This window comes from Salvia splendens, unplaced genomic scaffold (assembly GCF_004379255.2).
Source record: "Salvia splendens isolate huo1 unplaced genomic scaffold, SspV2 ctg152, whole genome shotgun sequence".
Classification (NCBI taxonomy): domain Eukaryota; kingdom Viridiplantae; phylum Streptophyta; class Magnoliopsida; order Lamiales; family Lamiaceae; genus Salvia; species Salvia splendens.
Genome location: NW_024598792.1, coordinates 87,737 through 230,522, shown reverse-complemented (window position 1 = coordinate 230,522; position 142,786 = coordinate 87,737). Strand labels below are relative to the sequence as shown.

Genomic DNA, 142,786 nt, shown 5'->3' with positions numbered 1-142,786 from the left:
TATTCGAATTTTCCGTATTTGTCTCGTAAATTAAATTCCGTATGTTGATACGAGTGTAAATTAAATTATATAATTGTTATTAGTGATGTGGATAGGTAGTGTGAAGGCTATGTGAGGGCTATTTGATGTCCAGTTGATGTGGCAAGCTGATGTGGCAGGAAAATTGTAGTGCTGATGATGTGGCAGTGTGAAGACTATTTGAGGGCTATTTGACGTCCTAACCTATTGGAGATGCTCTTATGCCATTCAAATTGGGTACTCCATGTTTCTCTTAAAATTTGTCATGTAGTATTAGGACTCTTAACCGTCCCTTAAATTACTATTCATGGGCCCCACTGTATTTTTTTACTCCATCTCTTAACTAAGGGACGGAACCTGCAATCCTTCATCTCTTATCTGTCCCTTAACCGTCCCTTAAATTACTATTCATTCAATTTCATTTTTTTTATTTTCAACAAATTCAATTAATAAAAACACATTTCATTAAAAAAAAATAAAATTACAACATAAAATAAAAATACAACTTAGAATTCAAAAAATTAAAAAAACACATAATTAAAATTCTAAAAAAAATAAAAATTACATAATTTAAAATACAATTTTTTAGAAAATAAAAAAAACTACTCCGCCGGCGAATCATCCCCTGAAGGCGGTGGAGGTGCATTGCAGCCACCTGGAGGCGGAATACCAAGTTGTCTTGCCATAAACTCAATTCCGACAAGATAGGCTTGGTATTGGGGAGACGTCATACGGGAAGTGTCCGCCATTGTGGCGGTCATGTACATGGACATTAGGGAGTTCGAGGGTGCCCCCGAGCCCGAGCCCGAGCCCGAGCCCGCCTGGCTTGATTCTGCTCGGCCCCTCCTCCATCTAGCCGCCTTCGCCGCATTTCTTCCTTGCGGCCGACGGCGCCCACGGGAGGACCCCCGGCATCGTCTGCCGTGCCCTCAACCTCCTGCGAGTCAAACTCTTGTGCGGCGCTGCCCGAACCGCCCTCACTAGACGAGTATTGGCCACCCGCCGTGTGCTTCGTGCGCTTCGAGGTCGAGCCCGAGTTGGACCAGACACCGCCGGCCCACCTTTCCTTGTCTTTGACGACCTCCCAAACATCGACATATTTGAATTGTTTGGCGGTGTCGTCGTAGTAGACTCGCAAAGCCGACCTCAGAATGTCGGTTCCCGTGGCTCCGCTTTGTTAATGAGCCGATTCACTCTTGTAGATGGCACAGAATTTTTTGACCTCTCTGTCGACTCGGTCAAAGTGAGCGCGGAACATCTTTAATGTGCAGCAGCGGGACCCCTTCGACTTAATCTCGTGGTAGGCCTCGGTGACCTTTTCCCAGAAGCACTTCCGGGGTTGTTGATTCTCGACGATGGGATCGTACGAGACGCTGATCTAGGCGTTGTACACCACCAGCGTTTCTTTGGGACTGTACGGATGTCGGCCTAGATCTTCCTCCTCCTCCTCCTCGTCCGTCTCCGCCCTGGAGCTTCCACCGCCTCGGAATCCTCCCCCGCCTCGGCTTCCTCCTCCGCCTCGACCTTCTTCCGGAGTGGGTTAAACGGAATAATCCTTCCGAATCTGGGATAATCCCTGCAAATACCTCGGGGTGGAGGGACGGGCGTATGCATCCACAACAAAATGTTGGTACCCCCTGGCGTCGACGAACCGGATCCACCACCCAGGACATTGTACATGCCCCCAGTCGCCGAATGCGTTGATGTCGAACCCGCCGGAGTCGCCACCGCCAGAGTTTCCGTCGCCAGACATTTTGTGATGAGAGGTTAGATGAAAATTGGAGAGGAAATGGAGATGATTTGGGAAGAATAGATGTGTATTTGTGTGTGAAATGAGATGAATTAGGAATATTTATAGAGTAAAAAAATAAAAAGAAAAAGAAAAAACAGTAATGTAACGGTAATATTACTGTTTTTTCGTTTTTAATTAGGATTAAAAAATGATTTATTGCGTTAGCGTGACGTAGCCCACTCGCGGGTCGGCGAGTGGGCGTCACGCATGGCGCCGGAGCGCGCCACGTCGCCCTGGTGCGTGGCGAGACGTCTCGCCACCCGTCACGGCGGGACGGAACGTGTGGCGGGCTGGGGACGAGACGGGGCGCTGCAACGCGTCACGCCGCCGTCTCGTCCCTTAGTGACGGATTACGGGACACCCGCGTGACGCGTTGTGGGTGGCCTTAGAATTATTCTTCAATATTTTCTAACAAGTTATCCTTCACCGTGCTGGTATGCTTGCCCATGTTCTTATTACTTATTAGAGTGTCCACTATGGGACCGCCGCGCCTATAGCCCCCGGCGGGGGTGGTCCCGGGGCGGTCTATAGTGGAGGTGTTGTCCGCCCCCGGGGCGGACTAGGAGTGTGGGGGCGGTAGGCGGCGGACGGGCATGCAACGGCGGGGGGTGAGGACGCGGCGGATAGGCGGGGGCGCCTATAGTGGAGCGGTGCCCGTCGCGGCTATAGGCGGCGATTTTTTTTTTTAAAATTCAATTTAATTCACCTAAAAATACACCACATTCCAACTCTTCATCACTAAAAATTTCTCTCACTAGACTTTGTGGTCAGAAATGGACAATTTGTGGAGAGACACGTGGAATGCTCTGATTCAACAGGTGCAACATAAGGCAGCACAGGAGGATGCGGCGCGCTTGGCGGAGGAGGCGGAGGCTGCGATCCCTCGTGCGATTACTCATCGGCTGACCATCCCACGAGACCATGTCGGTGCGCACCAGCGTCTAATGGCTGATTACTTTGTGGATTTATCCACCCGAGATATTCCGCCGGAGATTCAGGATGTCGCTACGGATGTTTAACCATATAGCGACGAATTTGGCGGAGCGTTACCGGTGCTTCACCCTCCGGCGTGATGCCGCGGGCAGGATCGGGCTGTCTACGCAACAGAAGTGCACCGCTGCAATCCGGCAGCTTGCCTACAGATGGGTGAGACGACTGGCCTCACGGTTCTTAGGCAGTTTTTTAAGGGGATCCGGGAAATTTCTGGTGGGGAGTTTCTACGGAAGCCCACCCTGATGAGTGTCAGAGCTTGCTGGATATGCACGGTTCGATCCACGGGTTCCCAGGAATGTTAGGAAGCATCGATCGCATGCATTGGGAGTGGAGGAACTGCCCCGTGGCATGGAAAGGCCAGTTCACAACTTGATTCAAAAGCAAACATCCAACGATGATTTTGGAAGCCGTTGCGGACTATCGTTTGCGGATCTGGCATGCGTATTTCGGTGTGGCAGGTTCGAACAACGACATCAATGTTCTTAAGTCATCGCCGCTCTTCAACGATGAGTGCCGGGGGGAGGGTCCAGAAATCAGCTTCGTAGCCAACGACACGCAGTACAGTAGAGGATACTATTTGGCAGATGGGATATATCCGTGGTGGCCCGTATTCATCAAGACTGTCCGCCAACCGGTTGGACCGAAGAAACAATATTTTGCGCGCAAACAAGAGGGTGTTAGGAAGGATGTTGAGCGGGCTTTTGGTGTCCTCCAATCGCGGTGGGCCATTATACGGTGCCCGGCACGAGTTTGGCACGAAGATGATGTCGCGAATATTATGTTAGCATGTACTCCTCCGTCCAGCAATAGGAGTCCCATTTCTCCAGGGCACGGGTTTTAAGAAAGTTTTGGAGTGTGTAATAAATGGTGTGTGAGTGGAATTTGAGACCCACCTTAATTGTTTTAAACCCCTTTTTTAGCTTGCATACAACCAGCTGCCTTCTTTTTTGCCTACAATAATGCAGCACCTTTTCATATCAAGGGGTGCAACATGAATTTAATTTTATGCATCATGAATTTAATTTTAGGCTGCCAAAAAAATAGACTCAATTAATGGGAAACTGAATTTAATAAGAACACTCAACATAAAAAAATGCCTTCCATTACATAAGTGAATCACGAAATTGAGTCTGAATCACGAACACCAAATCTGAATCACGAACACCAAATAAGTGAATCACGTTTTCTTTGAAATTGAAATTGGAGCTAAGAGAAAGAGGGGGGAAATTAGGTTACTGTACAAGAACAAGCTACTCCGATTCCCCAAATCCCCGCCGCCGTCTTCCTCGTCCTCCCCCTTCGGCACGGTCACCACCAGCTCGCCGTCCTCGTAGGTGGCGGACACGAGCTCAGGGCGCGTGGATGGCGGCAGGCGGAACCGCCACAGATCGAGCTCGAATTCCGTCCCTGAGACATCGACGACGCCGTCTCCCCTCACGACGATCTTCGTGACGCCGGGGTAGATCGCGACGGTGGCGGCGGTGAATCTTCGTCAAAGCGGCGTGGATTAAGGTTTCCACATAGGAAGAGGATGGAGTAAACGGCAGTGTAATTGAGAGAGTGGGAGAGTGTAATTGAGAATTGGGGGAGGGTAATTAATTTTTCTAAATATGGTAAGTGAACCGGAACTCCTATTCCCGGACGTCCCAAAATGGAAAAACGGGACTCCTATTGCTGGACGGAGGGAGTATCATATTGCATAATATAATAATAGAAGATGAAGGACTTGCGGCAGAGCGCTGGGCACCGGAAGAGGGCGCAAGTACAAGTCACGGTGTTGCCTCCGCGCCCATCCAGATGGGCGTACCACGGAGAAATGAATATTTGATACAACGTTTCGCTGATATGCGCAGGACCACATCACATACTACTCTCCAGGCCGATTTGATTGAAGAAGTGTGGGCACGTAGGGGAGGTGGCGGCGCAGTGTGAACACCTTTGTGATTTGCACTAGATTAAATTTTCGTTGTATAATTTTTCCTATACTTTAATACGACGAAAATTTAGTTGTATTTTATTTTAATTATTTGTTGTATAATTTTACCCTTTTGCAATACAACGATTATTCGGCCCCAATTATCTCGTTTTCTAATTATTTACATTGCGATGATTTTAATTATACTTGATTGAAACTAAAAATATTTTAAAATGAAAATTGATTATAAAATTTTGGGGCTATTGGAAGTGTCCATCATAGTAGCGGAAACAAAATTTTGGGGCTATAGACAAAAAAACTGGGGCTATGGACAAAAATTGGGACGGGCTATTGGGGCTATTAGGGTTGTTGGTATCTCAAATCTTAAATGAATTATTGAAAACTTAAAACATTATCCTGACAGATCAACATTATGGCGCAATAATATGGAGAGAGGTTAGTAAGAAAATTAATCATTGAATTCTATCATACCAAATTTGAAATTCGTAGTGTTTGATGGCAGGTCTATGAGTCTAGCAACTATAGAAAGTGACGCACGACCAATTAATACATTATTTTTTTTATCACGGAGATATAAAATATTACTATGTGCACACTTTAATTAATTTATAGGTGTGTAATAGTAACTAATTTATAATAATAACTAATTTCAATTTTGTAGATATAAATTTATTAACTTCTTGCGTTGATATTTAAATTTACATATTGTATTGATATAATTATTTCTTTGTGTTGATAATTTTAATACACATAATTGAAAGTTACTACTCCCCCCATCCCATAATAGATGTCACTTGGGTAATGACACGAGATTTTAGGAGATGCTATTTTGTGTGTTGAATAGTGAAAGAAAATAGTATATTTATATTAATGTGAGAGAGAATTTTTTCCCAAAAATGAAATGTGACATCTTTTATGAGATAAACTAAAAAGGAAAGTGTGACATCTATTATGAGACGGAGAGAGTATTAGTTATGGCTGTAAATTAGTATTACCCTAACTATCACTATTTTACGAGAGTGTATTATTCATAGCTCCTTGATCACTAAAGAACATCCAGTATTTGTTTTATCCTTCTTGGACGTTCAAGCGAGCATCTCTCGCCGATGTGGAGATGTTGACAGCCGATTCTCCCGCCTGCAAGACTCGCAACTTGTGTTCTGGGCTCACACCAACTACATTTGCTCTGAGTATTTAACACATTAATACCTTCAACTAAAGAAGAAGTGGTATGCATTTCGATTAAAAAGAGCTTTAAATTTGTGAATTTCAAAAAAGTTAAGAAGAATACAAAATTCATGTAATTTGAAAATAAGGAAATGACAAAAAATGAAAAAAACAAAAAATTCCATTCATTTCTGAAATGTATGAACATTTGGTTTGATACAGATTATAATGCATAATTGGTAAAGTAAGAAAGAAATAAATAGATTTTTTTTTTTAAATATTGTTAGTGGAGAATAAATCTCACCTCATTAAAGAGAAAAAGAGTTTCCAAATTAGAATGTTCATATATTTTAGGAACGGACTAAAAAGGAAATAGTTCATATTTTTAAATGACTAATAGAGTATTTAGGTAGACAACAGTAAAAAAGATTTGGTCGCGATTATTGACATTGATTTTCCTCACCATTATATTTTTCTCCCAAACACCAAGTACATAAGAGGGCTAAAGCCCATAAACAGGACCCAACCCAACCCGTTCTCACAGGCCCAAATTCCACACTCGAAAATTGCTTAGGGTTTATTCAAATCTAGTTGTATTAAACACATCTCTGCAAAAGTTTCAGACTTCTTCAGCTGCGTAGCTTCTTACAATGGTGCACGTTAGTTTCTACCGCAACTGTAAGCTTTTCTCTGTCATTTGATATTTATAATTTCTCATATATTCGAATTCGCATCTTGTGTGATTTCCGTCGTTTTTTATGAGGTAAATTTGGCGCCGATAAGCTCTATTAGTTATAAGGCCATTTTCTACAGTTTCTTATAATGTGTTTGGATTTTGTGCCAATTTTTAGATTTTGAATTCTGGATCGAGCTCAAATTGTTTCTTATGTTTGATATGCTTAGTTATGCGCATTTTACATTAGTTTATGTTATGATGTTTAGTAATTAAGGATTATTCTAAATATTCAAGTTTGATTTTGTGTGAGCGTTGAACATTTTAGATAAGGATTCTTCTGTTTGTTTGATCTGTATATGTAGTTCTTGTATTTCATTTTGTTGTGATTCTTAATTAAATAGTAGAAATCTGTTATAGAAGATTATTTATGTCCAAATTCTGATGTAGATGGTAAGACATTCAAGAAGCCTCGTCGGCCTTATGAGAAGGAGCAATTGGATGCGGAGCTCAAGCTTGTTGGGGAGTATGGGCTCAGGTGCAAGAGGGAGCTTTGGAGGGTGCAATACGCTCTGAGTCGCATCCGAAACAATGCTAGGAACCTTCTCACCCTTGATGAGAAGGATCCCCGGCGTATCTTTGAAGGTGAGGCCCTCTTCGTAGGATGAACAGGTATGGGCTTTTGGATGAAAGCCAAAACAAACTCGATTACGTGCTGTCCCTCACTGTGGAGAACTTTCTCGAACGCCGCCTTCAGACCCTTGTGTTCAAGGCTGGAATGGCCAAGTCGATTCATCATGCCCGTGTGCTCATCAGACAGAGGCATATTAGGTATGTATTTTGTAGCTGAATAGTAAAATCTTCTAGTTTGATTGCTTTTCATTCAAAAGTGGTAAATGTATATTTTTTTTGAAAGATATACAGCTTGTTTTGTATATAGAGTCAATCCTTCTCATGCTTGAGCATCTTCTTGGTACTCTTGATTTGTATTAAATGTTTCAACTGGCTTGCATGCATCTATATGTTATCCAATCTTATATCATGTGTGGATGTAGCGTGCCTTAGTAATGTTATTATCCATGCCGATCTTTCTCTGGCATGCATCTTCTGGTCTATTCATCATTCACTTGCTGTAAACGAAGACACATAAATTCAAGTTAACCCATATTTTACCTTGTAATGTTATTATCCATGCCGATCTTTCTCTGGCGTGCTTACTGGAACATGTACTCAATTGTCTAGAAGGTTGTTCTTTAGGGAATCGTTTTACTGATTTTAGTTCTTTTCTCTAGCCAGTGTATCTTGTGGTATATTGAATACACAGGTCGTAATTGTTCATATTCTCACTTATGTAATTTATCAGGGTGGGAAGACAAGTTGTTAATGTGGCGTCCTTTCTGGTGAGAGTCGATTCACAGAAACATATAGACTTCTCTCTGACTAGTCCCTTTGGTGGTGGCCGTGCTGGTAGAGTCAAGCGAAAGAATCAGAAAGCTGCAGCCAAGAAGGCTGGTGGTGGTGATGAAGAAGATGATGAAGAATAAGCGTATTGTTTGTAACTTTTCATTGTTCTTTATGAATGAATGCCTCTTGTTTTCTTTTATGATGCTCTGCCTCGCTGTTTGTCATTTCTTTCTTAGTATGAGATTTTAACAAACGTTTTTTGTTGTTTAAGTTGCAAGAATGAGAATGAAAATGAACATGATATTTCCAGCTCTTAATATCAACGTCAGCTACATCATGATAGAAGAGTGGGTTTTATACATTCCTTATGTTATCTACACGGATCATGTTTGCTAATAAGGTATTTTTATCATTTATAAATTGACAATATGAGACCAAAACAAAGATGAATTGACAATTTTAATAACACAATACATAGACACAGACAAAGTATGGAGTTTTTGTAAATGAGACAAGGACAGTAGGACACAAGCACAATGTTTGACGGGTAACCTTTTAATTTAGAGAATAATGGGATACATGTTTACGTTGTGAATTAATAATATGTGAAATAATATCTAAAAAAAATTGTAATTGTTTTAAAGAATTTTTATAATCTTATATTTCATGATAAATACAGTAAGCTGTTAACCTATCCTCATAAAATTAATATGAACAAGGTCTTTTAAGTTGTTAAGTGTTAACCCAATTTTATTATAGTAAAAACTAGATACTACAGGGGTCATCTTCTAATGCTTATAACACCATAATCCAAAACTAAGACTAAATCTACACCCTTAGATTTTGAAATGAGTGGATGAGATTAAAGCTCACAAATTTCAATAAATAATAGACAAAATATCAACAAAAGTGTAATATCGTCATTATGATATCATATGATAATTTTCGTGAGTATTTTTTATATTAACATAGTGTATTACAAATATCAACAATATGACATGAGAATATCAATATAAGTACAAGAAAATATCAACACAGTTTTATTGATATTTTACCTACACTATATTGAGATTTTGCAAACACTATATTGAGATTTTTTTTGCATTTGTTGATAAAATCTGCTTATCAACGTGTACGAAAATTTAAATATAATTTCATCACCCGAACATCGTTGGAATCTTTATAAAATTATCTTTAATTTGATATATTTTTTTGCGAAAAAATAATTTAAATCGAGAGAGATACGTAAATTTAAAGTTTTGAGATGATTTTGATATGAGAGAATTGACATTAATACCCTTTGAATTTATCTAATAAATTTTTTCATTTAAAATATAATTCATGTCGCATTATTTCAACCCTCTCCTAATCTAATAGCTAAAATTTAGTATTAATGTGTGATTGCTAATTAGTTAGCCATTGATTACTCCCGATCGCATATTATAGATAAATATACTCTATATTGTTATCACATTGTTGCCTATTTGAATTAAATTTACAGTTTCATAACTTATTTTTTAAATGTATCTATGGGGATTTGGGAAGCTTAAATAATAGTAGTACAGACTACAGTATACAAAGCGGATATACAGTACAGTGCTATCGAACTTGTGACTCCACATATACTTAATATTAAATACTGAACATAAAGTCATGAGTCAAGATGGCCGAGCGGTCTAAGGCGCCAGTTTCAGGTACTGGTCCGAAAGGGCGTGGGTTCAAATCCCACTCTTGACATCTATTGTTTTATTTTTTTGAGTAAATTTTCTTATCAAATTATCTTCTTATTCTCTCTTTTTTTCCTCTCTATGATTTCCAATCCTGTGCTTCATTTTACTTCTTTATTCTTCATTATTTTCCTAATTTTTTAAAAAATATATCTTTATAAAAAGCCTCGTGTTCAAAAAAACAATAAGTTAGATATATTAAGATGTCATAAATATATATCTATCCCTAGTTACAAACCAGCTATTTTGATATTTGATGGATTTGTATATGTGTTTCGATTTTCCAACGCAACAAAATGGAAGAGGTTGTGGACAAGACAGCTCCACTCTTCCAATAATAACTTATGTTCCCTTAAGAAGGATGTAAATACATCTAGGATTTAGTAAATAGGTATTCAAATTAACAACCTAGCACAACCTCATACGTACTCTTCCCTCTATTCCATATTAATTGAGTTATTTTTCTATTTTAGAAAGTCAAATAATTAGATTTTAATAAAAAATCATTTCTATTTTACTTTATTCTCTTCAACTCTCTTACTTCATTCATTATCTATTTAACATAATTAACAAAGAACGGGGAGTACTTTCTTATTGTGTATAGCTTTGTATGTCTGCATTAAACTTGAAATAAACATGGTACTCCCTCTATTCAATGTTAATAATGTCATTTTCCTATTTTGAGAAGTTCCACCATAATTGAATCATTTCTATTTTGGGCAAAAAGTAATCATCCATCTTACTTTATTATCTTACATTATTCTCTCTTACTTTATTCACCGTTCACGTAATACATTATTTTTAAACTTCGTGTAAAAGAAAAATGTCTCTATTAACATTAAACAGGTGCCAAAAATAATTCACTCACTTTAAGAATTTAAGAGTCCATATATTAAGACAACAAATATGTTTTAGATTAGGAAAGCACATCTACAAAGTCATACTAGTAAAAAAAATTTATTTTATATATTACTTTCCATTTAGATTAGGAAAGTACATCTACAAAGTCATAATAGTATAGATTTTTAATTTTATATATTACTTTCCAAACTGAGTGGTATTGTTTCTACTAAGTTGAGTCATTTTTTTAATAAAAAATAAAAAATTCAATCACTTTTATTTTATTCCATCACCTATTTTATTTTTTATATTTTCTATTTTCTATTTTATTCTTCTCTCATACTTTTTAACACTATTTCTTGATCTCTTTACCCAAAAATTTTAATTCAATTTAGTTCTTCTCTCATACTTTTTAACACTATTTCTTGATCTCTTTACCCAAAAATTTTAATTCAATTTAGTTGCAAAGGAGGAATACTATTTAATTAAAAGTCAAAATTTAATTATCATGGATAAAACCCTCGAAAGACAATGTCAAGTCAATTCAAATCTATTACCACCCATGAGATAAAGATCACTATAGATAGATAAGATAAAGCAAAATATGCGCGAATAAAGTTATGAGATAGTGAACTAACGAGATTAAATTAAAGTGTTAAACAGGAACAATTATTTAAAATAATAATCTCAAATCTGGATGTCAATCTTTTTCTAGCATGAACAAGAAGCTGTACTATATACTCTCCAAAAGGACCTAAAATTTAGAAAAACACAAATGCCTCAATTTGATTAATATAGCCACTTTTTGCTGCCTGATTTCAGACAAACCAAGTGAAAAAGTAATGTTAATTCTTCATTAGATAATATAGAGATAATTAAGAAAAAAGTAATGCATGGACCGATTTAGATAAATGATAACTAAACAAATACTCTAAATCCCCCATAAATTTGATCAATCCTACTCATAGTAATAGATAAAGATTAGTTAAGCAAGGTAAGAATCTAATTAAGAAGCAGAATTAGAAATTAAACTACTAACAAATTGCAGGCGAAATTCCGATTTATCTTTTCTCAACTATCTAAAACCTCTTTGCTGTCAGCGGCGCAACTCATTCCGCCGCCGCTATTGGCGGTCGGCGGCGGACGATCTTTCTTAGCGAGAGTGTTTTTGTTGTTGTGCATCCACACTCTGAAACACCCTTTCTCCAATCCAGCTTCGCCGCAGAATTCGCCAATCAAATCTTCATCCTTCTTCTGCATTTTCCACCCCAATCTCTCCGCGAATTCCAGCATTTTCTCCTTCTGATTCCGCGTAAACCTCGTGCGGAACCTCTTCCGGCCGCCGGAGCTCATCACCGGCGGCGAAGCGCCGCTGATCAGAGCGCCGCCGCCGAGAGCCAGCAGCATGTGCACCGGCGCCGAGGGGTAGAACGAGGATGAGATCGGCGGAGGCGACGGCGAATTATCCGGGCTGGCGCTGCTCAGGCGCGGCGGGGAGGGGCGGTGGCGGTGGATGGGGCGGTACTCGAGCGCCGGCAGCGGGGCGGCGGCGGGGGGCTCCTCGCGGCGGTGGAAATTGCGGTGGCAGGCGCAGGCGGCGCATTTTAGCGAGGCGGGATCAGCGGGGTTGGAGAGAGGGGAGGGCATGAACTCGCCGCAGCCGTCGACGGCGTGGCCGCCGACGCCGGCGGCGTGATTCTTCAGGCACTCCTTGTATGCCACCACCACGGGGTGGCCGAGGTGGAGGCGCTTAATCGCGCCGTTGCAGGGAGGCGGGGCGGGTTGGAACCGGGTCGGGGTTTCGGGTTCAGCATCTGGGGTTTTGACTGCCGATTTGCTTAGCTCCATTGCTCCTCAAACTACATCAACTACTATTACACTCGTTTAATTTTAAACTAAAAGGATGAGTTTTTTTTTAATTTCTCCTTTTTTTTATTTCTTGTATTTTTTTAAGAGATTGGGATTAGAAATGGAGTTAGGGTATGAGGAGAGAGACAACAAGAATGTGATTGGTTTTTTGTTTTGAGTATGATGATGATGATATTGATGATACAAATCTTGATTTGGTGGAGATGCGTGTTGACCGCTTATTTCTATTTCTCTTTAACCATAGTTAATTATGTGTTTGTGGATCATTATTTTCTGTTTGGTTTTAATATGATCTATTTTCATGTAAATTCTAACCATAGTTCACTGTCTAATTTATCGCACATAACGTAATAGGAAATGTGGTCATTTTGGATTTTAGTGATCTTTTTGGGATTTTACAGCACATATTGAATTCAATAATTTATGCCTGTGGAATACAGTGTGTACAGTACCTGGTAATAGAGCCCACTCAGAGGTAAAAGTCATTTCCCTGATTTTCCTTTTATGTAAATATTTTATAGAACTTAAGTGTTAAATAAAAAATAATAACCAATAGCTGTTTTCATGTTAAATTAGACCAATCTTACTAGCTTTGAATAGGCTTTGTAATTATAAGAGTATTTATTTATTAGCATTCAAATTACTAGTATGACTAATAGTACTATCAATTTATATTTTGTGGAATTGTTAGTCGTGCTTCAAATCGAAACAATTGGTTCCCCTAAAATTCAAGCTGTGAGAAATGAAACAAGAGTAAATAATATGGGTATAATAAATGAGAGAAATTTGTAGTTGCGTGAGAGTTAATTATACTTGCCAAATTGATGTCAGTGCAAGTAGAGCAGAAAGGGGCAGACTTTGAGCATTTACTGAAACCACCTTAATTTATCAAAGTCTTTGTCTCGCATTCACCCTCCCATTTACACTCTTGTTTTCTAATACATCCTTCCCCCCAAATATTGTCTCACTCTAACCCGATACGAGTTTTAGGCCATCCACAACGCTGTTTCTATACCGTTCCTAAACCGTTCCTTAAACTACTATTTGAGGGCCCCACTGTACTATTTTACTCCATTCCTTAACTAAGGAACGGAACCTGCAACCCTCCGTTCCTTAACCGTTCCTTAAATTACTATTCATTCAATTTCATTTTTTATTTTTATTTCCAACTCAATTCAATTAAAAAAACACACTTTAATAAAAAACACACACACTTTATTAAAAAACACACAACATTAAAACAAAGTTACAACTTAAACTTAAAAAAATTAAAAAGCACACAATTAAAATCCTAAAAAAATAAAAGTACACAATTTTAATAATTTCATCCGCCAAAGTTTGTCCAAATGTGCTCAATTAGATCCTGTTGGAGTTGGGTGTGGGCGCTAGAGTCGCGTGTCCTTGCACGAACAGATAACCGTCCTTGTATAGACGGATGCGCTCCACTTCGAGGCGGACTACTTGCGGTTGAGCTTCCGGGGTATTCGGGGTCGAACCAATTTCCCGCCTCGGGTCCTTCGTCTTGGACAATCATGTTGTGCAAGATTATGCACGTATACATGATGTCGACCATGTTCTCCATGAACCACGTACGAGCGGGGGCTTTGATGATGTTGAAGCGCGATTGGAGAACCCCGAACGCCCTCTCCACATCCTTGCGAGCAGCCTCCTGCTTCTGCGCAAAAAGAGCATGCTTTGGGTTCGTAGACCCACTGCACGTCTTCACGAAGGTAGGCCACTTCGGGTAGATGCCATCGGCGAGATAGTACCCCATTTTATAAAGCCGGTTGTTGGCGACGAAGTTGATCGCCGGCGCTTTACCATCCAAAACTTCGGTCAAGAGGTCGGACTGTTGGAGCACGTTTACGTCGTTGTTCGACCCGGGGACCCCGAAGTACGCGTGCCAGATCCAAAGGCGGTAGTCGGCAACGGCCTCGAGTATAACGGTTGGGTGGGTGCCTTTGTGGCCGCTCGTGTAGGACCACTTCCACGCCACCGGACAATTCTTCCATTGCCAGTGCATGCAATCGACGCTGCCGAGCATCCCGGGGAATCCGTGCACTGTTTCGTGAAGGTTGAGCAGGAACTGACAATCGGTCGTGCTTGGCCTCCGGAGAAATTCGTCGGTGAAGGCTGCCCGGACGCCTTGGCAGAATTTGAGCAAGCACATTCGCCCAGTGCCGTCTCCGATGTGGAGGTATTCGTCGAACATGTCGGCCGTTTGTCCAGTCGCAAGCTGGCGGATTGCTGCAGTACATTTCTGCAGCGTCGTGTGGCTGGGACGGCCGACCGCGTCGAACCCTTCCTGGAAGAACTCTTCCCGGGCTGCCAAAGTATTCGCGATGTGGAAAAATAACGGTTTCCCCATGCGGAAACGGCGACGGAAGTACGTATCTCCCCAAACCGGGGTTATCGCAGAAGTAGTCGCGTACTAACCTTGCGGCGGCTTCCTCCCGGTTACGATGGATGTACGTACGGGAGCGTCGTTGGGGAGGCGCGGCTTCTTCCGCCTCCCGTCGTCGATCTTCTTCAAGTGATTGTGCCAATATTTGACGCATTTGTTCAAAAGGATCCATTAGTTTGATTAAATTTGGGAGAAGAAAAACAGAGTTGATTTGAGATGAAATTGAGGTGGAAATAGAGAGGATTTGAGAGGAATAGATGTGTGTTTGTGAGTGAAATGCGTATGAAATAGGAGTATTTATAGAGTAAATAAATTAAAAAAAAATTAAAAAAAATTAAAAAACGGATACAAAAAAACGGTCATAATACCGTTGCAATTTTTTTATTATTATTAAATTCGAATTAAAAAAAAATTAATTATTGCGTCAAAAAACGAAACCCACTCGCGGGGCAGCGAGTGGGCTTCACGCGACGAATGGGAGGCCGCCATGTCGCCTCGGCGCGTGGCGGAACGGGTCGTGCCGCGTGCCGCGGCAACGACCCATGGCACGGCATAGGCACGGATCGGCGACGGTTCGGAGGCTGCAACGCTGGTCCTTGGCGGGACCGTTCCGGCGGCACGGCATCGGCACCGCAACGCTCCAGCGTTGCGGATGCCCTTAAGAAATGTAATGAAAGTGAGTAGAAAAAATTAGTGGATTGTGAGTTCTACTTTTATATATTAATTTTATAATAAAATGTGAGTAAGAATGAGTTAGTGGAATATAAAGTCCACTACCAAAAATAGTAAAAAGTAAAAAGAGACAAACTTTGGGGAACGAACGGAAATGGAAAAATGGGACAAACTTTCTGGACGGAGGTAGTATTGTTTAAACATGTGAGAAATCATTATTTGAAAAACTATATACCTTACCCATCTTTCTTTCAAATTTCTTCTGGATTTTGTCTCCCGAATAATGTTTATTCTTTTACGTATGCTAGTATTATCTTTTGAATTGTTAGTTTGAATTTCATTATCATGGAATAATAGGTTCCATGTTGATAATGTGAAAAAAAATCCTCTAATAAATGTCAAAAAAGAAAAGAAAATATTTCCTCCATTCCTTATTAATTGAATCATTTTTTTATTTCAGAATATTCCAAGATAATTGAATCATTTATATTTTCAGTAAATGAAATTAACATTAAATTACCAAATTATTCTTAAGAATTTTAAAAATAGCGACTTAAGCATATACTTCCTCCGTCCCACCATAAGCGAGACACTTTTTTTAAGCCCTCGTTTTGAGAAAATATCTGATTATTAAACTGGAGCAATTTAATAATGAAAACTTTTGATGATATTAGAATGTGGGCAAAGGCAATGAGACACCTCACGGAAGATAATCACTTTGGTGGGGGGGGGGGGGGGGGGGGGGGTGGTTGCTCTCTGGGTTTGATCTTCTGCTTCCTTCTTCTTGGGTCAGCTTGGTTCTTGTTTTGCAGACGTTATTTCTTTGCTCTTCTTCTTATTGTGGTTGGTCTACCTCACCACTACTTGGTGGTTTGAGATTTTTAGATTATAAAAAAAATAAATGTTGAGATTTTTAGATTATAAAAAAAAATAAATGGAACAAAAGTAAAAATAAGAGAGTGAACTAGATAAGAATTATTCTTTCTCTTACTTTACTCTATCTCTATTTTAACTATTAAATATCATTTTCTCAATATGAGTACTTAAAGAAGCGTTTCGTTATGGTGGAACAAAGGAAGTATGATTTTTACTAGTGATTAATTTGAGTGGTTCAAAGATTGATTTTGAGTTTTTATTTACATCGACTACTGACTCATGCTAATTTTGCAACAAAAGCGTCATCCACAAATGTACGGGATAAGTAGCACGTGACAAATTAAAATTATCAATCCACGAAGACTAAAAGCCGGTTTGAATACTATGATGCAACTTTGAACACTATCTAGACTAATAAAAGGGGTTTTGGTTTTTTTTAAACTAAGAGCAAAGAGTAAACGATCAAGTAAAGACAATTAACTAAGAAAAGCAAGTAAAATATGGTTTTCACACAAATTGGGAAATGTAGGGATATAGATCCGTTAGAATGGATCTAGGACGTCATCTAAGGGTCATGCTTAGGCATGCACAAGGGTCACGAACCGGCGGTTCCGGTTCTTGAACTGGCGGTTCACGGTTCAGGAAATCCTTGAACCTGAACCGGCCCGCCTACCTCCTGGCGGTTCCGGTTCCAGTTCAAAAAACCGCCGGTTCACCAGGCGGTTCAAAACCGCCGGTTTTTTTGCCTGAACCGCCGGTTCCGGATGATGAACCGGCGGTTCAACCGAAATTAAAAAAATATTTTTTATTTATAAAAATTGATTTTTATATTTAAAATAAATTTTTACAAACAAATGAATACAAGAAATTCGTAATAGCCCATATATATTTGATGGGCTTGCGAATTTAAGAAACCATTCTTGGTTGTTTCTCTTTATAGCGACATCTTTGAATGTTTTATGTTCCACTTTCGATGTGGGACAAACTCATTCTTGGTTGTTTCTCTTTTATAGAGACATCCTTGAATGTTTTATGTTCCACTTTCGATGTGGGACAAAATCATTCTTGGTTGTTTCACTTTTATAGAGACATGCTTGAATGTTTTATGTTCCACTTTCGATGTGGAACAAACTCATTCTTGGTTGTTTCTCTTTTATAGAGACATCCTTGAATGCTTTATATTCCACTTTCGATGTGGGACAAAATCATTCTTGGTTGTTTCTCTTTTATAGAGACATCCTTGAATATTTTACGTTCCACTTTCGATATGGGACAAAATCATTCTTGGCTGTTTCTCTTTTATAGAGACATCATTGAATATTTTACGTTCCACTTTTGATGCGGGACAAAATCATTCTTGGTTGTTTCTCTTTTATAGGGACATCCTTGAATGCTTTATGTTCCACTTTCGATGTGGGACAAAATCATTCTTGGTTGTTTCACTTTTATAGAGACATCGTTGAATGTTTTATGTTCCACTTTCGATGTGAGACAAAATCATTCTTGGTTGTTTCTCTTTTATAGAAACATCCTTGAATGTTTTATGTTCCACTTTCGATGTGGGACAAAATCATTCTTGGTTGTTTCTTTTTTATAGAGACATCCTTGAATGTTTTATGTTCCACTTTCGATGTGGGACAATATCATTCTTTTTATTTGTATAATAATTATGGTTAGGTTTATACAATTTGTATAAGAATTATTTTTTTAATGTGTATAATATTATTTATTAGTTAACATATACATAAATTTATAAACCTAAGCAAATCATTAATGATAAATAACTAATGTATAATAGTTTATGTACTAATATTTGTTATTATTACATAAACTATTATGTCCAATATTAAGTATTGATATTTTATAAATATATACATAAATAACTAATGAAATAGAATAATTTGCTTTGATCATAAATACATAAATTTATTATAGAATAATATTGGACATAATAGTTTATAAATACATAAATAATATTGGACATAAAAAATATCAATACTTAATAGGACATAATAGTTTATGTAATAATAATAAATATTATTACATAAACTATTATTCATTAGTTATTTATCATTAATGATTTGCTTATGTTTATAAATTTATGTATATGTTAACTAATAAATAATATTATACACATTGAAAGAATAATTCTTATACAAATTGTATAAACCTAACAATAATTATTATAAAAATAAATATTTTCTATATACAAATCATATTTCTCAATAATTCTTTATTTTTATCAATCAAGAATATATTTGAATAATAATTTTGTTTATTTATATCATACAAAACATGAAGAAAAGTAGAAGACAAAAGAAAGTTTTGTATCCCACATTGGAAAAAGATGAATGAATGCTCTAAACATGTAGTTATAAAAGAAAGTAATTCAACATATTTTGTCTCACATCGAAAGTGGAACATAAAACATTTAAGGATGTCTCTATAAAATAGAAACAACCAAGAATGAGTTTGTCCCACATCGATAGTGGAACATAAAACATTCAAGGATGTCTCTATAAAAAGAAACAACCAAGAATGAGTTTGTCCCACATCGAAAGTGGACATAAAACATTCAAGGATGTCTCTATAAAAGAGAAACAACCAAGAATGATTTTGTCCCACGTCGAAAGTGGAACATAAAACATTCAAGGATGTTTCTATAAAAGAAAAACAACCAAGAATGGTTTTATAAATTCGCAAGCCCATCAAATATATACGGGCTATTACGAATTTCTTGTATTCATTTGTTTGTAAAAATTGATTTTAAATATAAAAATAAATTTTTATAAATAATTTTTTTTTAAAATTCGGTTGAACCGGCGGTTCGGGTAGTACCAAGAATGGTTTTATAAATTCGCAAGCCCATCAAATATATATGGGCTATTACGAATTTCTTGTATTCATTTGTTTGTAAAAATTGATTTTAAATATAAAAATAAATTTTTATAAATAAATTTTTTTTAAAATTCGGTTGAACCGGCGGTTCAAACTGCCGAACCGCCGGTTCACGGTTCACAATTCGCCGACCCTGAACCGGCCCGTGTTAACCGGCAACCCTCCGGACGGTTCAAACCGCCGGTTCTGGTTGATGAACCGGCGGGCCCGAACCGGCGGTTAACCGCCGGGCCGGTTCGGTTTGTGCATGTCTAGTCATGCTCATCTATTTGGCCTCAAGTGTGGTTAGGAAAGTCGAGAAGGTTGGTTAGACCCCCTCTCGGGTGCATCTAACACGTGGATCAATCTCTAGAGTAGGAGTCTCGTCCATACAATTCGAGATTGACTCATAAGAACTACGGACCCAAGCCCTCTCTCTAGCTCATGCATCTCTCGATCACATGTAATGCACAGAGTTTTTGATTACACATCTATCCGCATTTCTCAATGACAACAATTAGGCAAAAAGGATGTATCTAATTGGTAGCTAAGCAATTAGATATTAAAAGCTCAAGAATCAACAAAGCCAACAAAATGAGATAGATAAGCATTAAACCATAGATTCAATCCATACAATCCATTCAAACTTCACCAAATCCCTAAAGGAAATCTAGCTACTCATAGTCAAACACAAAACAAAAGAAAATACAAAAGAAACAAATGAAAACATAATGGAAATGGAAATTTGAACTCCTTAAGGTGGAATTGATGTTGGGGAGAGTCTTCTTCTTCAATCTCTTGAAGATGGAAGCCTCCTTGCCTTCAATCCTCTTCAATCTCTAGATTTCTCTCTTGATTTTGTAGTATGGGAGGTTAGGGTTCGAAAATGAGTGAGAACCATTTTATACTCGGAGTGAAAAATAGGCAAAAAGGGTATCTGTCACAAACGCCCGACCGCGCGATCTGAAAAAGGGAAAACGTACGAACGAGCATTCCGGTAGAATCGCGACATCAACTTCAAACGCCCGGTCGGGCATTTTGTCGGATGCGAAAAACTCGGCCGGGTGAACTCTCTGGAATCCTGGCCCAAAACATCTGTATATGAAAAACGCACGAACATGCAAACCCTCTGGAATCATCCTGTTCGCTCCGTTTGCCCGTTTTAGACCTGTTTTTGCATCAAGACTTCGACAAACTCGTTAACTCTAAAAACAGCAAATAAGTGGATGAAACCTATATTTTATACCTCAAAATATACAACAACGTGTGTTAATCACCCACCTAAACATCCTAAACTATGAATTTGTCAACTACTTTAAAGCAATCAACGTTAATTGTATTTTGGATAATGATACGATGATTATTATTATTATTTAGTTAGTTAATTATGGATTTGCATATCTTTTTCATATCTTTTGTCTTGCTCATTAAGTTAGTATCCACTATTATAAATAGTGGACATTGTTAGTCATTTTGATCATTCAAGAAATATCAATTATCATTCTATTTTATTTTCTCTTACTCTCTTTCCTTTTAAACGTGCAAAACGAACAAAACCCTAATTTTGACGCCGGATTGATCGACGGGCAAAAGCTCCCGCGACGTTCGACGCAAAATCTACGAGTTAAGGAACTTCATCCTTATCAGATAACAAAATAACCTTAAGTATTAGTAGTATAATTTTATTTCCAAGTTCTTTCTCCATCGGTCCAATCTGTAATTGTAATTAGATAAAAGTATAACAAAGAAGGATTTATAATTTGTTAAGGAGTTTCTGAGCAGTCCTTCAACATTTATATGGTACATCACCACTATCGCCAGGTATCCAGTAGATATAAATGCGTAATATCATGAAATACCAAACTACTAGTAGCATTTAATAATTCACGACTTAAGTCAAATAGTACTCTATATTTAAATAACTGGCATTAATTTTACGAGCCATTTTAGTTTGATCAGTACGTGAATGCATATGCATAAAAAAATTAAGGATAACTATATGCAAAATATAATGAAGAATGGTACCTACTATGAGATTTTTCGGGGGTATAAAATGCTTAAATTTGTAATCCAAGTGGGCATAATTTCAACATAAGAAAACGAAGACACGTTAGCAAGTTCCTCAAAGAAATATAAAATAAAAAAGACCACACACACTATTACAAACACAGATACTCTTAAGGCCATCCCACTACGCTGTCACAATACCGTCCCTTAAAACACTATTTGCAGGCCCCACTGTACTTTTTTACTCCATCCATTAACTAAGTGACGGAACCTGCAACCCTCCGTCCCCTAACCGTCCCTTAATCGTCCCTTAAATTACTATTCATTCAATTATATTTTTTTAATTTTTTTCCAACAAATTCAATTAAAAAACACACTTCATTAAAATTAAAATAACATTACAACTTAAAATTCAAAAAAATAGAAAAAGACATAATTAAAATCTTAAAAAAATAAAATGACATAATTTAAAAAAATAGAAAAAGACATAATTAAAATCCCACATCAAAATTGGAACATAAAACATTCAAAGATGTCTCTATAAAAGAGAAACAACCAAGAATGATTTTGTCCCACATCGAAAGTGGAACATAAAACATTCAAGGATGTCTCTATAAAAGAGAAACAACAAAAAATGAGTTTGTCCCACATCGAAAGTGGAACATAAAACATTCAAGGATGTCTCTATAAAAGAGAAACAACTAAGAATGGTTTCATAAATTCGCAAGCCCATCAAATATATATGGGTTATTACGAATTTTTTGTATTCATTTATTTGTAAAAATTGTTTTTAAATATAAAAATCAATTTTTATAAATAAAAAATATTTTTTTAAAAATTTATTTTTAAAAAAATGAATTATTGCGTCAGCGTGACGAAACCCACTCGCGGGCCGGCGAGTGGGCGTCACGCATGGACTGGGAGCTCTCCACGTCGCCTCGGCGCGTGGCGAGACGTCGCGTCCCGTGTCGCGGCGAGACGGGTCTTGGGACGGTACGGGGACGGGCTGGGGACGGAACGACTTGCTGCAACGCGTCTCTCCGCGGTTCTGTCCCTCCGTGACGGAACGCGGGACTGTGACGGGCTGCGTAGTGGATGCTCTAAATGGCAAGTTCTCTTCGATGATGATTTACATTGTACATGGTCCCTCCTTTTGCAAGGAGAATTATACACTGAACTAATGAAGTAGTAATATATTTATACCTTAAATTACAAGTCAATCAAATCAATTTGCATAATTCTCTCCACAAATCTATTGATATTTGTTACTCCCTCCATTCAACAATAGGAGTCACATTTGTTTGTGGGCATGTGTTTAAAGAAATGTAAAGAATAGTGAGTTGGAAAAGTAGTGAAATATGGAGCCCACTTTTTTATATTGATTTATAATAATATGTGAGTGAAGTGAGTTAGTGGAATGTGAGGCTTATTTAACATTCATGATAAAAGTGAAATGTGACTCTAATTGTAAGACGAACCGAAATAACAAAATGTGACTCTTATTGTGGGATGGATGGAGTATATGTTTAGCACTTCCTCTCAAGTCGAGTTACGATATCTCCAATACCGAACTTGGTAACAACGATTTGAAGCTTCTCGAATTAACTGCTTTTGTCAAGATATCTACTAACTGATTCTCCGATCAGATGAAATGAAGTTCCATAATACCATTTCTTTCCTAAAATGTTGATCAATTTTCACATATTTTTGGTTCTGTTATATTGAACTAGGAGTTGGGCGATGCTGACGGTTGCTTTGTTGTCTCAAAATAATTGACTTTTTCGTATAGAACTTCAGTTAAGTAATTTTTAACTCCTCGAAACTCAACCTCAACACTAGATAGAGCCACTATTTTTTATTTTTTGCTTCTCAACATGACTAATCCTCATATGGTTGATGTATGAATGGACTTATACCACGACGACATAAGCTATCTTTGGCATGGTGTAAGAGAGCTAGATCAATATATTTCCCAACTAAGTGTTAGATATCTCTACGATATATTGGTTTGGCTCCTTCTCTAATTCTTAGTCCATGATTTACTATAATTAGAGTGTAAACAAATTTATAGTCCAAAAGTCTGTTCCAGCTAAAAGATCAAATATTTTTTTGGCGCAAGAAAAATCCCTCATTTAATCTCAAGACTTCCATCCCAAGAAAATATTTCAAGGCTTCAAGATCTTTCATCTCGAATTATTGGAATCAATTCTTCTTAGCTCTGCATATATTTTTAAATATATAGGTTGAGCTAAGAAGAGGAGAGTGCTGAGTAGAGCTTTGTAGTGTTTCCTAATTATTCTAATTGAAGACTCTCGGAGGCGCATGCCTTCATACGTGCGGTCGTTTCATTTCCGTGCTCATATTATGAGTTTGATTATCTTGGGTTTTCAATTGTTTATTCGTTTATTGTTAATCTCCTTTATATTCCTTTCTTATTAATCCACACACTTAGTTACAGTTTTAGGTATTGCTATACTTAGCAAAGTACGATATGACAATAATGTTGAACTAGTATTGTAGAGATTACAAAATCACCCTTTTTGCTATTTTTAAATCTAATTTAGATGCAATTTTGAATGCATGTGCCAAATCCTGGTATTGTCCGATAAAAAAACCTAACTATCATGATTGGATATATGATAAATTAAGTGTTTCTTAGGCCATCCACAACGCTGTCTCTATACCGTCTCTTAAACCGTCTCTTAACTACTATTTGAGCACTATTTGAGGGCCCCACTGTCCTTTTTTCCTCCATCTCTTAACTAAGAGACGGAACCTGCAACGCTCTGTCTCTTAACCGTCTCTATACCGTCTCTTAATTACTATTCATTCAATTTAATTTATAATTTTTTTAAAACCCAATTTAATTTAAACAAACACACTTTATTAAAATTAAAACAATATTACAACTTAACATTAAAAAAACGAAGACATAATTAAAATTCTAAAAAAATAAAAATGACATAATTTAATCTTCTCAGCCAAAGTTTTCCCAAATGTGCTCAATTAGATCCTCTTGGAGTTGGGTGTGGGCGCTAGAGTCGCGTGTCCTTGCCCGAATAGCCAACCGTTCTTGTATAGATGGATGCGCTCCACTTCGCGTCGTGGGGGTGGTGCGGCTTCCTCCGCCTCTCGTCGTCGATCTTCTTCGAGTGATTGTTCCATTAATTGGCGCATTTGCTCAAAAGGATCCATTTGTTTGAGTTGATTGAAGATGGAAATTGGAGTGATAGAGAGGATTTGAGAGGAATAGATGTGTGTTTGTGTTTGAAATGAGTATGGAATAGAATTATTTATAGAGTAAAAAAATTAAAAATTTAAAAAATGAAAATAAATATTTAACGGTAATATTACCGTTTGAAAAAAAATTTTTTTTATTAAAAATCGATTTTTTTTAAAAAAAATGAATTATTGCGTCATCAGTGACGACGCCCACTCGCGGGCCAGCGAGTGGGCGTCACGCACGCATGGGGACGTGCCACGTGTCCCTGGCGCGTGGCGAGACATCTCGTCTCGTGTCTCGCCGAGACGAGCTACGCGACGAGACTGGCGCGAGCTGGAGACGAGATGGGCGCTGCAATGCGTCTCGCGGGGGTCTTGTCTCTCCGAGACGAGACGCGAGCCCGGCGCGAGACGCGTTGTGGATGGTCTTATATGCGTTAGACTTCATTATAACTGGGTAAACCCTCGCTTTTCAACAAAAAAAATTCTACTTACTTTAATTCTTATTAATTCCTTTCAAATAAATGTATTGTGTTACTATAATTTTATATGTGCTCAAACGGTTCTGCCAATAATGTTTTTTTAGTTTAACTTAGCTTTTCAAAATCATACTAGTATTTAAAAATTGGTAGTGATAAATTTACATAATTGTACATATATAATCAAACTTTTTTTAACATTTTATATTGAAAATTAATTTAAAATAAATTTCATAATAATCATTTTGCAACACTTCAAAAAAAATTGAAATTTAACTTAAGTATTTGTAAATTTAAGAAAAAAATATATTTTTTTACTAAATAGTGTATAATTAATTCGAATTAAACTCGAAATCATGTTACGATTTGACATAAATTTTATATATTAGTTCTTTCTTATTGCTACATACTTATAATACAATAAATAACAAAATAAATTTTTAATTAAGTTCAATTAAATTTAAAAATCTAAGGATATTAGAGCATCTGTAACGCAAGGGGCCGGACCGCATCTCGCGAGTCCCGGCCCGTCCCGAGCGTTGCACGGAGGAGAGTCACGGCCCAGGCCCGTCCCGGGGCCGCGTTCCCGGCCTGTCGCGCGTCCTGCGTCCCGGCCTGGGACGGCGTTGCACGGTGACAGGCCGCAACTGTAGAGTCCCGGCCCAGCGTTACACGCTCCTCGCTCCGGGCCGCAACCAATTTTTTTTTAATTCGAAAATTTTTCTATAAATACTACTCCATTTTCATACACATTCAACTTCATATTCAACTTCAAATCTCTTCCTAGAATTCGAAAAAATGCCTCCACGTCAAAGAATATTCGAAGATCAAATGTCCCGGTCGTTAGCAGAGGCGCTACCGGCAATCCAAGAAGAAATCATCAACGAAGTTGAACGCTACCAAGCTGTTATTCAAGCTTGGAACGAACAACAAACCCGGGTACCACGTACCCGGATGTATATTCACCGAGACCGTGAACAAGCTGCTTTGCGGCTTTTCACGGATTATTTCTCTAGAGATCCGCGATGGAGTGATCAGATGTTCCGTCGCCGGTTCCGGATGCGGAGGCCGTTGTTCCTACGCATTGTCAACGCAGTTGTAGCTCGTGACCCGTATTTCTGCCAAACTACCGATGTTGTGGGCCGGGAAAGTATATCGACGTTGCAGAAATGCACGTCTGCCATTCGTCAACTCGCTTACGGAACTACATCAGATATGTTCGATGAGTATCTTCATGTAAGCGAGCCTACTGGCCGGGAGTCCCTCGCTAGATTATGTCGGGCAGTCGTCGAAGCATTCAAGGATACGTACTTGCGAAAGCCAACGACCGACGACGTTAGGAAGTTGGTCGACATGCACGAGCGGGCCCACGGCTTCCCGGGGATGCTTGGAAGCATCGACTGTATGCACTGGCAGTGGAAGAATTGTCCAACGGCTTGGGGAGGACAATACACTAGCGGGCACAAGGGCACACATCCCACGATTGTGTTGGAGGCCGTTGCCGATTGCAGATTGTGGATCTGGCATGCCTACTTTGGTGTCGCGGGGTCCAACAACGACCTCAATGTGTTGAACGAGTCTCCATTGTTCAACGACTTGTGTGCTGGGCGAGCACCGAACGTAGAGTTCACGGCCAACCACCGTCGGTATAGTATGGGGTACTATCTGGTAGACGGGATCTACCCTCGATGGCCCGTGTTCGTGAAGACTATCACAGCTCCGACAACCGATCGGAGGGCAATGTTTGCCCAAAGGCAAGAGGCGGCTCGGAAAGATGTCGAGCGTGCATTCGGAGTCCTCCAAGCGCGGTGGGCTATCGTGAAGGGAGCGGCCCGTGGTTGGCAGCGGTCAAACATCGCCGACACAATGTATGCATGTATCATAATGCATAACATGATCGTTGAGGACGAGCAAGATAACGTCACTTTGTGGAGCGACGATCCGCTCGCCAGCACCGGGAGCAACTACGTTGTCACCGAGCCGCCCGTGCAGGGCCTTCCTCACGACATCCGCAATGTCATGGCCCGTTCAGCTGCGATGCGCCAAGAGGAACAACACACTCGCCTCCAAGCCGATCTAATCGAAGAAATTTGGACTCGCACCAATGTTTTCCAGAATTGACGTTATGTTTTTATGTATTTTATTTTCAGTTTTAAAAATTCTATGTTGTAATTTTGCAGTATTCGATGAAATTAAATTTTCCGTGTTATAAATTTCCAGCGTTTTTTATTTTACGAGTTTAATAGGTTGGAGTTGTAAATAGTGTCATTTATTAGTTGCGGCCCGGGCCGCAACCTGCAGGGTTACAGCAGTTAGGGTCTGGGCCGCAACTGTAGAGGAATGATGACGTGGAGGGAACTTGGGGCCGGAAACGGGGACGGGGTTAATGATGCCCTTATGTACATGTACAATTTATGTACATTTATCTTTACTCTTGAAAATTACAGTAAGTGATTTTGGTCCAAACCGCATCTAAGTAAGTAAGTAATCTGTACTACTATTCCGGATTGATTTAAATTGCATGTCGCACACAATGACACAATAGATGCCCATACCGTATATGATATCACACCACTATTTAATATATATAGGCATAAATAATCTTTTGACTAGAACCAGAAATCGAAAAAATAAAATGATCATCATAGCACGCAGGCACATGTGGTGTAAATTTGCTTTTGCAGGGTTGGGCAGTTCTAATTAATTTTTCATCACCAAATCGATCATATTAAACCATAAAATATAATTAGTTGAGATATGTATAATACCGTTTAGGTGTAGAAACCATTGACTTAATGCATGTCTACCTCCTTCCATCATAATTTTGCACTTTTGTAAAATCATATTTTTATAAAAATATATCTACAATTTACAAGAATCATTTCATGACAGATTAGTGAGATTGAAACATATCCAAAAATAAATTATACTATAGATTAATTAATTTCATAAATTACATATATCAAATACTTTTGATTATATAGAAGAATTAATGTGTGCCACTGTCGGAAGATGAAGAAACTTGGTTACACACAATTTAACATGAAAGCAAAAAAGAATAAATTATACTCCTAATACTGCCTAAGACACTTTATCGGATTAGGTTGAGCCCAAATAGTCAAATTGGCCTAAAATATCTCATAATACTTCAACCACGATTTTAATATTTTTAATTGCATCATGGCTACTAAAATATGCAAGGACGACACATTTTATTCCTCATTCTTGGCTTTACTCTTTAAACCGATAAGCCCAAAAATAAGAGAAACATAAAGAAATGAGAAGGAAATTTCCTGCATATTATACATGATGTAGAAAGAGTAATGCACTCGACTTATATATTAGCTTGAAAATTTAGCCATTCATAAACATGGCTCTGTTAGCTTCCTGTTGGTTGATCGTCGAATCTTTCGTCGTCCCACATGGATTCATCAAGTGGTTCTACTTGAGCTTTTACATTCATCCATCCTTTCTTGTTTTCTGCCAACTCTTTCTATGGTTCAACGACTTGCTCAACCTATTCATCTTCTTGTTTCACCCTTTAGACCTCGTGTTTCCATTTATCGCGAGGGTAGTCGTGTTTTTGTTTTCCTACATTAGGCCAATTACCAAAGATGATGTCTATTATGATGCTCTTGAACCAGAACATAAATCGTTACAAGATTGCCAGGTTTTCGTTTCGGCTAGGAAATCGACACCTGCAACAATATCCCGGGTTTTTTACACAAGTGGAAATGAAATAGTTCATCGTAGATGTGTTAAAGATTCATGGTTGAATCAGTATTTGTATTCTGATCATTACAACTATACTGTTTCTAATTTCATGTACGATGTTACTAACATGTCCACTTATGTACAACCTGATCAACATGAATGTACAACTCCAATTCCTTCTACTTTCTTGAACCATTCAGTTGATGGTGAAACTGAAGATTCTGTGATTAGTACTCCTTCTAATGATCCTCTGATTCTTGAGAATATGATTCAAGACGACTGCGTTTCGCCTCTTTCAAGTCTGGATGTCAACGACGAGTCTTCAGCAGCAGGCGACGTGCTTGTACATAAAGCTTTTTTGCCATCATATTGTAGCACTGATGCTGAAGATCCATTCCACAATAAGTACATGTCTAGAGTGAGATTCTTCGACGTCCTCTATCACGAAAGACTACATGGAATCAGTAAGTATGATTTTTTTTTATAAATGAGGTAGTTGTATGTCTAAAATCCAAATACATGAATGAACTTTTATTGAATTCTGATTTTGTGCACGGCCTAAAATTTCGCGCAGATGCGATCTTGAACGAGCATTTGAGGAATCCTATCATTTTCGACTTCATGGCGCCATTGACTAATTATCCAATTGTGTGGAGTGGAACTGCAAGAAAGAGGGTGCTGAAAAGTTTGGAATTTGATCTTGAAATGATTAATGTGGCTCAGTCTTGCCTGTTTTGGGAGGCCCTTGATCATCAGTATCACAAAGTTGAGTCTCTTTCACTATCTGAAAACTGTGGCAACATACTATTTCATCATAACATTTCAGGGAAATTTCAAGAGCTTGAGATTCTATTGATAAGATTTGTGGAGAATCAAAGATGTGAAAGCCAAAAATCTTCAAGTATTACTAGAAAAAGACTTTCTTTCCAGAGTCTTCTCCGTATCCCTAATGCAGCAGGTAAATATTTCTGCATAACACAAAATTTAGTCCAATTTCTTGATTTGGGTAACCTTGGATAATTGGATTAGTGGCAACTTGTGATCTTTTTTATTTTATTTTTCCCCTTCTCCATGATTTTCTAACCTGATTCACGACTTGTTATAGTGCAGTTTTGGTCATGCAGGAATTAATTTTTTAAGAATATACTATGATCCAGTAGGAAATTAAATACTACTACTAATGATCGAGTAGGTATGTGGTAATGTTACATCAGTAAAATACTATAAAATGTAATTGTTAGCTTTACTTAATTGAACCATATTAAAACTCCCTTGTTGGGGGGACCAATTTGACTTGTATCATATGTGCAAAACTTCATTATATATAATCATTCATTATTATTTTCTTTAATTTTGTGCATGCATGCTAACTAAGATTCCTGCACAAATAAAAACATTTTCATGGGAAATGTATGTTTATTTAATCCACAGGATTTGTCCATATGGAGAAAGAAAACAAGATGCTGGGCTGCATAAGGCCAGCTCAATTATTAGAAGCCATTGACAACTGCATCAAAGCTTTCTGGTTATACATCAATGATGAAAAGAAGCCATTTTGGAAATATAAGGGTATCTGGAGGGCTCCTCCATCTGTTGAAGATCCTCAGTATTTGGAGCTTCTATACAATGTGCTCAAAGATTTTCATAAGGTTGAGCTTTATTTAGTTGCAAATTTATCATGACAAAAAAAAATAAATAAGGAAAAAATCATCACATTTAGCAGCCATTAACCTTAACCACAGCAATAATGTTTGTGAATTTGTAATTTTGTGTAGAAAGAGATAATGCTGAGAGGTGTGGAAGGAAAGAGAAAGTGTTGGATGAGAAGGAAAGTGAAAGAAGTGCAAGCAGAAGAGAAGAGAAACATTGTGGTTGGCATGATTGATGTGAGGCTAGTGCAAAGGATGCTTAAGATGCCTTTAATTAATAGGTCTCACCTCAAATGGTGTCAAGACAAGCTTAACAATTTAGATTTTAAGGAAGACACTGTTTTTAGGGGGCCAAACACTCAGCTGTTTCCCTTGCCTTGATTCATCGGATGTATCGATTGTTTTAGCAATATACATATGTATATACACTATAGTCTCTAACTTTTAATAAGCACCCTCTATCTTTAAATTATTAAATTAGCTAAATAACAACTATTGGAGATCTAACAGCCGGCAATTATTGTTATAGATATTTACCCAAATGTGAACAATAGGATATCCTGAAAGGCGTGAAACACTTTTAGATCAAATCAATTTGGTGGTTCTACCAATATTTGATCGGATACAATTCAGGTTTAGAAGTTTCGTATGTTGATTCTGCAATACCCACTTTGAACAGAAAATGATCAATAAGAAGAGGCCTGAAACGAAACGTCGCGTCTTTTCACGAAACGTTGCGTCTCTTCGTTTCTTAACCGATTTTAACTGTTTTCCAAAGGGTTTCGAAAATTGCAAATTAGTCCTTCGAGTATCAGAAATTATATTTCCGGATGAATTTTCTATACAGCAACTTTAATGGAACTCTGCCCCTTGGACCCTGCCAGGGGCTGCCGCCCCTTCGACCCCGCTACTCGGAGGTGCTGCCCCTGAACCCCGTCTAATCATAATGAATTCAAACAAGCGCACACTCCGCACTATGATGTATCATTATAATATTATTGATCAATCAAGTTAATCCAATTACACTAAAATAATCTAACAATCCTCCCCTATTTTAGTGCAATCCTTGATTAACTAAAAACAAGTCATCTCAAAATTCAAACTTTTGCATAAAAGAAATATCGTAACGATTGAATTGCACCTTAGTACATTACACATTCCATACATTCGAATACCCACGGTGTCTCTAAGGATTGAACACTGGGAACTCACATTGAATACATGAAGATTATGTACACAAAAGTTTACATACGAATATGTTCTATCTTGACACTATATTTACTAGCCTATGTCCTTATCCTTCATAAACATGTCAAAACCAAGTCCTAGTTTCTTGAAGCGGCTAATCTTCATGCTTATATAGGTAGTTCTTTTATTCTTGCACCTACATATGCAATTTTTCAAAAGAACTATTAAGAATATATACATTCAACCTCTTTAACTTGTAGGTCTGAACACATACCTTGGGATGATTCTTCAATGTGTTTCAATCTCTAAACATTAAGCCTTCCACATTGAATTCAACATCTAGTATCGTACTAAATGGGAATTGGGTATCTTAATATCAGAGATTTATAGTGGACTTAATCACATCCCTATAGCCGACTTGTGCACAAGATCTCTACTTAACCCTTTGGTTAAATGATCGGCTAAATTGTTATGAGTTCTCACAAACTCCACAGATATCACACCATCCGTAATAAGTTCACGAATCATGCTATGTCTAACACCTAAGTGTCTTGACTTTCCATTAAAAACATGACCATATGCCTTAGCCAAGGTAGCTGCACTATCACATCTGATAGATATAGGTGATATCGGTTTAGGCCACAATGGAATTTCTTAGCCATATAGCCTCTTTATCAGCTACTGCTAATGCCACAAACTCAGATTCATTGCTTGGATTGTGAGTATATCGACTCAATTTTTCAACTGCAAAGGCTATATCGGGTCTAGTACTAATCATAGTATACATGAGTGATCCAATAGCCTTTGAATATTCAAGCTGATTAACAGCAACTCCTTTATTTGGCACGAGTTTTGCACTAGGATCAAAAGGAGTCTTAACTGGAGAACAATCTTTGAAATTAAATTTTTCCAACACCTTCTCAATATAATGTGATTGAGAAACGTAAATTCCTTGTTCTCCATGTGTGATCTTAATTCCAAGAATCACATCAGCCTTCCCCATGTCTTTCATCTCAAACTTATATGACAAAAATTCCTTTGTCTTGGTCAGTACCAAAGATCAACATGTCATCTATATATAGGCAAATGATCACCCCTTTACCAGTAGTATCAAATTTGATATATACACACTTGTCTGTTTGATTTAATACAAAACCATTAGACAACACCACGTCATCAAACTTTTGATGCCATTGCTTGGGGGCTTGCTTTAGTCCATAAAGAGATTTTACCAATTTACATACATTATGTTCATTACCAGGCATGACAAAGCCTTCTGGTTGTTTCATGTAAATCTCTTCATCTAATTCACCATTCAAAAGGCAGTCTTAACATCCATTTGATGAATTATAAGATTATGTATAGCAGCAAGTGCTAACAATAATCTAATGGTGGAAATCCTAGCAACAAGAGCATAAGTGTCAAAGAAATCAATTCCTTCATTTTGTCTAAATCCTTGGATAACCATTCTAGCTTTATATTTGTTTATGCTTCTATCCACCTTCATCTTCGTTTTTGAAGATCCATTTACTATCCAAAGGTTCACACCCAGATGGTAAATCAATTAGTTTCCAAGTATTATTTTTTATTATAGAATCCATCTCATCTTGGATTGCCTCTTTCCAAAATGCAGCATCCCTCGATGCCATAGTTTCTTTGTAGGTCCTTGGATCATCACCAATATTAAAACAATATTGATATGGAAAGTTAATTTCATTCCTTGATCCTGCTACCAAGTACAATTGGAAATCATCACCAAAAGACTTAGCTTTTCTTTCTCTACCACTTCTCCTAGCCTCAGGAGGTGTATTAGTCACTTTGTTAGTCACATCACAGTTACTATAACTTGCAATCATGCCTCCAGGTTTAGGTAAAGACGTGAATCTATCCTCATTGCCAAAATCAGCATCTCTTGACTCAATAATAGAGTGCACGGATACGTAGTCATTAGGTTCTATGTCTAGCAAACAGAATTTCAGGATAGCCAAGAAATACACAATCTATACCTCTTTGACCTATGGTTTAAATTTTAAGGTAAGTTAGTCTTACCACAGCCCGACAACCCCAAACTCTGAGATAACTCAGTTTTGGTGGTTTCTTATGCCAAAGTTCATAAGGGGTTATCTTGTTCCTTTTATTAGAAACTCTGTACAATAAATAACAGGCTGTTAACATAGCCTCACCCCAAAATCCTTCACTTAGGCCAGAATAGCACAATATTGAATTAACCATTTCTTTCAACGTTCAATTCTTTCTTTCTGCTACACCATTTTGTTGTGGTGTATATGGAGCAATGGTCTGATGTACTATACCGGTAGATTCGAAATATACTGGATCATAGTACTCACCTCCCCTATCAGTGCGAAGAACTTTAATCTTCACACCATGATGGAGCTCTACACTTTCTTTGAAGATTTTAAATTTATCAAGAGCTTCATCTTTTGAATGGCACAGATAGACATTGCAATATCTAGAAGCATCATCAATAAAAGTAACAACATACTTTTTATTACCAAGTGATGGAGTCGAATGAAAGTCACACAAATCACTGCGTATAAGTTCTAATACCTTAGTATCTTTACCGATATGTTTATTGAAAGGTTGTCGAGTAATCTTAGTTAACATGCAAGTTTTACACCTTTCAACATTCAATCCAAAAGTTGGTATTAAACTCATTTTCGACATATCTTTCAATCTCTTGTAATGTACATGACCTAATCTAGCATGCCATAATTCTGATTTGCTAACATGATTACTAGAACTAGTAGAAGTCATGCAAACAGAATTTTCAACAAAAGAAACATCTAGATTCAACTTAAACATACCACAAAGATAACCGAATCCAATAAAAGTATCATGTCTTGACAGAATGTATTTGTCACTTTCTAAAACTTGTTTATATCCACAATTATTTAATACAATACCAGATACTAAGTTTTTACGAATTCCAGGTACATACACAACATTTTCTAAAACTAAAGAGTTTCCAGAAGTAAATACTAGGCTAACATTTCCTATTCCTTTGATTGGTTCAGTTGCAACTTTGTCCATCTTCAATGAAGATCCATCTTCAATTGGTTTGAAATCTTTGAACCATTCACGATCCTTGCACACATTACATGTTGCACCCGAATCAATCCACCATGAGAGATCATCATCCTGCACATAAAGTGCTTCAGAAATTATTGATGCATAATAGTTCTCAACAGAATGATCATTAGGTACAGAAAACGAACCTGATTGTTTTCCCGGATCCTTGGATCCACTTGTACCAGCCTCGTTCTTTCCTTTACCTCCACCGTTTCCAGACTTACAATCCCTCTTGAAGTGCTCGGATTTACCGCACTTCCAGCACATCAGTTTAGGCTTCTTATTCCCAGCCTTACTGTTGTTTCCTTGAAACTTTCATTTCCCTTGAAATGTTCGTTTCTCTTTACCAGCCTTGGAGGATTTACCCTCTTCCACCATGTTCACAGAAGAACCAACCATTGTTTTACCATTACCAACAGAGCTTTTTTCCATATCACGTATGGACTGTTCGATTTGGAAGTCACTTCCAAGTTCGACCAGATTCAACTCCTCCTTCTTATGTTTCAGATTATTTTTAAAATCTTTCCAGGAGGGTGGCAGTTATCGATAATGCTAGAAACAGAAATGGATTCATCCATTTTCATATCATATTGGGAAAACTGTCCCAATATCCTCAACAATTCGTTGTATTGTTCCATGACAGGCCTCGAATCCGCCATTTTATAGTTAATAAAATTCCCAACAAGAAATTTCTTGCTAGAGGCATCTTCTGCCATATATTTGGCTTCGAGAGAATCCCGCAACTCTTTAGCAGACTCTACGTTTTGATACACATCAAATAAGAAATCAGACATACCGTTTAAGATGTGACCACGACATATGTAGTCGTCGTTCTCCCACTTCACCCGTCTCCTTGTTTGTTCCAGAGTTTCATTTTCAACAGCCTCGGGCATGGGAGTACTCAGAACATACACGACCTTCAGATTCATCAACATGAAATGCATCTTCTTTTGCCAGCGTCTGAAATCCTGGCCAGCAAACTTGTCCAACTTCGCGAAACCTTTCGTTGCTTCCTTCGCTGTTTGCTTGTTCGACATTTTAAAAAAAAAAATTGATTTGATCTTTGTTATGGATATTTACCAAATGTGAACAATAGGATATCCTGAAAGGCGTGAACCACTTTTAGATCAAATCAATTTGGTGGTTCTACCAATATTTGATCGGATATAATTCAGGTTTAGAAGTTTCGTATGTTGATTCTGCAATACCCACTTTGAACCGAAAAATGATCAATAAGAAGAGGTCTGAAATGAAACGTCGCGTCTTTTCACGAAACGTTGCGTCTATTCATTTCTTAATCGATTTTAACTATTTTTCCAAAGGGTTTCGAAAATTGCAAATTAGTCCTTCGACTATCAGAAATTATATTTCCGGATGAATTTTCTATACAGCAACTTTAATGGAACTCTGTCCCTTGGACCCCGCTACTCGGGGGCGTTTCCCCTGAACTCCCGTCTAATCATAATGAATTCAAGCAAGCGTGCACTCCGCACTTTCCAAACTTGTATGATGTCTCATTTTAACAATATTGATCAATCAAGTTAATCCAATTACATTAAAATAACCAACAATTATGGCGCTAATCTGATTCGCCAAATTTGCTGGAGATCCGCATGTAAGATATACATTTTCCAAGATATCATTGTAATACCATCAAACATTTTGCACCGTTAAAGTGCGTTTTTTTTAGTGCCAATTTAAAAAAACATTACAAAAATTTAAAAAGCCGTTTGTGGCGGATAAAACCAAAGTTATTGTTAGGTCAAAAATAGCAAGAAAGATCATATTTTTGGAGCCAAATGTATCCGTATTGTAGGGATCAGATCACTCGGGATTCACTAATTACCGGGACCCTCTTTTGTATTAGGTCACCGCTGAGATGACTAATCTCAGTAAGAACAAGCCAATTACAAAGTCCAATTCAAGATTACAAGTAATCTATGAAACTAACTAACTATCTATTACAGATTGTGTTTCTAATCTAAGCCCTAACTAATCACAGATCAATAACCAGATCTGAAATCTAAGCTTGCACCGATTGAAACCCTGCACACTAGATAGAGAGGTTAGTAAACCGACACAAGATCCTCTCGCATCTAAACAAGAGCAATAGACAACCAGTAACCAAAGAAGAACAAGTAGAGATATGGCTCAGGTGTCACGACCGCATTTTCTAAGGATAGAAAACACGGTTGATCGCGACTAGGGGAGGATTAAAGAAACGGGGAAGAAAGGGGAAAAACAAAAATCGACCATAGCTCGAAACAAATGGGAATAGCTTGAAATAAAATCAGAGTTTTGAACAAAATTAGACCTGAGTATTTTAAGATGCACAACGGAAGCAAATGAACGCGGTTCCATGTATGAAGACATGAACCTCCGAGAGTCAAAATCTGACTGAATTAAATGTCTTGTCTCAATAGCACTTCCTCCACCACTTCGCTGCTCAACCTGCACATTTAGAAATATATGCAGGGCTGAGTACAAAAAGTACTCAGTGAACACATTGCCGAAAATTACACATATACATTTGAAAATATTGTCAAGCCATCATCACAGTATCACTCGGGGTGTTGTTGAAAAGACCGGAGCTTACTAAAAATATCACATTGGACTGCAGCCCCTTTTTCCTGTACTTAGCCATATCTGATCACATTGTGCCGTTGAGATGGTGTTCTCACACGGTCACCTTACATACATGTGCCGGGAAGGTGGCCACCTTCCTCGGTCACCTTCTCTGCCCAACATGTCAGAGGTATCCTTGTGCCGGGAAGGTGGCCACCTTCCACGGTCACCTGCTCTGCCCAACATGACAGAGGTAGCTTGTGTACACTAGTCCGAGCGGGGACACCACCCTCACTGGGACCCGAATTCGACTTATATCATCATTCATAATTCACTTGGCCGTAGCCAACAGATAGGCATCATACACAAAATATTTATGGCATGACAACATCACTTGAAACAGCAACGAACATAGGTTCGAGTTTTCATAACATATCACCTCAAAATAATTTGCATTTTTATCCACATTAGTATGTAGGATAAGAAAGCTCACCTTGATCGTTTAGATTCCTTAACTTGAATCTTTCGTTCCGACTTTACTTGCGAAAGCACCCTTTTTAAAAAAACACAATATAATAATACACTAATTAGACTCAAGGAAAAAACTACTTAAATTAGAATGCATGCACCCTCATTAAAGTCTTTTATCTCATTTCTCGATTTTCACATATTTTCGATTATTCGGCGGCCGCCCAAGACGTCGCTTGAGACTCCGGTCGGCCGCTTACGCCCATAATTCCTCCGTTGGCTCCTCGTATTTCCCTCCACGATGTCGAATTAAAATTCCCAAAAATTATAAAAGTGCACAATTAAAATTATCGCAACCATTTCCCCTCGAAAAATATATTATTTCGGACTTAGGATAAAATTATTCATCCTTTGAAATATTCCGGGATTATTTAAATAATTCATCACAAGTAATTATCGACCCAAAACTTAATTAGAAGCCCCAAAGCTTAATTATTTCTCCACTTTATATCTCCAATTAAAGTTTAAAGCCCAAAATAAAATAAATGGAGTCCAACTAAATAAATCATCCACTTTAATTTAATGAGGCCCAAATCAATTTCCTCTAAAAAAAATAGGAAGGCCCAAGAAAAATGGCCCACCAAACAATACTCCTTTCTCCCCTATCGGTATCTTCTCCTACTACTTATCTCTTTTCTCCCCCAAATTGAGAAATCCTTCATCCCTCGTCTCTCTCTCTCTCGACAAAATTGAAGCAAATCTCAATCCGGCGTCGCTGTTCTGATTCCGCCAGCCACCGCTGCCGATCGTCCTCAGCGTCCAGCCACCGCCGCCGTCAGTCGCCGGAAGAGCTGCTGCTGTCGCCGCGGGTTCGCTTCCGTCGCCGCCGCGGATTCGCCTCCGCCGCCTCCTTCCTCTCCCCCTCCTTCTTTCTCTCCCTCGGCACCCCTCTTTCTCTCCCGGATCTGCCGCCGCCGGGTTAGGCTGCTGCTGCCATCGGCCTCTCTTTAAGCTAGTCCCCTTCCCCCTTTTCCCCGTTTACTCACTCTATTATGAGCTAAGGCAGCAGTTTGCTATTACTTTGTCATGTTCAATCCTTGCTACCATGATTTGTGTGCTTTGAGGGGAAGTTGGGCAGTAGCTTTGTGGTATTGAGATTCTTGGAGTTTGAGGTTGATCACTGTGGTATTGATCCTTGGCTATGTGTTGTGATTTATGAGAGCATTAGCTCACTGGAGAGATTATTTACTGTAGTGGCAATATGTGAAATCGATTCTTGTCTTTTCCTTGATTAGCTTATTGTGGGACGACTTGATGGTTTATTATTGTTCTATATTGGATATGAGGATCCTATTGGCAAAACTAAGTTCTTGTTCTCGATTGTTCTACTGTGATTGTTCTACTGTGATGCAAGGAGTAATGGGGTGTTGAGAGGGTTACCTTGTTCGGTGGTCTTTCTCGGTTATGGATTGATCTCTTGCCGCCCTCGCTCCTCTTCCTCCCCTTGCTCCGATTTGTTGGTAGGATGTGGTGGAATTACACGTTGTTGGTAGGATGTGGGGGATGATTTGCATATGTGTATATATATACAACATCTTCTGTCAGAGAATGTGGTGGATGATTTGTTGGGAGATATTTTTCCACACTTCATTAATGCAGCCCTGTTTATTTCTACAACTCATTAATGGCAGCATTAAATGCTGCCATGACAAGGATTCCTTCTTGGATAAGCATACAAATATATATATTAAATAATAATTTTATTTTTAGTTTTATTTTTTTATTAATTATTTGAGTATTTGCTTACTTAATCATTAAATTTAGTGTAGGTATGATCGGTTCAAGTTCGTGGCTGCCCGCGCTGAAGTACCCGATTTTCTTTAGAACGAAGGATGTATTAAATTAAATTTTCGTTGGACTTTTGTTGGATGTATCAGACATTAAAATTTTAAATTTTGGAGTTTTATTTATTTATTCACTTCCCTATCGTCAAACAAACAAAGACAATCTAACGTAGCTCGGATTTAATCGCATAAAAGTTACTTATATAGATAATCAAGCCAATAATATAGTTTATAATAATATCGGCTTAGCGGGTCGTTACATTCTACCCCTCTTAAAAGAAATTCCGTCCCGAAATTTAGGGAGTATTTAGACAAAAAGCTCGGGATATTTCTCCTTCATTTTCTCTTCTAGCTCCCATGTTGTCTCTTCCTGTCCGTGGTTTTTTCCACAACACCTCCACTGTAGCAATCGACTTGTTCTGAAGCTGCTGCATCTTTCGATCTAGTACTTCTACCGGCTTTTCTTCGTAACTCAGGTCAGGGGCTAGAGCGATTTCTTCGTGGCGAATCACATGTTTTGGGTCGAACACGTACCTTCGAAGTTGGGAGACGTGGAATACGTTGTGTGCTCTCCCAAAGTTGGGTGGTAATGCCAGGCGATATGCTACTGGGCCCACTTCTTCCAGAATTGCATAGGGTCCAATAAATCGTGGTTTTAGCTTACCCTTGAGTCCAAATCTAGTTATTCCTTTGGAAGGGGATATTTTCAAGAAGACCTTCTCTATTATGTTAAATTTCAATTACATGAGTGTTTGGTTCACCACAAACTCTCACCAATAGCTTGCAACAAAGGTTTTTATGAAATGTAAAGACTAGGCTCAATTGGACTCATTCTGCTCCCCCCAGAAAAGAAAATATACAACTTCAAAGGCTTCAGCTATACCCATAGAGCTTGGAAATTTCATTATGGGAAGAGCTTGCTAAATGGAATAAATTGCGAAAGTGAGAGTATGATGAATAAAATGTAGATGTCAATAATAGGTTGCCAATAATATAATCAGAATGAACAGTGAAGTAGAAAAGTTTCAAGTATCCCTAAATGATTACAGGAAGACCTGAGATGGTTGTTACAAATGGATTTGAAAAGAATAGGAAAAACAAACAATTGCAATTTGCTCGACATCACTGTGATAGAAGATCATATCAATGAAATTTTTAGAGTTTATAAGCAGTTCAGGGAACGAACTAATAAAGAGGACAACAAGAAGAAACTAGCCAAGGGAGAAGCAATGTGCCCGCTTTAACATGGAGCTTGCAGAAAAGCTCAAATCAAGAGACAACAATCATATTTGAATTCAGAATATGAGAATATTCATGTAAAACAAATAGCTTGTCAATAAGTATGTCTGAAATCACAAAGGGTCAAATTAAATGGTTTAAGGTCTTACCAGATGGCTACTCCAATATAGTAAGACTGAAAATGATTGGGCTCAAGTGGATTTGAGAAAGAAGAATAACAAGGAACTACCCTTTTTGGTCAACAACATCGTGATACTATATCACGTTAACGAATTTACAAAGTTTATAACCAAGTCACGGAAATTAATTAGTAGAGAAGACAACCAGAGCAAACTAGTTCGGGAAGAGAGCAAATTACTTTAGACTTGGAGTTGCTAAAGAGCTCAAAGCATGATGGAATAATTATAGTGGGATTAAGAAGAAGTGACTATTCTTTATAAATTAATGAGTGTCAGCAAGCACATTTGAAAACACTAAAGATCTACTAATGATCTTTGAAGAATATATTATCATTGAAGAGACAATAGTTTAGGGAAACATGTTCATTATGAAGGCTATAAATAAAGCAGCTCCTAGTATAGAAGTTTGGTGGCAAGAATTCAGAGAGTCAAAGTATTGCTTTTATACAGAACGAGTAAAGAAGGACCGTAGTCACTGGTGGTTATCAGAAAACATGAGGGAGCAAGCTCAAAACTGAAAGTGATTCACAACCTTGACATAGAAGAGGGAAAATAATGGCACATTACCTTGCAAAAGAAGGCATTTAATATCTTAATTCAACAAAAAGTATTTTGATCAAGGGGGTGCGAGAAAATAAAATTCATGGGAATCCAAGTAAGCGTTGCTGATGAATCATCTTGGTTAACTACAATGGTGATACTCCCTTGTTTAATTCCTTATAGAGGATGGTAAATGAGTTATGGGAAACTTTCGTCACAAGCTACTTTCACCTTACGATCACGTCAGATGACCATATGTGGAGATTATGACTCCTTGGTACTCTCGGTTCGTCAGAACTGTCATCCTCGTAACACGCCGTTTCTGTTTACTTATATTGTAAAGCTAGGTACTTTGTTTACATTGTAATCATATTCTCTTGCTATGTATGTGTTCATCGCTTAGTTGGATCAAAGGTATAATCCTTTGGAGTGATTGAATTGTCAAGAAAGACAATGGCTAACCCAGATTATTCATGTCATTGGGATGTAAAAACATCGTTTTGTTCTATGTTGGATTACTTTTCTCGTGACGAAACTTTTTTCTTATCGTGTACTTTCTTATCGTCGCTCAAGAAAGCGAGAAATGTTCATACTGTACTTTTAAGTTCGAGTTCATATTGTGTTCTAGAAGGAACGCATAACTAAGTATTCTATGTTCTTGGAAATTTTGATTTCCCCATACTAGCAACATGATTTAATGACTAACTTAAAAGGAGATATCATTTCACCAACTCAAAAAGAGATATCATTTCACCAATTGGTACCAGACTCGTATACTTTATACTTTCATATTTCAGTAACTTTTTCCATTCAGGAAAGTTACTTCTTTTATTCATGCATTCACAGTCTTTAGCCAAGAAAAGACATACTAACTCTTTTTTTAAGCACGCTACCAAATCAAGAAACATCAACTCTTTCTTTAAACTCAGTATTTTTATCTTTTCACTCAAATTAACTGCAAGAGCTATTTGTCCATTTCAAACTTTTAAATATCTTGACTTTCTTTTGAAAAAAAAAAATTACCTTTTTCCTCGTTGAGCGCGATAGGAGGGAAGTGCTAAGAGCATTTTCATCGATTAGACAGTCTAGTGGAACAAGGCTAGACCAAAGATTTTCAAAGAAGACTCTCGGTTCAGAGCGAGAAAGAATGCTCTGATACCACTCTGTCACGACCGCATTTTCTAAGGATAGAAAACACGGTTGATCGCGACTAGGGGAGGATTAAAGAAGCGGGGAAGAAAGGGGAAAACAAAAAATCGACCATAGCTCGAAACAAATGGGAATAGCTTGAAATAAATCAGAGTTTTAAACAAAATTAGACCTGAGTATTTTAAGATGCACAACGGAAGCAAATGAACGCGGTTCCATGTATGAAGACATGAACCTCCGAGAGTCAAAATCTGACTGAATTAAATGTCTTGTCTCAATAGCACTTCCTCCACCACTTCGCTGCTCAACCTGCACATTTAGAAATATATGCAGGGCTGAGTACAAAAAGTACTCAGTGAACACATTGCCGAAAATTACACATATACATTTGAAAATATTGTCAAGCCATCATCACAGTATCACTCGGGGTGTTGTTGAAAAGACCCGAGCTTACTAAAAATATCACATTGGACTGCAGTCCCTTTTTCCTGTACTAGCCATATCTGATCACATTGTGCCGTTGAGATGGTGTTCTCACACGGTCACCTTACATACATGTGCCGGGAAGGTGGCCACCTTCCTCGGTCACCTTCTCTGCCCAACATGTCAGAGGTATCCTTGTGCCGGGAAAGTGGCCACCTTCCACGGTCACCTGCTCTGCCCAACATGTCAGAGGTAGCTTGTGTACACTAGTCCGAGCGGGGACACCACCCTCACTGGGACCCGAATTCGACTTATATCATCATTCATAATTCACTTGGCCGTAGCCAACAGATAGGCATCATACACAAAATATTTATGGCATGACAACATCACTTGAAACAGCAACGAACATAGGTTCGAGTTTTCATAACATATCACCTCAAAATAATTTGCATTTTTATCCACATTAGTATGTAGGAAAGAAAGTTCACCTTGATCGTTTAGATTCCTTAACTTGAATCTTTCGTTCCGACTTTACTTGCGAAAGCACCCTTTTTAAAAAAAACACAATATAACAATACACTAATTAGACTCAAGGACAAAACTACTTAAATTAGAATGCATGCACCCTCATTAAAGTCTTTTATCTCGTTTCTCGATTTTCACATATTTTCGATTATTCGGCGGCCGCCCAAGACGTCGCTTGAGACTCCGGTCGGCCGCTTACGCCCATAATTCCTCCGTTGGCTCCTCGTATTTCCCTCCACGATGTCGAATTAAAATCCCAAAAATTATAAAAGTGCACAATTAAATTATCGCAACCATTTCCCCTCGAAAAATATATTTATTTCAGCCTTAGGATAAAATTATTCATCCTTTGAAATATTCCGGGATTATTTAAATAATTCATCACAAGTAATTATCGACCCAAAACTTAATTAGAAGCCCCAAAGCTTAATTATTTCTCCACTTTATATCTCCAATTAAAAGTTTAAAGCCCAAAATAAAATAAATGGAGTCCAACTAAATAAATCATCCACTTTAATTTAATGAGGCCCAAATCAATTTCCTCTAAAAAAAATAGGAAGGCCCAAGAAAAATGGCCCACCAAACAATACTCCTTTCTCCCCTATCGGTATCTTCTCCTACTACTTATCTCTTTTCTCCCCCAAATTGAGAAATCCTTCATCCCTCGTCTTTCTCTCTCTCGACAAAATTGAAGCAAATCTCAATCCGGCGTCGCCTGTTCCGATTCCGCCAGCCACCGCTGCCGATCGTCCTCAGCGTCCAGCCACCGCCGCCGTCAGTCGCCGGAAGAGCTGCTGCTGTCGCCGCCGGGTTCGCTTCCGTCGCCGCCGCGGATTCGCCTCCGCCGCCTCCTTCCTCTCCCCCTCCTTCTTTCTCTCCCTCGGCACCCCTCTTTCTCTCCCGGATCTGCCGCCGCCGGGTTAGGCTGCTGCTGCCATCGGCCTCTCTTTAAGCTAAGTCCCCTTCCCCCTTTTCCCCGTTTACTCACTCTATTATGAGCTAAGGCAGCAGTTTGCTATTACTTTGTCATGTTCAATCCTTGCTACCATGATTTGTGTGCTTTGAGGGGAAGTTGGGCAGTAGCTTTGTGGTATTGAGATTCTTGGAGTTTGAGGTTGATCACTGTGGTATTGATCCTTGGCTATGTGTTGTGATTTATGAGAGCATTAGCTCACTGGAGAGATTATTTACTGTAGTGGCATATGTGAAATCGATTCTTGTCTTTTCCTTGATTAGCTTATTGTGGGACGACTTGATGGTTTATTATTGTTCTATATTGGATATGAGGATCCTATTGGCAAAACTAAGTTCTTGTTCTCGATTGTTCTACTGTGATTGTTCTACTGTGATGCAAGGAGTAATGGGGTGTTGAGAGGGTTACCTTGTTCGGTGGTCTTTCTCGGTTATGGATTGATCTCTTGCCGCCCTCGCTCCTCTTCCTCCCCTTGCTCCGATTTTGTTGGTAGGATGTGGTGGAATTACACGTTGTTGGTAGGATGTGGGGGATGATTTGCATATGTGTATATATATACAACATCTTCTGTCAGAGAATGTGGTGGATGATTTGTTGGGAGATATTTTTCCACACTTCATTAATGCAGCCCTGTTTATTTCTACAACTCATTAATGGCAGCATTAAATGCTGCCATGACAAGGATTCCTTCTTGGATAAGCATACAAATATATATATTAAATAATAATTTTTATTTTTAGTTTTATTTTTTTATTAATTATTTGAGTATTTGCTTACTTAATCATTAAATTTAGTGTAGGTATGATCGGTTCAAGTTCGTGGCTGCCCGCGCTGAAGTACCCGATTTTCTTTAGAATGAAGGATGTATTAAATTAAATTTTCGTTGGACTTTTGTTGGATGTATCAGACATTAAAATTTTAAATTTTGGAGTATTATTTATTTATTCACTTCCCTATCGTCAAACAAACAAAGACAATCTAACGTAGCTCGGATTTAATCGCATAAAAGTTACTTATATAGATAATCAAGCCAATAATATAGTTTATAATAATATCGGCTTAGCGGGTCGTTACATCAGGTCACAACAGTGACTACACCAGGCCAAGGACCTCCCCACACACTTCAACCACAAGTCACAAGATAGGAAACCGTCGAACTCTAGGTCAGAAAACCCTAGCCACACTGACTGCCACCAAACCACCTATTCAGCTCACAACTCACTGGAACTCACACATCTCACAAGCACTCCACAAGTTTTCACTTCTCTCGCACTAAACACCGTTAGATTCCAACCCTAGGTCAGAACCAACCATAAACTCTAAGGGACCTTTTTCATAGCATTGATATCAGATTCAGACTTTGGGCACAGATCTGTACTCAACAAAAAAAGAGCAGCTAAAGGCACAGAAGCAGTTTTAGCAGCAGACATGTTAAACTTTTGCATGATCTTAAGCACATATGGTTCTTGGTAAAGTACAAGGACAGACTCATTTATGTTCCTATAGATATTAATACCCAAAATCTTTGAGCATCACCAAGATCCTTCATGTCAAAATTATCACACAAAGCAGAATGCACATACCTGATGGCATTAAGGTAGGGTCCCAAAATCAGCATATCATCAACATCTAGTAAAAGAAAGACAGGAACCTTATCAAGATTTTTCACATATAGGCAAGCTTCAAAGGTACTTCTCACAAACCCAAGTTTTTGCATACAAGAATTAAACTTGATGTTCCATTGTCTAGGGGATTGCTTTAAACCATATAAGGACTTTTTCAGGAAACACACATGAATGGGATACTTGGAATCCACAAAGCCCTCAGGCTGCTTCATATAGATAGGTTTATCTAAGTCACCATGCAAGAAGGCAGTTTCACATCCATTTGTTCCAACCCCCAATCAAAATGAGCACATAAGGCAAGCATTAGTCTAACAGTAGTAAACTTCACAATAGGAGCACATATTTCAGTGTAATCTACCCCCTCTTGTTGAATAAAACCCTTAGCCACAAGTCTGGCCTTGTACCTCAGGCCATCTACCTCATTTTAAATTTTATAGAGCCAACAACAGTCAACAACAGAAGCACCAGCAGGCAGAGGAACAAGCAGCCAAGTACAATTAATTTTCAAAGAGAGCATTTCATCTTCCATGGCTTTTTACCATTGACTCCAAAACTTAGATTTAAAAGCATGTTTATAAGAATGAGGTTCATCACAATCAAATTCATGCACATTAAAAGATAAAGTAATCAAGTTGACCAAACCAGTATATCTATTAGGCTCATTAATGTGACTCCTGACTCTATCTCTAGACAGAAGATAATTTTTCAATCTGGATCAGGGTTAACAATAGGTTCAGTCTCAGCAACTTGGTCATCATGATGAGTCACATTTTGGTTGTCAACAGGTAAGGGCTCAGTCTTAGGTTCAAGCTCATGGGTGATAGGATTGGAATTCCAGAAGTGTTCCACCTCACTTGGAGCATCCTCAGATGACTCCACATCAGTGAGAGTGTCAGTGGACTCCACCTCACTCCGAGGCTCACTGTCAACACTTGTTGGAGAGGAATCAGGGGCAAGTTTAAGACATGGAAATTCATCTTCATTGAAGACTACATCTCTACTTATAGTGACCCTGAAACCAGGCTCATTCCTATTCCAGATCCTATAACCCTTAACACCCTCAGGGTATCCAAGAAACACCCATTTCTTGGATCTGGGGTCCAACTTATCAGTTTTGGTATGAATGAAGGCACTACAGCCAAAGACTCTCAAATGGGATAAAGTAATTTTTCTATCAGTGAAAATAGCTTCTGGGCACTTCCCCTTGAGGGGAACAGAAAGAGACCTATTGACAAGGTAGGCTGAAGTCAGTAAGGCTTCACCCCAAAATTTTTTAGACAAACCACTTTTAGATAAAAGACACCTAACTTTTTCCCTAAAGGGTTCTGTTAATCCTTTCAGCAACTCCATTTTGCTGAGGGGTATAAGGAGTAGTCTTGTGTCTTTTAATTCCAAACTGAGAACACATAGAATCCATTTAGGAATTACAAAACTCAAGACCATTATCTATTCTGATCACCTTAATAGTTTTACCAGTTTGATTTTCAACAAGATTTTTCCATGTCAAAAATTTTTCAAAGACTTCAGACTTATTTTTCATCAAAAAACACCAAACTTTTCAGGAAAAATCATCAATAACAGACAGAAAGTACACAGACCCTGAATGAGTAGAAATAGAGGCTGGACCCCACACATCCATGTGTAGGTACTCAATAACACTGACTGATATTTTCAGTCAAAGGTGTTGGAAAAGACACTCTATGTTGTTTGCCCAAAATACAAGTGTCACAGATGGGGAGACTATTTTGAAAATCATTTTCAGACAACAACTCATTTTTCTTCAAAATATTTAGACCCTTCTCACTCATATGACCAAGTCTATTATGCCATAACATGGTTTTATGAACCCTGACCACATTTGAAACATTATTCACACAGGCCAAAGACTGAGCAGAACACACATAGAGATTGCATTTCTTCACAGCTTTAAACAAGCACATAGCACCTTTACAGATTTTTATAACACCCTGCCCCCACTTACCCTCCAGCCCATCTTGCTCTAAACAGGTACAAGAAAGCAGGTTGTAACATAAATCAGGCACATATCTCACATCCTTCAAATTAAGCAAATAGTCATTGCTGAATTTCAAACACACAGTTCCAATGCCAAGAATCTGACACTTTTTTCCATTAGCCATAGACACAAAAGTATTTTCAACAGGTTTGAACTCAGAAAACACAGATTTGAAGGGAGAGATATGATAGATGCATCCTGAATCAATTAGCCAATCATTCATGGAAAAAGAACAGCCAAGAGAGGAGTTAACAGATAGAATATCATGAATCATGAAGCAAACACCTTCAGAATCATTATTCTTAGCCAGTTTAGCAATTGAATCCAGTTGGTTATTATTGTTTTTCTGTTTTTTAGGATTAGGGCACTCCTTTTTATAGTGACCAACCTCACCACAGTTAAAACACTTTCTATTAGCCTTAGGATTCTTGCTCTTAGACATGTACCTACTCTTTCCCTTCTTTTTACCATTACCATTAGAGTTACTGTCCTCATTACCCCCTCTTGTTTTATATCTGCCTCTAAAATTTAAAGCTTTGGACTGAGCAGATTTAAAAGCCTGATTTTCTTTAATTTCAATTTCCTTAGATTTTAAAGAACTTATGATCAAATCAAGAGGGGCACTATCTCTGCCATACTTTATAGCAGCTTTAATATCATTATAGAAATCAAGGATAGCATTCATTAGAGCAATGCTAGTATACTCATCAATGGTTTTGTCACCAGGCCTTTTAATATCTTGAACAAGTTTTTGAAAAACAGCAATGTTATCATCAATGTCCTTTGAAAGATCAAGCTTGAACTTAAAATTTTTTCCAACAAATACATTCTTGAAGACATTGAGGTTTCAGTATACAGAGTATCTAGCTTTGCCCATAACTCAGAAGCAGACTCAATGGCTCCAACCTTTCTGATCACAGAATCAGAAAGGTTGAGGATTATAGTAGACCTGGCTAATTCATTCATTTCTGCAACCTTATTTTCATATTCAGTATCAGGGATAGTTCCCTCTACCGACTTAAAAACTTTTTGCTGAATCAAAATACATTTTATTTTCTGTTTCCAGATAACAAAATCATTTTTCCCATTGAAAGGAACAATACCAACTGGTTGAGACATTTTGAGGAAAATTTTAACACACACAAAAGAACCAACAAGACAGAAGGCACAACAAGCAACCCTGCTAGCAAAGAAAGTGGACTTAAACACAGAACAATCAGAGAGTCCACTTAGAATAGGTATGCATGGATTTTTCAGGCAAGAATCACAGATGCACACTTACAGCAAGACACACACACAGGAGACAGTTCAAAGTGATTCTCGACACAGGAATGAAGTCCAAATGAGTTCCTCCCTATCCGTCACGTGTACCCCGGCAAGAGGATTTCCCAGTTCACAATCACCCAATGTATGGGGGCGCAGGGGGTCACTCAAGGTGGTTAAGGCACAGGGTGGATAGGCAATTCACTCAAGACACAGAAACTAAGTTCTGGAATACACACTTTGAACACAAACAAGCACACAGAAAGCGGCAACGGAAGCAAGAAAGTTGTAAAGCACCAAGAAGTATGTAGAAGAAAAGAGCACAGAAAACCTAAGCCACGGCCAGTGGCTACTACCAGCAACAACTGCCCACCCCTAAAACTAGAAAGTAGTAAAAGTTTTAGGGTTCAAGCCAATATACCAGAGCGGATACCCTTCGTTAAGGTGTATCCGTCTTACCTCAGGGCCTATACCGGAGGCCGAGCTTTACTTTGGAGAGCCCACCTCCTTTTAATTTGGCACCCGGCGTGCCCAAGTGATCCCTCCGTGGCTCTGATACCACTGTAGGGATCAGATTACTCAAGATTTACTAATTACCGGGACCTCTTTTGTATTAGGTCACCATTGAGATAGCTAATCTCAGTAAGAACAAGCTAATTACAAATTCCAATTCAAGATTACAAGTAATCTATGAAACTAACTAACTATCTATTACAGATTGTGTTTCTAATCTAAGCCCTAACTAATCATAGATCAATAACCAGATCTGGAATCCAAGCTTGCACCGATTTAAACCCTACACACTAGATAGAGAGGTTAGTAAACCAACACAAGATCCTCTCGGTCTCGGATCTAAACAAGAGCAATAGACAACCAGTAACCAAGGAAGAACAAGTAGAGATATGGCTCAGGTCACAACAATGACTAAACCAGGCCAAGGACCTCCCCACACGCTTTAACCACAAGTCACAAGATGGGAAATCGTCGAACTCTAGGTCAGAAAACCCTAGCCACACCGACTGCCACCAAACCGCCTATTCAGCTCACAACTTACTGGAACTCACAAATCTCACAAGCACTCCACAAGTTTTCACTTCTCTCACACTAAACACCGTCAGATTCCAACCCTAGGTCAGAACCAATCATTCACTCTAAAGGAAACCGAGAAAGTCTCCAGACTCAAGATCTGCTCCGATAGATCCTACTAAAACAAGGATTAATCGGAGAAAACTGAAGATCCGAGGAGTTCACCGGCGAAATCACCTGAGACGTGTAGAGAGAGAACGAAGAGATAAGGCAGAGAGAAATGTTGATGAGAGAGAGAGAGAGAGAGAGAGAGAAAGATCTAGAATAGAGGAGAGAAAGTGAGGGGTCTCTCACTTAACAACATGGGCGGACCCAGTAAAGGAGATGTCACGACCCAATTCTCATTAAGGATAACAAGAATGGGTGATTCGCGACTAATGGGGGATTAAAGAAGTGGGAATAGAAAAAAGGGTAAAATCTGAAGAACTTATCGAAGGACAAATGTGATATTACCAAAATAACAGTCGAGTATTTGGTACAATCTCAAAATAGAATGTTTGATATGTCAACTGAATCAGAGTTCAATGATGAGACAATACTATTCTCATTCAACAAAACACAGCGGAGTAGGTCCCAACAAGACACGAATCGTCGAGATATCCACAGGCTTATTTAATAGCATCGACTCCGATCGATCTTTTCTCCATCCTGACGTTCAACCTGCACGTTTATAAATACATGCAGGGCTGAGTACAGGAGTACTCAGTGAACACGTGCCGAAAACAAAACATACAATATAAGTTGTCACCCACCCACAGTATCACCCGGGGGTTTTTCTTAAAAGGCCCGAGCATACTAAATTCTTTTGTGATCTTAAAAGTTCGATTGATCAGTCTAAGTTCTTTTGTATTCTGCCATGTCTGAGAATCTAGTGTACCGTGAAGGTGGTCACCTTCAACAGTACCCTCGCCGGCCAACCTCTCTAGGATGGCTCACAGCACTTGTGCACATAATTCCGAATAGGATTTGCGGTCCTATTGGGAACCGAATTCGTTACTAACCTTTTGGCATGGCCAAAAGTCTCGGCATATAGCCCTACCAGACAGGTCTCAAAACAAATATTTTATGGCATGACAACAACTTTAAAAGAGATGATCACATTTTCATTTTTCAGAAAAGATATTTCGTACTTCAAAACATTTGCTTTATATCCACACTATAGTGCTGGATATTAAAAGAAAGCCCACCTTGTGTGCTTATCTTCACTTAAATTCCTCGTTAGGCCTCACTTGCCCCTTGATTATGTTCTCCCTTGAAAATAAATAGCGTAACATGCTAATTAGTACTTGAACTGTTTTTCTAAGAAAGAATGCATGCATCCTATAGGATAGCATCTATCTCCTAGTCTCGGCTTATAGGATTTTTCTTTAAATCCTAACTCGGCTTTACTGCTATGTAGCACTGAATCATTCTCTCTACTTCTTTCGGAGAAATTCTATTTTCTCAATAAAATATGGATTCCCAAAATCCCTCCTTAAATTCTCTTCACGCGGCGGATCCCTCGGTTCGGGAAGACAGCAGGCATCCCTTTTCCTCCGTGGCTGGCCGTTCCCGGCGCTACGTGGGGAAGCTCCGGGGTATCGCCGCCGTGCTCACGCCGTCAGCCTCGGCGAGGATTTTCGGGGCTCCGTCGTCATTCGGCTCCCGTCGGACCGCCCTAGACACCAAGCTAAGTCCCCTTCCCCCTTTTCCCCGTTTACTCACTCTATTATGAGCTAAGGCAGCAGTTTGCTATTACTTTGTCATGTTCAATCCTTGCTACCATGATTTGTGTGCTTTGAGGGGAAGTTGGGCAGTAGCTTTGTGGTATTTAGATTCTTGGAGTTTGAGGTTGATCACTGTGGTATTGATCCTTGGCTATGTGTTGTGATTTATGGGAGCATTAGCTCACTGGAGAGATTCTTTACTGCAGTGGCATATGTGAAACCGATTCTTGACTTTTCCTTGATTAGCTTATTGTGGGAAGACTTGATGGTTTATTGTTGTTCTATATTGGATATGAGGATCCTATTGGCGAAACTAAGTTCTTGTGCTATCCGATCATTCTATATGATGCAAGGAGTGATGTTGAGGGGGTTACCTTGCTTTGTGATCCCCTCTCGGTCTGCCCTCCTCACTGCCGCTGCTCCGCACCGCCGCTCCTTACTCCGCTGCACTCCCTCGCCTTGCGAGAATTTGGCAGAAGAAGAGTGTGGAGTGGGGAGGGGAATGACGGTGGTATTTATAGGCAAATGCCTTGGCCTCTTGTGGCAGAAACTTGGGTATTGGAGCTCCCATTTTAGCTCCAAGCTCCCTCTCCTTTTGAGTTCATTGATTAAGGGAATCTTACCCCTTTTGTGCAAGTTTGGGGCTGTCCCTTGGCCCTATTTTGCAGCCTAAATGGCTGACCTATGTAGCCACACTATTCTTCTTGATTGAGCTTGTGTCCCTTTTTCCCTCTATTTATGAGTCTATTTCTAACCCCTTTTTGGTGTAATTGTGTAGGTACAAAGGCCACTTCCTTGGCACCTTGTGGCTCCTCCAAGACCGAGAAGAATAGGAGAGGGGAAAGATGGAGGATTTGCTCACCATCCTAATTTCTTACCCTCCTACTTAATCTAGTTTAGAGATAGGTTGAAGGTTGTATTTCCATTTTCATGTAAGACTTGAAGTTAGAGCTCAAGAAATGGTGTAGTATTTCCTTCATTTAGCAATTGGATGTAAAGTAAATTGTATGTATTCACTTTTTCCTCAATAAAAAATATCCAAATTACTTTTGTGCTTGAAACTCTTCTTTGTACTCAATTTCCTTCAATAAGCTTGACTTGTTCCAACGCCGGATAATATAATGATAATTCTACGCCCTCTAAACGAGAATTAATCGAGCTCATAATCCGACTTAATCATAAGGTGATTAAAAAATCTGGGGCGTCACAGGAGAGGGGAGGGCTTAAGACCCTACGCAAAATATTTTTTTTTGGTTTTTTATACTTCTAATTTTTTGAAATTTTTGAAAAAATGTTTTAAGCCCCTACTGTATGAATGTTGTTGGGGACTAAATTATTGAAAATTGATCGATTTAAGGGGGTGAACTTACCTGAAAATAGAAATTTGTAGAGGAAAACTAAGAATTATAGCAGACTGCGGCTACAGGATGAAGACCAACTCATAAAACATGACTAATAGAGTAGAATAATATTATTATATTAGAAAAACTATTTTCAAAATGTGCCGAGTTGTTATGCCTAAAGAAGCCTGTCAAGTTTTTTATTTTAATAATTTAAAAGCAAATGCTTATGTGTGTCTTCTAATTACATTATTACCGCATAATATCAGTTTTTCTCTACTTTTTTTTCATTTCTTTTTAATCTAACGATTTAAAAACTAATTTTTTTAGGACTCATTAAGAAATTGAAAATATGGAAAACAAAAATATACTTTGCATTGGTAAAATTTATATAGGATTTTGTGACATTTTACTAAAATGGTTGAGTTTTACCTGTTTAATTTGAGTTTAAGATGATTGGATTATAGATTTTTTTTTAAAATTTAGAGTTTGCTCGAAATTTTAAATTTATTTAAGTCATATCCGCTTCTATAACTATTGTATGGCAACATTTTCATTTATGTATAGGTTTAGTTTTACGAATAAAATATTTATGCATTTAAGTCATATCTGCTTCTATAACTATTGTGTTTGTGATTTTTTTTTTCATGATTATTATGTTTCATATCTACTTCCTCCGTTCTTTTATAATTGAGTCATTTTTTCATTTCGAGAAGTTCCTTTATAGTTGAGTCATTTTTATATATTATAACTTTTTTCCCACTCTTACTTTACTATCTATCTCTTACTTTATTCACTTTCTATTTTATTCTCTCTACTTTTTTCTCTCTCTTATTTTTTTTATCTATTTATTTAACACACTTAACATTTCTTTCTTAAACTACGTTCTAAAAAGTTTCGCCTCAATAGTAACTGTCATAGCTAGATATATTCTTGTTGCAAATTCTTTATTTATATTAATGTTTGGATTATTTAATTGGAAAAATAGAAAGTGGAAAAGGGGGTCTCCGTCAAATGAGTGTGTGTATGAATCGTCCGTGGCAGTACACAACAAGAACGAGCAATACGCATATAAAAAGACTATATGTTTAGGTGTATGTTATACTATTATAACTATATTTGGATATGTATTCAATATATGAATCGATTGTTCGTATTACGTTTATTGTCATTCTTATTAACTAGGATTCTTATTAACTAGCTAGGAGCGAGATAGTGAAAGATACTTAATACACTTTTTATTAACATTAAATTAATTGCTAGTATATAATATAATAACAATATATTACTCCATCCGTCCCACTTTAGGAGTCTCAGTTTACCGTTTTTGGTGTCCCACTTTAGGAGTCCCGATTAGAATATTTCATAAATGGTATTAGGCCCCATATTCCGCTAACCTTTTTCCATTCACATTTTATTATAAAACTATTATAAAAAGGAGGATCCACATTCCACTATCTTTTTTCACCAATTTTCCTTTACATTTCTTAAAATACGTGCCGAACTCAACTGGGACTCTTAAAGTGAGACAGAGGGAATAAAAGTTTATATCAAATATTGAATACGGGGAATATGTTTACAAACTGTCTATCATGCACATAGCTTCATATACTATCTGCATAAACATGGTTTCTTGGGGTTTGAATTAATCATATATTCTTTTTATTTCTTTTAAAACTTTATTGTCTTTTAGCCTTGCCGATTGAGTTGCGCTTCATCGTCTTTTTAGTAACTACTATTGCTAAATGTAAAGCGTAAAGTTATAAACTTGTATGTGTAATTTTTGAAAATTCTATTCTAAAATCAATATTAACACAAAAATATAAATATTACTTCTTTACTTATTACTTCATCCATCCCGCTATAAGAAAGACGCTTCTTTTTTAAGAATTAAGTGGAAAGAGAATAAAGTATAAAAGAGAATAAAGTAAAAGAGATAATTAATTTTTTTTGCTAAAATAGAAAATGACTCATTTTAGGTGGTAGTATGTCACAAAAAGAAATATGAATCACTTATAGTGAGACAAAGATAATACTTGTTCATTTTGCAGTATTCAATTTTTGCAATTTATTTTTACATAAATCATGTTTATATCTATTTTATTTTAAACTTAGAATATTAACAGAGTTTACCAACCCTTGTTGGCGCGGGCAAACCACTTTGACCCCACTTAAATCTATCTCTGGTATCGTGAGTTCGGGACAGTTCTAAAGATCAGTGAAATTTTCTCACAATATGAGTTGGCGTAGGATTGGTAAACTTCCTTCAATTTCATATGGATCCATCACTAGATATCCTTCTCGATACTGAGTGAGATTGAGTATGGGAAGGAGGGGGAATAAAAAAGAGTAAGTATGGTTTTAAGAAATTGTTTGAATTTGTGAAAGAAAATGGGATAATGAGTTAGTGCAAAGTTGATCCCATTTTAATATCTTTGTTTATAATAAAATGTGAGTGTATAGAGGCAGACCATCTCTAAGGGTACAATAAAATCTAAAATGAGATATGTAATTAGCTCCAATAGTATTCCAAAACCAATCTCATTTTTTATTTTTGAAAAAAAAATATCTATCTTTAGGTTTACACTAAACTCAAACCCAAAAGTTTTTCAAATTTTGTCAGTAAAAAAGCATAAGAGCATCCACAATGGGGCGCCCGATGGCGTCCATCGTCCTCGGGCGCGGACGATGGCACCATTGTGGGTGCCTGGCATCAGGCGCGCCCGATGCTCACGGCCGATACATCGTCCGCGGCGTATAGCGCGGACGATAGCCTATCGTCCGCGCCATCGTCCGCCGCATTGTGGGCTCCGCGGACGATGGTCGCGGACGATGACACGCGGTGTCATTTTTTTTATAAATACCTTTCATTTTTAACATTTCATTTTGCGATTCCACTCTCGAAACTCACATTTTTTATTACTACGAAATGGATTCATCAAGTCCCAACAGTCCGATGTTCAGTGGTGAGGCGCGTTGGCCGGGTACAGAACTCGGCGAATATCGATCATTCGCCGCCAACACGCAGTACGGTCCCGAATTCAGCACGGAATCGTACGATTTGTCTGACATGGAGCCGTCACCAAACCGACCCGTCGCCCCTTCCCGCCGCGCTGCCGACGCCACCCCCATCCGCCGCACCTGCCAAAAAGAAGCGGACCCGGCATCGCGCATACAAGTTACCACCTCCGGAAGTATGTGAAGAGTACGCACCCGACCGTACAAACTACCAGCCGGATGAAACCCTCATATTGGCGAGGTGTTGGGTGGATATATCGGAGGATCTGATATTCGCGAACAACCAAAGGCAGATCGGGTACTGGGAGCGCATCGTCGAGCGCTACGATGAGGCGAAGCCGCCGAGAGCGTACAAGCGCCAACGGGAGCAGCTCTGCAAGCACTGGGACCAGGTGAAGAAGCAAATCTACCTGTTCTCGTCGGAGTACGAGAAGTGCGCGCGGGGGCAGGGGAGCGACGTGCGCTCCAAAGCGCTGTTGTCGTACCAGTCCCTGTACGGCGAGTTCAAGCACGAGGCCATCTGGGCGCTCTTGAGGGACAAGCAGAAGTTCCAAGGCGATTTTGTGCATACCAGGGGGGAAGAGGTCGAAGGCCACCGAAGCTGGTGGTGGCACGAGCAGCGACTGCGGGAATCGTCCGGTAGACCTCAACCGGACGTACATGGAGGACGATAGTACCGGCACACCGATATCCTCCCTACGTCCCATAGGCGTCAAGGCTGCGAAGGCCAAGGTGAAGGCTACGGCGACATCATCCTCGACCACCGCAACCCCATCGCCGTTTCCGGCCCCGACCCCGACCCCGAAGGCCGCCGCCTTTGAGTCGTTGGCAACTGCCTCGATGGCGAGGACGTTGTTGCAGACGCACAAGGCCCTCAAGATGTGTACGGACCCCGACGAAGCCGAATATCTCCGGGCGTTGATCGATGAGCTGCGCCGGAAGTTAGGAATTGCGTAGATTAGCCGGTTTTTAGTGTAACTTGAATCGTGTAATTTTTTCCGTAATCAATATTAGCCGGTTTTTAATTACTCGTTCTTTTTTTGTTAATTTTCGTTTGCATGCTATATTTGAAAACATTTAAATTAATTAAACAAAACAATAGTACAACTGATGACGTGGCACGCCATAGGGCGCCCCACTGCAGGTGGAGGGTAGGAGGATAACTGATGATGTGGCGCGCCTTAGGGCGCCCCACTGCTAATGGTCTAAAATGGAGAATATTCTTTAAAGTTTGAATTTAGTGTAAATGGTTGGAGTAAAATCATGATGTGACATTTACATTAAAATGAGTTTCAGTTTTGTGTAAATGGTTGGAGATGCTCTTAGGGCATCCACAGTGGGGCGGACGATAGGCCGCCCGATGCCTCGGGCGCGCCATCGTCCGCCATTGTGGGTGGGCGGACGACGGACGAAGCGCGGACGATAGGGCATCGTCCGCGACATCGTCCGCCCACTGTGGGCGACGCGGACGATGCAACACATTTTTATTTTTTTTCAAAATTTGTCTATTTAAACCTCGATTGTCATTCTATTTTTCATACGAACATTTCTGGCATCTCTCATTTCTCTCATCTCTCACATTTCTCTATCTCTCACAAATCAAAATGAACCACGACGACGACCGGAGTTCCTCGGAGGACGGTAGTCCGACCTTGACTCGAGCCTTAAATGCAGCCGTGCAAGACGCAATGGCGGAATGCTTAGCCATAATGCAACACGAGGTTATTCAAATAAAGGTTTTTCCCAATTTTTGTAGTTATTTAAATATTCAAATAGAAGAAAATGCTTAGGGCGCGCCTTAGGGCGCCCCACTGCAGGTGGAAGGGCAGGAGGATAAAATGCTGACGTGGCGGTGCATAAGGCGGGCTTTCTTACCTAAAATGAAAAAAAAGCAAACGAGACTTTAAATTACAGACAATCTAAAGTAGCAAAATGAATCATTATTTCACGAACGGATATACTCCATCCGTCCCAACTAAGTTGAGTCGTATTCCTCTTTGGGATGTCCCAACTAAGTTGAGTCATTTCCTTTTTTAACAAAAAACAAAACATTCAATCACCCTTACTTTATTCTACTATCTACTTTACTCTCTCTTTATATTTCCTATTTTATTAATCTCTCTTACTTTTCACTCCAATTTCTTAATTTTCGTGCCTAAAAGTTACTCCCTTCGTCGGTGAATAGAAGTCCCGTTTTTTCATTTTAGACTGTCCGCAAATAGAAGTCTCGGTTCACTTTTACCATAAATGATAATATGATCTCACCTTCCACTAATTCATTTCACTCACATTTCATTTAAAAATAATATATATAAATAGGACTCTTATTCCACTAACTTTTTTTCATCTACTTTTCTTAATATTTCTTAAAATTCGTACCGCTCGTAAATGGATTCCTAACGGCGGATGTATGGAGTAGGTCTCACCTTTGTGATGGAGGGAGTAGGCACCAAGGAGAAAATTCGGAGGGATTTTAAAAATGATGAATTTTTTTATTTGACCGAAGAGTAGACTGTAGAAGAAGAATAAACACAGGCAAAAAAATAAAAAGAAATAAAAGAAGATCTGAGGCCACATACAAACTTGTGGCTCAGAATTCAGTTTCGCTGCTGATGTGGAATCAAACCTTAAAAACGCCATCTCTTCTCCCACGTTGCCCAAGAACAGGTATGCACTGATAAGAGAGAGAAAACACGCACAAACACAGAGCAAAAAGGTACCCCCAGAAATAGAAAAAGAACACAAAAAACTCAGTGTGAGTGCGTGTCAGATCTCTCAATTTTATCTCAATTTTATCCCAACTCATCGGGAGTTTTTTTTGTCTTGTTTATAAACGGTGGAAGAAAGAACTCGAGGGGATAACCAGAGAGAAAATGTCTGAAGTGAAAGACCCCAAGATTAAGCTTTTCGGAAAAACCATCGAACTTCCCGAGACTGCCTTGGCGGCGGAGAAGACTGGTGAAGCAGCTCAGTCATGTGATGCTGCTGGAGAGGATACTTCGATTAATCAAGATCCCCCTTGTTCATCTAGCTCCATGATTGAAGAAAATGATATCAACGGCGACGGAGAGGACCATGAATCGAACAAGGTATTCATTTCGAACTAGTAATTGATTATTGAAGTTTTGATGAAAAGTCCTTGGAATGAGCATTAATCGGTCGATCTTGGTTTTAATTGATTTTTTTTTAATTTTTGTTTACTTTTGTGTTATGCTGTCTCGATTTAGGGTTTCAGAGTGGTTATGTTGTTTCTGGCTTACACTGAATATGAATTCGAAAGCTTAGTTTAGTATCTATGATAAAGTGATATACTTATATGGTTTCTATGTGTCTGGTTAGGTTTGCAATTGTGATTTATTCCTTGTATTTCTGGGGTTCATGGTGATCTTTATGAATATCTATTGTCTACTTCAATATTCCAAAATCAAAAGTGTTTGGGTCAGTGTAGAGAGAATTGTGAATTGGATGGAGAAAATCCTAGTTGTAGTGATAAAATTGAAGACAGATGAAATTTAGTAACCATCTCTTCTTTATTGTCTTCTAGATTGTGACTTTGTGATGTTTTTGGCATTAATGGAATCCCTCATTTGTTATAAACAAATGGAATGTGCTATTTAGACCTTAAATGGGGCTTACTTATGCAACTAGTAGCAACTGTGAACTCATAGCTTTTGCTTCCATATGATTGCAGAACCAATCAGGCTTAAAACACGACGATAAAGAGGAGGGTCGGTCCCAGGCTTTGACATTGGATGAATTAAAAGATTCTAATGCAACCCCATCTATAGTTGAGGAACCTAAGGCATTGTCTGCTGGTAGCGATGCCAGACCCATGGAAAGCTTGAAGACGGAAGAGGACCAGACTGAGACCAGTGACTCACAGGACAAAACTCTGAAGAAGCCAGACAAGATACTCCCGTGTCCTCGTTGCAACAGCATGGATACAAAATTTTGTTATTTTAACAATTACAACGTCAACCAGCCAAGACATTTCTGCAAGAATTGTCAGAGGTACTGGACAGCTGGTGGGACCATGAGGAATGTGCCTGTAGGGGCCGGTCGCCGTAAGAACAAGAATGCTGCTTCCCAGTTCCGTCATCTAACTGTTCCTGATGGCCTTCAGAATGTTCGGGTGGACCTCCCGAACGGAATACACCACCCTGTTCTGAGCCCCAATGGCACTGTTATCACTTTCAATTCAAACACACCTCTATGTGAATCAATGGTGTCTGTCTTAAATATTGCCGATAAAACCGTCAGAAACAACATGAGGAACGGGTTTCACAGACCGGAAGAAGTAGGAATCGAGGCTTCTCATGGGCTTAAAGAGAATGGAGATGATCGCTCAAGTGGATCTTCCACCACTGCTGCAAGTTCAAAGGAAGAAGTTGGTAAAACCGGCTTGCCTGAACTGATACCAAACAGTCATCCCTTTCCTCCCCAAGTTCCTTGCTTTCCAGGTGCCCCATGGCCTTATCCGTGGCATTCTGTTCAGTGGACTGCTCCCGTGTCTCCACCAAACTTTCAACCCGGTGGCTTTGCTTTGCCCTTCTATCCTCCGGCACCAGCTTACTGGGGTTGTGCTGTACCTGGCCCTTGGAATGTTCCTTGGATTATCCCCCCAACACCATCACAGAGCCACACTCCTCCGAATTCCAGCCCCAATTCCCCGACATTAGGGAAGCACTCGAGAGATGACAACACTCTGATGCCCGTCAACCCAGAGGAAGCAAGTGAGAAGGAGAGTAATCCCGAGAAATGTCTGTGGGTTCCGAAAACTTTGAGAATTGACGATCCTGGAGAGGCCGCCAAGAGTTCCATATGGGCAACTTTAGGTATAAAGAATGAGAGAGCGGATTCTGTGGGTAGTGGTGGTCTTTTTAAGGCCTTCGAAAGCCAAGCGAAAGGCGGTGAAAAGGCTCATGGTCCAGAAACATCGACAGTATTACAAGCAAATCCAGCAGCTTTGTCTAGGTCATTGAGCTTCCAAGAGAGCTCTTAAGCTTACCGAACTGTAGTTGTCTTCTTCTTGAATAGTCTCGACAGGATATCATTGCTTGATTTGTTCCAGACAATCCCTTGTGCCAGGATATCCATTGATGAAGCTACAGACGAATGAGGCTGGAGATTGGGTAAATTCTCTTCAATCTTCATAAACATGTGATTACTTAACATTAAAACTAGCAAATAGCTGTTCTTTGGTAGGTAGTAGATGGACTCGGGGGCTTGTTTAGTTATTGTACATAATTATGCGAGAGCAAGAACAGTGTAATGCTTGTGCAGCGCAATAAGTTGAGTTTCTTTGTAATACTATTTGCCTCTTCCTAAAGTAGGTTCTTATCGGAAAACATCCATTTCTATCCAAGGCCGAGATGGTCATCGAATTTGATATTTGGATTGGAATTAGATGATACAGTATTTAGAAAGTGTGACTAAGAAGAAGCCTTTCTACTCTTTTAGGTCAGTGTTCCCTTTAGTTTAGTGATACTTGTGTAATAACAGTCGATAGTCTTTCTTGATTAGTTAAGCATGTGAGATGTCAAATTTGGCTCAAGGGTAGGAGATGGTGAATACAGTGGTCCACATTATCTGCTTGTTGAGTATTATATTGATTTATCTTCTTAGCATGTGTGTGTGTGGGGTTTTCTTGCTCAAGATGAAATTTATTTTGAAAAATAATGACAAGGTATATGATTTTAATAGATAGAGATGAGAACACACCTCTTCCTTTCACTTTCGATTTCGATTTCAATTTCAATTTTATCATCAATTCGAACTTACTGTTAACCCAACTAATCAATGATGCCAGAATTGTCATGTTTTTAGTAATAGCTCTATCATCTTCTTTGGTGGATTTCAATATTCAAATAAATCTCATCTAATTTATCATTCTCACTTTCTATACATGCATTGTGAATTTATTTTCCAGCTTATGGAAATGGTATATTGTAGCCAATTTTTGTACCTCACAGTAATTAACATTTCTGATGGAATGTTAACTTGAATTCGTACACTCCATATTTTTCTTCAAAAAATGGGTAGTATGCGTGATTTTTGTATAATTGCACTTCATATCGGATAACATATGCTAATTTGTATTAATTCAAAATACATTTTGCAAGTTAAATAACAAGCCAGTATACAACGATTTAGGAGTTTGATCCCTGGCGGCGAGCCCACCGGCTAGCTGATCCCTAGTGCTCGCCAGTCCGCTCGTCTAACCATTGCAGTCGGCAAGCGCCAAATCGGCGGAAAAAACGGCGAGCGCACGCCGATTCCCGACCGCTGGCCGATGCGCTCGCCGATCGGCTGGCCGCCATTGCAGGCTCTTGATCGGCGAGCGATCGGCAAGCAGATTTTATTTTTTTATTTAATTTTCGAAACACTATATATACGCGATTTGCACCTCATTTTCATTTGCACCACTTGTTTTAACGAGTATTCTCTTTATCTTAATTTCTGTACAAGAGCAACAACGCGAAATGAGTAGCGCGGGTGATAGTAGTGGTGGGGATGCTGAGAAGTACGACCGGCGAATGAACGAAGCGTTGGAGGCGTATACGTCCCGTGAGATGGACCGGTTGTTACAGAGGGCCTTGCAGCCGGCGGTACCTCGACCTCGACCCGTTGTCCACCGCCGAGCAGTGATTGAGCGGGATCACGTAGAGCTGCACATCAGCGGCTACATGAAGACTACTTCGCATCGGAGCTGCAGTTTAACACCAACCTTTTCAGGAGGCGTTTTAGGATGAGCAGGGCTCTGTTTATGCGTATTGTTAACGCTTTGGAGCGTCGATATCTGTATTTTCGCTTCAGGCACGATGCGGCTGGCAAACCCGGCCACACACCTATTCAAAAGTGCACTGCGACAATTAGGCAGTTGGCCTACGGAGGCGCGGCAGACATGGACGAGTACCTCCACATCGGTGAGACGACTGCCCTTGAATGTTTGAAGTATTTCTGTCAGGGCGTGGTTGAAATATTCGGTGATAAGTATCTTCGAAGCCCTACCCCCGAAGACTGCAAGGAGCTGATGCAGATGCACGGGGAGAAGCATGGGTTCCCGGGTATGTTAGGCAGCATAGATTGTATACATTGGGAGTGGAAGAACTGTCCCGCTGCCTGGAAGGGGTTCTACACGATAGGCTACAAGGGAAAGAATCCCACGATGATTCTCAAGGCCGTAGCTGATTACCGGCTGTGGATTTGGCATGCATATTTTGGGGTAGCCGGTTCGAACAACGACCTCAACGTCCTCAACTCGTCGCCCCTTTTCAACGAGCAGTGTCAGGGCGTCGGTCCGGCCATCAGTTTTATCGCCAACAGGAACCAACATGATATGTGCTACTACTTGGCGGATGGGATATACCCTAGGTGACCCGTCTTTGTGAAGACGATCAGGTGCGCATCAGATGAGGTGAAGGCCTACTTTGCAGAACGGCAAGAGTCGACGCGCAAGGACGTGAAGCGCGCATTTGGTGTGCTCCAGTCTCGATGGGCGGCAATTAGGGGTCCAACGCGATTGTGGCATGTCGACTGCATTGCTGATATAATGTACGCCTGTATTATCATGCACAGCATGATTGTCGAAGATGAAGGTGTACAACTGACTAGTTGGCCAACGACGATAATGCAGTCGGTCCAAGCCACGACGTGGCCGCCCCGAACGTACGAAGTGGGGTACCTCATGATGAAGCCGGCCGCCTCCAAGCACATGCCGACATGCGCTAAGTAGAAGCTCATGTTCGACTCCAAAAGGATTTAATTGAAGAGTTGTGGGCGCGGAGGACTGCACGGAGTTAGTTTTTTTGAAAAAAAAATTATGTAATTTTTTTTATTTAAATAAAATTATTGCATTTTCCCGTATTTGTGTCGTAAGTTGAAGTCCGTATTTGGTGTGATTGTTATTTTATTATTTTGTTTATTGTGGCTAGACTATTGCTTGTCCTGATGATGTGGCAGGAAGAGTTTTTAGTGCTGATGATGTGGCAGGAGGAGTTTGTGGCTAGGCTATGGCTGGGCTATTGCTTATCCAAAACTATTGTGGATGCTCTTAGTGTAAGATATTGTCTCGTCTTTTCAGTTTGCTCTTTCAATCACATTGACAAGTTACGAATTCTTGTTCAAGTGTTTTAAGAAAATGATGTTACTTGTATGCTGTCAAAAAAGACTTCTACATTAGTGTAATTATTACTCCATCACAACAATTTCCTGTGATGTATTTTTCGTAGAAGGATATTGGACCTGAATTCCCAGTAAGAAACTATACTACCATTTAGTTATAAAATGAAATAATTTGCCAACAAAGAGAGGCAGCGTGGACTTTATGATACACATATAGTTAAATAAAAAAGATAAAAGAAAAAGTATGAGTAGATTCAAAGCAAAATAAAGTTGCACTGGATTTAATGGTTTTGATACAAGTACATGAATTATTATTCAACTAGTAGTCACATACATGCGTGCGTTTGACCCACAAAAATACTTATTAGGATTTGGAAGAAAACTGGCACTCCAAGAAACTCACGCCATTGCTACTGCTACTGCTACTGAGTTGCAGGTACTTACTTGACAACATTCTCATCCTCTCAATTTCAATCTCTTTATGTAGTATATTTATATGAACATTTGCAGGAAAAATGAAGGACAATGTTTGAGTTGGATTATGCAGAAACAGGGCCAAACCCACAATGAAAGATCTGTTCCTTTCCCACCTCCGCCTGAATCTCCTTATTGAACTTTCCTTTACCATTCTATTTCCAGAGTTTGCTTGTATTCAAATAAATTAACTCACACTTATACATTTTTCTCTTTTGCTTAATTGTTTACTATCTTCAATTTATAACTGTATTATCTCATTTATCACTTCTTCAATTTTTATTGATATCAACAATCTTTTCTAACTCAACATTTGATAATTTAGGTTCGTATCAAGGTATTAAGGAGTTATTTCATTTTTCTGTTGACGATTTTGACTCTTATTAAAAAACCAACATAGTCAGTTTTTGCTCGTGTCTATAAGTCAATCTAAATCATTTTTGCTTATATTCATTAGTCACATCAATTTTTCATTGATAGTTTGTGCTTTTGTCAAATTTGTTTATTTTTTGTATCAGAGGTTTTTTTTATATGCATGGATTAGGGTTAAGCCGAGTCAATATAGATATCATAATGAATGACCTAACAATTAATTATAGATCGTTAATTATTTTGATACCATGATAAAAATAAAAATAAAATGAAATAGTACTAGTATATATAGAAAAATAAAAGATCCGAAGGATTGTAACCCCAACTTCTTGTGTTAAAATCTGAACTTTTGAAGTTTTAATTCTACCTAGCATGAAATTTGAGCGACTATTATTTATTAAGTTTGCAATCTTAATTTTAACTTATTAAGTTTGCAATCTTAAAAATGCTGTGCTAAATTAAATTTGGAAATCAAGAAATTGATTTGAATCGAATTATAGAAGTCCATGTTTTTGGTGGAAGTATTAAAGATAAAAATTTGAAGGCAATCAAACGTTTGTTTCCCCAACGGATAAGATATTTCTCCCCGCGTCGCCGTGACAATGGCGACGGCGCTATCTTCCATATTGCCGCTAACGGCGCATAGCTCCCTCTCTGCATCCACTTTCAACAACCCTCCATCGCCCCTATGGCTAACAACGCAATTTCTTCGCCCCTTCGCCCCTTCTCTTCGAACGAAATCACCATTTTCACCCAATTCACCGCCGAGCTCCGTTAATGTCCCGTCGGCGGCGGCGGTGGAAGGTGGACAGCAAAGCGGTGACATTTCGATGAGCATTGACGTCCTTAAGCGCTTCATTGACCTCAACTCCGGCAGTTGGAAGGGTTCTCTCCATGTAATTGTTCATTCTTCCCAGCTCTGTATTTTCTATGAACAAAATCTAGGTTTTCACTTTTACGTTTTCATGTATGCAATGTTTGTAATGATTCTTCTGATCAGTTTTAATCGTTGACAATGTTAATATGAAGCTTCATTCTGTGTTTGTTTTGTATGAGTGAGGTATTTCTGATTTGAAGAAATTTTATTACTGTGATTTAGAGAGTTTGAACTTTGAGCGAGGATGCTGATAATGCATTTTTGGTTGATATATTGCAGCAATTCGATTGTAATGGGAATTTGCTATATAAGATTAGTACAAAGCTTGCTGCGAGCTCTTACGGAGAAAATGAACTCATGAGTTTGATCCAGTCGTAAGTTTTTACCCTGGAAGATTACTTGAACGGACTTTTGATATGAACACATTACCATGGATATAGGTTATTTGTCGCTTTCATATGATTTTCGTTTTTCTTCCTTTGGGTATGATTGAAGCTTTACTATCCAAGTTCCTAACCAATAAATTGAGAACAATTTCTGTGAAGTCAATGTTTTTGGAAGGTGAAACTGTATAACCTGTTTTGAGATTCAACTATTTATTGGTTCGAACTTTGAAGTAACTATATCTTTCCAAGTGCCAGAGAAACTGCATAGCATGCTATGGTTGCTATTAATAGAATCCCATTGCTCTGTTTTTCTTCTAAATGGTATTACTCGGGTGTTAAACTGGTTTCCCAAAATATAGGTTATACATCAGGCAGCCTCCATTGAGCCCTGAAGACGAGCCAGAGTGGTTTGAATACAAGATTAAAGAGACCAACATGTTTACGGTGGACAAATATCAGCAGGTGAGACTTCTTATTACCTGATCTCACTATTGGTTATTCAATAGTAATGCGCAAGATCTAAATTTGCCGGCAGTTCAATAATCGAAATTTGAATTACTTTGCGTATCATCCACTGAATTTAGTTTGCAGATTGGGTTCTTTCCTAAAGAGAAGGCATTTGCATTGAGATACCAAACAGCTGGAATGTTGGAAACAGCTTTGAGAAAAGGGGTTCTAGGTGAAGATGATATTGGAGAAGAATTTCCCAGGTGTGTTCTGCGATATAGATAAGCAGTTTTGGTTGAATAGGTTAACAATTCCTAAAATTGGAAGTTGAGAAAAAACCTTTGATTTATTGTTTTGATTGTTCATCGTTATTATGGAAACACAGCCGTACTTAATATTCGATGTTTCAATATGCATCTGATCATAGCCTGAATGTAAAACATGCTTTTTGCAAGGATTAATGCATGATTGATGGACATGTGTCTCCCCATGCTTTGGATGAATTTATTGACAAGTCCTGGAAATCAAACAACATTTTCCCTCTTTATTCTCTTTTTTTATCACTGCTGTGGAAATAAAATCTTCATTGATGTTAGTTTCACGATTTGCATGTGGTCATGATCTCCAACAATGAGATCAATAATTCATGAATGGACAAGTTTCCTCATGTTCATGCAAACTTTATTTTATTGCTTTAGGAGAATGCATTATCCATACTCTGGAGAATTTGAATTTCATGTTGTCAAATATAGATTGTTTTCCTTTATCAATTAAATGGATTTCTGTATTTTGGTAGCTCCAAAAGGAAAGATATTGTAGGGCAGGCGAGCTCAACACTTCTTAACAACAGTTACATGAGAAAGTAGAAGCCTTTAAAGCCATGGTCTCAGGCCTTTGTGATACACAAATAGATTCTAGTGTGAGCCCCCCCCCCCCCTATTTTTCATATTTTGGGCATCTCACCCTCACTGGCATAGGAAAAGTTAGAGATAAGTTACAATCTGATTATTAAAAAAATACAAGGTGGTGTCGGCAGAGACCTATAAGAAAATGATTCTGAAGTGGTGTGTTTGATGAAGAGGGAAACTTTTCTATCACTACTTGAAGGAGCTCATAGTGGCGTTGCTCCACAAAGGAACTAGTGATGCCTGTGGATTTCATATATAAGTTTTTATATTTGGGTCTGTGCAAGCTGTTATGCCAGTTATCTCCATTATATTACATTAATCTTCAATGTCCTGGCTTTACTTTTCTTCCGGCAGAAATTTAAAGCTTCCTTCTCGAAGGCCTTCACTTGTGTGTGAGAACTGCCTCTGCTCATTGGAACAAGATGCACGAGTCAGAGCTTTCCACATCATGGATCCAAAAGGTGTACTTGACATGCTTCTTGTATTCCTGGAAGAAAGAGGAAGTGGGGTGATTCCTCACCCTTCCTTTGACGATTCTAAGGTACCTTAGATTTAATATTAAACAATCTTATTATATTTTCTCAAAATTACCCAAGTGTCCTGATACTGGTAATACTGGTTCTAGGATTTAGACAGGATTACTCCTCATTTAGGGACATGGAAGGGTCGCTCTGTAACAAAACGAAGTGGTGTTTACGGTGCTACAATAGCTGAAGCAGATACTGTTGCTATACTTGAAATGAACGAGAATGGTCAACTTGTTCAGGTACTTCACCAGTCTTTGCTGTCATTTCTTTTACCTTTATTATTGATTTGTTGTTAGAAAGTTGACACTTGCTTGAGAATCATTTATCTGCTTGTGCAAAGCTACTTAATTTTACTGGATTCTTGTCATGCCTTGGAAAAATCCTCCAAAGCTTATAGTTGCATGATTTTCTTTGGTTAATATTTATGAGGTTTGAAAATGTCTTACCAACCTGCAATGTTTCTAGTTGTTCAGCTAGATGGATATAGTAGTACGTATCCGGAATGAAAAAAAAAATAGCTCTCTCTATTCCGCAATTTAAACTCAATCCAAAACCTGAAAGTTGAACTGTTAGCTTTCTAAATTACTAAATTACAATCTTAAGCCTCAATGTGTTGTTTCTTACATTGTCTTCAATTTACCACTCCCTCATCAATCGTCATTTCGGCCGTACTTTTTACTTGTGCTGCTGTCTGTTTCATCTTGTTTTTTCTTTGATCTATCTCAACTTGCAAATTGTTTATAGATTTACACCAAAAAATCAGTTATAATTGTTTTTCTAGTTTGGAACTTAGTAAACACAAAAGCTTTTGACTGCTGCATCATCTTTCCTTTTTGACGACTGCTTCACCTCTGATGCCTATACATGAATTAGGAAATAAATTTTGGTTGCATTTCTCGATGTGCACAGGATATAAGATGTACATCAGATGGCAGTGATGTAACCACCTCTGTGCACTGGACGGGTTCCATCTCAAATAACCTGGTCACCTTTAATGGTGGTTTCCAGTTCACTTTATTGCCTGGAGGCATGTATATGGGATGTCCTTCGGATGTGGCAAAGAGCGTGCAAGAATCCAAATCATTCCATTTGGAACTTTGCTGGCTGGAGTCACCTGGAAAGAGACAACGATTGGTTCGGACATATGATGTGGAGGGGCTGGCAGTGTCATCGACATATTATCTGGAAACGAGACAATGAGTTTGATGGATCTGCTTGTGCTGTATCCTAACGCTTGCATCATGCGACCATCTTTCTTGCCCTCATCAACATCATCCGGTCTGTAAATGCCAAGAGCCAGAATCAAAGTATTGATCTACTCACATTTATGTGAGTTGACATTAGTTGATTTGGATAAATTTGACATGAATGTAAGTATTTTAATATGCATCTTACCAAAGCTACAGTTTACTTTCCCATCCTTATATTATATAGCCCATTAATGTACATTGTAACTTTGGTAATCATTGTACACACTCTGTCCCTATAGAGTGGAAATCAAGTGCAATATTTCATATTGGCGCATAACCATTTCAAAATTGATGAAGTAAACAACAAAATTCTACTTATGATAAGTGTCATGATACAGAAGTATGCATAAACAGAGAATAGAAAGAAATTTCTGAGACAATACTATGTCTAAAGAAGCCATTGAGAATTCCAATTTTGGAAAGTAGTTGCATTCAGTCTCTACTGGTAATGCATAATGTACATCATCAAACTTGGTAATGTGATTGCCTGGACCTCCAACACTGCTAGTAGAAAATGGCTGCTGTAAACCATTTTTTTCGTGAAATGCATACTAGACTCAGTCGTCATCTAGCCTCACGACTGTTGGTATTTGACCATTGTTGACAAAGCTAATCTTGTTCAATCTCACACAGCCTAAGACTTGCTCCGGCAGCTCTTCTGGCTTCTGAGCCTGTTAGTTTCAAACTCACTCAGCTTCAATATCAATTTAAAGACTTGCATAGATAGAGTATGTAAGCATGTATATACTATAGGTTATCCTTTGAGTTAAGAAACCTAAACATTCTCGAATGGATGCAGATTTTCTGTGAATTCTAACGAACCTGAATTGTCAATCCAAGATCCAGTATTCCATTGCCTAACCTCTCGCGAAATGCACTAAGTCCCTTCCTTGCTATGAAGCTGAAGTGATGGATGTCAAGATCAATCTCAAAGTAGTTGGGACCCTGTGTAAAGAAACAAGCAGAGATGATTAAAGAAATGAGATATTATCATCAAACCTATGCAATCCATCTCACCTCATAGAAGCTGTGCTGAGGGCGAGAAAGAACAGGCTTTTCATTGTACGCGTTAAGAAGTTTTCTCTCGGTGTTATTTGAGACGAGATCGTCAGGATTAACCACCCCAACCATGATTTTCAGTCTTTCTCTGAAAGGAATACTTGATTCTTTTCTGTAGCCTCTAACAACTTCCTTATCGTCCTCGATCAATCTCTGCAGATTCGCAGCAACTATTAAGTACTTTGAACAGTAAAACAATAATTAAGTTGCATTCAATTGTATTTAATCGGCAGAGCACATCAACGAACAATGCAAGGACGGTTGGAACTCAAAGAAATGAATATGTACCTTGATCATTTCTTGGAAATTGGGAGATACGTCTGTCTCAAAAGTCTCCGAGAGCTTAAAATATAGCACAAGGCTCAAGCCATCCCCATCCCCTTCATGAAGAAACATAGAAGGTGCATATGTGGGAAGCTGCAACAATACAAACAACAGCACCAAGCTTCTGTTTGACAGTCACATTACTATGATCTATTTTTGAATATGACACAAACAATCACCTGAATGTTGACAATTAGCAGTGGGGGAACTCCCCCTTCTGATTTTATACAAGGCAGTTCCATGTGCTGGGCAATGTGGTTAATCTTTCTCTCACATGCAAAAAGATCTACGCCGATTGGAATGAAAGGAGTGACATCTGCTGCAGGATTCTTCTTCTTGTCTCTGCAAAAACTACATCATCAGAGACTAGTACTATATCAAATCACGTGCCTGACATTTTTTATATGAAGGATAGGGATTGCATATACTTGAAATAGCTAGGTCCACGGAGCTTGAAAGTGGATGGCAAAATCTCAGACCAACTTCCAGGAGTCGGCTCCCCGTTAGGAGTACAAGGAATCAATAAGCCAGCTCTAGGGCGATAAAGATATTTTGTTGTGGATGCACCTGTATGAACTTCTGTTAAAAATAAGAGCTGGGATGATTGCTTCCATTAGGCAAATGATAAATTAAAAGGTTACTCACAAAATTCATTTGTTTCTTCCTCAATAGCCTCTTTTTGTATGGAGAGCCTAATAATAGTTGCTGAATTCTTCTGAGATTGTGGAATAGAATTTACTGCCTTGTGCATCTTGTCGTTGAAACTTAAGGTGGAAACTAATGCCGGCAAGACAGATTTCAATAGGGTCTCCGACGTCTTATCATCATGGTCGTTCGCATGAACTTTAATACCATTAAAACTTAAGTAGGCCTGGTCTAGTTTTAGTGTCTTCACCGCACCAGAATCTTCACTCTGCACTAAGCCAGGATGCCCTTTTCTTTGGGCATCTATTAGCATTACTCCATCTTTGCTTGAGAACAACTCTTTAAGATTACTCTTGCTATCTACTTCGTAATGAAGAACTCTTCCATTTGTAAATGGGCCATTATCTACACAAGAAGGTGGAAATATAAAAACTGGTGTTGCTGATCCAAAAGCTAAATAAGTTAATGCTCCGAGCAAACCAAAGAGGTGAAAAGAAACTGGAGAAGTTTGCTATTGTTTACCTCCATGAACGCTACTAAAGTCATCATCGGAGTCGGACTCCAGTAAACTGAGTGTGTCAAACCATTCTTCCTGGTAGATTGCTGTAGAATATAAGTATATCTTGTCATTCTTAACGTAGCCAATCTCGTAATCCTCAAGAAACGGAGGTTCATCAGTTTGGATTGGAGTGATAACATAAAACACTAGAATTTTCAGTTTTGTAGGATATACCATTGACATCACTTTGACTGTGGTGAAATTGCAGCTGAGTGAGATGGAAAGAGGAATTAGAGACTGGAGATGTTCTGCATTTGGCAGTCGTGTGAACAAATTCACTAACTGTAGATACTCGAGCTCCTGCATCACTATTCCGTATCCTGTTTACCTCTGAAGCTGATTTCACATGCCTCTTTTTCGAGGGTCCATGGTACCTCCTTCGTCTACTACTTTTTGACGGTTTAGTTGCTATATATGGAGATGATACACAACCACCCATTATAGCAATTCAGTCTCTAAATCTCTGCAAAAATATATAAGGTGCTGCTGAAAAATGCCTTGGGCCTTTATCTTGTTGAATTGATAATACATGACACACATACCTTAGCACGGCATTAAGAACAACGAAGCGCCCCGTAACTGCAACAAGTGCAGTCCTCCCCTTTGAATAGGTTAAAGATCAGAGGGAAGATTCATGAATTGCATTCTCCACTTCCCCTGATGAACTACCAATACATCAAGAGTGCTAAAGTGTGAGCCTGGTCTGGAAATTCAACCAACATCATATCCAACAAAATGAAATAATTTACAAAACAATTGATTATTGAGATTACTATATAAGAATAGAAGACCAAATTTCTAGTATATGCTTCTATCATTGATTTGAATTTAAGCGTCAAGGTGATTAACATTTAACAAATGGGATTCAAGCACCAAAACATAAACTAATACTCCATTTATTACCAGAAGGAATTTGCCTTAAAATAGACACAGTGCGTGAAGATGAGATAGAGAGAGGTGGGACCTGTAACAAAGGCTCTCCATGGGAAAAGGAGAAGTGGGTCCGGTAGAAACTCCAATCTTGCACCTTTCTATTTGTGTTGTTCCATTTTTCTTTCCATTTTTGTATCTATAGTGGTTAAAGATACAGATAGGAGGAGATAGCAACGTTGTTTAATTGGTGTTCCCTCCTCCTTTCTCGTTATTTTTCCAAGTGGTGAATCAACCTTATTATCCGCTTTACAATCTTATCCAATTTGTCTGATTTAATGATTCTTGTTTGGTTTATTGGCATTCTACCATCAATAATGCTCATGAATTATTGCATCACTCGCGTCAAAATGAAATCTTTTCTATTTGGTGTGTGGTTTCTTCATTGAATTTTAAACTTAAAAACATAATTGGATCGATTAAATGATCGGTTTGCGGTTAAATTAGTTGAACTTGCTAGTTTGATCCGATTTTCAGATCACAAATGTAGAATTGAAATTTATGAATGGTATTACTACTATATACTCTGTACTTTGGTTTAGGGATAAACACATTAATAGGCAAGCCGCAACGCTTTACAATGTAAAATAATTAACGAAAATACCCACATCGCGATGTATTAAGATGACAACCCTTCTTAAAGTGACAACGTACCACCAATCCCGTGCTGCCACGTGGCACGTTATCCAGCAATATTAGGTGCGTATCCAACAATATTCATTTATTAGGCGTTTACAAATTGCATGATAGTAATAGGTTGATTGCAGTGTAGATTGTTGAGTATTGCATTATGCAATACTCAACAATCTACACTGCAATCCACGTAGTACTATCATGCAACCATCTAAAGCGCTTACTATGATATTGTTGGATACGCCCCCAATATTGCAGGATAGCGTGGCAAGTGACAGTACGAGGTTGGTGGTACGTTGTCACTTTAAAGATAGTGTCACCATAACACACCCCTACCCTCATCACATCACATATAAATATATAACCAAGGCTAGAAAATGACGTACAATCTGAAATAAAAGAACCAACAAAATGATCCTCAATGCCATTGTCAATTTGCATCTAGCTCATAGATTCACCACAAAAAAACTATCCGATCCGGTCCCGGACATTTGTAAACGACAGTTCAGTGTGTGGCACCAGAATTATGCTAAACTTAACTCAAGAATTTACACACTACACACACTTGGTTCTACGTATTATACACATGAATACGCCACAAGTTCTTACAGAGGAATCTTGTATGCTAAATGTGTAAAAAACGAATATGGCACGACTAGAAACAAAGCAAAACCTCAATAGTCGGGAATGTTGGCAAACCGGTATCCTTGGGCACCTCTCCACGAATAGTAGGCAATCCGAGTTTCATAGAAGCCTACAATCATTTCATAATAGTAAGTATAAAAGCTGAGTCATGCGCAAGAAATTACACAAACAAGATGCATCTACGATAGTATGGACTATGGAGGATTTCGGGTTATAAAGTATTTATATGTGTAAACACATTGCACCAAACATTTTGAGGCAGAGGAATACAGCACATAAAAGAGGGTAGCAACAGGTGGAGTATACGAGCTATGTATTACCCCTCAGGAAGACCATGTAGAATGCAATCTAGTGCTTATAATCATTCTCTAGGCCAAAAGGTACTAAATAATTGAACAAAGAGGCTATCGAAATACCTGGCACGAAGGTCAGCAAACCTAGTCCTAAGAGGCCATAAGCTTGGGAGAGCTCGCCTCCCATGTGACCAGTGAAGATGAAAACTGCAAGCAAGATAAGCAGACACCCAAGAAGCAGCAAAAAGATTGCAAGAGCTATCGACTTCCAAGGAACTTTGTCATAGCTTCTGGGAGTATAATCAAATCTAGGGTCATGTCGAGTTGGACCACTACCATTATTATAGTCATCGTCATCATCAGCAATACGACTATATCGGACGTTCCGTTTAGATGCCATTCTTGTAAGTCTATTTTATAGAAAGATCCCTGGAACACCTCACAAAAAATAAGAAAGCTTCAATACAAAACACGAGGATATATTTGAATTTTGAAAAGACCAACAAAATTTTATGGAGAAAATTGAAAAGCCAAGCGACACCTACAACGCGGCAATAGAGAAGTATATCCTTACAACAAATTCAAAGCTAGGAGCACCATATGCAATATGATGGTTGCAACATGTGATAATTAAGCCATTTACTTCAATTTCTCATCAGTTTACATATTCAAAAACATCCCAGTCTATTGCACAAACTAAAAGCTTAGGAAAACTGCAATTAACTATCCATTACATGAAAAGGTAAATACACAAAACGCTCATGCATAAATTCATTCAAATACAATATGTGCTCTTAATAAAAGAGTGAGATGCAGCAATATCCATAGGCCTTGACTTCTATACTCAACCAAAAGTTCCAAAAAGTTATACTCATAAAATATAGCTTATGCAGAGCAAAATGGCTAGTGCAACAATATCAAACACTCATATAGGTGTGAACTGTGAACCGTGAAGTACATATCTTAAAAGTCAAAAAGTTAAATTCCTCCATCTCTAGACCGTAGGCTAATATATGTAAATGGTGCTCAAAACCTAACATTTATTTCTAAATACTAAACATATCTGGATCGGACCAGCTGATATCTAAGGAGTACACGAAGAAATTCCTACATCTTTTGATATATCTAAGAATGAAAACTTTCCTTCTGGTTCGGCGTCAAACAGAATTCACAGGTATGTTTCCTCTTTAATCTAAATTCACATTAATCCAAATCAATCATCACCCTCAATCAAAAATTCCCAAATAACACATCACATTATCAGCAAAAAATTTCAAAACTCCAAAATCAACCAAATGCTCTTCCCACTATGGATGTTTACCAATAATCATATCAGCAACAATCAGAGCAACACCACTTCACCATAAGGAACACTAGTTACTAAAAAGAGTACCCAATAAGCCTCATAAGACCAACTAAATCCACAAAAACGGTTCATCCAGCATGTTCGCATAGAAATCAAACCATAGGAAAAGATGTGAATATAGCTCATCCAAGCATGTCATTAAGTATTACAGTAGTAAAAGATTTTTGGCGCCTAAACTCATCCACCATCCACCAAATACTTGCTGAATGAGTAGTAGTAATACATTTTCTATTTACAAAAGCCTTTAGTTTGATAGAAATCTGTGGATATTAGCGGTTAATACACGTGAAATTCCAAATCAGTAAATATTAAAAGCGTTTATTCCAAACCTAATGCGGTCCACGAAATGAAATCAAACAAAATGATATATGTATGTGAATTAAAATCAAATGTCAAATTTCAATGTCTCACGAATCCTATTATTCTAATTTATAGATCCATAATTCCAATTCAGGAAAAATTAGAAAACTTGCAGATCTTATTACAAAAACCCTGCAAAGAGTGGACTGGGATAGGAAAAAGAGGAAGTGTAGAAGAGATGTATCATCGGTGAAGAAGAAGTTGACCTGATGAACAAATAGATTAAGGCTTCCTGATGTCGTTGAGTTAAGACTGAGAAGAGGGCGGCCAGCACAATTTCACGGTAGCGCGGCGAGGAGATGACGTCCTGGTCGGTCGGCAAAGAATAAGGAAGAAAAGGGGCAGAGGCGGCGGTAGTGGTGGTTGATTGTGAGTGTCGCCGGAGATTTTGAAGAGAATGAGGAATTGGAGTGACGAGAGATGGTCAAGCAGAAAATTATTTATTTTATTTTTATGTCTTGTGTAAATTTTGGGCCAGAATTTGTTGGGCTTTTGTAAGCTTAGTAGTAGGTGGTTTAATCATTGAGTTACTAATTATATTAAGTGAGAAGGAATAATGTTTGTAAAATTAATTACACTTTTTAATTTTTATTGTATACATTATGTATATAAATAATATGTAGTACTATTAAATATTTTTTGTTATTTAACACATTAATTACATTAAACTTAGATATATGTATTGACATTGGGTCATTATAAAATTACAATAGACCTAAACTTAGATGTTATTTGTCATACAAATTAAAAAATAAAACTAAATATTACTTCCTCCCTCTATAATTAGAAGTCTTAGTTTGTTATTTTGGTGAAGTCACAGTTCATTTTTACTATAAAAATACAAGTAAGTTCTTTATTTTACTAACTCATTTTGCCCACAATTTATTAATATAAAAATGAAATCCACGTTTCATTTTATTTTTCATCCACTCTCATTAACATTTCTTAAAATCCGAATCCAACCAAAAGTCATAATCGCAGAAGGATGATGGAGTATATTTTTTTTGTATTGTATTCCTTGAACTAATGAACTTGAGTCATCATAACACTACCACGAACATCATTATTTTGCAAGTAGGTAGATATGCATACAACTTGCATTTTTTCGTGCAAACTTCTATATGTGTACATAGCAATTAATATTTCGCTACAGTATAATTTATCGAAAAATTACCTTCAATGTAATACTCCTATAAGGTTTATAAAAAGAATAATTTTAATTAAAAATTTTATACGATATTTAAATAAAGAAAGCTGCATAAAAATTAGTAATTGACATTAGTACCTTGGACTGATATCTTCATTTTCCATATTGATACTTGGGGGAACTATTACCATTAATTCTTGAGCAGTGGGAAATTATGTTACATACCAAACAGGAGAATTCATCTAAAAAGACTAGCCTTGAAGAGAGAGCTCATTTAGTCTATATACCCCACATCAGTTGTTCTCACGACCGATGTAGGAATTGAGTCTGTAACATTCGACCATCCTTTAAGGGCCAACGTCCTCGTTGGTCACGGCCACGTTGGTCACGGCTGGTTCTTTGCCAGGCCACTACTCCGTGGGCCACCACTCCGAGTTCTCGTTGGTCACGGCGGATTCTTTGCCCGACCACCACTCCGAGCGGTTGATACAGACTAAACATGAGAACTCATCCCAAAAGACTAGCCTGTTAGGAGAGAGAGCTCATTTAGTCTATATACCCCACATCAGTTGTTCTCACAACCGATGTGGGAATTGAGTCCGTGACATTCGACCATCCTTTAAGGGCCAACGTCCTCGTTGGTCACGGCTGGTTCTTTGCCAGGCCACCACTCCGAGTTCTCGTTGGTCACGGCGGATTCTTTGCCCGGCCACCACTCCGTGGGTCACCACTCCGAGCGGTCCCAAACGCACTCGTTGGTCACGGCGAGTTCGTTGCCCGGCCACCACTCCGAGCCGTTTGGGCTCTCAATGAAAGTACCAATTGTTACAGACCAAACAGGAGAACTCATCCCAAAAGACTAGCCTTATAGGAGAGAGAGCTCATTTAGTCTATATACCCCACATCAGTTGTTCTCACGACCGATGTGGGAATTGAGTCCGTAACAAATTACAACTCATTAATATTAATAAAATGAGAATATAATTTATTCCTCGCACGAGTAAAATGGATTTGAAATTACAAATTGTAATATTATGATACATTTATTTTTTGCTAATGCTTGTTTTAATTTTATTTATTTTTTAATAAATTTGATGCTGAAGATTTTCATGGAAAACGAAAGAAAAAGAACCAAAGGACCAATGAAATCTCACTTCTATGCATATGACGAAATTGAATTTACTTATGCAATTCAATCGATTTTCTTCTCGCTTTGCCCAATTCCCTATTGAAGAAGTAGGCTATAAAGGTAATTTCTCACGCAACTAAGCAATGGTAGAAAATGATTTGGAGAAAAAGAAAAAGGTAAAAAAATAGAATAATGTTATGCATATATGCATAAAGATTGTTTTTATCAGAAGATGGAGACTGTGATGTAGAATCACATGATAAGGCATATGATTGAATCTATAATTGAGCATTGGATGCAATCTTACTTAACAAACATGTGTCAAATTTAACATTATGCTATAATATGGGAAATCAGGCCCTAATACCATCCACAATAGGCGCCCAGCGACCGCCCAGCCGAGCGCCGGCGCTGGGCGGTCTATTGCAGCCGCCCAGCGGCTGAGTGGAGAGAGAAACCGCGCAGCGCTGGGCGGTTATGTGGCGCTGGGCGGTCGGCTGGGCGGTCCGTTCGGCGCTATTGCAGCGCCCGGATCGCCAGCGCACGGCCTAGCGCGAAAAAATAATTTTTTTTTTTCGAAACACTATATATACGCGCTTTGTTCGTCATTTTCATTCGCACGACTTGTTTTAACGAGTACTCTCTCTATCTTAATTTCTGTTCAAGATCAACAACGCAAAATGAGTAATGCTGGTGGTAGTAGTGGTGGTAGCGGAGGGGATGCTGAGGAGTACGAACGTCGAATGGCCGAGGCGTTGGACGCCTATACGACCAACGCGATAAACCAATGGATGGAAAGGGCCTTGCAGCCGGCGATACCTCGACCTCCCCCAGTGGTCCACCGCCGCAGTGTGATTGATCGGGATCACGTAGCTGCACATGAGCCTCGGTTCAACGCCAACCTTTTCAGGCGTCGTTTTAGGATGACCAGGAACCTGTTTATGCGTATTGTCAACGCTTTGGAGTCTCGATATCTGTATTTCCGCTTCAGACACGATGCGTCTGGCAGACCCGGCCACACACCTATTCAAAAGTGCACTGCGGCAATCCGGCAGTTGGCCTACGGAGGCGCGGCAGACATGTGGGACGAGTATCTCCACATCGGTGAGACGACTGCCTTGCAATGTCTGAAGAATTTCTGTCTGGGAGTGATAGAAGTATTCGGTGATCAGTATCTGCGAAAGCCTACCCCCGAAGACTGCCAAGATCTGTTGCGGATGCACGGGAGTCAGCATGGGTTCCCGGGTATGTTAGGCAGCATAGATTGTATGCATTGGGACTGGAAGAACTGTCCCGCAGCCTGGAAGGGGTTCTACACGTCCGGCTACAAGGGAAAGAATCCCACGATGATCCTGGAGGCCGTAGCTGATTACCGGCTTTGGATTTGGCACGCGTATTTTGGGATAGCTGGTTCGAACAACGACCTCAACGTCCTCAACTCGTCGCCACTTTTCAACGAGCAGTGTCAGGGCGTCGGTCCGGCCATCAGTTTTGTCGCCAACGGCAACCAACATGATATGGGCTACTACTTGGCGGATGGGATATACCCTAGGTGGCCCGTCTTTGTGAAGACGATCCGATGCCCAGGAGATGCGAAGAAGGCCTACTTTGCGGCACGGCAGGAGTCGGCGCGCAAGGACGTGGAGCGCGCATTTGGTGTGCTCCAGTCTCGATGGGCGGCAATTAAGGGTCCAACGCGTTTGTGGGATGTCCAATGCATTGCTGATATCATGTATGCATGTATTATCATGCACAACATGATTGTCGAAGATGAAGGTGGCGAACTGACCAATTGGGTCAACGACGATAATGAAGCCGGTCCAAGCCACGGCGTGGCCGCCCCCAACGTACGGAGTGGGGTACCTCACGATGAAGCCGGCCTCTTACAAGCACACGCCGACATGCGCCAAACGGCGGCTCATATTCGACTCCAAAAGGATTTAATTGAAGAGTTATGGGCACGGAGGATTGACCGCCATTAGTTTTTTTAATTATGTATTTTTTTTAATTAATGTACTTTTTATATTTTATTAATATTAGTGAATTTTCTCGTTTTTGTGTCGTAAATTTAATTCCGTATATTGTGTGATTTTTAATTATTTCATTTTGTATATATTTGTTAATAATGATGTGGATAGTATGTGGCTGGGCTATGGCTGGGCTATTGCTGGGCTATTTGCTTGTTTTGATGATGTGGCAGGAGGATTTTTAGTGCTGATGATGTGGCAGTGGCTGGGCTATGGCTGGGCTATTGCTGGGCTATTCCTATTGTGGATGGCCTAAGGGGGTGAAATGAAAGATTTCGTAATATAATCATGATACTTTTATTCGAACAATAAATGCATGAGATTTGGTTTCTGTAAATCGGCTCATCAAGATTTAGGAACTGTCTTATTTTTTTAGTTTTTCAATGTATCTCTTGTGCCGATAGCTAAACGACTAATTCATCATTCCAACGGTCAGCGCACTAAGGTCATCCGCAATGGGGCGGACGATGACACGCTCGATGGCGCGCATCGTCCGCCCCATTGCGGGTGCGTGACATAGGCCCGCGGACGATCGTCGCGCCCTATACTAAGGGCGCGGAGTATAGGGTGGACGATGCCCATCGTCCGCCCCATTGCGGCCTACGCGGACGATAGGCCATCGTCCGCGCCATCGTCCGGCCCACTGTGGGCTACGCGGACGATCGACGCGGACGATGGCACGCGGTTTCGTTTTTTTATAAATAAAGTTCATTTGTAATTTCATTTCACGATTTCACTTTCGAAACTTATTATTACATTTACATAATTACTACGAAATGGATTCAAGTCCCAATATTTCTATGTTTTGCGGAGAGGCGCGTTGGCCGGGTACAGAACCCGGCGAATATCGTTCGTTCGACGCCGACACCCAGTACGATCCCGATTTCAGTACGGAATCGTACGGGTTGTCTGACATGGAGCCATCTTCCGATCCCGAACTCGTCGCGACCGCTTCCGCCCCAGCCAAAAAGAAGCGGAACCGGCAGCGGGCGCAGAAGTTGCCGCCTCCCGGAAATTGCGATGAGTACGCCCCCGGCCATACGAACTACACCGACGACGAAATCCTCATTTTGGCCCGGTGTTGGGTAGATATATCGGAAGACCCGATTTTCGCGAACAACCAGAGGCAGGGCGCGTACTGGGAGCGCATCGCCGACCTCTACAATGAGGCCAAGCCGCCGACCGCGTACAAGCGCAAACGTGAGTAACTCCGCAAGCATTGGGATCAAGTGAAGAAGCAAGTGAACTTGTACGCGGCGGAGTTCGAGAAGTCCACGCGGGCACAGGGGAGCGCGCGAGAGCTTGAGCGACGTGCGCGCTAAAGCGTTGTTGTCGTACCGGTCGATGTACGGCGACCTCAAGCACGAGGTCATCTGGGCGCTCTTGAGGGACAAGCAGAAGTTCCAAGGTGGAATTCTGCACACTGGTGCGCCGAAGAGGACGAAGACCACCGAAGCTGGTGATTACACGAGCAGTGGCAGCAACAATCACCCAGTTGACCTCAACCGGACGTACGTGGATGAAGGGAGTTCCGGCACACCGGTGTCCTCCCGGCGTCAAGGCTGCGAAGGCCAAGGGGAAGGCGGCCGCGACCTCATCCTCGACCGCTGCAAACCCATCTCCGTTCCCGGACACGCTCCCGACCCAGACGGCCACCGCGTTTGAGTCGTTGGCAACAGCGTCGATGGCGAGGACGTTATTGCAGGCGCACAAGGCCCTCAAGAAGTGTACCGACCCCGACGAAGCTGAATATCTCCGGGCGTTAATCGATGAGCTGCGTCGGAAGTTGAGAATTGCACCGACTTAGTTATTTTTTTAAAGTTGAATGGTGTAACTTTTTTTTATTAATGCGTTGCCATTTGTTATTTAGACGTTTTTTATTTACTCGTTACTTGTTATTTAAAAACATTTAAATTAATTAAACAAAATAATAAAATGATGATGTGGCGCGCCATAGGGCGCGCCTTAGGGCGCCCCACTGCAGGTTGGGGGGAAGGAGGATAAAATTGATGACGTGGCGCGCCATAGGGCGCACCTTAGGGCGCCCCACTGCTGATGCCCTAAATAGCTACTGGCCAAATAGTTTGCTCCATCCACATGGACAGTGATCGAACGCCTAACCTCATGCTTAGAGTACGAGGTGCTAAACTCCTGATCGATACTTTCCTTCTTTCTATCAATATATATACACATTGTTTTGTTGCTATAAATTCAATCCCATTTATGAGTCGTGAATGATTATAAATTTTTAATTTGTAGTAATGAGGTTAATGTTACAATTTATTCGACTATTAATATTGCTTAAAAGGTAATTTTTTAAAACTTATGAATTAATAATATTTTATAATTTAATATGAAAGTCTATTTATATTAATTTAATTCTTGTGGATGGTGTTTTATTATAAAACTACATGTATGATTAATTATACATTGTTGACGTGTATTTACCATTTTTATATTAGATTTCAATATTATGAACTAATTTTAATAAATAGTACTATCTCCATTCTTAACTATTTTCATTTTGGATCGTCTCTTAAAAACAAAAAACTTCTTAAACTTTCTATTTTAGGATATGGACCCCACAATCCACTAACACTACTTCCACTATTTTTTCTCTTTAACTCTTTTACTTTTTATCAATTTTTCTTTACATCTCTGACTTTATTGATTGTGCATTAAAACGCATGCATTTTAAAAGTTTATAATTTTTAAGAATGGAGGTAGTGATTTTTATTTTCTATTTTTGGTCCACAATAATTTAATCTTAGATTGGAGTACTATATACTCTCTTCGATCCCATAAAAATATGGGCATTTGAAATGACACGAGAATTAATGCACAATTGGTAAAGTGAGATAGTGGAGGAAAAAAGTAAAAATAGTGTTAATGAATAGTATGACCCACATTATTATTACTAATATATAATGAGTAGTAAATAAGTTGGCATATGTATAAATGAGTTGGAGATAATTTTTGATAAATGGAAATACTCATATTTTTATGGGACGAACGAAATAAAAAATGCAAATATTTTTATGGTAAGAAGGAAGTATTTTTTATAGAAACATAATATATCGTGCCTTGCACAGGGTGAGTTGCTAATTAAAATTAAATTTCTACTGTTAGAACTTTCTTGTCCGAAGGTAGATTTCCTCAATTTATTTATTTATTTTAATTTTATCCTATAAAAGATATTAATAGTGTAAAAATAAATATTTTCTGTTTATAACGCACAAAGAAAACATCCAAATTCCAAACAAGAAAACATCTACCCTCGACGAACAGGACATTTTTACTGAAAGAAGATTTTGGTATTCACCACTGTAACAGAATATTCAAAATATGGGATTTATACAAATTTTAGGGGTCGAAATACAGATAGATGAAATAAATTGAGAGAAATTGACAGAAAAAAGGTAGCGCAGGGAAACAATCGAGCTTCGCTGCATCGCCTTGTGCTCATCATCTCGTGAAACTCCATTGAAGAGAGGGCGATTCGTCGCCTCACACCTAGTCACCCCCTCTCAACTCGTAATTTATCATTTATTTTCTTCTCTTTAAATCTTAACTGCACCACCTCCTAGTTTTTGGCATTCTTCTGTGTGTTTTTGTTTATGTGTTAGTTCACTCTTCTTGAATTTTACTGGGGCTCTGAGCTATAATTATTTGTAGCGTTTATTTTTTATTCGATAGTGAACTAAAGACCGGATTCTCAGTCTCCCTCTTTTCTTTCTTTCTTCTTTTGAAAATTTATTATTCAGACGGATTCTCAGATCTGAAGTGGGTTTGTGCGGGTTGCGGGTTTGTGGAGCTGTGCATTTTTAATTTGGTGAATTGTTTGTTTCATTGCATAAATAGGAGCTTTAGGGTGTTCAGTGAAGTGCTGGCTCGTTTAATTACGATTTTTTTGAAGAATTACCCCTTTTCTGGTTCCAATTTGGGATTTGATTGCTTGTTTTCAAGTTTAAATGAGCTGTTTGGTGTTTAGTATTCTCAGTGCTCCTTTCTGGAGAAGAAAACATGTGCTCTGATGTGTGAAATAGGAAACCTTATTGTTTACTGAAGCCTGAAGAAGATATGAAAAAATGCAATCTTGCCTCAAATATGGTTATTTTATCAGATTGAAAATAGTCCTTTCAAAAAGTTTTGAACTATGTGATATTTTGTGTTTTTTTGGTATCATAATTGGTTTTCGCACAATATTTCATCTAAATTTTGCTGAATCTTTCCCTTTGTGATAATTGCTTATAAGGCCGAAAGTGGACTGCTCACTGCTTACATACATCAGTCTTGTTTCTGGGCTGTTATTAGTTCTTTCATCTTTGATGCATGATGCTTGTTTTTTTTTTCAGAAATTGGTGCTTTAATTTCATTGTATATGGGCACAGGAAATGGATGGAACAATCCAAGATGGAAGAACCGTGGATTCATTCTTGCGGAACTACAAGCTCGGAAAGACTCTTGGGATTGGCTCATTCGGTAAAGTTAAAATTGCTGAACACGCATTGACTGGCCACAAAGTTGCTGTCAAGATCCTTAACCGCAAGAAAATTAAGAATATGGACATGGAAGAAAAAGGTAAGTCAGTAAACTAAGCATGTGATGCTTACTTACTATTGTTAATTACTTTGTGATGATCACTGTACTTCGTTCATCTGTTCATTCTTCTGTTTTTGATGCTTTTCAGCGCAAGGTAGACCACAGCCATTGATAAAAAACCTAAACTAAAAATATGTTGCTTACCTTATTAAAATATTTTGTTGGGTACCATCTGTGTCATTCGATTTGTGTATGTTCAATCATTATCTCGAGCACTAGTTATGTCATGATTCTACATACGTTACATCTACTTGGGTTTCACTACATTGAGATCTGCACAGTTCTTTTGGGAAACACCTTTGTACACTTTTCATGGTAGTTTTATTTCAATGCTGCTCCAGGTACTAGTATTTTTTTTGGCCTCGTTAATCAATTCTAAATTTTACCTATAGATTATTGCCCGTAAACACATGGTGTTTTTACATCAATTTCGGTTTTTTATGAAAATTCATATTTTTGGCCGAATAATACAAAACATTCAATACATATATATTGACTGACATTAAGATCATGATCACATTAGTTAGCATGTTGTCCAAAAAGAACAAAAGCAATTTGAAAGAATGGAAATTCAGTCCCCAAGTTACCATTCATTCAATACGGTGTCTTCTTTAGCCAAATTTCCACTTAGAGTGCGAGCTGATCGCATACGAAATGCCATGTCACCAAGGTCCAGCATCCACGTAGGATTAATTGCGGCTGGAATTTAATTTCAGGTCAAATTCCAAAAATGACAAGTTTGTGTATTTTTTTTGGCAAAAATTAGTTTTGATTAAAAACTGAAATTGGTGTGAACTTCGTGTATATAAAAGCAATGAAACACTACTAAAATGTTAAAATTAACCTATAAAAATAATGTGGCGGGGTTGAGGATGGAAACACTAGCCAGAAGATGGAGGATTTTGTAAATCAATATCTCGAATAGGAAAAATCCTTTTGGAGGATCCAGGGGTGCTACCTCCTACTACACCTAATTACTGTCTCTGACTCTCTGGAACTACTGAGATAGGTGACTTTCTGCAATAGCCATCTACCTTGTAGGGAATTAAGAAGAGCTGATAAAACGTGTGGTTGCATCACCAAGTGTCAGTGTATCATATTTAGTTTAAGAAAATTACATGTTTTAGTGGCATAGAAGTTAGCCAAACCTCTAAGGTTGGGTCTTATTGATCTTTATCATCCACTCTTACTCTAATCCACCAGTTTAAGGTAAATGAGTATGGGAATGAAGGTTCTGGTGAAGTATGTTAGGGCTTTGTTTCCCTGAGGAGCATGATTGATACCCATTTATTAGTTATTAATTTTAGTTCCATTTCCATTCCACAACCCCAAAGCACCTAATAAAAATTATGATGGCATGTCACCACTTAGCAGCTAGGATTTCATTGCCAATTAGTACTAAATATATATAAAAAAAGAGAGAATTAGAATATTCTTATTCGGTAATCTTGGATATTTCAAAACTTTATATGGGCAAAACCTTTAGGAATTAAGTGTCCCTACCTTTAATTTAACTGCTACCTAAGTAAATATAACTTGCTGCCTTGCTGGATCTCTTTTTATTTCCAATGTTGGTAAAAGTTAGCCTGGTTTTATATTTATTTGACCATGATGAATTCCTAAGAGTGGGTGTTCTTCCCGCAGTTAGACGAGAAATCAAAATTTTGAGATTGTTTATGCATCCGCATATCATTCGTCTGTATGAGGTCGTGGAGACACAATCTGATATTTACGTTGTGATGGAGTATGTTAAATCTGGTGAATTGTTTGATTACATTGTGGAGAAAGGCAGGTTACATGAGGATGAAGCCCGCATCTTCTTTCAGCAGGTTGGTGCTTTTCTTGTATAGACTTGTAGTGCTGTTTCTAATATCCTAGTCAGTTTATAAATTCATTTTTGTAGAGTGTTTGTCATTCTGCTGATAATTTCAGATAATATCGGGAGTGGAATATTGCCATAGGAATATGGTGGTTCACCGGGATCTGAAGCCCGAGAACTTGCTTTTGGATTCTAAATTGAACGTGAAGATTGCTGATTTCGGCTTGAGTAACATCATGCGCGATGGTCATTTCCTGAAGACAAGTTGTGGAAGCCCCAACTATGCTGCTCCAGAGGTGCTTAAAGTTTTACCAGACCTTAAATGACAAAAAGATAAAGAATATAAATAAGTACAAAAGAAAAAAAAAGTTGAAATACGGAAAGCTCTGATATTGTATTTTTCTCCTAGGTTATATCTGGTAAATTATATGCGGGGCCTGAAGTGGACGTCTGGAGCTGTGGTGTTATTCTCTATGCACTTCTTTGCGGCACCCTTCCCTTTGATGATGAGAACATTCCTAATCTTTTCAAGAAGATTAAGGTATGGACTTACTCTTGAGACCCATTACTGTGTCTAATCTGGAGCTCAGCAATAGTAGGTGAAAAGTTGGTATCTCTTAATCAACGTCTGTTATTTGTTGAAACATTTAGCTTACAATTTGAGGATTTTGAAGTGTGAAACAGCTCTTAATTGAACACATCATGAATTTCTTACTTTTTCTCTCTATTATATATGTCAAGACTAATAATGAGTTCGGTCTAAATGTGTCTCATTGGCTTAGTTCGTTTTCTAATGATTTGTTAACCTAATTTAAGCAAGCTACGAACATGCCTAGAGTTGAATCTCTAAAACCTGACTAGCTATTCAAGCTTGTTAATCCTATACCACATCCAGTAGTACAAGTATTGCAAGTCTGATGCCCCCAATATCCGACCAAGATGTATTCCAAAAGTTCCCCTTTAGTGCACTGTTATGTTCTATCACCATAATTTTATGGCGTTTACTGCTAATTCTATTGTTAATATTATTTCCAGGTAGCTGGATTTGTATTCATATAATGTATTTTGTTTAATTTAATTGCAGGGTGGAATTTATACCCTCCCCAGCCATTTATCAGTTGGTGCTAGAGATTTGATTCCTAGGATGCTTATTGTTGATCCAACTAAGCGAATCACTATTCCCGAGATTCGTGCTCACCTTTGGTTCCAAGCTCATCTGCCCCGCTACTTAGCTGTTCCGCCGCCAGATACAACACAACAAGCTAAAAAGGTTGATATAACTCGTAGTGCTCTATTTAGATGTTTATAAAGCATGCATGATGTTTCTTGTACATGTAAACAAATCTAGGAACACATATACTGGGACTGAAGATTTCTAAGTTTCTGTTTTACATCTTTTAGTGATCTACAGGTGTTAGGTCTTTTCATTGAATAGTATAGTAAGTTTTAATTTTCAACCATCGTGCTTTCTTTCTTATGAATTAGACAATCTTTTTATTTTGTAAATCTGATTCTATTGTATTGTGGCTGTAGACTATGGTATCATGACAAAAAATCAATTCTGATGTCTATGTGCAGATTGACGAAGAGATTCTTCATGAAGTGGTTAATATGGGATTCGACAGGAATGTGCTTCTTGATTCTATTCAAAACAGAGTTCAAAATGAGGTTAACATATGGCTGTATCCTAGTTATGCTTTATGTTCAAGCTTTCTTATATCTTGAATGTCTTTCAGGGTACTGTTACGTACTATCTGCTGCTAGACAACAGGTTTCGTGTATCTGGTGGCTACCTTGGATCCGAATTTCAAGAAACTGTGGTGCGCTCTCTCTTCACTTCAGCTTATGTACATATCTAGTTTGCAGTTTCATATGGTTGTGATTTGCATTTTTTTCTGATCTCCATTTTCTGATTTTCTAATGTGTGTAATTTTTTTTTTAATGTTTGTGTTCTGAGTAATCCCTACCTGTGTAGGAACTCGGATATAACTCAACTAATCCAATTGAGACTGTAGCCTCTCCTGTTGGGCAACGATCTCCTGGAGCTATCAACTATCAACAATTGGGGGAAAGGCAATTTCCATCCGAGAGGAAATGGGCACTTGGACTCCAGGTTAGTTGGCATGCTTCTCATTGTATCATTCTGGAATCATCTGTGACAACAGAGATTTTTTGTGTGCTGGTTTTAAATCCTTAAATGTTCTTAGTCTTAGCGATGATTTTGACAGTTAAATTTTTCTTGTTTGTAGCTATGGGCATAGAATGTCAAGCTAATTTAGTTTTTTTGTTTTGTTTGATATGATACATTTTTTTTATCATATTGGCTTATTTGTAGTCTCGAGCCCATCCACGCGAGATAATGGCTGAAGTTCTCAAAGCTCTTCAAGAATTGAATGTTAACTGGAAAAAGATTGGGCAGTACAACATGAAATGCAGATGGGTTCCTGGCGATCCTGGTCATAGTGAAGGAGTAGTTAATAATTCTATGCACGACAACAATTATTTTGAGGATGAATCTTCTATCGTCGAGCATGGTGCCAATTTTAAGCCACAGCATGTGGTCAAATTTGAAGTGCAGGTAACATTTTTGATTAATGCCTTTCTTTCTCTGCATTATACGAGTAACTCTATATTTGCACACAACGTTATCAAATAACTAAAGATGGTACTAATTATCAGATAACTCTAATTCTCTCGCCAAATTATGTCCAGGGCGACATAAATCAAACATTTCGCTATGTTTGGATTTTGGAGAGAACATAAGTTGAGGACATTTTTCCTGAAAACACTGATAGTAAATGGGGATACGTATATGATTAACCCTTAATATTTTGAAGAGATTCTTACTGACATAAGGATATAGATTCCGAAACTCAAGTCTTTATGAATGATGGTCGTAAACCTTGTGCCAGAAACTACCAACTCATTCATCAATTGAGATAGTGTCTAGTTGTAGACTAGTTATCATTTTGAGGTGTTAATGTTAGTGTTTGTTTTTTCCATGCTTAAACTGTGTAATTATTTTCAGCTTTACAAGACCCGCGAAGACAAATATTTGCTCGATCTGCAGCGAGTTCAGGGTCCACAGTTCCTGTTCCTTGATCTGTGCGCTGCATTCCTAGCTCAGCTACGTGTGCTCTGAATTTTAGCAGCGAAACATCTTCTCGTCCGGGGTGGAGAAATACAAGGTGATATTTGTGTATATAATTGTTACCAGCTAAGTGCCGAATCTCTTCCCTAGAGATGAACGTCGTGCCAAGCTGATAAATTTTGCTCCGACGCGCCAGGAGTTGGCTTCTGCAACGACATTCCATCTGCTGTAACTTTTGTTGTCCTAGTATTATGCAATCCTAAAGAGACCAAAGCCTCTCATCAACACCTGAAAATATTGTGGTAGTCGACCTAAGTTGTCAGCTGTAACTTTGCTGATGTAATCATGTAATAGAATTCCAATTAAGCAGGTTGATGTCAACACTTATTTAGCTGTAGAGCTTAGTTTTATATTCTCATAAGATCCCAGTTTTATTCAATAATAATGCGGCTCTGGGACTGAAGGTTTTTGTTGTATCATGTTTCATCCTATTTTGAAGCGCCGATTGCTATAAAATATTTTATAAGTTCTCACTAATGAGTTCGTTATTACTCTCTCCATCTATCAATAATGGTCTAATTTTGTCATTTTTGTTCATCTATCAATAAATGTTTCATTTATTTTTTTTCCTACATTTCACTATGAAATTGATGGAGGGAATAATATTCATAGCCTTTTCTTTTTATTTTTCTCATACTTCACTAATTTCATTTTTAAACTTATTATTCCCTCCGCCCGTGAATAGAAGTTTCATTTTTTCATTTTAGTCCGTCCACGAATAAGAGTCCCAGTTCACTTTTACCATAAATAGTAATAGAGTCTCACATTCCACTAATTCATTCCACTCATATTTCATTTAAAACTAATATATATAAGTGGGATCCCTATTTCACTAACTTTTTCCACCAACTTTTCTTAACATCTCTTAAAGCTCGTGCCGCCAAGAAATGAGACTTCTAATGGTGGACGGGGGGAGTATCTATCTATTGTCAAGATTATTATTAGTGGATGTAGATTGTGTTTTGATATATTGATTTGAGATCAAAACATTTTTGGGCATAATATAGTCCTAAATAGGGATTTCATATGAGAAGACAGTAAAATGATGATTATTAATCTGGAAAATAGAAAGGAGATAGTGTGGGTACTTTAGCAAAAAATTTTTAAAAAGAGTAGTACTGCTTATAGTTGAGTCATTTTTTTTCCATTTTGGGAAGTTTTCTCATAGTTGAATCATTTCTACTTATAGTATTCCCTCTGTACCACTTTAGGAATCTCAGTTAGAATCTTCCATAAAAAGATAATAGACCACACATTCCATTAACATTTTATCACAATATAAAAATGAGACCGCATTCCACTATCTTTTTCACCAACTTTCCTTTAGGCCATGTTTGGTTGCCAGGATTTTGTCTTGAAAAGTAATCTGATTCCTTAAATTTTAAATTCTTGTGTTTGTTTCCGTTTTTAATCAAACTGGGAAAGTAATCAAAATCCTGAAACAAGGAAAGTTAGTACAACTTTCCTGGATTCTGAATCCTAACTTTTCTTAGGTATTCTTTTTCTAAGCTTTAGGATTCTTACATATTTAATGCAATATAGTACAATTTATTATTATTATTAGGCAAAACACATCCTTATGTCCTTATACTTTGATTGATTATTTCAATAGGTCCTTATACAATTTTTTCGTTTTAGTACTCTTATATTCGATATATTTCAATCCTTGTTTGACGAAATCGTTAACTTTTCCGTCATAAAATAATACATCACATTTTAATTATTTAAATATATTCCACCTAATATCCTAGTTGGAAAATATGAACATAACATAAATATAAACAATCAAAGTACAAGGACTTAAGGATGCATTTTGCCTCATCATCATCGGACTTAAGGATGCATTTTGCCTCATCATCATCATCATCATCATCATCATCATCATCATTTATTACAATGTTTTAAAAATAATTTAAAAGTATAAACCATACTTAATTTCAGGATAATAAATAAATATAATTCAAATTATCATAATTATAACTATCTTATTAATATTTATTTTTATTTTTATTATCATAAAAAAAATAATTTATTAAATAATTAAATATAATTATATAATAATATAATAATTATTAATTTATAAATTAGTAATTAACAATAAAATTGTAGTGAAATTTTAAATTATAAAATTTATTCAATTAAAAAATAAGTAAATATAATGATAATAATAATAATCTTATTTATTATTATATTATGATGTATAATCCATATTTAAACTATCCATCGTAATAATAAATAAAATAATATAATTATTATCATTTGTAATTAATAATTTATTAAATAATATGTATGTATTATTTTTTATAAATAAAAAATGATAAGTATATTTTTAGTTTGGTGTTTAAATCAAATATATACTTTCAAATCTTGATATTTTCCAAACACGGGAAAGTAAAGTTATTAGAAATCATATTCCCGGGATTCATTTTCCCAGGAATTATTTGCCTTGCCAACTTTACTTTCCCGCCAACCAAACATGGCCTTAAAGTTTTTAAAACACATGCCGAATTCAATTGAGACTTCTAAAGTGAGACACATGAAGTAATACTTTTTCTCACTTTTACTTTACTCTTTCTTATTTTATTCTTTCTACTTTTTTTACTCTCTTACTTTTTATTTATTTATTTAATACACTAAACATAAATTTCTTAAACTTCTTATAGAAAAGTTTTACCTCAACTATTTAATACACTAAACATAAGTCCTACCAAATCCCAGACACTAAATATACTTTCAATAAAAATTCATTTACGTGCCAAAAAAAAAGAAATTATTATTGTTGGATTAAGTAGTCGGCAAAGAGGAAACCCAAAGTTTTCTCAATTTAATCAAATTACAAATACTGATTTAACACATCTATAAATCGGCTGTTCTCGGAATTTATTGACAATTTTGCTTTTGAATCTTTGTTGTGTACACTGCAGTAGTTTCACAATCAGGAATATCGATTGATCGATCATTGATTTATCATTTTCTGCTCAAACTTACTTGTTAGGACAATGAGCGCCGTATTCGAAGGTTACGAAAAGCAATACTGCGAGCTCTCTGCGAATTTGTCGAAGAAGTGTGCGTCAGCCAACCACCTTGATGGAGGTTAGTTGAAACCCTATTTCAATTTGGGATTCCAAATCAGGTTCTCATGTTATTTCTACTATTGTTTGGCCTTTTTTTCTTCTTTATATCACGCCTCTCTCTGTTGTTACATTTTCTTTTCTGTTTTATTAGAGATTAGATTTCGCTTAAAGTCTAATCTTTTCAGTAGTTTGAATCAATCTGATACGAGCCTCTTTTTCATATTTTGTTTAGATCCTTTTTTCTATTATTATTATTTGGTTTAGATATATTAGGGATTATCGTATCTTTTCTTATATTTGTTTCTTGTTCATTAAGTTAGTAGCATTATAAATAGGAGTTATTGTTATCACTTTAATCATTCAATCATTCAATGAAATACAATATTGTTTTGGCCAAGTCCACGTGTGATTCTTTGAATCCGTAATTCCCTACGCTACCTGCTGCCCGACGGAAGGTCTCCGCGCACAGCCGGAACGTATATCTGATCTGTAGCCGTTGCCCGACGGGTTGGAACCCACGCACAGCCGCCCAGATCTTTATCTCCGCCGACCCTCACGGGCGCTGGATTATCTTTATCTCGTTATTGTCCGTTTTATCGGATCGTTAGGGATTTAGGTCCTTAACACAATCTCAAAGAAATTTGTTGTTTAAGAACATGTGAACTCACGATTGTGATATGGCTGCCAGCTACTGAAGCTAAGTTTTTTAGCATATGAATTTAACGGCATAAAATAGGTGATTTTAGACTGCAGTTCTGATTATTAAGGATTTTTTAAAGAACGCTGAATTAACACCCCTCACAATACCGTCGGACCAGGATGTGTGGGGCCCTTAGGTTGGGGTTTCAACCTTTTTTTTGTATGATGAAGGATTTTTTAAAGAACTTTCTTTCACCTTTTCCGTTACATAATTGTGATTGGGATTTAATACTTCATGGTGCTTGTTACTCATGAGTCCATGACCTTATTAGCGTATTAAAGTTACATCATGTGCATTTCAAGTGGTGAAGGTTTATGTCCATACCTAAACGATAAGGCCGGATTTTCTTGTTTGCTAGTATTTTTTTTGGTTTCGAAGCACAGTTCCACACCAAGCAGACTTGAGTAACAAATCAAGTTGTATGAAAAGTTTGACAGCAGTCCAAGTCCAATTATTATGTATCTGAAACTTAGTTCTGCCTCTTTGTAACATAACTGCAGCAATGATATAGTATGACATGCTTGTTGATTCTGATATTGTAATTACCTAGATTACATTTTGAAGTGTTATCGGTTATTGGTTTGATAGTTACCCCAACTGTCGTGAAGTCATGAATTGATTCTTTCATATGGAGTAAAATTAGAATATTTCTAATTGATTATTGTGATATTGATTTGATTTTTGAGTGATCTCCTCACAATCTTTATCTATCATACGCATTTCACATATATAAAGGTGCTAATTGTAATTTCAAATCAACAAAGAACAATACTCCATAAAGGTAGACTCCCTTAGGTAGGCCATACGACTGACTTATATTATATCCTTGTCTTTGTCTTTGTCTTGTTCTTGACTTCCGTCATATACTTAACATGAAATCAAAGCAGAAACTGGTCCTGATGTTCTGTGTACATACGTTCTTCCTGATGATTGGGCGCAATTACACTAACGATGTGTTGTTTTCTTGCTTATTTCTTGTATCATGGATTTTTAACCATAAAACTACTGCATATCTGGGAATTTTGTCTATTGTTTTATATGTTGAACACTTCATTAAAGATATCTGTACTGTACTCAAGGGGACTCATGGGAGTGTTCGGACTTCAGAATTCTGAATTGATTCTTTCATATTACTATAAGATTATTATTATTATAAACTGTAATGATTGGTTTTGTCTGGAGTAATTGCTTTCCTCCTGTTTCTTATTTATAATTTATACTTCACCTACACAAGATAAATGCTCATTGTAGTTTCAAGTGAAAAACTGAACAGAATAATATAACAACTATTGCCCCTTTACTCAGAAGAGAGATCATGAACACAAGGATACAGCATAGTTTGGACATGTCACCTTGACCTACATTACTTGATAGAATGCCCAAAAGGGCTATGTAGTGATAGGAATATTTTTTTTCTTCATTTTTATAGGCTAACTACGTGTGGAATACAAAGCATCTTACTTATGTTACTCTCTCTGTGAAGTCTGAACTCTGGCTAATTACATATTTTGTGAAGTAGGTAGGGGAAATGCTGGTCTCTCTTATGTTCTTCATTGACAAATGTAATAAGTAGATTGTTTTAGTGCAAATACCCATGGTCTGTGGTTTAGGGTTTAGGGATGAATACTTTGAGATGAATAATTTTTTTCCTTTTTTGTGCTTAGTCATAATTGTTGGTATTCTGTATTATCTTCCTTTTTTCTTTGAATTTCTTTTGCATAATGTTAATTGTAATTATGACTGAAATTTGTGCGTGGGAGCATGAACATATCATTTGTTTGCAGAGCAAAAAAAGCAGAAGATTTCCGAAATAAAAGTTGGACTGGATGAGGCAGAAGCATTGGTACAGAATGGTTATTGGTTAATAGTTAATCTATTCCATTTCTCTCTCTTCAAATTATTTAGTTGAAAATGGTTGATTGTCTTGCAGATTAGGAAGATGGATTTGGAGGCTCGTGCCTTGCAGCCAAATATTAAGGCAGTGCTGCTTGCTAAGTTAAGAGAGTATAAGCCTGATCTGAACAATTTGAAAAGTGAAGTTAAACGAATTGTGTCGACAAACTTGAACCAAGCCGCCCGGGATGAGCTGCTGGAGGCAGAATTGGCAGATACACTTGCAGTATGTTTCTGCTGCTTTTTGGACTGTATCTGTCTTTTATTCTCTTTCCTAGTCTTCTTTACTTATTTACTCTCTGTTTCTCTTTTGGATGTATGGTGTGGGGATTGGTGGTTCTTTTGGTACAAAATTGTAGAAACCAATCAGCCATAGTTTTTCATGCTTTGTAATCAGCATACACACACCTCATATATATATGCATTTATGGAAAATCCTTCAGCTTAATAAGTTTTGTTTTCTAGTGATTTGCACCCCTTTTCTTAACTGGCTGATTTAGTGGCATGTTGCATTGCTTGTAACAGGTATCTGCAAATCAAAGGGATAGATTAGTAGTGACAACTGAACGGCTGGATAATTCGAGTAACAGGATCAAGGATAGTAGGAAGGTCATGCTGGAAACAGAAGAGCTTAGCGTTTCACTTCTTCAAGATTTGCATCAGCAGCGACAGTCTCTCTTGCATGCTGATAACACATTATTTCTTCTCTTCAACTACTCCTTTCACGATTTAATTTTAATCTGAAGAAACAGTAGTATGTTTCTATCTATAAATAGAACATGCTGTATATTGTCTTTATCCAGCTCCAGATAAGAAGAATGATATCAAAAAATTTTCAACTTTTTGTCTATTCTCTACTTAAAAAAGCATGAAGAGTCAAGTAATCAGCTGAACCGTAGTCTGTGTCTTGCAGTTGAGTGGTGTCGACAATAACGTAGGCAGAAGCAAGAAAATTTTAACCAACATGACAAGAAGGATGAGTCGGGACAAGTGGATGATAGGTGGTATAATCACGGTACTGGTTATCGTGATTGCTCTGATCCTATACTTAAAATTGGCCAAGTAACCAAGACATATGTAGTGTGTAATTGTGCTTGTTTTTATGCTTCTTGATCCATTGGTCTGAGTGAAACTGCCAACTACCTTTATTTTTTGTATAGCTGTAAATTTGAAGTTTCTAAATGTGAACCACTGCAAATGTTTGCGCTTGTTTTGGTTGTGTATTCGCAAAGAATTATAGTAGTAGTAGTAGTATATATATATTTATCAACAGTTTTGAATTACATAAAGTTAAATCCTCTCTATTCTTTTATCTAATTTTCAATTGCAATATATGGTTTTGATTTTTGTTTTTGTAAATTTCTATGTTGCTTTTTATAATTCTGCGCGTTCACATGCGAGGTTTCATTACATGCAGTAGTAATAGTAGTAGTATTAAGCAAATAAAAATCCTCATAAGGAGGTGGAATCTTATTTCTGTTTGACTAAAATTCAAAATTTGTCTTTTTATAAATGCTCGAAAAAGTTTTTTTTATCCTACACATTAAGTGATAGTTTTTGATAAACAATATGTTTTGTCCATATTTAACTGTCAACAACATTTTGACCAAGTTATTAAGTTAATTGCAGGCCCAACTATAAAGCTAACTTGCGTAGCCAAACAAAGGCAAAAAAACACTCCCTAAATCCAATATCAATCATCGACGAAAAGTATGAGAGGAAATCTTGTTTCCACAAATCATCCATATTTGAATACTATTTCACGAAACTCAACTCACTTGCAACTTACACCACAGAACAAGCATAGTATACTTGTTATTTCCATCAATTACAATTCTAGTTTTATCCCCCAATTTTCTATCTCTGACTTTGAAGTTCAATCATCAAAACACTTGAGACAACTTATAAACTTATGAGACATTCCACAATAAGCATAGCCAAACACCTTCTTACACATAAAAATGCAATGCAAATTCTGTCATCAATTGGCAGCTTATTCAGCAAGTATAAAAGTACATTGTAATATTCTCAAGAGAAAAGATCACACAGCACACAATCTCTCAAACATCACACTGCAGCACACTCTTGGAAGACAAAAGAACAAACAGTGACGTAGAACGGTGTTTACACGGGTGAACAAACATCTTCAGTTGCGTCCTCTTCTTTAGGCAGGGTTACAAGAGAATCACGAGGTGAGTTTTCTGCTGTTACTGCACCTGTGACATCGTTATCTTGGTTTCCAAAGATATATGATAGTGACAGAGGATTATAGGTCGAGCTTGCCTTCTTAAGGCATTTTATAGCTTTAATGGCAGCAAGTGTGCTCCTATATATATCTACAGTTTCTTCACCAGGTGCCAATTTTAATTCTGAAGAAGCATTTGGTGGATCAGCATTCTGCTTCTGTTGAATGGAGGTTGACTCAACAACCTCTGCTTCTTGTGGGAAGAGGAGCTCCAGATTTTCCTCACACTCACGAACTAATCTCGTGACTGGTTCAGTCATAAAGAAAGGCTGGTGGACAGCAAGCTGAGTAAAAGGCAGACTCAACAATTCCCCAGTTCGTTTATCATATTTCTTCAAAATCTTGATAAGACCTAATTAGGTATGCACAAGATAATTAAGATAAATGAAACAGAAGTAGACAACAGCTGATAGTGAGAAAGACCTTCATAACCACACTAAAAATAATGACTCAGCTACTTAACCTGCAAAGTTAAGAGAGCTGTAGTTTTTTAGAAGGACCATCTCCCCATGGATGGAGACGAAATCCTTCCTTATCTCCATCATCTCTTCACTAAACTCAGTCTCAGATGTAAACACCGAATTCGTACTTCCTCTCGACTTTAATCTTTCTATTCTTTCCTTCAATGCCTGAAATGACAAATGAAAATGTTCAAGTGCCAGACTGAAGGTGTGTCACTGGTTATGCTTATTGGTAATCCACTAACAACACATATGCTATATACCACTTCTTTGCACCCTTTCCTATCATTCGCATTATATCTGGACACAAAAGGAACAACGCCCATATACCCCACCAATCCAAATAACAAGCATTTAATATTAACAAGTCTTTGATTTATTTGTAGAGATCAGCAGCTGCATTGAAATACCTCAAGTAGAAAAAAACCGAGTATCGTACCTTCGTTGTTAATTGTTATTGAAATTACATAATTTGAATGGGCTTATAAAAAGCTCAGCATAATTCTCATGTCAAACTGTATGTTGGCACACTATATCCCAGTGTATGAATCTATAAACTGGAGCATTTCTCTATCTATATAGCTGCTACTTTTGATGAGGCGTGAGAGTATTGATGAAGATGAGTCGTGCCTTAGCAATATGCAGATATGCCAAAGCATCCAAATTCGACAGAACTTCATGAAGCCAACTGACCAAACATTTGGAGAGACAAATCCATAACTATTTTCTCAAAACTTCTCCATGTATTTCACATCAAAAGTTCAAAACTAACTGCAATCACCCAAATTTGACAGCATCTCATTCGCATTAACCATATTCTACCCTTCCCTTTACGCATAGATATTCGCTTTCTAGAAAAGTATTAAGTATCTATTAATGAACTATGTTGACACAACTGAGGCCAATGTAAAGACATATGTTCCATTTAGCAAATTCAAGCAAGGTCAAATAAATAAATGACATGAGAAGAAATGGAATATGCCATGGGAGATTCTTTTGAACCCTCCAACTAACAAACACTGAATTCCACTTTCATAATAGCTTATATAGTCATGTTTTTTCCTCACTACTAGTGTCACTCATACTCATAGAGCTACCTCTATCTCCAAATTGCACCATATCTGTTTAAGTTTCACACCAACAATAGAATTACAATTACAATCCACACCAGGTATCCTAAACAGCCCTGCCTGCATTCAGCACCAATTCATTTTGCAGGGCAGCTTCTTGGTTTCGTAAAGTTCGACGGTATCTACGTTTAGAAGGAGGGATTTATGATTCTCATTTGCATTAAGTTGCTGAACCTTGTCATCTCACCAACCCAAAATTCAATTTACACACATAATACTCAACAATGTAACTAAAGTAAGTCCAAGTTTTTAGTGGATGACGCTATGAATCCGAACAAGAGAGGCTCAAGTTTCAATAGAATCAATCTAAATCACTATAAAGTATAAACCTCTTGACTAAAATTCTGATCAAGAAACAATGAAGAGAAAAACCTGGAAGCGGATGATGAAGTCTTCCTCCTTATCGACGTAGAAATCGTTGAACTTTTCAAGTTCCTCGTTGAGAATTCCGACGAACCACTCGTGAAGCTCCGGCGAGGGGCCGTCCGGCGGCGGATTATCAGCTGCCGGGATACTCTTGAGAAGCTTCTTCAAGGGCTTGTACTGCAAATACTTGTCCCTCCACTCCGGTAGGGTTTCCTCCAAATGAATCCTGAATTCTTTCCCAAATTTCATAATGAATTCGTCGCAGTTGACCTTGGATATTCAATTTCCCGATTCAGTTATGCTCATCTGATTAGATTGTCGAAGAAAAGTTTGTGCGGAAAAGCGGAGAATCTGCTTTGGATTGGAATACTCTATATCAGTAACAGACATGGAAATGAAGGCAATCATTGTATTTCTATATTTGCAGGCACATTTTTTACACTCACATATATTCACACGTATTTATATATAATCAAAGTGGTTTTCTTGTTGCAAGTTGCGTCGAATTTAGGGATTATTCTTTATGCAATTTCGTCGTTTCTGATTACAATTGGCAGGCGTGAGGTCATGACGAAGAAACCAACAACTAGATCAAATTAAAGGCCAACTTTCTCGGATAAAATATTTTTTTGTCTACATTTATATCTTTATTAATTTTGAAATCTCCTAAAATCCAATACTATTAAAGAGGATATTGATAAAATCTAGTATAATATTCTAAAGATATACTTATATATCAATTCATTTGATGGTAAGACAAATATTAGTGTTGATATTTCTGAGCTAATGACTAGACTCTAGGCTTAAGTTAAGACCATGCATACTAAGGTACGATAGATAATTATAACGATTCGAAGATTCAAAATTTAACCAATTCTTTTTATTTTTCCAATCAAAATTTATGATTTTATTTTTGTTATTAAAAACATCATAGAGATGTGCATTATGACGAAACGATATGGAATTAAAATATTTTAATAAAAAGGCTAAAATGATGAAGATATAAAAAACGCTTTAAAAGATTTTAAAAAATAGAAAAAACTAATATGTGTGTGAATTGATGCATTAGAATATTTTTAAAAGCTAAAATGATGAAAATGTTAAATAATTTGGAAAAACAAAATAAATAAAAAAGATTTAATAAAACAGAAAAATAAAGATACGTGCATTAAATGGGTTTCTAATTTAGAATCCAAATTAGAATATATAGAAAAGATAAAAGGATTTTAATATATAAAAGAGAAACCGAAAATTTAAAGACTGTGCATTAAATAGGTTTCTATTTTGGAATTCATATTCGAATTTTTAGAAAAGATAAAAAGATTCGAATAAATAAAAGAGTAAAACACAAGGAAAAAAAACATTATGTGCAGTTGATGGGTCTCAAACTCAGGGCCTTTTGCCGCAAAGGAAGACAATCATACCACTAGACCAAGTACGAGAATTATTAACGGTGTATCTAAATACACTATGGTGGTGTTCGGTTGACAAGATTAAATCTCATTATTAAATATGTATCATGTTTGGTTCATAAGATTGAACCCTTCAACTTAATCCTAGATGGATAGTCTCATGATAATTAGTTATAGCCTCCCCCTCCAACTAAAATAATCCCACAACTTAATCCTAGATGGATAGTCTCATGATATTAGTCCTGACAACCGAACGTCACCTATGATGATAAGTTTGGGATAAAATGATACATTAAATTTTGATGATGACAATGACAATGTTTGATAATATATCTCTCCAACTATACTACTCAAATATCGTTTGCATGCGTATCAATTTGAAGAGAAGAATCGGAAGACCAAATAGCCGCAAACACATAAAAATTTTGATTTTGAAGGCAATTTAGTATTTATTAAATAAATTGGGTTTAAAATTTGGATTCAACATGTGGGACAACCTCTTCCCTTCACTAAATCCATCAAATTCCAAGATTTCTACTACTCTAGAAGCGAAAATAGCAAATTTGGAGATATACTTGTTGAAGGACTCGCCAAACTCATACGATATACTCTACTATTTATACATATATAAAATATGGAGTTTTAAAAAAAACAACAAATATATCATTATAATTCTTTTAATGAATTGGAAAAGTGAAAAGATTTACTAGTATTTACTGTTGTACAGTAAATATTAGGAGAAATGGAAGTTTAAAGGTTTTGAAGAATAATTTATTTGTCTAAACGTGACTTCGATTCAGTCCACTTGCAAAATAAGTACAGTAGACTTCGATTCAGTTTACTTGCAAAATAAGTACAGAGTACTTTCTCCATTGTTAATTGAGGTATTTTTTTACTTTAGAAAGTTTGAAGATAACTGAATCATTTTTATTTTTAGCAAAAAAGTAACTCTTTCTTACTTATTCTCTTTACTTTATTACTAGAACTAGAAGGGACAATTTTACAAAGCATGCAGAAGGAACAAACAAACACACATGCCCACTCTCACAACCAAGCAGTGGCGGATCTGGGGGGCAGGAGGGGGCGGTCGCCCCCTCCGTGCGACTATTTTTCCCTTATCGGGATGTAATTTTACCATGTCCGCCCCCTCCGTTTGCCACCGGCGTCGCCCCGAATAACCAAAAAAATAGCCATGTCCGCACTAAACCAAGGCTAATATTATATATTCCGCCCCCTCCATTTCCGGATCCTGGATCCGCCACTGCAACCAAGTGTATCACCCACCCATTTACGTGTCGACTCGCACCTTCTATAAATTGACCTCGGTTTCCCTTCTCCACTTCCGACCAGCAATCAACTGCCTCTCTAGCTCAGCCATGGCTAAAGCTCTCCCCCTCTCTCTCTCTCTCTGCCTGAGCTTCCTGTTCCTCCTCCATGGCTGCTGCCTAGCTCAATCTCAATCTCAATCTCAATCTCAATCTCAACAGCAGCAGCACCGCTTCCGCGCCAAGACCCAATGCCAAATCCAGCAACCTCACCTCCCGCGACCCCACCTGAGGCCGGTGTCACCGAGTACTGGGACACTTCCAGCGATGAGTTCGAGTGCGCCGGCATCGAGTTCGTGCAACACCATGTGCAGCCCAAGGGCCTCGTGCTTCCCTTCTACACCAACGCCCCTCGACTCACCTTCGTTGTCCAAGGTGAGTTTCTGATTTTTTTTGTCGAATTCGGATTAGTGTCTGATTATAATGTTTGTGGTGAAATTGTTTAGGTAGCGGGATTTTGGGGACTGTGATTCCGGGATGTGCCGAGACTTATGAATCCGAGTCGGGCTCGAGCTCGAGCTCCCGCTCCCGGGAAGGAGAGCAAGGCGACCGCCACCAGAAACTGAGGCGGATCCGCCGCGGCGACGTCATTGCTTTGCCCGAGGGCATCACCACCTTCGTTTACAACGACGGAAATGCTCCATTGACCTACGTGTCCATGTTGGATATTGGCAATGACAACAACCAGCTTGACTTCAAATTCAGAGTAAGATTCTCAACCATATATATATACCTTCACTCTGATGAGTTTAGTTGTTTTTCTTATTATTGTTAGTTTTAGATTCGTTTGTTTTGTTAGTTTTATTTTTTATTTTTAATAAACGCGAAGCTCTTTAAAAAACAAAGATAATGCTACGCATTAAGGACTTATTGGACTTCAAAATTGCCGGAAAAATTGGCTCGAACTAAGGCGGCTACACCGAACTTCAGTTTTGACATTTTTTTACCTTTTTCTAGAATTTCTCCAAAATACCAAAATATATAAAATATGCAATTTAAAAATATAATTTATATGATTGACATTCTAAACGATTGAAATCTAGACTTAAAACATGTAAAACCCATGTTTATCAATCATTGGTAGATGATAATGAGAATGTTTGTTACAGAAATTTGTCCTTGCAGGCAGTGGCGGATCCAGGTGGGGGCGGTCGCCCCTACCCGACCGTCCGGAGAGCCTAAATTTTTCATTGAATCAATCCGAAAATAGGATATCCGCCCCCTCCGTAGAGTGTAGAAATATTTTTGTTTTCAATAAATGTCATATAAAATGTAGTAGTCCAATGATTTGGTTATTGGATTTTTAATTAAGATGTCTAGGGTTCAATCCTCAACAAAAACATATTTATTTTCATTTTTCATTTTTTATTTTATCAATTCATATTTCTTCTTATTATCAAAATAATAACTTTAAATACTACTAAGTTGCATATATTATGTTGTTATATTTATTCTTTAGTTAAAATCATTTTAATTTTGTGTTAAAGTCTTTTTTATCCTAAAGTACTTATAATTTGATCCATGCATCTTAATTATTCTCTATGTAACAAAATAAACATTTTAAATATTTTTGAAATATAAATATTTAGTGCTCTACTTATATCACTTTTGTATATAATATTTACAGTGATTTTAAATGTACATATATTTATACTAATTTTATATTTTAAAATGAATAATACATATTTGCAAGCTAAAGCATGTTTATATTTATATAATTTTTTATTTTAAAATGAATAATACATATTTGCAAGCTGAAGCATGTTTATATTTTATTAATGAAGCTAGTGCAGTAGTGCTACTAAAATATTAATATAATATTTATTTATTTTATTATTAAAAATACTAATAAATTAAATATTTAATATTTAAATATAAGTTCCGCCCCCGCCATTTTCGGGTCCTGGATCCGCCACTGCTTGCAGGAAACCCAGAATCCATTGAAAGGCAGCAAGGCATGCGTGGAGAGACAAGGTACATGAGGGGGAGAGAAGGCCAACAATCAAGAAACATATTCTACGGGTTTGATGAACAGCTTCTAGCAGAGGCTTTCAACACGGAGCCAGAGCTGATGAGGAAGCTCCAGGGCAGGAACCGACGAGAGAGGCATCATCGTCCTAGCCGAGAAGCTGAGAATGGTGCTGCCCGACGACTACGAAAGCCAAGCACCAAGACGAGGCCGACCCTACAACGGCTTGGAGGAAACCTTCTGCTCACACAAAATCAAGAAGAACCTCGACCACCCCACCAGCGCCGACCTCTACAATCCCCGCACCGGCCGCATCAGCAACCTCAACAGCCTCTCTCTCCCCATCCTCAACTACCTGCAACTCAGCGCTCAAAGAGGAATCCTCTATACGGTTCATTAGTATCTTCATTTGCTTCGAAAAAATCAAACAATTCTAATTCCTAATATTTAATCAACAGAATGCTGTAGTGGCGCCACAATGGACCACAAACGCCCACTCCGCCTTGTACGTGACTAAAGGAAGTGCTAGAATCCAAGTGGTCGGATTCGGAGGAAGATCGGTTTTCGACGGAGAGGTGAAGGAGGGGCAGCTTCTGGTAGTCCCGCAAAACTTCGTTGTGGTGAAGAAGGCGAGGGAGAATGGATCCGAGTGGATCAGCTTCAAGACCAACGAGAATGCGGTGCACGCACAGCTCGCAGGCCGCCTCTCCGCGATCCGGGCAATGCCCAATGAGGTCCTGATGAACGCTTTCGGCATCTCTCGGGACGAAGCTAAGAGCCTCAAGTTTGGGAGAGAAGAATCCTCTCTCTTTAGCCCATCGCAGAGATATGCATAAATGATGCTGTTGTTCTAGACCTGTACGTTTTATTATAATAAATCTGTGAATTTTCGTTTATCTTACTCACCTCTTCTTGCACTCTTGCTCACTCACTCGCTTGTTGAATAAGATCAATACGTGAAAAAAAAATTAAGTACATGGAGTAATACTTTTTTCTTCTTCAACAAATGGAGTAAATATAATTAACTTTCTCTACTTTTCAGTTTTTGCCATTAATTAAAAAAATGGCATTTAATGTCATGAACTTTACATTCAGTCGCCGTTTTCCCATAACGGGTTTTCTAGCCATGAAACGTGCTGACATGTCTTATTTATCTAGCATGGTTGCTGATTGTGCGGTAAGTGATAAAAGAATCAGCCCAAAATTATTTTAGTTGGTTGACCAAAACATGAAAAGTGAAATTAAACCACTCACATCTCTGAATCGGTCAAACCCCAACATAAATTCTAACCCTTTGTTTCTCTCAATTGGCGACAACAAGAATGAAGCAGCTCAGAATTCTCTCTATCTCACGCATAAGCGGCGATTTGCCCTCCACGCCATCGCCGGCGTCGGTTTCCTTTTCTTCAATAGCGACTTTCCTCCCCAAAATCGTGCTAGGTTATCACTACTCAACCAAACTCTCAACCTCTCACGAAATCGGCACCATTTGCCAATAACTCATGAACTTTTACTTTTATTGTTTAGAGTGAACTACATGAATTTCCAAGTTTGAACAAAAATAGACCCTGAACTTTAAAAATACCATAGCTCGACCCTGAACTTAGGGGATAATCTTAACCATAGAACTTTTTCACTATTTGACCTATTTGTCCATCGAAAATGTCCCCAAGACATGAGGGTATATTTGGACTTTCATAAAATTAGGATATTTGGGTATTAGGTATGATATTTTCTCTATATCTCTCTAGTACATGATATGATATTTTCATATAGTTTGGCTACATGATATTTTTCACTTCTCTTTTTCAATAATTTTATGTCAAATCTTCTTTCTCTCTTTTTCTCTTAAAATTATAAAAGTAAAAGAATTTCATACTCCCTCCGTCCCAGATAATTCGTCTCACTTTGACTGGGCACGTGTTTTAAAAAATGTAATGAAAAGTAGGTTGAAAAAGTTAGTGGAATGTGAGTCCTACTTTTATATATTAGTTTTATAATAAAATGTGAGTAAGAATGAGTTAGTAGAATATGAGGTCTACTATAAAAAAATGGTAAAAAGTTAAATAAGACAAATTATGTGGGACGGACCGAAATGGAAAAATGGGACAAATTATCTGGGACGAAGGGAGTAGTATTTTTTATTTTAATTTTTTACTTTTAAAATTTCTAGAGAAAGAGAGAGAAAGAGAATTTAACATAAAATGATTGAAAATGTGAAGTGAAAAAATATCATTTCTGGTACCCAAACTATATGAAAATATCATAATATCAATACTAGAGAGAGATAGAAAATAGCATCTCCCTCCGTCCGCCATTAGGAGTCCCATTTGAGTTCGATACGGGTTTTAAGAAATATCCCCCACGTCCCACAATAAGTGTCACTCTTTTCTATTTTGGCATGTCCCATAATAATTGTCACATTTTATTTTACCAATGGTAAGTAGGTCCAACATTTCACTAATTCACTTCACTCACATTTTATTATAAAGTCAATATAAAAGAGTGGTTTTCACATTCCACTAACTTTTCCAACCAACTTTTCTTTATATTTCTTAAAACCTGTGCCCACAATAAGAGTGACAATTATTGTGGGATGGAGGGAGTATAAAGGAAAGTAGATGGGAAAAGATAGTAGGATGAGCTAGAGGAAAGTGAGGTTTACCTACCATTTATAGTAAAAGTAAACCGAGACTCCTAATGGTGGATGGACTAAAATTGTTAACCGTAACTCCTAATGGAGGACGGAGGAAGTACCCAGTATCTAGGTACTCTAACTTTATGAAAGTCTAAAAATGCCCTCCAAGTCTTGATGGCATCTTGGATGAAAAATACACCAGATAGTGAAAAAGTACTATGAGTAAGATTAACTTCTAAATCCAAAGACTATCCAAGATATTTTTAAAGTTCATGCATTATTTTTGTTCAACCTTGAAAATTTAAACACTAATTATATAGTTCACTTTTTTTTTTATTATTTTGACGAATGAATCTCTGAAGTTCAATTTAAATTTTGAATATACATTTAAAAGGTTTTTATGGTACTTTTAATTACACCGGTTACGGGTACTAAGTGCGAGGAAAACGACGTGTCGTCATGAACTATTAATTTTAATATGGAAATTAAGAGACATATGGAGTACGAGATTACGTAAATTAACACAAATAAGGTTCTTTTCTTGTCCCGCTTTCCCAATTTAGAAATGATATCAAACACTCGAGAATGCAATCACATTGCTTCCCTCTTCCCATAATTACAAATGTGGTAGTACTATCACATAAATAGGTGGTCAAGCGAATAAAAGTAAAAGAAACTTAAATTTCAGGTTGAGATTACAAGAACTTTCTTTTAGTTACAATAAATAATAGTAATAATCTAATTTAAAAGAACCTTAATAACAAATAATTATATTACTATCTTTATATTTGAAAAATAGAGAATTTAGAAGACATTTTGAATTTTAATATGAAATTTGTACAATAAATAATACTCCCTCCGTTTCTTCATAATTGAGGCGAAACTTTCGGCACGGAATTTTAGAAATAAATGTTGGGTGTGTTAAATAAATAGATAAAAAAGTAAGAGAGATGAAAATGTAGAGAGAATAAAGTATAAAATGAATAAAGTAGAGAGAATAAGTAAGAGAGTAAAGTAAGAAAGAGAAAAAAGTTAGCATATATGAAAATGACTCAACTATGAAGGAATTTCCCGAAATGGAAAAACGACCAAACTATAAAGAAGCGGAAGGAGTAGTATTAAAATAGTACTATTAGTTTTAAATATTTCAAAAGATAACAATTTCAAATGATTACATTTTAAATATTCCAAATGTCACAAATAACAAAGTGACCTTTTACTATCCTTTTGATAGCTTTTTAAAATTCATATGACAATATTACATGTTAAAAGGTTACATAAAGTGTATATACATATTAGGTTATTTGATTGACAAGATTGTACATTCAAGATTAAATTAAATATATAGTGTGTTTAGCTAATGAGATTGAATCTTGTAACTTAATCTTAGATAGATAATTATATGATAATTATATTACATGAATTATTATAAATTAAATATATAGTGTGTTTGACTAATGAGATTGAATCTTGTAACTTAATTTTAGATAGATAATTATATGATAATTATATTACATGAATTATTAAATAGTTATAATTAGTTATGACAACCGAATGATATCTAAGAGTATTACTATCTTTTATGGTTTCTGATCCACTTTACTGAAATATCAATTTGTATTTAATGATAATTACTATCAACTCATTTTCATCAGAATAAATTTTTAATACTACCAGTAGTACTTTATTTTCAGTGGACAGAAAAAAAGAAAATTAAAATTTCCAATCTTGACATACATCCACAACGTGGCAACGACGTCGTATTGACTTCTTCCCTTGGCTCTGTCCAAATTTTCTACTGATAAGTATCCTCATACTCTTTCACTCTTTCTTCATCTCTCCTTCTCCGCTCTCTCGAAACACTCAAAAAGCTATCTTCGTTTCCATCGATTCTTCAGATCATAGATCTAATGGCCAAGGATCCAGTTCGTGTTCTCGTTACCGGCGCTGCTGGTATGAACTTTTTTGATGTTTAATTTTGGACTGCTCCGATTTATTCGTTTTCACTTTATTTTGTGGAAGATTTTATTCGTATACATCTGAATCGGCGTTTTCAGTCGATTTATTCGTCAGATTGTTAGTACATAATTTCGATTTGAAGCTTTTTAAGTCGATTTTCCTGAGATCAGTGATCTGCTTGTATATGATAACTTGATGTTTATTATTTCTCATGAATTAAGTGGACGTCCAGATGGACTTTTGCTTCCGTTATTAGTTTAAACGTGATCTATAGATAGGATTTGTCTTGCATAGTGTTTTCAGATTTGGTTGTATATTTTATTTTGGTTGGAGCTACAAGATAAATTTTTTGCTGATGTGATTTGAGGCAACACTGAAAATAGGAAGTGATCCCTAACATTTTTACAAGATTCTTATCTATTGTGTTGCTTTAGTCTACCTGAAATGATTTATCAATTTCGATAGTGGGAACACAGTAAAATGAATTAATATGAAACGGATCTAGGAAGCAGGCGGCCTGTGAATCCATAATACTTGCTTCATCATCGAAAAGTCGACCTTGTTAGCATTCATAGATTGTTCATCTTGATAGTAATATATACCAAGTTATGCACTAAGTTGATGATATAGTTTAAAATGGTCAAATATGAACACTTTCTTTTGGCTTTCAGGGCAAATCGGATATGCTCTTGTTCCTATGATTGCGAGGGGGGTTATGTTGGGCGCAGACCAGCCTGTGATCCTCCACATGTTGGATATTCCACCAGCTGCTGAGGCACTTAATGGTGTTAAGATGGAATTGGTGGATGCAGCATTTCCACTTCTTAAAGGTTGATTCTCTTGATAGATCTGTACACTTTGCTATGTATCATTATATTTATATATCAGTTTGAGTACTTAAATGCTTCATTGTTTCAGTTGAAAGTTGGGCATTCTTGATTCATATATATTTTGTTATCAGGTGTTGTTGCCACCACTGATGCTGTCGAAGCTTGCACTGGTGTCAATATTGCTGTGATGGTTGGTGGATTCCCAAGGAAAGAGGGTATGGAGAGGAAAGATGTGATGTCCAAGAATGTCTCCATCTACAAATCCCAAGCTTCTGCTCTTGAGAAGCATGCTGCTGCTAACTGCAAGGTGATTACTCATCAGTTTTTTACGTCAAAATGACATGATTCATGACAGAAAAAATCTGCAAAGCAAAAAACAATGATGACTATTGAGAAATGTATAAAAAAATAATATGGAAATAACATTTACATTTTTGAAGGGAAATGTGTTTGCTTGGAAAAAAGGTATAATCCTTGTCTTTGCTCCAGGTTTTGGTTGTTGCTAACCCTGCCAATACCAATGCGTTGATCCTGAAAGAATTTGCTCCATCTATTCCCGAGAAGAACATTACCTGTTTGACTAGATTGGACCATAACAGGGCTCTTGGGCAGATTTCAGAGAGATTGAATGTTCAAGTATCCGATGTTAAAAATGTCATTATTTGGGGTAACCACTCTTCAACACAGTACCCTGATGTCACTCATGCTACTGTAAGCACTCCGGCTGGAGAAAAGCCTGTCCGTGAGCTCATTGCTGATGACCAATGGTACTGAGATCTTTTCTACATTGAATTTTTATTTTTGGTACTTTATGTAAGACTTCTTTATTGAAAACCTACTTTGCTTTCCATCTCTTTCTTAGGTTGAACACAGAATTCATTGCCACTGTCCAGCAGCGTGGAGCTGCTATTATCAAGGCAAGGAAGCTCTCCAGTGCACTTTCTGCGGCTAGTTCTGCTTGTGACCATATCCGCGACTGGGTTCTTGGAACTCCAGAGGTTTGCATTGCTTTATACTACTATCATTAATCACAAAATTTATTGTACTTATCATCATCTCATGTTTTTTCTACCAGGGAACTTGGGTATCAATGGGAGTATACTCTGATGGTTCATACAATGTTCCTTCTGGACTCATTTACTCCTTCCCAGTTACTTGCAAGAATGGAGAATGGTGCATTGTTCAGGGTGAGAATATGAGTGACCATCATATTTCAGTCTAGTTAATATGTTCGAAAACTTCACATACAAACTAGGAGTAGTTTTTGTTAAATTTTTCAGCAGAATAGATTCTGAGGAATTTTATCTTGTCTTGAAATATTTGTACATTTTCAGGACTATCCATCGATGAATTCTCAAGGAACAAGTTGGATTTAACTGCTAAAGAGCTCAGTGAGGAGAAAGATCTCGCGTATTCATGTCTGTCTTAGTTTTTTTTTCCCCCATATTGCTCGATGGCTCAGTTGTTTCCTTAGTATTCGTTGCAGTTTTAAAAAAACGCCATTGTCTAGTCATCAATGGCGAAACAACTTCATGGCAGTTGTTCAAGTACTTTTGTTTTGAGGGAGTTTTCATATTTATTGAGACTTCATTGGACATATCATAAGTTTGCGGTTCTAGAAGATTTGTCTATTATTAATGCAAATTAGTTTTTTAAGGTATTTTACTAATGCCACATAGGAAAACATAAGAGTATGGTTTCTATAACTTTCTAACTAGTCATTGAAAGCTTTGACTAGAAGTGGCGTGTATGATTAAGATTTCTAAAACAGGAGTATCTATTACTGTCATGGATTCATGGTTTGTCCCTTGATCAGGACCACGATCATGTTTCACGGTTGTGGTGGCCATCATGGTAACCATCGTGGCTCATGTATAGCCGTGGCTAATGGCTAATGACGTGACCTAAAATTTCTATAAATAATCTTACTTCTCATTTCCCTCTCAACTTTAAATTGCCACTTCTATATAAAAACTCTTACCCCTCATTTCTCTTACATCGCCAATTCTAACCACCTTTGCTTCCTCTATGTCGTTTGTATTTTATATACTCAGAAAAATTAACAGTATGCTGTATACACACTTGATACGGAAATTAAAAATTTATATTTTTCTTCAAACATAAACAACAATCTCATAATTAAATGAGAGCCAAATTACAAAATCTTCCAAACTAAACCAATAGAAGAAAAGAATACAAATGTAATAGTAAATGTGAATCAAAAGCAAATAGCATATAAAACATACTTGCGCATTCAATGAATATGATACAAATCAGCTTTCTTCCATATTTTCTTGTGATGCTTCTTCCAGCGATTAACCCTTGGCCTCAGGCACCGCCAACGTGCAAATCATTCCAAGAAAATTAATCACTCCAAGAACAATCAAAGCATTCTTCACCCCAATGCCCGGCGGGAATCCGGCATCAGTCTTGGTTTTGTCTTTATTCTGTGCAGCGTAGAGAAACCCGTAAGCTCCGACAACGGCTCCCGCCTTTCCAGCCGCAGCCCGATATCCCGTGGCACGTCGACCTCAGCCTCGCCAGAAATATCTCCGCCGGCACCACAAACGTCGTGGCGTTGGGCTCGAAATTAGCGAAGAAGAACGTCAGCGCGTACATTATCACGAACCCCATCCTGTTGTCCCTCTTCGTCCAGTGATCGTAAGGGATGGCGATGGCGAACATGAACACCGTCATGAAGAAGAACCCGAGCATCTGGATGGCGAACCGCCCAGATGATGTCGTTGAACGCCACCGTGAACCAGTACCCGGGAACCGTGCTGCAGAGCGCGATCAGTGTTTGAGCTTGTACACCTCCCCGATGGGGTTTTTTCTATTTTTGTTCTAAAATAGAACTTAGATTCCTCGTTTGTTCTAGCGTTTTTTTTGTTCCGGATTTGGGAGAGACGCTTGAACCCTCATGCGTCTCTTTTTAATGAGACGCATGACAATTATGCGTCTTTCATAGAGACGCATGAGGGTCATGCGTCTCTATTTTTTTTTCGTTTTTTTTAACGACGCATGAGGGTCATGCGTCTTCGGTATAGACGCATCTCCCTCATGCGTCTATTGTTTTTTTAAAATATAATAAACGACGCATGAGCATCATGCGTCTTAGGGAGAGACGCATGAGGCTCATGCGTCTCTAACTTGCTTGAATCAGTACCCACGGAAGAAAAGGCAGAATACGCGAGAGAAAGAGAGGAAGACAAAACGTGCGATTTCCTTGGCGATTTCTTGGCGATTCCCTTCATATTTCGGTAAGTTTCCTTCAATCTTTCAACATTGCTCCCGTATCTGTTGTTTATTTGCATATTATTAGGGTTTTTGATAAATCTATTGTATATTTACTATATTAGGGTTTAATGAAAAAAATTGTCTTTAATTGTTGTTGGTTTGTATATATATTTTTGCAGAAATCATGCAAGTATACGTGAGTTTATATTGGGGTGGTAGAATATATCAACTTCCTCAAGTGGGTATTTGTTATGATCCTCCTCGTGCGAGAGCTTCCATCGTATTGGATTCATGTGTCTCATTATCTGAATTAGTTGCAATGATATGTGTTAAGATAAGAATAGATTCAAACCAACACTTCATCGAAATATCTTGGAGGCATTGTTTCTTGGGTACCGGTACGAGTTATGTATGTACTGCGGTTGACAGTGATCAAAGTGTGTTTTATATGTTCAATGCGGCTCTAAATTCTACTCGGCATATTGAATTATTTGTTGAGTATTCGTATGTTGGAAATGCCTTCATCCCACCAATTGTTGATCATGGTGTTGGATCATCTACGAGGTTTGAACCTTTGAGCATGGATTGCGGTATGAATGAGCAAACAGATGTTGCAGATGCTGCTGATATTGGATTGAATACTCAAGAGACTGTAGAAGAGCATGCTGATGTTCATGTTGTACGAAGAGACCTTGATGATCCAGAATTGTCGTCATCATCGTCTGATGAGATTTTAAGTGATGATTCTGGTGCTGACTCTAGTGATGAGGAGGTAGTGTATAAACCCGTCGTGCAAGGTGAACAACCACTTCCAGAATACGTTCACACCGGGTTGAAATATTTTCGCACACTGCCTAGTGGTCCTTCTGAGGTACCTGAAGTTGGTAATGAACGCAGTACCATGTACTGGGATGAAGAACACCCATATCGGATTAATGCGGGAACAAAATTTGATAGCAAGCTGCATGTGAAGACTGCTATTACTATGTGGAGTCTGAGGCAACACCGGCAATTTAGGGTGGTTGAGAGCAAAGTAAGAAGGTGGCATGCCGTGTGCAAATATCCAGCAGGGAGGACAGAAGATGGGACAACTATTATCAGCGAGACCGACGCTGAAAAAGCGAATGAATGTCGGTGGGAAGTTTCTGTTACACACATGGCCCATGATGATATGTGGGAGATTAGGAAGTGGTGTGGACGACATAGTTGTGAAGGCCATCGTAATGATAGAGGACATGCTAACTTTTCATCACCAATGATTGCTTTGTGTATTCGACATCAGTTGCTTAAAAATGCCGAGTTCAGTGCCGCAGCCGTAAGAAATTTTGTTCATGACAAATTTCATGTGGTAATCAGTTATAAGAAGGCATGGTATGCACGGAGAAGGGCTTTAGAGATTGTATTTGATGGATGAGAGGAGTCATTTAGGGATTTGCCAGGCTACATGCTTGAACTGCAGTATAGGAATCCAGGCACAATCGTTGAGTGGAGGCATAACGAGTTGTTGAGCCAGGGCCGTACTAAAGTCTTCTATTACGTGTTCTGGGCACTTGGGCCTGCTATACATGCTTTTCAGGAGTGCCAACCCGTTTTAACAATAGACGGGACTCACCTTCGAGGAAGATTTAAAGGTAAGCTGCTTGTTGCTTGTGGTGTTGATGCTAACAAGAAATGTCTGCCTGTTGCATATGCTGTTGTCGATGAAGAAACTGGCGACAGCTGGGAGTGGTTTTTGGATCATGTCAGAATCCATGTGGTGAAGTACGAAAGAGAGGTGTGCATCATTTCGGATAGGCATAAAGGAATCCTAAAGGCTATGCGTTCTGATGAATGGAAAAAGCCGCCGATATGTCACCACAAATTTTGTTTGATCCATGTGAGGAAAAATATCTTGACTAAACTTAAGGGTAAGAGAGGTAAAGCGAAAGGCATGATATGGGCATTGGGTGTCACAACTCAAGTACGCAAGTACGTGCGACGGCGACTTGCACTACGGGAGGAAAGTCTTGTTGCGATACACGAGCTCAATAAAGCCAAACAAGAGAACTGGTCTCTTTGTTACGATGATGAACTGAGATGGGGGGTGCCCTCAACAAACATGTCAGAGAGCTACAACAACGTGTTGAGAGGTATAAGAGAGCTGCCTATTAGAGCTTTGGTTGATCTGACATTTTGGAGAACAGTGGAATGGTGGGCAGAGAGAAAGACAGAAATACAACATACCGTGGAATGAGGGTCATGCGTCTTACGTAGAGACGCATAATGCTCATGCGTCTCTAACTTGCAGGCAGTCAGAATACAGAGAGTTCGCCCGCTCGGGCGATTCCATCTTCTACTTTTGCCCGATCGGGCGTTTTCGGAGTATAGGAGCATTTCCTATCTGCATTGTTCCTTTCCACCTGTACATATATTTGATGTAAGCAAATAATCCAATATAAATTAATAAATAAATATTTAGATATATACCTGACGCCACATGGTGTATATGGCTCGTGCACAACTGGTCCAATGAACGCAGGCCTCAATGTGGGCATTCTTTCCCACGCCCATAGCTGCAGAAGCATCATAGGCCCGCCCAACTCTTTTCTCTTATCCATGGAAGCCTCGCACAGATAATGATAAAGGTAGGCCAATGCCGCACTTCCCCAACTAATATTCTTCACCTCTTCTGGATCCCCAAGCCCATTCAACCACATAAATGGCACCTTACACCCCGTGGTGTCCGGTAGAATGAGACCTCCTAATAAAATTAGGGCATGGATACGTGCCCTTTGGATGTATACGTACATAGGTAGGTCATCACCCAGAGGCATCCTTGTCTGGTTGATCAGTGCGGTCATCAGCAAACCGCCTTGCTTTGTCTCTGTGGAAGTATCTGGTATCCATCCCAACAGATCGCGGCACTTGCTGGTCCAGTCTGGAAAGTTGTCATGATAGTCACGCCCTGTGAAAACGCGACCATCCGCCCTCAAGCCCCAAATGGCTTGCACATCTTACAAGGTGATCGTCGCCTCACCGATCGGTAGATGGAAAGTGTGTGTCTCCGGTCTCCAACGCTCAATCAACGCCGTGATCAGCTCGTTGTCCACCTTCATGGGCTTCCCACAATCGATCACGCCTTTGAAACCAAAGACATCAAGCCAATATCTAACATTCTCGTGAATTTCGACGTCCCAAGTCTTGCTTTCTGTCCTTCGGACTTTAAATACTTGGGTTGTGCCCTATTTCATTAATTTATGTGAAATGTGATGTTTCTGCAAATTTAGCACGGACGGGTCTTCGGGTCCATATAATAATTGCCCACTAGAACTTGAAGTCTCCATCTAATCTAAGTACATATTCACGAAACAACAATTACAAACTAACATTTACAACACAAATTACATATCCATTCAAATTCATCTTCAAAATAACAACACATCATAAACCAAATGATTGATTCACTCCAATTCAACACCATTCATGCTTTATAAGGCCTAATTTACATATAGCTACTAAATTAGAAGGTTAAATTAAAATATGCAATTCAACCTATACTTTATTCTTCAATAACAACCAAATCACAACACCAAGCATCTCTAATATATGAATAACTATACAATAGAATGAATTTAGCCACTAAAATCCATTACAATTAACTAAACACCAAAAAATCGGACAAAATTGACCAATTTGTTATAAACCCTAATTTACAAAAATTAGGGGAAATCTAAACAAACTATGCAAATTAACAACAAATAAGGAAGGAATGTTGAAGGATTGAATGAAACTTACCGGAAAATGAGAGGAAATCGTCGGATTCGCCAAGAAATCACCAAGGAATCGCCGGAAGTCGCCTATCAGAATTCTCTCTCACGTGTATTCTGCCTTCTGCCTCTCGCGGAACTGATTTAATTCGAAATAGAGACGCATGAGCCTCATGCGTCTCTCCCTAAGACGCATGATGCTCATGCGTCGTCTATTATATTTTAAAAAAACAATAGACGCATGAGGGAGATGCGTCTATATATAAGACGCATGACCCTCATGCGTCGTTAAAAAAACGGAAAAAAATAGAGACGCATGACCCTCGTGCGTCTCTATGAAAGACGCATAATTGTCATGCGTCTCATTAAAAGGAGGCGCATGAGGGTCATGCGTCTCTCCCAAATCCGGAACAAAAAAAAACGCTAGAACAAACGAGGAAGCTAAGTTCTATTTTAGAACAAAAATAGAAAAAACCCCTCCCCGATGGCGTTCATGGTCTTCGCCGGCGGGATCCACCCTATTGCCGAGAAGACGTCTTTCTGGAATAGGTTCTGGCTGTAGAAGGCGATGTTGAGAAGGAACAACGTGGAGGTGTTCCCGAAGAGATGGAGCCCGTGCCGCTTTAAAAACTCCTTTGATAGAAGGCCGAAGTTGTTTCCTTGAGAGATCTTTTCGATTTTCTCCTCTTCAGCCTCAATCTCAATGTTGAGAACCCTGTCCATGTCCTGCGCTGCTCTGGTGGCGTTCTTTGCGACCAGAGCAGTGTAGCGGGCGGTCTCGGGCATCTTCATCCGCCAGTAGAAGGTGAGGGCGGCGGGGATGGCGCCGAACATGAGGCGGCGGCGTTCTGCTTGTAGGAAGGGGAGTGGAAGGCGTGGTCGAAGGGCGGCGGAGACTATCAATGAGAAGGCGGCGTGGTCGTAGGCGTCTGTGAAGAAGCCCATTCCGGCAACCACAATGGCTGTGAAATGGTAGAGTTGTGTTTTGGCAACGTCAAGTGCATTAAGCACTTCTAATTGCTGCCTACCCATTGTTTTACACTTTTACTACTTCCTCTTCCATTACCACTGTAACAACGAATTCATGATCAGTAATGTTGAACTCGTATTTAGATTCAAGTATATGATCGTTATAACATGTTGAAGAAAATAGTTGGTACAATAATTATTGAATAAATTAAACAAGGTGATTAATAGAATATAAACGCAATTATTAACATGCATGTGGAAATTTTAAAAAATAACCAAAATTTATGATGTAAAAAAAAGCATACTAAGTTGAAGACAAATTATCTTAATCTTTTGCTTTTTAGGACACTTCTACTTGTGTCCGTAATTTTAGTTGGGATACCAACAATAAGAACACTTTTTGCAGCGTTGGTGGTATATTCGACACACAAATTAGTATCCTTAATAGCATTAAAAATTGTTCTTATCCAAACTTTTTGCCGTAGTGGCAGCTATCATATAATTGTCCAAGAGAAATACTACTAATCTGAAACCTACATCTAATGCTAATGTAATCACATAAATCATCTAATCATATGTTGCTAATGTCAAAATGATGAAAACGCAGCTTTCTAATTAAGGAAATGATTACTGAATTGATAGATTGAGTTGTATCTGAAAGTAGATGGCCGATGAGGAGAGAATACGAGTAGAAGGGATTGGATAGTGGTATTGAAGATTAGTGGCAATTATATAGAAGAGTGAGTTGAGCTGCATACATGATGAGTTGACATAATTACTTCAACGTTCAAACATGTATGTATCATACCAAATTAATTTCACATTAATTAGTTTAATCATACTTAATCATGTTTGCATATTTGTAAACAGTCTGCTTGCAGCTGCAGATAGTGACATGCATGGAAAACTTGCTGGCTGATCATAACCAACTTTATTTACTTCCTTCGTTCCATAAAAACATGTGAACTTTCCATTTTCGTTAGCCCCACAAAAATATATGCATTCAACTTTTATAAAATTATCACAATTTAGTACCTTATACATCAACTTATTCACGACTTATACTACCATTAAACACTACTAACAATATGTGTCCCACTATCCACTAACATGCATTGCTTTAACTATCATTCCCCCTTCTCTCTTACTTAACCAATTTGTCTTAATTCTCTATCCATATTAACTGTCCATATTTTTATGAAATGGATGACGTATTTATTTAGGTTTCAATGATAAATGATTTTGTAATTAAGTCTCAAAGTAACTAGACTGATACAAAACAGAATTAAAGTTACACTCATTTTACAAACTTGGAAAGTAAATGAATATGCAAACTTTAATATTGTTATATACTTTCCTCAAATTGAATCTGAATATTTGTTGATATTGCGCTACTTCATGTAAAACGATAGCATTTTAATGAAGCATTGTTACCTCAAAAAGAGATTTTATATTCAATTTATGAAGAAAAAAAATTATAGTACACCATCTATCCCTATTTAATTATTTTATAATTGTCCGTCACGGATTTTAAGAAATTGTGTAACTTAATAGAGAAAAAATGAGAAAAAAGTTAGTGAATTGTAAAACCTACTTTTATACATCACCAGTTCTTAAAAAAATAGTCTTATCTGTGGAAGAGACGAGTTTAATAACAAATTGATAAAGTAATAAAGAGAAGGAGAAAAAGTGGTTAAGATAAGAGAGAGAAGAATCTTTCCATTTTTAGAAATTAGATTATTTTTATGGATACCCAAAAAATGGCCAAATGAGATCTTTTTCATGAACGGATGGAGTATAAATTTATAATAATTATAAGTAGAATGAGTTAGTGGAATATGTGGTTAATTTATCAAAAATAATAAAAATGAAATGAGACAATTAATGAGGACCAGATGAAATGAGACAATTAATGGGACAAGAGAGGTGTGCTTATTTATTCTTAATTTTCAAATTTGTCCATAAAATCAAAAGGTACCCATAAATTAAGCTCTACAGGTCTTCCTACAAGTGATTAATTTCTTTTGACCGTTTGATTTAAGAAAATGATATTTATTGAGTTACCTGAAGGAAGAATAAAGTAAAAAAAAGAAGAAAATATGAGAGATAAAGAAAGTAATTTTTTTTTGAAAAATTAAAATAAAAAAAAATAATACTCCCTCCGACCCCAAATTTGTCCCAATTTGACTCAACACGAGTTTTAAGAAATTGTTTGACCTTGTAGTAAATGAAGGTGTGTAGTGGAATAAGGGTCTCACATTGAGGAGATTGAGGGATGTATTTAATGTCTATTTTTGGTAAGATTCCAAGTGAGACAAACTTTGTGGGACGGATGAAAATGATAAAATGGGACAAACTTTGGAGGACGGAGGGAGTACTAATTAACAAGAGAGTAACTAATTTCCTTTTGGTAAAAATAAAAATAATAAGAGTGTAACTAATTTCATATTGGTAAAAATAAAAAATAATCCATGGCAGTAGAACTTAAAAAAAATTTACTTATAACATAGAGAGTACTCCATATGATACAAATGTTAAAAGATACTCCCTCCGTCCCCGAATAAGAGTCGCTAATTTCCTTTTCGGGATGTCCCCCAATAAGAGTCACTCTTCCCACTTACCATTTTTGGACATCAAAATTACCCTCTATTTTTACCAAATTTTACATAAAATGCCATTATTTACACTTAAAAAAAAAGAAAATAGAAAGTGCTAACCCTAGTCTACTCTCACTCTCGATTTCAACTCTCTCACTCCCGACTCTCTCCCTCTCTCACTCCCGTAAACATCTCTCTCATTACTCCTCTTTCTCTCTGCCTCACTCCGCCTCCCTCCGCCTCCCTCCGAAACGATGGACACCCCTGAATCACCGCCGGACTGGGTTGATGGCGACGCAATAGGTCGTCGGTCCGTGGTTCACGGTGTTCCACCGTTCATAGGCGACGACGGTTGTGAAGGGCCGACACCTCCCGATTTGGTGTTTGACGGATCTGAAACCGAAGATCCGTTGGACGCTATGGATGGATCTGAAACTCAGCCTCCGTCCGAGGGCTTCTACGTTCCTGACAGTGAATCTCCGTCCCCATTAATCGACGGATCTGAAACCGAAGATCCGGCTAAGGGTTTCGACGGATCTGAAACCGAAGCCCCCTTTGATTGGCCGGACTTCAAGCCGCCTTCAGGCTATGTTAATCTGGGGGAAAGCGAAGCACCTCTGTTCGGTTTGGATGACATCGGGGAAGGCATAGATGGAGCAATGCAGCCGGCGGTGGAGCCAAACAGGGAGTACATCGACAATGAAAAAGCTATGCTCTTGATCATGTTTCCTTGCATGAAGGATATCTTCTGATTTGTGAGTTTTTTTCTAATTCAGAGCCACCCCCTTTTTAGGGTTTGGAGGCTTTTGACATTAGGAAAATGTAGCCTATTTCTGATGTACTCCATGTTTATATGAATTACTTCATGTTTATGTGCATTGCTCCATGTATGAGGCTGTGGGAATTGCTCCTGATTGTTTATGCGATATTGGTGAATGTGTATGTGATATTGAGGATGTGGGAATTGTTCCTCACTGTTTATGTGATATTGGTCCTTGAGGATGTAATATTGAGGCCGTGGGTATTGTTCCTGACTGTGTATATGATATTGATCCATGTTTATGTGATATTGAGGCAGGGAGAATTGTTGATGATTGTGATATGTGCAATCTGATGTTGTTTGGCATTATCTTGCTGTATGAAAATCTTCTTGCTTGCATTGGCTGGCCATTTGGCTTTGATTGATGGTATAATCTGGCAACAAACTGTGTATGTGACTATGTGATGACATGAATATGATGTCTGATAGCTTTATTGGCATAAAAAGTGGCATACCTGGTTTATGAGACAAGCTGTCATGACTTCCTTGGTAATTGACTGAATTGGCTTTGTCTCCATTGTCCCTTTTGGCCTGTTCTTTGAACTTCTTTGGGCTGGTATCTGTTCTGTGAATGGAAATAACCCTATTTTACCATCGAATATGATGTCTCCATCAGGCCCACATAGTGGCCTACTCACAGCAGCCATGAACATCACTTTAGTGATGAATCTCTTGGACTTACAGGACCTGTATGGCACATCTTCATCCGGCAACAGGTAGTATCTATCTGATGTCTTTGTCATGTAGAACCATTTCTCGTCAATATGGACAATGTTGTGCATTGAATGGTAAAGAAGTTTACCTTCAGCGAGTGTTGGCTGAATATGAGAAAGACACCATTTTATCCTTGCAATTTTGTTGGTTTCAGTAAGTGTAGGCTTGATAGCACTTGTATGAGGTTTCAATTGATTCCTCTTAAGAAATCTACCAATTGTTGTCTTGCTTACTTCCATCTTAGAAGCAACCTTCCTTATGGTTGATCTCTCAAGCATGGACAGGTTTCTAAACTTGTCTTCATCTAACATGAGTTTGTCTTTGTGTTGATAACCTTTTACTTTGCCTTGCATCATGACAGGTTCCCCTCTGTCCATCTGCTGCTTACTGATGTGCCATATTCTCTCTGCTGTCCTTTTGTGGATGTTGAATTTATTGGCAGCCTCTGCACAAGAACCTCTTGGCAGCACTCCAGCACTACTTCGCTGTAGAAGAAACTGTGCAATGAGGTTTTTTTGTTGGCTAGTCAAGGCTAATGTAGGCCGATGCCATCCGGACTGCCCCTGCCACTGCCCCTGCTGCTCCTAATCAGGGTCCAACACTTGGACCACCTCATTCTCCATTACCCAGTGATGAAAATTTTCTGAGGGTATACTACAAAACCAATAGATTTTCCTTTTTTTTTTGTTTTGGTTGGTGGAAGTAAATGAAGAGTAGAAGTGAATGTATTTATAGGAGTGGTGAACAATTTGAATGTCCTTGTACATTTTCCCTCCTTACTTGTAAGAATTCCCTCCACTAAATTAAATTGGCATTCCCTCTCAATTTTTGGCAGGAGACTGAAATAGGAAACGTGCCCTATCTATACACAATTGCAGCTTTAATTTTGCATTTATAGTGCAACTTGCACTTTTTTTTCATTCAATTTTGTGTAAGGCAGTAAACATGGTTTCAATTGAGGTCCCACATTGTTAATGAATTTAGTTAATGACTACACAATTAAATTGAAAATTTAATTTAATTGCATTGTTTAAATTGAAACATTAAATTAAAATTAAACATTGAATTTGATTCAATTACATTTATTACACCAAAAGTCAAAGTGGTCCCACATTCCACTACCTACCTCCATTTACTACACCAACCATTCAAACACTTCCTTAAAACCCGTGCCGAGTCAAACAACGACTCCAAATGGGGGACGGAGGGAGTATCATATTAAGGAAGGGGCATCATGGCAACTGTGATGTTAGATTCAATTTTAAAACTATGTTTAGTTTGTGTAAATTTTATCTTAATATTTAAATTAATATATTTGTATCCAACTTTCAAAGTTTGTGTGCGAAGTTAAAATACAATGAAAAATTGAAAATTGTACATTTAATTAAAATTCCATTTGAGGTTTGGTCTACATAGACAAGTTAATCGCTTTAATATTACTAATATTGACAGCTAATTGATTTAATTAATTCCATTTAAGCTTTTGTCAACCTAGCAAGTTAAACACTATTAATATTTGTGCAACATGCCTTCAGTTTCGGTGAATGTTTAATCTTAATTTGTCATTTTAGATTGTCCATAAAAAATAATTTTCTTTTTAAATATGGAAAGTTTCTCTTTTATATTTTATCCATTTTTTCTCTAAATCTTTCTTTATTTTTTTTTAGTTTTTTATTTTTTTTTTCAATTTCTCATTAAAATAATGTTATTCTAGACTACTTTTTAACAACGGGGAGAGTATTTTATTAAAAAGTCAAAGGATTGTGACAGCAGTATTACTTAATATTGATCCCACTTGACTGCTTGAATGATATGGAAATTGTTTTTTACTCCATCCCTTCACAAGTTTAAATATAAATAATTTGATTTTCATTGAAGAATAATAAAGGAATAATGACATCTGCAACAGAGATCTCTCCCACCCCATTCCTTTCGCCATACCTTTGTTATGTCATGTTATTGTTCCCTCATCAAACAAAAGATCCTACTAGGATTAATTTGCTATATTTATTCAATAATACATACTCAAATAATAATAATAGGATTAATGATAATAGTAATAATACATATTCCAACCATATCTAAACATTCTTTATGTGTTTGGGAGGTGACCATATTTTACATACGATCACCGGATCAACTAATCCACTTGATGACACATAGTCACGTGTACATTAGTTCTAATATGGATCAATATTTCTCTTTGTTAGAATCCAAATTCGATTATCATTTTTTGACATAATCAAACAGATAGACATCACATGAGACTATTACATGAAACACACATTTATGACAACCAAAAAACATTAATAAACAACAAACTTGCGTTCGGGTTATCAAAAAAATATTAATATCATAGCTCTTTGAAAATATTTCATAGTTGCATTCACACTAAAGCGAAGAATAGAAAAGCCCACATTTTGTATGTTTCCATTTTCTATAAATGATTCTTCGCCTGAAAGTTACGTTTTTTGATCGCCCTACTTGGAGAAAACACAATAAGCTATTTAGATTCAAGTAATATCACCTATTCGATTGGAATATGCATTCCATATATCGTCTTGTTATTTCAAGCATTATCTCTTTACTTTAATTGAATCGAGGGATTTAATTACTTGGAATTATTGACTCCAAAGACTAAAATTCAAAGAGTTACTTAAATTAAATCAAGATATTTAATTAATCTTATGTAAATTAATTACTTAATTAAATCGAAAGATTTAATTCAATCTTGGAGTATTTGATTAACTCCATTCCTAGGCATTTAAATTGGTTATGCAAGCTCAAGAATTAGTCTCATGCCTGTCATTAATTAGAAATTAATTATATAATTAGGCTCGCTTTTTGAAGCTTTCTCCCTTAATTATATAAATTAAAGGAAAATGAGTCCAAGTAATTAATTTAATTTATACTTAACAATTAATTAATCTTACTAAAGATAAGTTGAATATAGTACAACAATTTAATTAAGTTAGAGCATCCACAACCGTGCTCTTGCCAGCGAGCACGGTTGTGGGCACAACGCCACTATTCATGCCTGCTCTCTGGCAAGAGCACAACACTCACAGCTGTGCTCTTCCGCAAGGACGAGCACAATTCAATTTAAAATTCAATTAAACAAAAATATTTCCATAATATTAAAATTCATTAAAAAACCACAATAAATATTACAAATTACAAATAAAATAAAAAAGACATAATTAAAATCCTAAAAATTAAAAATTACATAATTAAAATACTAAAAATTAAAAATTACATAATTAAACTCCTAAAAATTAAAAATTACATAATTATTGGCTAATATTACCCGAGGAAGACTACTCATCCGGCGGCACTAACCCCAATTGTTTTTGGAGACCTAATATCATGGTCTCGTGCGTTTGAAGTTGCGTGGGGGTCATAGTTGACCTATCGGCCATATTGAGTTGGCCTAAGAGCATCTCCAATGGCGGACGTCCGGTCGGACGTCGCGACGGGCGACCGGGACGTCCGCCATTGTGGCGTTTAGGGTCGGATACGGACGTCCCGTGAGGACGTCGGGTGTCCTCGGACGTCCCGGCGACGGGTAGGCGGACGTCCGCCACTGTGGCAAGGGTCGGACGTCCCGGTCGGACGTCCGGAAATTATTATTTTAAAAAAAAAACTCTATATATACGGCTCGTTGAACTTCATTTCAACGCGGAGTGAGCCGGGGATGTTGGATTATGTATTTTTCTTTTTTCGAATGACTATGTATTTTGCTTTTTTTTCTAACTATGTTTTTTTATGTTTTATGAATATGTATTTTTGCCCGTATTTTGCTTTCCCGTATTCAGTGTCAAAATTATATTTCTGTTTTTACGTAATTAAATTATTGTGATTTTTTTTATTGCCGGATGTCCTAGTGGGAAGGGCGATGGGAAGGGCGGATTGTGCAGGGGATGTCCTAGTGACGTGGCAGTGGGATGGGAAGTCCTAGTGACGTGGCAGGAGGTGTTTTTGGGATGTCCTAGTGGATGTCCTAGTGGGATGTCCGCCCACTGGAGATGCTCTAAGAGCATCCACAACGAGTTGTTCGGGGGTGGAGGTGGCGCAAAGGGAGCGGGTTCGGGAGCGGGGGCAGATGGAGTCGCGGCGCGACGGCGGTCGGCCTCCGCCTTCTTCCTTCCTTGCGGTCGGCGTCGGGAACCACTTGGTCCGGCGTCGGGGCTACCCAAGTTAGCTCCGGCGAGTTGGCTAGCCACTTTTCGGAGCCGGTGTCGGATAGGGATACCGACCTTGACCGTTTGGAGGAGCCGCTAGAGGAGGATGTTACGCCTCCCATATACTTCGGGTGCGTCCGCGTGTCTTGCCAAACATTGAGGTACTTGAACGACTTGCCGTTCATGGATTGGTAGGTGCTCAGCGCGGCAGTGATGATGTCGACCTCGCTCGGCCGCTCCCGGCATTCCGGATCTCCTGGAGGAAATAGCCATTGAACTTGCCAATTTCTTCGTTGGCTCGGCCGATGGAGTTGCGCACCATACTCTCGTTGCGCTCGATCGTTCCCGTCGGCCGGTTTTCATTGTACCGGCGAGAGACGCGCTACCAAAAGTGATCGCCGGATTGGTTCGTGCCAACCACCGCATCTTCGAAGATTTTCAAGTACGCATAGAATAATTTATCCATCTCCGCCGGAGTGTACGGTGTTCGGACACCGCGAGTAGGAGGAGGCGGAGTTTGGGAGGGGGAGGTCGGCCTAGGCTCCGGTGTCCACCCGTATCGCCTTTCGGAGGCACCTTGGTCGTCGATTGGGTATGGCCGGTAGCCACCCGGAACGCCCGAATCTTGGGTTTGAGGAGGGGCCGAATATTCCGTTTCCGGACTAGGAAACGGTTGTGAACCGAACCATTCGGGGTTCCAACCGTGAGTGGGCGGGTGGTCATCGGCTTGGCCGGACATTGTTATGTTGTAGGGTATGAGAGAATGAAGATGAAAATGGATATGAGAGAATGAAGATGAGGATGGATATGGGAGAATGAAGATGAGAATTGTGTAGTTGATGTGAATTTTTGGGTGTGAAAGTGGGGGTATTTATAGATGAAAGTGTGTATTTTTGGGGGAAAAAAATAAAAAAATAAAAAAGTGGTAAAAAACGGTAATAAACGGATATATTATTTTGGGAAGTGAAATTTTTTTTATTTTTAATCGGTTTTTTAATTAAAAAAAATTCAAAGGCAACGGCTATGAATTGTATGTCCAAAAATACATCACTATAGCAAAAAATCAAAGAAACATCACTCTAACCCTGGATTACATCACTATAACTAGGTTTTACTTCACTGTTGTTAATAAAATATATCACTATAGCCAAAAATCAAAGAAACATCACTTAACCGTGGAACACATCACTATAACCATGTTTTTACTTCACTGTTGTTAACAAAATACATCACTATAGCCAAAAATCAAAGAAACATCACTCTAACCCTGGATTACATCACTATAACTATGTTTTTACTTCTTTGTTGTTAATAAAATACATCACTATAGCCAAAAATCAAAGAAACATCACTTAACCGTGGAACACATCACTATAACCATGTTTTTACTTCACTGTTGTTAATAAAAATACATCACTATAGCCAAAAATCAAAGAAACATCACTTAACCGTGGAACACATCACTATAACCATGTTTTTACTTCACTGTTGTTAATAAAATACATCACTATAGCCAAAAATTAAAGAAACATCACTATAAACATGTTTTTACTTCACTGTTGTTAACAAAATACATCACTATACGCAAATATCAAAGACACTTCACTTAACCGTGGCAAGGATCACATTGGTTTCCTTAATGTAACAGTGAAGTAAATAGTGAACAAGATATTAATGTAACATAAGAACTTGTATTGAATTTAAATGAAGTTTTCTACAATAGTTCATGAACGCTTGAAGTTTACAATAATTTTTTCACATCTATATCATTGTTTTTCCCATATTCTTCAAAATGCTTTGATACTGTTGCCAAGTTTTTCAATGACACATGGTTTATTTCCGACAACATTAATGCGCTGCAATACTTTACTCTTAATCTTTGGAGTGTTCCCTTACTTCTTGTAGATAATACACATTTCCAATCTTGTTCCCGCTCACCATGATGACACTCCATATGTCTCATCAAAAAAACTCCACAATCGTCTGCATTTGATCTTGTTCTCTACGTCATTTTGATTATTTTTATGTTGACATCCTTTATTGATTTGCATCGCCGCGCGCCACGTGTCCTGCTCGCTGGCACGGCGCGAGCGCAGCGGCGGCGAGACACGTTCGTGCCAGCGGCGCGGACGGACGCGGGTTGGGTCACCACCGTTGTGGATGCTCTTAAGCTCAAAAGAAATTCAATCCTCTAGCCCAGAAGCTATAAATACTAGCCCAACAAAAAGCGCGAAGAATTTTGAAGCCCAAAGGAATTGCTTTATCACTGGGCCTCTAGCATTTTTCGCCCAAAATAAACTGATTAGCTAGCCCAACCTCAGGAGTGCATTAAGAAAAACTCTAGCCCACAATTAAAATAAGGATAACCACCATTTCATACGCGCACAAATTACAGAAAGAAACTCTTCCTTTTCAGTATTAATTAACTCTCCCCCTCTTACCGAAAGCTTAAATTAAGTGTTTATGGTCCGTTAAAGACTTCAATTTGTCAACGAATTATGGTATTATAAATTCTATTTTTTGATAGAGTTGAGTAATTAAATCTGGTGTGACCACGACTTCGATTACAAGTTGATGAAAATACGTATTTAAATATGAAAACTTGAAGAACTTGCCTGCTTATTTAATTTCTTGTTACCTGTACACGCGTTTACAAAAATTTTAATCAATGAATTATTAATTCAATTTTTTGGTCTCTAGCCATTGTCCGACGATGATGACGATGATGCCTGCCTAATACTACCAGTAGGAAACTACAACTGTGTAATTAACCTAAAATATCAAGCAAAAAACGTCATCTTCATCAAACCTAATTGGATAATTATTGACTTAGCTCATTCTGGTATATGCCTTAAATATTCGAGATGCGAATATCAATGTATTCGGCACACACCTTATATTTCACACAACATGAACATCCATAGACCATACTCACTCTCACTTGTTCAGCAGTAATCCCCAATTTTGACTAAGATCAAGATGGCCGGAGACCATCTCCAAGTGCTGGACGCACTTGATACAGCGAAGACACAGCTTTACCATTTCACGACTATATTGATCGCCGGAATGGGATTCTTCACCGATGCATACGATCTCTTCAGCATCTCCCTCATCACCAAGCTATTGGGCCGCATTTACTACACCACCAATCTCAACGCGCCGAAGCCGGGCACCTTGCCCCCCAAAGTCTCCTCCGCGGTCACCGGCGTCGCCCTCGTCGGCACCCTCGCCGGCCAGCTCTTCTTCGGCTGGCTCGGCGACAAGATGGGCCGCAAGAAAGTCTACGGCCTCACCCTCATCCTCATGATCGTCTGCTCCATCGCCTCCGGCCTCTCCTTCGGCAAGTCCCCTAAAGGCGTCATGGCCACCCTTTGCTTCTTCCGCTTCTGGCTCGGCTTCGGCATCGGCGGCGACTACCCCCTCTCCGCCACCATCATGTCCGAGTACGCCAACAAGAAAACCCGCGGCGCCTTCATCGCGGCCGTCTTCGCCATGCAGGCAAGGACCGTACAATGCCCCGTCATCCATACTAATCATTCTTCAAATTTACATATTTACCCTTCTCAATTTTTTAAACCATTTGCTTTATGTACATTTTTGCCCCTGCTAAGTTTAATTTCTGGCTATGCAGGGCTTTGGCATCCTCACGAGCGGCATCGTCGCTCTCATCGTGTCCGCGGCCTTCGACCACGCCTACAACGCGCCGAGCTACGCGGACAACGCTGCCGGGTCAACGGTGCCCGAGGCAGACTACATCTGGCGGATTATAGTGATGTTCGGTGCACTCCCTGCGGCCCTAACTTTCTACTGGCGGATGAAGATGCCTGAGACCGCGCGATACACGGCGCTGGTGGCGAAGAACGCGAAGCAGGCTGCGCAGGACATGGCGAAGGTGCTGAATGTCGATCTGGAGGCGGAGGAGGAGAAGGTGGAGAAATATGCTGACAAGTCATCCAACAGCTTCGGCCTTTTTTCAAGAGAGTTCGCTAGACGCCACGGGATGCATCTTTTAGGCACAACTTCGACATGGTTCTTGCTTGACATAGCTTTCTACAGCAACAACCTCTTCCAGAAGGACATCTTCACTGCGGTGGGGTGGATCCCGAAGCCGGAGACGATGAACGCGGTGCACGAGGTGTTCCGTGTGGCGAGAGCGCAGACGCTGGTGGCTCTCTTCGCCACCGTGCCAGGCTACTGGTTCACGGTGGCGTTCATCGATATAATCGGGAGGTTCACAATCCAGATTGTGGGATTTTTCTTCATGACGGTTGTTTATGTTTGCTCTGGCGTTTCCTTACGATCACTGGACGAAGAAGGACAACAGGATCGGGTTCGTGATAATGTACGCGCTGACGTTCTTCTTCGCTAATTTCGGGCCCAACGCCACGACGTTTGTGGTGCCGGCGGAGATATTTCCGGCGAGGCTGAGGTCGACGTGCCACGGGATATCGGCGGCAGCGGGGAAGGCGGGGGGCGATTATAGGAGCGTTCGGGTTCTTGTATGCGGCGCAGCCCAAGGATCCGAGCAAGAGGGATCACGGGTATCCAGCAGGGATAGGGATAAAGAACACGCTTATCGTGCTCGGATGCGTCAACTTGTTAGGGCTGTTTTTCACTTTCTTGGTGCCGGAAGCGAAGGGGAAATCGCTGGAGGAGATGTCGGGCGAGAATGAAGGCGAGCAGACGGCACAAGGCGATGGATCCAACAGGACTGTGCCGGCTTAGTATACTCAAATCTTTGTTGTTTTTTAAATATATTTAATGGATAAGGTAATTATGTTTTCCTTAAAATCAAAACGTTAATGTCCAAAACATGTTGCGTCAGCTAGATTGTGTAGTGTTGTGCATTAAGTGACATAAATTGTACTAGTAATCACTACTATTAAGCTATTTGATACATATATTGTAGTTGTAAAACGGTAAAAGGTTTTAAATGGTGTTTACTGTTTACTTTGAATGTTATTGCTTGGTTATCTTTTTCATTTTTATTGGCTGCTATATTATTTGGTATATTTTAATTATCAATACTTGAATATTCTGATACTCAACAGTAATATGCCCTATTTTCAAGAACATTAATTAGGAAAATACATAACTGCATGAAATTAATTTGTACTCACTTTATCCAATTTTTTGAAAAGAAACTCAACCGTGCGATTCTGTTAGATTCTGTTAAATATAACTATGGTTCTCTATGATATATGGATATGTTTGATTTATTGGAGTTCACGAGTGTAATTGTGGACTCTGCCTAAAATAAACTCTGGTATTCACGTGAAAAAGAAAACTTTGGTCAAAAGTTGGGCATATTGAATAGGCGGACTAGTCTAATAGTCTTTGCCAAGTTAATACGTAAGGGTGTCCACTATAAGCGGACACGCCCAATAGCCCCGCCCCAGTTTTTGTCCATAGTCACAATTTTATTGTCCATAGCCCCAAAATTTTGTGTCCGCCACTATGATGGACACCTCCAATAGCCCCCAAATTTTATAATCAACTTTCATTTTATAATATTTCAAGTAATTATGAACAAATTTATCGGGCTCTTAGTGGGCTCTTAGTGGATTAGAAGAAGCCGACTATACGAATTAAAAATAAAAATAAAAATAAAAATAAAAATAAAAATAAAAATAAAAATAAAAATAAAAATAAAATTAAAATTAGAATTACACACTAAATTAAAATTAAAATCACACACTACATTGAATCTAGTACAAATCACTACCAAGTTTACACAACGCCACCACCTCCCCTACGTGCCCACACTTCTTCAATCAAATCGGCCTGCAGTGTGTTATGTGATGTGGTCCTGCGGATATCAGCGAAGCGTTGGATCAAATATTCATTGCTCCGTGGTACGCCCATCTGGATCGGCGCGGAGGCGACACCGTGACTTGTACTTGCACCCCTCTTCCGGCGCCCATCGCTCTGCCGCAAATCCTTCATCTTCTATTATCATATTATGCAATATGATACAGGCTAACATAATATTCGCGACATCATCTTCGTGCCAAACTCGTGCCGGACACCGTATAATAGCCCACCGCGATTGGAGGACACCAAAAGCCCGCTCAACGTCCTTCCTAGCACTCTCTTGTTTGCGCGCAAAATATTGTTTCTTCGGTCCTACCGGTTGGCGGACAGTCTTCACGAATACGGGCCACCGCGGATATATTCCATCTGCCAAATAGTAGCCCCTACTGTACTGCGTACCGTTGGCTACGAAGCTGATTTCTGGCCCCTCCCCCCGGCACTCCTCGTTGAAGAGAGGCGACGACTGAAGAACATTGATGTCGTTGTTCGAACCTGCCACGGCGAAATACGCATGCCAGATCTTTAGACAGTAGTCCGCAACGGCTTCCAGTATCATCGTTGGATGTTTGCTTTTGAATCCAGTAGTGAACTGGCCTTTCCATGTCACGGGGCAGTTCCTCCACTCCCAATGCATGCAATCGATGCTTCCTAACATTCCTGGGAAGCCGTGCACCGACCCGTGCATATCAAGTAGGCGCTGACACTCATCCGGGTTGGGCTTCCGTAGAAACTCCCCACCGAAAATTTCCCGGATCCCCTTACAGAACTGCCTAAGCACCGTGAGGCTAGTCGTCTCACCCATCTGTAGGTATTCATCGAACATGTCCGCTGGTCCAGCGTAGGCAAGCTGTCGGATTGCAGCGGTGCACTTCTGTTGTGTGGACAGCCCGATCCGGCCAACCGCATCACGCCGGAGGGTGAAGCACCGGTAACGCTCCGCCAAATTCGTCGCTATATAGTTGAACAGCCGCTGCGACATCCTGAATCTCCGGCGGAATATCTCGGGTGGATAACGAGGGTTATCCACGAAGTAATCATCCATTAAACGTTGGTGAGCACCGACATGGTCTCGTGGGATTGTCCGCCGATGAGTAATGGTCCGAGGGATCGGATCCTCCGCATCCTCCGCCTCCTCTGCCAAACGGGCCGCTACTTCCTGGGCGACCTGGTGTTGCACCTGTTGAATCAGAGCATTCCAGTTGTCTCTCCACAAATTGTTCATTTCCGACCCCAAATTGTAGTGAGAGAAATTTGTATAGATGTTGTGTTTGAATGGTGTGAAAATAATGAATGGAGTGGGGTGTATTTATAGGTGAATTGAAGTGTAAAAAAAAAATAATTAAAAATCGCATGTCCATAGCCGCGGCTAATGTCCGCCGCTATAGGCGCCGCGCCTATAGGCGCGGCTATAGCCCCCCCGCCGCGTCCTCGCCCCGCGCCCGGCGATTCCTCGTCCGCCCCCCTCCCCTCACCCGCCGCGTCCACCCCCGCGGCGGACACCCTTCCCACTATAAGGTGCCCCGTTTCCGCCCCGCATCCGCCTTAAACGCGGCTATAACCGCGTCCTCATTATAGTGGACACTCTAACAAATCCTCCCCCATAACCAATAATTGTCCATTTTAATTTCGGCACGAGCTTTAAGAAATGTAAAGGAAAATGAGTTGAAAAGGTTAGAGAAGTCCGAGTCTCACTTTTATATACCACTCCATTAGTTTTATAATAAAATATGATTGAAATGATTTAGTAGAATGTGAAGTCTACTAGCTATTTATGGTAAAAAAAAATGAAAGCGAATAATTAATGAAAGATGTACGAAATGATAAAAATGGATAATTAATGGAGGACATGGAGAGGTACTAGTATTACACAAAATTCGTCACTCATTTTCTTTTTTTCTCTCACCTTTTTAACCAAGTAAGTCACCTGGATTTATTACTTTAAAAGTAAATTATATTCGTCACTGGCTAATTAGGAGTCACATTTATGGGCGGCACGAGTTTTAAGAAATGTTAAGAAAAGTGAGTGGAAAAGTTAGGGCTTGAATGGTACTTGTGAAAAAGGCATCAAAAGGGCGAGAAAGTGGGAAAAGGTCACTGTTTGAGCTCCTTTTCCTATCTTCGATAGCTATGAAAACTATCGGGTGGCCCGGTATAAAATCACCGTGTTTCATAGAAGCGGGGATAACTATCGGTGTTTAAGGAAAATTCTTCTCGGAGGAATTTGGTGGTATAAAGTTTATCTCTCTTTCTCAGAAATCCCTAATCGACGTTTTCTCCCAAATTTGCCCTCAAACCTCTCCAACTGCAACACCATACTTCTCCAACTACAACCCCACATCTTCAAGCATCTCCGCGACATGAAGAAGACGCATTGTTGGCAACGATTTCAACTTTTCGAGACAGGTCCTGTATCTTTGAGTTCAAAAATTTTCCCCAAATTCAAAACTGGAAATTTTGTGTTATGAGCCTTGTCGGCGGTCATGTGCTTCGATTTGAATTATGATAATGAGTATTGATGTTTGAAGTAGTTTTTATAATTGAATTTTGTGGGGTTTTCTGTGATTTTTACAAGAATTGGTCAGATTGTAATATTGTACACTTTTGTTTGTGAGTCTGTTGGTGATTGCCGGTCGCGATTTCAACTTTTTGCGACAGTTTCTTCTGCATCCTTGACTGCGATATTTTGCCCCAAATTCAATACCTCGAATTTTCTTCTGCATCCTTGAAGTTGTGTTTATAATGGAATTTTGTTGTGTGTTTTTAGATTTTTGCAAGAATTACTTAGATTGTCAAAGTTGTTGAATTGTGTCTGTGATTTTTGGGATTTTTGGGTTAATTTTGAGATTTTTTGGCTGTGATTATTTTCCTACTTTGTGTAGGATGGTTAACGAAAGACAACGAAAGATGAAGGAGGCGGAGAAAGTTGTAATTATGATTGAGGACATCGTGAGGACACAACAACAAGACCTCCTCACAATTTTGAACATGGTCCGGACAATTATTACCTCGTCGAATATTGGAAATGATGAAATTGCAGCTATTACCTAGAGCATGTCATCAAAGCTTCCTGCTCAAGTGAGACACATGGATAGATTGTTTGGTCTAACTGATAGAGACTGCATCAGCAACCTCCGAATGGATTGCAATGCATTTGGGCGTTTATGTCGGATTCTACGCGACAGGTGAGGTTTGGTTGATCAAAGATACGTCCGAGTACAGGAGCAGGTTGCAATGTTTCTGAGTACTCTAGCCCACCATACCATCAGCCATTACATGTACAAGGTGATGCGAGCAGTTATCCATCTCCATAGTATCCTATTCGTTCAGCCCATACCGGTTGACGATACATGTGACGACCCACGATGGAAATGGTTTAAGGTGAACGATATATATTGAATTAACTATGTTGCGTGGAACAATTTATTGATTGAATTTCCATTACAGGGGTGCCTTGGTGCACTAGATGGGACGTACATAAACGTGCGTGTTAGCATCGCTGATACACCTCGCTACCGGTCGCGCAAAGGCCAGATTGCAACAACACACTAGCAATTTGTGACTGGTTCCTAAGGTTCATGTACATTCTACCTGGATCAATGTTTTAAAAACCGGACCGGCAAGCGAACCGACGTCGTTACTGGTTCTCTGGTTCAACCGGTTCACTGGTAGAACCATTGGTTGAACCGGAATACAAATGTTTATCAATAAATATTATAGTATTATACATTTAATAGTATTATTATAGAAAACAAGTCTTGTACTAGTATATTAGAATATTTAATGACGTTAAGTTTAAATACACTAATAAATTATAATACACAATATTAAAAACTAGTATTAAACTCTATGTATAATTATAAACTCCTATATTGTAAAATATTAGTGATTGTAAAAGTATAATTAAAATATAAGAAATATATTATAATTAACAATTTCTTAAAAGAATATAAAATTAAAATGAATTATTAGTTTCGGTGGAAAAAGAATTTCAGATTTAATGTATAAGGATAATTAATGTTCATAATATTTGAAAATGACAATGTGGTGGATTGGTAAAAGAGTTGGTATTTAGAGATGAGGTCATGTGTTCAAGTCCTAGGCAACAACAAATTTTAAAAAAATATTTTGAAAAAGTGTAAAACCGGTTTCCGGTTCACGGTCGGACCGGCCGGCTCTACCGGTTCGCGGCGATTCAATGTGCTAGTGGTTTTTAGGGGTGAACCGGACCGGACTGCCTACCGGTTAGTGGTTGAACCGGCCAGTCCAGTCCGGTTTTTTAAAACACTGACCTAGATGGGAGGGGTCTGTTGCTGACTCGTGGGTTCTTCGCGACACTGTGACTCGGCCCAACTGTCTCAAAGTCCGAAGAGGTAAGTACAACCAGGCTATGTGTTCCAAAAATTGGTTATGTTGTTTATTCATTATTTTGTGACCGCAGGAACGTATTACTTGTGTGACAACGGATATGTGAACAGCGAAGGCTTCCTAACCCCTTTCAAAGGAGTCCGGTACCATTTGAAAGAGTGGGCCCCCCAAAATCAGAGGCCGACCAGTCCAAGAGAACTATTCAACATGCGCCATACAATGGCTCGGAACATAATAGAGCGTGCATTTTCCGTGTTGAAGATGCGGTGGGGTATCCTGCGTAGCGTAAAGCTTCTACCCTATTGAGACCCATACCCGACTCATTATGACTTGCTTCCTATTGCACAATTACATTAAAGGAGAAATGCAAGCAGATCCAGTAAAGCAAGAATTGGACGACGCCGTACTTGAAGGCGATGGGGGACAACGGGCTGAAGATGATGATCAAAATGATGCGGAGTACGTTGACACAGTGGAATCAAAACCGGGGTGGAACCAAATGCGTCAAGACCTCGCCGACTACATGTGGCAGAATCAGTAAGGATATTAGCATGCGGTTGAAGATATAAGTATTATGCACTTTTATCACTGAACAATGTCTACCTATTTCGAATTATGTTGGGAATGTGTATTATTATCGATTGTATGATTTGATGTTTGACACTCTGAAATCATCAGTTCTTTGAACACTTGATTTTGAAGGGAATGCCTTTATTTTATTGATTTTGTATTGTTAAAATGGGGCGAGTTTAGCCTATTTAGCTTTAATCATTATAAACCTTCTCGCTGATTTGCTGATATGGTTTTGTGCAAATAATATCTTAATGACCATATATTAAATTCTCTTTAAGGATATACTTGTACAAAATATTGCTAGAAATGTATCGTCTTCTTGCTTTCCACGAGCATGCCAGATATATGCCCAACAGGTGGTATTGCTTTCCTCCGTAGGCTTGTCCACACAACACCTCAAGTACACTAGCCATTTCTAGCTAATAACGAGGAGTCAAGCTTCGAATATCGATAATTTTAATCGAGAGTGGATAAATGCAATTTTTCGAGGAGTCATGCTTCGAACAAGGTAAGGAGATATTATTTTAATTTTATAGGGGAAAACCAAATTAGAAAGTGCTAACCAAACGCGAATGGTGCAGCGGTGGGTAGTACGTGACCACGAACGGAGGTGGAGGTGGCATCAAGCCATACAAGCCACTGCAATATCAGAGGGCAAAAAATGCATGAAATACCCACCTCAAAACAAGGATGCATGGTGTTGGAAAAAGAAATCATAAATGGCCGCCCTCATTTATTACAGTAGAGTTCCTAGATGGCCGCCCATATTCATTAGTGTATAGAGTCCCTAGTATGATGTAGTTCTAATACACATTTAATTGTTGTACTCCATGGGACTCAAATCTCCCTATAAATACTAGGGAGATGAGCATTTCATAATCAATAAGAAAAACATACAAAATATATTTCTTTCTACTTCCTACTCTCAATATGCCTTACCAACTAATCTATACATCTCTCGATTACCATCTTTAAGATGGTATCAGAGTAGGAAATTTCAATTTGGGGACTCAGAGCAATGTCATCATAGTCCCATACCCTTCTCGGCCTTTCCTTCATTATCCCTGCAATAACAAAACCAAAACCAAAGATGTCAGATTCTGACACAGAAAATACCAAACCAATCCCAACAGAAACCATGGCAGATTTTGCGGCACAATTTGCCGAATTCATGAAATTCATGAATAAAACTGGAAACAAGTCCGAAAGCTCCACAAAACAGCCACAACCGCAACTGGAGTCATTAGGAGAGAACAACCTGAAAACCAAACTCAATGGGGATAATTATCCCCTTTGGGCCAATTTGATGGAAAGAGCAATAGGGGGAAAGGGACTGACTTCTCACATCTTTGGAGGTTCAGATCCCCCTCCATCCGACAACCCCGGCTACTCGAAATGGCAGCAATGGGATCACTGCTGTTTCAATTGGATTATCAGCAATCTCGAAACCAGCCTTGTAATTGAAGTATCCCAATACAAGACAGCTAAAGACATGTGGGAAGGTCTGGCTATCACATACGGGAGTGGAGCAGATCCATTCCAAGTTCATGACCTACACAGACAAGCCATGTCAATGAAGCAAGGAGAGATGACTTTGGAAGCCCTTCGGAATAAATTCCAAGATCTATGGATTTCAATTGATGCCAGAGATCCCAACCCCATGGACAACCCCAAAAGCATCGACAAATACAACAAACACATTCAACGACATAGATTATATCAATTCGTTTGGGCCATAGATGAAAGGTATGATAAGATCAGACGAGAAATTCTAAATCAGGATCCCTTACCGACCATCCGAAAAGCTTACGGAATGGTGAGAAGAGAAGCAGTCAATGACAAGGTGCTCAAACAAGAAGCTGCCCAATCTAACCAATCTGGAATTGCCACCGGACTTGGCGCGTTCAACCGGAGCCGACCATTCCACCCGCCGGCAACCAAATTCAGCACGAATTGAAAGCCAGAGGAAGATAAGAGCAAGTTAACTTGCTCACACTGTGGAGGAAAACGTCACACACAGGAGACATGTTTTCATCTCCACAGGTACCCCGATTGGTAGCAAGAGATGAAACGTACATGGAGTGGGAAACGCGGCGGCGACAGTAGCGGTGGAAGGGCAGCGGCGGCAGTTGCGAGTGGCGACAGAGCCACCTACGCCGACGGAGCGACAGGCAGCATCTACAACACCTCCATGCCGCCCCCTCCTCCACCTCCACACCTCCTCAACGGCGGAGGTGGAACCAGCGAAAACCCCACCGGCAGCGCACCATTTTCACACAACATAGCTAAAGTGTCAATTGCTACCACCAAAAATTGGACACAAGGTAAAAACGAGGGTTCGACGGAGAGGGAAAACAGAGCGTGTAACCGGGGAGGAAGCGGGGCTCCGGTCGAAGCAGCCACCTCAGATGAGGCGGCTAGGGTTAAGGTGGAAATCACAAGGAGACGTCTAGGGTTGAATCAAAGGGGGAGGGGATATTTTACTTCATTTCCCATTTTGCAAAAAAAAAACCCCAGTCCGGTCCTATCCCAAAACAAACTCCACCCAAAAAATGGCTTAAAAAAAAAAAACCCCAGTCAAACCTTTTATCTCAAAATAAGCCCCAATTGACCAAGAAATTCCAAAAGACACCCAAATTTGTCCCAAATTCCAGAATGACACCCCAAACTTTTGAAAAATCCAAAAAAAGACCCCCCCAATTTCGAATTCCAGTCGTCCATTTCCTGTTCAAACTCATACCAAGCTCTAGCGTACTCATCATCATCAAACTTAGGACCCAAAGACTACCACTGGATTTTTTACTGTGGGGCAACCGACACAATGTCTTTTGATCCTTCAGATTTCCTTGATATTTCCCAATCCACAAAAAATTATGTTCAAACAGCTAGTGGAGAATTAGCACAAGTAGAGGGGGCGGGAACTATCACTATCTCACCAACCCTTCGCCTCTTAACTGTCTTTATGTTCCTTCTTTGTCCCACAAGCTTTTGTCTGTGAGTCATGTCACAAAAGACCTTAACTGCAAATTACTAATGCAGCCTCGTTTTTGCATGTTACAGGATATCAAGACGGGGACGATAGTTGGGCGTGGCACTGAGCGACATGGACTATACTACGTGGATGAGATAGCCCAAATGAGTATTGCAATGCTAACTCACGGACTAAAGACAGACAAATTTGGCTCTTGCATCGCCGGTTAGGGCACCCATCTATAGGATATCTCCATCTACACTTTCCCGAGTTAGTTTCTTCTTCGCATGTTTTGAATTGTGAAACATGTGTTTTGGCAAAAAGTCATAGATATTCCTTCAAATTGAACAATACTAGAGAAAAATCCCCATTTTCTTTGGTTCACTCTGATGTGTGGGGTCCAGCCCCGGTTACTGGGGGACAAGGTTTTCGATATTTTCTGTTGTTTATTGATGATTTTTCTCGGATGACCTGGATTTATTTTTTGAAAATAAAATCGGAAGTCTTTGAAAAATTCACTGAGTTCTACAGTCTTGTCCAAACTCAATACAACTCCAAAATTCAAATCCTTAGATCCGACAATGGGAGGGAATATGTGAACTCTAGAATGAAAACCTTCTTCACAGAAAAAGGCCTTGTCCACCAAACCTCGCGTGCATATTCACCAGAACAGAATGGGGTAACTGAGCGAAAAAACCGATACATCCTTGAAATCACTCGTGCTCTCCTAATCGAATCCAACGTTCCTAAATCCTTTTGGCCAGAAGCTATTGCAACTGCCGTTTACCTCCTCAATCGTCTTCCCACAGGAATCCTAAACTTCAAAACCCCCTAGAGGTCTTCTCTTCCCACCACTCGACACCTTCATCTCTCAAACTCGAACCCAAAATTTTCGGTTGCTCCGTTTTTGCTCACATACCTAAACATGATCGTGACAAATTCTCACCATGTGCAGTAAAATGTGTCTTCTTGGGTTATGGGAAGAATCAGAAAGGGTATAGATGTTATGATCCGTCAACAGATCGCATGTACGTAACTATGAACTGTGACTTTGTTGAGAGTGAGTACTTCTATAGCCAATCTAGTGGTCAGGGGGGAGAGTGAGAATCCAAGCAGTGACGCACTAAATTGGCTACCTTTGTGGGGATAAACCATTCAGGGGGAGGATGTTCAAGCGGAAAACAACCAAACTACCCTACCAGACCAAAATCATGTCATTGAAACCAGTCCAATAGAGGAAGCTAGCAGTACCACCGGGCAATCAAATTCACAAGCACATAACATACCGCTTCAGGACACTGCCAAGCTATCTGACCAGTCCTTGAATCCTGAGGTAAAATCTTCTGATCCCAATATTGGTACCCTACTTGAAACCACTGACAGTGACAGGGAAAACAGAAGTGATGCAAATGAGCCACCTATAGAACAAGAGACAAGGCACGACAGATTGCCCCAAAGAAGTACAAGGGGCATCCCTCCTCGAAGATACCCGCCAGACTGGAAAGGGCGGAAATCTAGGTACAGTGTTGCCAATCTCACACAAGGACACCTTACCGAAATGGCTAGGGCATTCGAAGCTGCACTTTATGAAGAAGAAGAAATTCCGCAGTCCTTCGATCAGGCAATAAAACACAAACACTGGAGGGAAGCCATGAAGAATGAGATTGATGCCTTGATAAAAAAATGAAACATGGGAAAAATGTACTCTACCTCCGGGAAAGAAACCAGTAGGATGTCGGTAGATCTTCATCATAAAAAGACGTGCAGATGGTTCAATCGAGAGATACAAGGCAAGATTGGTTGCTAAGGGATATACTCAGGTGTATGGAGTAGACTACGAAGAAACTTTCTCCCCTGTGGCCAAACTGAATACAGTAAGAGCACTTCTATCTGTAGCTGCATGTAAGGAATGACCATTATACCAGTTTGATAGTACAAATGCCTTTCTTCATGGAGAACTTGAGAAAAACAAAGAAGTCTACATGGAGGTCCCCCTAGGTTTTTGTGAAGAATTTGGAAAAGGACAGGTGTGCAGACTGAGGAAGACTCTTTATGGGTTGAAGCAATCCCCCAGAGTGTGGTTCTGAAGATTTTGTCAGGCAATGTTCAAACATGGCTTCAAACAAAGCCATTCAGATCACACACTATTTCTAAAGAAGAGGAATGGAAAAATGACGTGTCTAATA

General features: G+C 38.6%; 12 protein-coding genes, 1 non-coding gene and 4 pseudogenes across 19 annotated transcripts; 11 read left to right on the top strand and 6 right to left on the bottom strand.

The window, feature by feature from the left end:
- Positions 1-6,438: 6,438 nt before the first annotated feature.
- On the top strand, positions 6,439-8,182 carry LOC121789159 (annotated as a pseudogene).
- A 1,458-nt stretch (positions 8,183-9,640) lies between these two features.
- Positions 9,641-9,720, top strand: TRNAL-CAG. Its single transcript has one exon. It is a non-coding gene; the product is annotated as a tRNA-Leu (tRNA).
- A 1,477-nt stretch (positions 9,721-11,197) lies between these two features.
- On the bottom strand, positions 11,198-12,507 carry LOC121789160 (zinc-finger homeodomain protein 9-like). The gene has a single exon (XM_042187670.1). The coding sequence runs from the start codon at positions 12,396-12,398 to the stop codon at positions 11,622-11,624; it is 777 nt and encodes a 258-aa protein (XP_042043604.1). The 5' UTR covers positions 12,399-12,507; the 3' UTR covers positions 11,198-11,621.
- A 15,709-nt stretch (positions 12,508-28,216) lies between these two features.
- LOC121789152 lies at positions 28,217-30,700 on the top strand. The gene is made up of 4 exons (XM_042187657.1): positions 28,217-29,134; positions 29,245-29,628; positions 30,102-30,319; positions 30,446-30,700. The coding sequence occupies exons 1-4, from the start codon at positions 28,327-28,329 to the stop codon at positions 30,698-30,700; spliced, it is 1,665 nt and encodes a 554-aa protein (XP_042043591.1). The 5' UTR covers positions 28,217-28,326.
- A 28,535-nt stretch (positions 30,701-59,235) lies between these two features.
- LOC121789164 (cyclic dof factor 2-like) lies at positions 59,236-61,870 on the top strand. 3 transcript variants are annotated; one of them, XM_042187677.1, is made up of 3 exons: positions 59,242-59,273; positions 59,405-59,646; positions 60,249-61,870. In XM_042187677.1, exons 2-3 carry the CDS (start codon positions 59,431-59,433, stop codon positions 61,557-61,559), a joined length of 1,527 nt encoding a protein of 508 aa, XP_042043611.1. In that variant the 5' UTR covers positions 59,242-59,273; positions 59,405-59,430; the 3' UTR covers positions 61,560-61,870. The 3 variants fall into 3 exon arrangements, with proteins under 3 accessions (XP_042043609.1, XP_042043611.1, XP_042043610.1); XM_042187676.1 differs by having other exon boundaries at positions 59,401-59,646; XM_042187675.1 differs by having other exon boundaries at positions 59,236-59,646.
- A 4,099-nt stretch (positions 61,871-65,969) lies between these two features.
- Positions 65,970-70,135, top strand: LOC121789158. The gene is made up of 7 exons (XM_042187669.1): positions 65,970-66,423; positions 66,684-66,778; positions 67,150-67,252; positions 67,382-67,500; positions 68,500-68,686; positions 68,771-68,911; positions 69,582-70,135. The coding sequence occupies exons 1-7, from the start codon at positions 66,130-66,132 to the stop codon at positions 69,870-69,872; spliced, it is 1,230 nt and encodes a 409-aa protein (XP_042043603.1). The 5' UTR covers positions 65,970-66,129; the 3' UTR covers positions 69,873-70,135.
- A 34-nt stretch (positions 70,136-70,169) lies between these two features.
- LOC121789157 lies at positions 70,170-73,863 on the bottom strand. 4 transcript variants are annotated; one of them, XM_042187664.1, is made up of 11 exons: positions 73,474-73,863; positions 73,052-73,174; positions 72,684-72,972; positions 72,473-72,553; positions 71,951-72,355; positions 71,734-71,872; positions 71,485-71,647; positions 71,270-71,398; positions 70,940-71,134; positions 70,745-70,867; positions 70,170-70,593 (listed from the first exon to the last, which is right to left on the bottom strand). In XM_042187664.1, exons 3-11 carry the CDS (start codon positions 72,946-72,948, stop codon positions 70,480-70,482), a joined length of 1,614 nt encoding a protein of 537 aa, XP_042043598.1. In that variant the 5' UTR covers positions 72,949-72,972; positions 73,052-73,174; positions 73,474-73,863; the 3' UTR covers positions 70,170-70,479. The 4 variants fall into 4 exon arrangements, with proteins under 4 accessions (XP_042043598.1, XP_042043599.1, XP_042043600.1 ...); XM_042187665.1 differs by having other exon boundaries at positions 73,052-73,166; XM_042187666.1 differs by lacking the exons at positions 73,052-73,174; positions 73,474-73,863 and having other exon boundaries at positions 72,473-72,605; positions 72,684-72,950.
- Positions 73,864-74,467: 604 nt separating this feature from the next.
- LOC121789155 (transmembrane protein 230-like) lies at positions 74,468-77,159 on the bottom strand. Its single transcript, XM_042187661.1, has 3 exons — positions 76,943-77,159; positions 75,134-75,439; positions 74,468-74,826 (listed from the first exon to the last, which is right to left on the bottom strand). The coding sequence occupies exons 2-3, from the start codon at positions 75,408-75,410 to the stop codon at positions 74,747-74,749; spliced, it is 357 nt and encodes a 118-aa protein (XP_042043595.1). The 5' UTR covers positions 75,411-75,439; positions 76,943-77,159; the 3' UTR covers positions 74,468-74,746.
- Positions 77,160-84,434: 7,275 nt separating this feature from the next.
- LOC121789156 (SNF1-related protein kinase catalytic subunit alpha KIN10-like) lies at positions 84,435-91,084 on the top strand. 2 transcript variants are annotated; one of them, XM_042187662.1, is made up of 11 exons: positions 84,435-84,573; positions 85,431-85,620; positions 87,286-87,470; positions 87,574-87,756; positions 87,870-88,001; positions 88,545-88,730; positions 89,039-89,128; positions 89,197-89,280; positions 89,436-89,573; positions 89,796-90,038; positions 90,489-91,084. In XM_042187662.1, the coding sequence occupies exons 2-11, from the start codon at positions 85,434-85,436 to the stop codon at positions 90,600-90,602; spliced, it is 1,542 nt and encodes a 513-aa protein (XP_042043596.1). In that variant the 5' UTR covers positions 84,435-84,573; positions 85,431-85,433; the 3' UTR covers positions 90,603-91,084. The 2 variants fall into 2 exon arrangements, with proteins under 2 accessions (XP_042043596.1, XP_042043597.1); XM_042187663.1 differs by having other exon boundaries at positions 84,437-84,573; positions 85,395-85,620.
- Positions 91,085-93,365: 2,281 nt separating this feature from the next.
- LOC121789163 (vesicle transport v-SNARE 13-like) lies at positions 93,366-97,595 on the top strand. The gene is made up of 5 exons (XM_042187673.1): positions 93,366-93,704; positions 96,170-96,228; positions 96,316-96,504; positions 96,804-96,974; positions 97,192-97,595. Exons 1-5 carry the CDS (start codon positions 93,611-93,613, stop codon positions 97,342-97,344), a joined length of 666 nt encoding a protein of 221 aa, XP_042043607.1. The 5' UTR covers positions 93,366-93,610; the 3' UTR covers positions 97,345-97,595.
- Positions 97,596-98,212: 617 nt separating this feature from the next.
- On the bottom strand, positions 98,213-100,943 carry LOC121789147 (SPX domain-containing protein 4-like). The gene is made up of 4 exons (XM_042187655.1): positions 100,927-100,943; positions 100,487-100,834; positions 98,987-99,152; positions 98,213-98,875 (listed from the first exon to the last, which is right to left on the bottom strand). Exons 2-4 carry the CDS (start codon positions 100,727-100,729, stop codon positions 98,403-98,405), a joined length of 882 nt encoding a protein of 293 aa, XP_042043589.1. The 5' UTR covers positions 100,730-100,834; positions 100,927-100,943; the 3' UTR covers positions 98,213-98,402.
- A 2,325-nt stretch (positions 100,944-103,268) lies between these two features.
- LOC121789151 lies at positions 103,269-106,022 on the top strand (annotated as a pseudogene).
- Positions 106,023-109,621: 3,599 nt separating this feature from the next.
- On the top strand, positions 109,622-112,273 carry LOC121789165 (malate dehydrogenase). Its single transcript, XM_042187678.1, has 7 exons — positions 109,622-109,777; positions 110,455-110,613; positions 110,745-110,920; positions 111,103-111,380; positions 111,476-111,611; positions 111,689-111,800; positions 111,948-112,273. The coding sequence occupies exons 1-7, from the start codon at positions 109,735-109,737 to the stop codon at positions 112,040-112,042; spliced, it is 999 nt and encodes a 332-aa protein (XP_042043612.1). The 5' UTR covers positions 109,622-109,734; the 3' UTR covers positions 112,043-112,273.
- Positions 112,274-112,886: 613 nt separating this feature from the next.
- LOC121789149 lies at positions 112,887-118,628 on the bottom strand (annotated as a pseudogene).
- A 2,486-nt stretch (positions 118,629-121,114) lies between these two features.
- On the top strand, positions 121,115-123,169 carry LOC121789154. The gene is made up of 2 exons (XM_042187660.1): positions 121,115-121,917; positions 123,058-123,169. Exon 1 carries the CDS (start codon positions 121,417-121,419, stop codon positions 121,912-121,914), a length of 498 nt encoding a protein of 165 aa, XP_042043594.1. The 5' UTR covers positions 121,115-121,416; the 3' UTR covers positions 121,915-121,917; positions 123,058-123,169.
- On the bottom strand, positions 122,222-123,319 carry LOC121789148. The gene is made up of 3 exons (XM_042187656.1): positions 123,308-123,319; positions 122,438-123,193; positions 122,222-122,356 (listed from the first exon to the last, which is right to left on the bottom strand). The coding sequence occupies exons 1-3, from the start codon at positions 123,317-123,319 to the stop codon at positions 122,222-122,224; spliced, it is 903 nt and encodes a 300-aa protein (XP_042043590.1).
- Positions 123,320-129,774: 6,455 nt separating this feature from the next.
- LOC121789166 lies at positions 129,775-131,859 on the top strand (annotated as a pseudogene).
- Positions 131,860-142,786: the final 10,927 nt, after the last annotated feature.

Excerpts from the sequence above, each read along its gene's own strand:
- LOC121789160 (XM_042187670.1), bottom strand. The coding sequence starts at position 12,398 with ATGGAGCTAAGCAAATCGGCAGTCAAAACCCCAGATGCTGAACCCGAA.
- LOC121789152 (XM_042187657.1), top strand. The coding sequence starts at position 28,327 with ATGGCTCTGTTAGCTTCCTGTTGGTTGATCGTCGAATCTTTCGTCGTC. Across the intron at positions 29,629-30,101 it reads CCGTATCCCTAATGCAGCAG|GATTTGTCCATATGGAGAAA; the intron begins GTAAATATTTCT and ends TTTAATCCACAG. Across the intron at positions 30,320-30,445 it reads TGCTCAAAGATTTTCATAAG|AAAGAGATAATGCTGAGAGG; the intron begins GTTGAGCTTTAT and ends AATTTTGTGTAG.
- LOC121789164 (XM_042187675.1), top strand. The coding sequence starts at position 59,431 with ATGTCTGAAGTGAAAGACCCCAAGATTAAGCTTTTCGGAAAAACCATC. Across the intron at positions 59,647-60,248 it reads AGGACCATGAATCGAACAAG|AACCAATCAGGCTTAAAACA; the intron begins GTATTCATTTCG and ends ATATGATTGCAG.
- LOC121789158 (XM_042187669.1), top strand. The coding sequence starts at position 66,130 with ATGGCGACGGCGCTATCTTCCATATTGCCGCTAACGGCGCATAGCTCC. Across the intron at positions 66,424-66,683 it reads GTTGGAAGGGTTCTCTCCAT|CAATTCGATTGTAATGGGAA; the intron begins GTAATTGTTCAT and ends GATATATTGCAG. Across the intron at positions 66,779-67,149 it reads CTCATGAGTTTGATCCAGTC|GTTATACATCAGGCAGCCTC; the intron begins GTAAGTTTTTAC and ends CCCAAAATATAG.
- LOC121789157 (XM_042187664.1), bottom strand. The coding sequence starts at position 72,948 with ATGGGTGGTTGTGTATCATCTCCATATATAGCAACTAAACCGTCAAAA. Across the intron at positions 72,554-72,683 it reads CAGTCAAAGTGATGTCAATG|CAATCTACCAGGAAGAATGG; the intron begins GTATATCCTACA and ends TATATTCTACAG. Across the intron at positions 71,399-71,484 it reads TGCTAATTGTCAACATTCAG|CTTCCCACATATGCACCTTC; the intron begins GTGATTGTTTGT and ends GTATTGTTGCAG.
- LOC121789155 (XM_042187661.1), bottom strand. The coding sequence starts at position 75,410 with ATGGCATCTAAACGGAACGTCCGATATAGTCGTATTGCTGATGATGAC. Across the intron at positions 74,827-75,133 it reads TTTGCTGACCTTCGTGCCAG|GCTTCTATGAAACTCGGATT; the intron begins GTATTTCGATAG and ends AAATGATTGTAG.
- LOC121789156 (XM_042187662.1), top strand. The coding sequence starts at position 85,434 with ATGGATGGAACAATCCAAGATGGAAGAACCGTGGATTCATTCTTGCGG. Across the intron at positions 88,002-88,544 it reads ATCTTTTCAAGAAGATTAAG|GGTGGAATTTATACCCTCCC; the intron begins GTATGGACTTAC and ends ATTTAATTGCAG. Across the intron at positions 88,731-89,038 it reads CAACACAACAAGCTAAAAAG|ATTGACGAAGAGATTCTTCA; the intron begins GTTGATATAACT and ends GTCTATGTGCAG.
- LOC121789163 (XM_042187673.1), top strand. The coding sequence starts at position 93,611 with ATGAGCGCCGTATTCGAAGGTTACGAAAAGCAATACTGCGAGCTCTCT. Across the intron at positions 93,705-96,169 it reads AGCCAACCACCTTGATGGAG|AGCAAAAAAAGCAGAAGATT; the intron begins GTTAGTTGAAAC and ends ATTTGTTTGCAG. Across the intron at positions 96,229-96,315 it reads TGGATGAGGCAGAAGCATTG|ATTAGGAAGATGGATTTGGA; the intron begins GTACAGAATGGT and ends ATTGTCTTGCAG.
- LOC121789147 (XM_042187655.1), bottom strand. The coding sequence starts at position 100,729 with ATGAAATTTGGGAAAGAATTCAGGATTCATTTGGAGGAAACCCTACCG. Across the intron at positions 99,153-100,486 it reads ACTTCATCATCCGCTTCCAG|GCATTGAAGGAAAGAATAGA; the intron begins GTTTTTCTCTTC and ends TTGTCATTTCAG. Across the intron at positions 98,876-98,986 it reads CAGCTCTCTTAACTTTGCAG|GTCTTATCAAGATTTTGAAG; the intron begins GTTAAGTAGCTG and ends ATACCTAATTAG.
- LOC121789165 (XM_042187678.1), top strand. The coding sequence starts at position 109,735 with ATGGCCAAGGATCCAGTTCGTGTTCTCGTTACCGGCGCTGCTG. Across the intron at positions 111,381-111,475 it reads CTCATTGCTGATGACCAATG|GTTGAACACAGAATTCATTG; the intron begins GTACTGAGATCT and ends TCTCTTTCTTAG. Across the intron at positions 111,801-111,947 it reads AGAATGGTGCATTGTTCAGG|GACTATCCATCGATGAATTC; the intron begins GTGAGAATATGA and ends GTACATTTTCAG.
- LOC121789154 (XM_042187660.1), top strand. The coding sequence starts at position 121,417 with ATGGACACCCCTGAATCACCGCCGGACTGGGTTGATGGCGACGCAATA.
- LOC121789148 (XM_042187656.1), bottom strand. Across the intron at positions 122,357-122,437 it reads CAGCTTGTCTCATAAACCAG|ATTATACCATCAATCAAAGC; the intron begins GTATGCCACTTT and ends GTTTGTTGCCAG.